Source organism: Bos grunniens, chromosome 15 (genome assembly GCF_055505025.1).
Source record: "Bos grunniens cultivar Pamir isolate PY7600 chromosome 15, Bosgru_T2T1.0, whole genome shotgun sequence".
NCBI lineage: Eukaryota > Metazoa > Chordata > Mammalia > Artiodactyla > Bovidae > Bos > Bos grunniens.
This window is the reverse complement of record NC_141179.1, coordinates 55,353,356-55,473,468: the sequence shown is the minus strand read 5'-3', so window position 1 is coordinate 55,473,468 and position 120,113 is coordinate 55,353,356. Positions and strand designations below refer to the sequence as shown.

Below are 120,113 nucleotides of genomic sequence, written 5' to 3'. Positions count from 1 at the left end.
CCTATTCAGGAACATATCTAGGCAGCCCTCCTCTAAGACCATGCCTTCTGCTCCCTCTTTGTGTGGCTCCAAGGTTGTGGTAAATGAAGGGGATCCCTTTCCCTCTGGCTCTACCAGTCTCTTCTCACCCCCTATCCCCCATCCAGTTGCCCTCAGTCTGATGGCACCTTGTACTCCATCCCAGCGAGGCCTGTGCTCACAGCCATGATTCCCAACTCTGACCTGGGCTCACACCTTTGCCCCACCTGGGGCCCTGCTGTGTGGGCATCTCAGCCTGTGTCCTCCAGGTAGACTGCCTCCTGCAGCATCCACAGCACAGGGGTTGCCAAGTTCAGTCTCTGAGGGCTCATAGGCTGTCGCTGTGGCAGCACCTGCAAGATGCCTCCAGCGATCACCTCCAGGTGTCACATCCTCCTACTGAGTGTGACTTGGACTTAGGGCCTTGCATCCAACTGATAGAATAAGGCAGAATTGATGGTGAGTGACTCAGCGTTTAGGTAGCAGAAGATAAATGGCTCTCTCTCCACCTCTCTGTCTGTCTCTCTCTGTCTCAGTCTCTCTCTTTCTTTCGTGACTGGCTTACTCTGGAGAAGTCTGGTAAGTGGCAATGGCCAGGCTAGTGGACAAGCCCACAAGAGGGCTCTAAAGCTTTCTGCCAGAAGTTTCGTGGGTGAGCTTGGGAGTGTGTTGTCCAGCCCTACTCAAGGCTCTGAGACTATCCCTCTACAGTAGAACAGGTCAGCTACCTCCTCATGAGTGAACTGAGCAGGAGCCCTCAGTCGCTCCCAGCCCCGTTGGGACATGGTTGACTCATCCATTAATGCTTATGGCCCTTTCACCCTAAGCTAACCCACAACGTGAGTAGCTGACAGTGATCAGGACAATGAGTTGGAAGGGAGGGATTCAGGATGGAGGGAGGGACAGAGCTGATGTGACAAAGGTGATTACCTTGATTGACTAAATTGAGGAGACAGAGCATCCTGAGAAAGAGATCAGCAGGTCCTAGGACAAAGCAAGTGGGAGGGCAGGAACTCCTAGAAGGACCACCCAGATGCCCACAAAAGTGTGGACCTAATAAATCCTTGCTGCCTTCAGACACTAAGGTCTGCAGTGGTTCATTGCCAGCAAAGGAAACCTGCAGGGGATGGGAGCTTCTCTCTGTGAGAAACCTGGCCTTCCTTCATTGCCCTGCCCACCTGCCACTATCTCCCTCTTCCTGGGTGGAAGCTATCACTTCCCCTTCTCAATCCCACTGCTCTTGATTCCCCTCCTCTCTTGGGGCCCTAGAGCACTCATGTCATCAGTTAAAACAGGCCATCGTGAGAGGTTGGGCACATTTATGACCATTCCTCACAAGATGCAGAATGGCTGCTGCTGCTGCTAAGTCGCTTCAGTCGTGTCCAACTCTGTGTGACCCCATAGATGACAGCCCACCAGGCTCCCCCATCCCTGGGATTCTCCAGGCAAGAACACTGGAGTGGGTTGCCATTTCCTTCTCCAACGCATGAGAGTGAAAAGTGAAAGTGAAGTCGCTCAGTCGTGTCCGACTCTTGGCGACCCCATGGACTGCAGCCTACCAGGCTCCTCTGTCCATGGGAGTTTCCAGGCAAAAGTACTGGAGTGGGGTGCCATTGCCTTCTCCGCAGAATGGCTAATTATCACATTATATCTATTTCACTCCAAGATGCAAGGTGCATGTTGTGATACTTGTTTCTCTGATAGCAAAACTGAGGTTTGGAGGGGATGTGACTTGCCCAGAGCCACTGAAAAGGGTTGAGCCAGATTTAGACTCAAATTTACATTCTTGAAATGCCCCACATTTATAATTATTGGTTGATTAGCTTCTGGAGGAAGAAAAGCTATTTTCCCGCAACAGGTGTGAGGGTTTACAGTATAGCCCCTGTGCTGCCATCCTGTCCCTCATTCATGACATGTGTCACAGACCCAGTGACCCAGAATTCTTCTCATAAGAGGCTTGTCCCCGTCTGCCCTGCTTGCAGACACTGACCATTCACTCCTCATGTTCCTTCTCTGGCTGGTCTGCCCTGTGTCTGCACATAGCCTCCCCCTTGTCTCCCACAGAACAGGGCAGAGGTGTAAGTTGGAGCTGACTGGTCAGGGAGGAAGGAGTAACATGCGATTCTCTGGCCCATTGGATCCACCATCCGGGAAGGGGCCACAGAGCAGCAGGGCTGCAGGGCTAGGCTGGGATTATATGGGAGGCTCCCAGCTGGGGAGAAAGGTGGAGGAAGAGAAGGCTGAAACAGAATTCTTTCATTGATGAATTGACATTTATGGAGCTCCCTTCTGTATCAAGGTCAAGGCTGAAGTTACAGAGGAGGAGTAGGGGCTACATCATGGAGCTCTCAGCTCGTGCGACATCAGAGCTGAGGTCAGAGATCACCTTAGTCCCTCAGAGAAATTGAGACTCAGAGGGAGGGTGAAGAGGTCTGCCCTTGGGCATTCAGCCAGTGACAGCTGAAGTCTCCTACCCCATCTCGTGGGCCCCTCTGGCTGCCAGCGCAGGGCTCAGATGACTCAGAAACTCAAAGGTGCCAGGATGAGTCAGGGGTTGTGGCTTCGTCCTCCTTTCCAGCTCAGGAAGGGAGGAGATGGGACAGGCAGGATGCAGGATGATGGAGCTTGTAGGAGAAAGGGCTGCAGCTTGTGGCTGCCTCTGTGCTGTCACTCAAGGCAGAGGAAGAGAAACCTGATAACTAGAGCTGCCCTTGTCCTGCCCATTGAGTGACAGGGCCACAGAGGACAGAGACACAGACATAATTCTCTCCAAGCACCTCTTCCAGTTCTCAGGTGGGCAGATCAAGGAGAGGGTTCCTTGCAGAAGAGTCATAACAGGAGAGCAAATCACTGATGCCAGAGTCTGGTCTCCTCTGCCAGAAGCTAGCTATGACCCAGGGCCTGGCATGGGGTGGAGATGCAAGTCAGTGAAGGCTCTGGAGATGACTTCAACAGACATCTCCAGGAAGCCTTCTGGGATCGCAGCACCTCCCTCCATCCTCCCTAATGCCAGCCCTGCCCTTTGAGGCAGCCCCTTCTCTGGGGAGGCGCTCAGTAGAACTCCAAGTGTTGGTCTCTGGGGACGTTGTACTTGAGCTTGTGGGCTTCGAAGAGGTTTTCCAGCTCCTTCATGTAGTGCTGGTGCAGCCTGTCCACCTCCTCCTGAGAGGGATGAGGTGTCTTCTGCACCTCGATAGGCTTCCCCACTGCAAGACACAGATGTGATTGGTGGCCCAGAGCAGGAACCCCTGAAGGCACAGGGACCCTCGGGGTTCCCACTAGTATGGTCATCTGAGCAAGTATGCACTCTTTCCCCCTCCCTTTCAATTCTATTTTGGGTCATAGATTCAAAAATGTTAAGGCAACTCCAAGATTCTGATATGTTAACAATACCACCAGCTGGCATTTGTATGTCATATCTCCTATATCATCCTACCAATCCTATGGTGATAGAACCTGCTATTATTCCTTTCAGGCAATGAGGCTCAGGGAGGTTAAGTAACTTGTTCAAGGTCACATAGCCAGGAGCAATCAGTGCCAGGTTGTATGTAGCTCTGGGGATGTGCTCTTAGCCTCAGGAACAGGTGGGTCTGGGAGTCTCAGATGCCATGTCGGAAGTGCCTGTATGGCTGGGAGGAGGTGGCCCACATCGTCCTTCTTCCCCCCTCCCTCCATGCTGGCCTGCAGTGCCCTGTTCCAGAGAGGACATGGGAGGTCCTATCAACCTCCTCCCTCTGGCTCTACTTGGCTCAGAAAGCAGCTGTCATGTCTTATTCTCTTGGGAATGGTCTGGAAGCAGCAACACTATAAACGTTCATGAGATTATTACCACACAACACAAAGAAAGTTTGGTAGAGGGGTTGCCTGTACTCAAGAAATGGCTGGGTAAGTGCAGAAGAACACACCTTTGCCATTGGAACCTAGTTGGAGTTCAGGAAGAAAGCAAATGAGATGATCAAATAGCTGAAAAGATGGTGTTAAGTCCATGCCCATTTTTTACAGAAAAATTCCTCAGACGCTCTTTCATAGCTTGCTAATTGCTACTTTACACATAATTCTAACAGACTTGGAATGCCCTTCCCTAGTATTCACCTTCTCCAATAAGCCTTATAAGACCCTGTGGTCAGAATTAAACTCTCCTTCTCTGGTGCAATAAGAAGTCAAACACCCTGATCAAACCTCTACTTTATTACAAAGGCCAGGGTGATCTTTTGGAAGTGATTTATCTTCTCTATGTCTCAAGTTGCAATCAATAAAATGGAGATGAGTGTCCCACTTCAAAAGTTGTGTGAAAACTGAGCTGCTGCATGTGAGGAGCCAGTGCAGTGCCTTACACACTGCAGGGGCTCAGTGATCAGTAGTGGCTACTGGTCTTCATGCCCCTGTTACTCTGCTCATTCTAGACTGCCTTCATCAGGGTTACTTGCCTGTGTGTCTGTTTAACACTCTAGAAAGTGTGCTCCACAAAGTCAAGTGTGTACTGGTCTATGTCCATATTCCCTTGCAGCATAAGCCCACCTTTTGCTCTGTAGCCCTTTCCCCGCTCTCAGCCCGGGTCTAGGCTCACCCACAGTGGTGATGGGCCGGCGGTAGGGCATAAGACCAAAGCTGCCATAGACGAGCAGGATGGAGCCTCTCGTGACCCTCTGAAGTCCGTCCTGGAACCAGCGCAACCAGGTGCCGGGAGAGTTCTCAACCTGGTCATAGATGTCATTCTCCCCAAAGGAGAAGATCGGCACCAGATCTGCCCTAGAGGGAGACAGGAGAGAGGGCGCGTGGAGGGGCAAGAAGGCACAAGCTGGTCACTAGCTTCCTGAAGGGACCCAGTGAGCAGGAACTGGAGGAGAGGACAGAGCCCTGGGACAAAAGTAGGAGGCCTCGGGTGTGTCCCAGATCTGCCACGGCCTTGCTTTTTTGTGACTGTAAGCGGGACCCGGCTTGTCTCAGGGCCACTGTCTGACAGTTGTAACATGCTAGTGAATCCAGAATGCTGCAGATATAAAACAATTCCAAACTTTCTGGAAAAACTTCTTCCAGCCCAGCTAGTTTTGTATTCTTCATAGATGTTTAAAGATAGGAGAATAGTTCTAAGCTATGTCCCAAGCTCCATTGTCCCAGATTCCCTAGGTCTCAGATATAATGCAAACTTTCAGCAATATGACCTTTGAGACTTAATCCCTTCACAAGATATTCCTTCTAGAACATTCTCTGGGTATTTGTGCATGAGACAGTACATGGATCACCAACACAGAATCTTCACTGTCAGTGGATTGAGACTCTCCCTGCCAAAATAGGATGTGTATTCATCTGTGCTGTCTTCCCAACAAAACACAATCCTTGCCAATCTCCAGTTGAACCCAGAGCCCTCTTCCCAATACCCATGCATCAGGGCAAGCCTGATGAAGCCCTTGCGGTTCCGCAGCACCAGCTTGTAGCCTCCAGGCCTGGCATCCAGTGCCTCCTGGACGCCCCCAACAACGATGGCCAGCAGGTTGCCACCTCCTTTCCTGCTCAGAATGTGAGAAACACTCTCCTTGTCTGCAGCAACCATCCCTGAAGGGAAGAAAAAGATGAAGTATGGTTTTAAGGGGGCCAGGATGGTGGGTGAGGATGTTGCCTGGGCTCCACTCTAGTTCCCAGCTGGGAGTTCTCTGAGGACTGAGACCGAGTCTTTCAGGTCTTGCCAAGCCCTATCAAGCAGATCGCTGAGCAGCGCTGTGGGGAGTGCTTCCTTGAGTCTAGCTTCCTTCTCCACTACACACTCACTTGCAAGAAGTACAGAACAGTTGGCAGCCCTCCTTAAAATCCCTCCCCCATGCCAGCAGACCTCATCTACCTGGGCTACCCAGGTTGGGAAGACTCACCGCTTATTATGATATAATCCCTGAAGACAGGGGCCCAGAAACACAAGTTCAGCACCATCAGATGTGAGCGGATCCCAGGGAACAGTGAGCAAAAACCAGTGCCATCCGTGCAAAAGTTGGTAAAAGCTCCAACAGTTGCAATCCCATGAGGGTGGTAGCCAGCAAGGTAGTTCCGGGAAGGGTGCAGGTCGGCAGTCTTGACCAGCTGCAGGGACAGCAGCCTGGTGAGTCGGGGCTGCACCTTGTGACCACCCTGGGCTCCCTGCTGACTTTCTGTGCTGACCTCTTCTGTGTCTCCCCCGTGCCCAGTGCTATCACACCCCCATGTGAGTGTCCTGAGATTAGAGATGCCTATCTGAGGATCCTTGTCCCTGCTGCAGGCCTGGAGCAGAGGAGATGCTCTGGGAGACCATGAAATGAAGAGGGACAGAATGGACCCATGAATGGATAAGGCCATGCCGCCCATCTGGGAAGGAAGACCCTTGCCCAAGGCAGAGGAAGAACTCCTGGCAGGATGACAGGGACACAAGCCTCTGTCCTATGTGAAGGGAGACCTAATCCCAGGCAGAGCCCTCCCAAAATGAAGGAGCCATCACAGGAGGAGCATCTCTCCAAGGACTATGGCAGCTAGAGGCCTGTCCCAGGTTGGGGCTGACCCCTGAGCCCCTGTGACTCAGTGTAATAGACCCCAGGGTGCAGGGAAGTGGGTGCCAGGATAAGGGGCATGAAGTCCTGGTGATGCCCACAGGTGTGGGTGGAAAGGGGTCAAGGAGGTGTCCTGCCAAGTCTGCAGCACTCCCTGACACCAGGTCACAGCCTGCCCACAGCACTGCACCCCTGTCAGGTGTTGGTCTGTGTAGACACTGCTGCTCCGGGATAATGAAATCTTCACAGAGAAACCCAGCTCCGGGACTGATCTTCAGTATGAGGTGAAGGCAGCTTGTCCTGGGGAAACACTGCCTGATTCTCCACCATCACCTCTTTAGGAAGCCCGTAGGGTGCATTTAGAAAGCTCCAGTGCTCAGAAGTCTCCTAATTTCACTAAAAACTGTACCATTAGGCCCTAGCTAATAGAATCACAGCACAAAGGCTTGTGATGTCAAGTAGACCCAGCAGAGTTGTTAGGACAAGGAATGTTGCTTGCCTGCCTTCAAGCCAGCAGCCACTGTAGCTGCCACTGACAATGGGCCTTGAAAGGAATTCAGGATGGAGGAAAACAGGATACTAGTCACAGAGAGTGAGGATGCACATCACAGGAATAATTGCAGTGAGCCCAGACTTGCCCATCTTCCCTTACTAGAAACAGACAAAAATTACTAACTTGAGACATCTGCTTTTTGTGACTGGCAAGTAATCTTTTGAAGTTTGGCTACATAGATTTTGGGGTTTTTTTGTGTTTTTTGTTTTTGTTTTTTTTTCCAGCAAAATCTGTAAGTTCTGACTCCTCTCTTACCTTTTAGAACAGCTCCCCAGAGATTACTGAGAGGCTATCTCCTTACTCGGAGAAGGTGATGGCACCCAACTCCAGTACTCTTGCCTGGAAAATCCCATGGACGGAGGAGCCCGGTAGGCGGCAGTCCATGGAGTCGCGAAGAGTCTTACTACAGTCCTCAGTAAGGTCCCAGAACAAAACCCCTCACAACTTTTGAGTTGTGCATTTGTTTTCAGTAGACAACAGAGACTCCCTGGCCCCTCCGCTTCCTGACCTCCTAAGATCCCTGCAGGGCCTGCTCTGTAAAGCTGTGTGGAGGACTTGAAAGTTCTCTTGGGAGGTGACAAGAGTCCAGACTCTGTGCTCCACAGCGACCCCTGCAGGCCTCAGTCCAGGACAGGGAGGTCAAAGTGCATGTCATCTCTCCCTCTGCTGGCCACTTGGTGGTACTGCCCGCCCTCTGCAGGTGATGCCACAGGACTGCAAGCGGCCTACAATCCTGAACACTGTGCAGGTGGAATTTCTGCAATTTCAGTTTCAGACATTGTCAACAGTGCCCTATTTGAAAAATCCTCTGGGGGAGATACCTGGCTAGAGGAGGGACAGAACAGACGTAGATAAGACAGCACAGAACAGCTCAGCACCATTTTTCTGCCAGATGTGCAAATGATAGCAGCTCCAGGTGTGAAAGGAGAGCCACATGCTGTCCTCAGAAGGTCCCAGGACGACCTGATGTCTTATGGACTCCACACAACCCAGTTATGTATGTGACAGCATCTCCAGTTTACAGTGGAGAAATCGAGGCTCAGAGAGCACGTGTAACTCACCCCAGGTCACACAGCTGGCATGTCGCAGACCTGGTGGTGGAACCTATGATGTCCACCCTCAGAGGAGACACCATATACAGTCTTCTCTCCTGTGTCCAGAGAGGGCCGCCTGTCCCTGCCTGGCACCTCTCTGGGTCCTCACTGCCTTCCTCTTCCTATCCCCAGTAGATAATCAACCATCACAGCTGCTTACATCCAAGGGTTTAGTCTGTCTGGGATTCAGGAATGGGGCAAAAGGTCAGTTCACTCAAATTCAGGGTCCTCCATTACTAACATCTGATTTGGGGGTACAGAGTCCCGTGTCTAAAATGGACATGAAGTACCCTGAGTAACAGACTAAGGGACATGAAATACAAGGGATCAATTTTGTGTGGAAACTAGGATTCAGAATGGGGCAAAGCTCTGTCCCAGGACACAGCACACTGGAGTGCGGGCAGGATCCATCCTGAGTTCTCTCTGCTCTGCTTCTATCCTCAGAGCTAAACACACACTTTAAAATCAGAAAATGAACTTGCTGTGTGTCCTTGATCACACCTTCCTCCTTCTCTGGGTGTGAGTTTCATCATCTGATAAAGTGTGGGCTAGATGCTCTTTTGATGCCTTGTATTTATCATTGAGTCCTTCACCCCAAAACTTACACTCTACGGACTTTACACCTGTGTGTTAAGATACATATGTGTGCCTCACCAATTGCCCCACAGAGCCCTTCAAATCTCATTCATACATCAATCCTCATATTGGCTCCACATCTCCACACACAAGAAAACATAGCCAGACAGAAACTGACTCTTCTCAGGCCACATGGTGGTAGAAGCCTCTCTCCTGCCTCCAAGCCCAGTATTCTGCTCACTGAACACAGGGGCACACTTCCCCATGGACACATGGGGACGATGGTCCTGACCACTCCCTGCTGCTGCTAAGTCGCTTCAGTCGTGTCCAACTCTGTGCGACCCCATAGACGGCAGCCCACCAGGCTCCCCTGTCCCTGGGATTCTCCAGGCAAGAACACTGGAGTGGGTTGCCATTTCCTTCTCTGAACCACTCCCTAGCCAGCCCCATACTTACCAAGATGGGGAAATAGTCCTTCATGTACTTCCATACAGACCAGCGCCTTAGTACGTCAATGTGCCTGCTCCCCTGCCAAGGCTTCGCTCGATCCAAGTACCACCAGACTGCATACAAGATACTGATGATCCAGAATCTTGTGAACAGGAGGCCTATGAAGACCACGTAGCTGAGAATGGCTGGTAAGGGAAGCAGAAGCTGTAGTGGTCAGCAGTGTGAAGGAACACGCTCTCCCCATTTGCCCAGCACTCTTCTGTCCAGTCCTCACCCCGGGAGGAAGGAATCAGCTTCCCAAGCCTTCAAGGAAGAGGGAATACAAGCAACACAATTAGTGTCACCCTGAGCCTGGATTTGAGACCAGGTAAGACTAAGTCCAAACTCACTTTTTCCCACAGCACCAGACACTTTTCTCATTGGGTCTTCCCCCTCCACCTCCCTCTCTGTCTATATTCACCGATAGACGCCTAGTGGAAATGTGACAGGAAGAACTCTTTCTAGTGTCCATTCTATGAGACCCCAGAGACAACAGAGATTATTTCTACCCAGTCTCCACTTCCTGTTTACCCCCAGCACACCTTTCCATAATCTTGTAGTCTGTAGATAGATCCTCCCTTTAGCTAAAGTCCTCCCATGATCCCATGATTTATCACAACTTTGAGGCTCAGCTCAAACAGCTCAGCCTGATTTCAAGCTCCCCACTGGTGGCCTGTCTTGCTCTCTCTTGCTCCAGCCCCACTGCACCCCATGTTCCGGCCACACTAAGCTGTTCAGTGTTGATACAACTCCCGGTGCTCTTTAGCTTTTGCTCAGCTCTTTTCTCCACTGCTATACGCTATCCTACTGAAGGAGGGAGAGAAGAAGAGGGCAACCCATGCCTGCCCTGTCCATCAGGAGTGCAACAGGGCTAGGAGTAGCGCAGTGAGGAATTCATCCCAGACTCAGGATTTTCTGAGTTCCTTTCACAGGCTAATCCCAACTTTAACTCAGGGTCAGGTGGTCTGTGCGGCTGTCTTTAATCTGATGCCAATGGACCTCATTCTTAGAAAATATTAACACCATGCTCTCAAACTCTTTAAGAAGGTCAACCTCCACTTGTACTCCAAATGAAAGTAGGGTAGGCTGGGCCTGTCATTCATGGCCGACTTCCAGGAGGCAAGATTTTGATCCAGTCTGAATAGTAGTAAAATGCCTAAGCTAAGTAGGTTGGGGCTCACAGAGGCTCACTTTATTCAGAGCACCTACAGTGTGTCAGATGCTGGTGATACACCTGTGAACAACACACAGATATTCTTGCCGTCGTGCTTGGGAGTTCAGTGTTGTGTCTGGGGCAGTTTGTAATGTTTATTCAATTTTTTATGGTAGTAAAATATAGATTAAACATAACACTTATCATCAAAACAATTTTTTGTATTTTAGTATTTTTTTATAAAACTTTTATTAGAGTATAGTTAATTCACAATGTTGTGTTCATTTTAGGTGTACAAGAAAGTAAATGAGTTATACATATACATATATCCACACTTTAAAAAAATTCTCTTCCCATATAAACAATGCTCTATGTGCTCTATAGAGGTTCTTATTAGTTATCCATTTTATAGATTAGTTCAGTTCAGTTCAGTTCACTTCAGCTGCTCAGTCATGTCCAACTCTTTGCGACCCCATGGACCACAGCACGCCAGGCCTCCCTGTCCATCACCAACTCCTGGAGTTCACCAAAACTCATGTCCCTTGAGTCGGTGATGCCATCCAACCATCTCATCCTCTGTCGTACCCTTCTCCTCCTGCCCTCAATCTTTCCCAGCATCAGGGTTTTCTCAAATGAGTCAGCTCTTGGCATGAGGTAGCCAAAGTATTGGAGTTTCAGCTTCAACATCCGTCCTTCCAATGAACACTTAGGACTGATCTCCTTTAGGATGGACTGGTTGGATCTCCTTGCAGTCCAAGGGACTCTCAAGAGTCTTCTACAACATCAAGTTCAAAAGCATCAATTCTTCGGTGCTCAGCTTTTTTTATAGTCAAACTCTCACATTCATACGTGACTACTGGAAAAACCATAGCCTTGACTAGACAGACCTTTGCTGGCTAAGTAATGTCTCTGCTTTTGAATATGCTGTCTAGCATATTAAATAACTTTCCTTCCAAGGAGTAAGCGTCTTTTAATTTCATGGCTGCAATCACCACCTACAGTGACTTTGGAGCCCAAAAAAATAAAGTCTGACACTGTTTCCACTGTTTCCCCATCTATTTCCCATGAAGTGATCAGACCGGATGCCATGATCTTTGTTTTCTGAATGTTGAGCTTTAAGCCAACTTTTTCACTCTCCACTTTCACTTTAATCAAGAGGCTTTTGAGTTCCTCTTCACCTTCTGCCATAAGGGTGGTGTCATCTGCATGTCTGAGGTTATTGATATTTCTCCCAGCAATCTGGATTCCAGCTTGTGCTTCTTCCAGCCCAGCATTTCTCATGATGTACTCTGCATAGAAGTTAAATAAGCAGGGTGACAATATACAGCCTTGACGTACTCCTTTTCCTATTTGGAACCAGTCTGTTGTGCCATGTCCAGTTCTAACTGTTGCTTCCTGACCTGCATACAAATTTCTCAAGAGGCAGGTCAGGTGGTCTGGTATTCCCATCTCTTTCAGAATTTTCCACAGTTTATTGTGATCCACACAGTCAAAGGCTTTGGCATAGTCAATAAAGCAGAAATAGATGTTTTTCTGGAACTCTCTTGCTTTTTCCATGATCCAGTGGATATTGGCAATTTGATCTCTGGTTCTTCTGCCTTTTCTAAAACCAGCTTGAACATCTGGAAGTTCATGGTTCATGTATTGCTGAAGCCTGGTTTGGAGAATTTTGAGCATTATTTTACTAGTGTGTGAGATGAGTGCAATTGTGTGGTACTTTGAGTATTCTTTGGCATTGCCTTTCTTTGGGATTGGAATGAAAACTGACCTTTTCCAGTCCTGTGGCCATTCCTGAGTTTTCCAAATTTGCTGGCGTATTGAGTGCAGCACTGTCACAGCATCATCTTTCAGGATTTGGAATAGCTCCACTGGAATTCCATCACCTCACTAGCTTTGTTCGTAGTGATGCTTTCTAAGGACCACTTGACTTCACATTCCAGCGTGCCCCAAATTCCATTCACCCAGATTCTCTGGGTCTCAGATGTAATGCAAGCTTTCAGCAATATGACCTTTGAGACTTAATCCCTTTAGTCACAAAATCTTCTTTCTAGAATTTTCTCTGGGTATTTGGGCCTGAGACAGTGCATCTATCATCAACATACAATCTTCATTGTCAATGGATTGAGATTCTCCCTGCCAAAATAGGATCTGCATTTGTCTCTGCAGTCTTCCCTCCAAACTACAATCCTTGCCAATCTCCAGTTGAACCCAGAGCCCTCTCCCCAATACCCATGCATCAGGGCGAGCCTGATGAAGCCCTTGCGGTTCTGCAGCACCAGCTTGTAGGCTCCAGGCGTGGCATTCAGTGACTCCTAGACGCCTCCAACAACAATGGACAGCAGGTTGCTGCCTCCTTTCCTGCTCAGGATGTGAGCAGTGCTCTCCTTGTCTGATGAGACCAGCCCTGGGGAGAGAGGAAGGTGGTCACCTGCAGAGTGAAGGCGGCAAGCACGGTTCAGGACTATGTTGCCTGGGCTCTACCCGACTCTCCTGCCAACAGGGAACTCCCTTTTCCCAATTCTCCCACCAAGCACATCACTAAGCACAGACCTGTGGGAAATGCTTCTTTGGGTCTCATCTCCTTGTCTACTACACATTCACTTGAAAGAAGTACAGAACAGTTGGCCACCTTCCTTAAAACCCTTCCTCATGGGACGGGAGATGAGACCCGGGACCTGCCCAGCTCTGCAGCCTCGGCCGGTGGCCGCTGCCCGGCACTGGGCTCTCGGCGCTGCAAGGCGGAGAGACCCGGGTCTGGAGCCGCCTGCGCAGCCCTGGTCGCGGCCTGCGGTCCCTGCTGCGCGACCGGGGGCGGGGCCGGCTGCAGGGAAGGCCCAGGTGTCGGGGGGAAGCCTGCCGGCTGGGCCGACCGACACAGGCTGGGGCTCGGGCAGCAGCGACGGGGGCCAGCCCCCCGCGTGACCGGCTGCAGTCACGCTGTGCTTAATCACACTCAGTCTTTGCTCCAGGCTGGCCGTGCTCACCATTCTCCCAGCCGGTGACCCCGGGGGATTTCTTTTATAGTGGCTTTTTCTCTGAAATGCCAAAGCCACCCGATTATTCAGAACTGAGTGACTCTTTAATGCTTGCCGTGGGAACAGGAAGATTTTCGGGACCACTGCACAGAGCATGGAGAATGATGAATTTCCGTCAGTGGATGGGATGGATCGGAGTGGGATTGTATCTATTAGCAAGTGCAGCAGCATTTTACTACGTTTTTGAAATCAATGAGACTTACAACAGGCTGGCCTTGGAACACATTCAACAGCACCCAGAGGAGCCCCTTGAAGGAACCACGTGGACACACTCCTTGAAAACTCGGTTGCTCTCCCTGCCTTTTTGGTTCTGGACAGTTGTTTTTCTGATACCTTACTTACAGATGTTTTTATTCCTTTACTCTTGTACAAGCCCAAAACTGTGGGCTACTGTATTATTCCCATATGCTTGGCAGTTATATGCAATCGCCACCAAGCATTTGTCAAGGGGTCTAATCAGATCAGCAGACTACAACTGATTGACACATAAAATCCGTCATCATTTTTTCCTTACAAGTACAAAACTGCCAGTATGATATGGAGCCTGATCACAAGACCGCAGTTGCTTCACAGATCTCAGGAAGTTGTGGTGGGGTAGAAGCTTTTTAAAGAATGTGGCTAGGGGGCTAACTTTATCTGAATAATGAGTTTTTAGGTAAAGACTGAGAATCAGTACTCCAAAATCATGTGGATGACTTCAGATTTTGGAAGTAAAATTTTATCTGTTATTTGCATTCCTTAGAAACTTGAATAAGTACCTGGACTCATATTTTTATTTTACTGTGCAACATAGTGATAATTCAGAAAATTTTCCTTTGGGGAAAAATGAATATGAACATTTCCATTGTGTTTAATGTAAAAAGGTCCAAACATGGTCATAAAATTTAAATTTTATACAATTACTTGGCTTGCTTTAAAATTCTTCAAACTAAAACACCAGTTCATCCCATTGTAGCTAAGGCACTATGCTCGTTTGCTATCAGCTTGTGAGAAATTGGTATGAAATTATTGAGGCGATGGGTGTCTTGAGAAGCAAAATGTGATCTTCCTTTTGGGAATGCTACGGGTGCTGTTCCTTAGCTAGAATTATTAATGCAATAAAAAAAAAAAAACTACCTGGGAAAAGACTAAATGGTTGAAAGCTGAGCAATCTAACACATAGAAAATGGAAACAAGGTGTTCAATGAAAGTAGTCCAATCCCTGTCAGATGTGTGCTATCTAAACGATGCTCTCAAGTCACCATCCCTCTGATTTTCTTTTCTGCCTAAAGTCTAGTCTTCAGGCAATAGGTTAACTGCATGGAGATGTGATCCCTGTACCGCCTCTTGCATTTGTACTCACTACCTCATGTCTGGTAACAACACAAATAACTGAAAAATGGAAACCTAGATTTCAGGAATTTTTTTTTTCTGGTTGAGATCAAGATATATTTTTATAGTTATGTCATCAATACCAGAGAAATGTTTTACACTGATTTCTAATAAGAATTGTAACATTTTTTGGTGCTTCTCTTGGGCTCTATTCTAAGAGCTTTAACATGAATCAACTCATGTAGTCCTCCAACAGCCCTATGAGATAACAGTTATTATTATCCAGATTTTACAGATAAGGACAGTGAGCAGAAGTTCTGTAACTTGCTGAAGGTCACATAGCCAAGAAGCAAAGCCAGAGCCTAACCCGGCATCTGATGCCTTTATTCCTAATCCCTGAGCTGTAGGGCTTCTCACAGATGACAGATGTTTCAGCACTGGGTACTGTCTGCCTAACCATGCTAATAAATGGAAAAGAACTGAAGAAAGGTTTTTCTCTTTGTATGAGCTACTGAAAATCAAAGTCTTCAAGCAGCTTTAAGTCAGGTTTGACCAGAATGGAAGGCTGGGCATTCCATAGGAAGCTTTTACTTGAAAGATAAAGCAGGTGTCCTTGGCACAATCAGATTCTTCTCCAGTAGTCTCATTTCTGTCCTTTACTACTTCCAAAGGTCTAGTTACTGAAATGTTTTTTTGCTATAAGACACTGATACACTGAGTCTTCAAATTAAATAACAGTTTGAAATACATGTTTTTGCAAGGGACAGGTAACCAAATCACTTGCATCTTTTGAGTACTTACTAAAAGTATGCATGGCTGCAGGCAGATTCCTGAGATATACAGATTCATACTGCATGAGAGTTCTATGATGCAAGTATGTGTTGGGACTAGTACCACCACCTTACAGAGGAGGAAAATGAGGAAGCCTGAGGCACACAGAATTAATAACTTGCTGTTGGTCACACCGCTAGTGGAAGAGCCAGGATTTGAACCCAGGATATCTGGCTCAGATCTCCAGCTATATCATTCTACTGTACTGCTTATCAAAAAAAGGACATAATTTAAGAAGAGTCATTGCACAGTTTCTTGTTTTATTTATTTGATTTGTCCTGAGGCAGTGCTAGTTTGGAAATCGTTTAAGAACATTATTTCCATCACTTTTTGTTTTACAAATGATGTAATGAAAGGTTTGTGAGTTTGCTATTTGTCTTGTAAAGTAGTAATTCCGTATTTTATTGAGGGAGACTTTCTTAGACTTAAAATTCTAGTAAACTCTCCCACATACTGCAACTAGAGAGTAGCCCGTTTGCTGCAACTAGAAAAAAGTCCATGCAGCAGCTGAAGACCCTGCACAGCCAAAAATAAAGAAATAAAGTCATTAAAAAAAACACCACCACTACAGTTTTAAAGGGAAAAATGTGATTCCCTTAGAATTTGATTCTACTTCAAACAAAGCTTTCATAATTAAAAAGCTTTTCTTTGGGGAAGTGGAATCATCAGATAAAGTGCTCTGAAGTGACAGCACCCAGAGAATAATCAAACCTGCACGTTTGTTTACCATGAGTTGTGTTAAAGTCTTTGTTAAAATTATCTACTGTTGATTTCCTTCTTGATGGATTTAATGTTCTCAATCTCTCTAAAACACTGGCAGAAAAGGTTACCACAATACCACATGTCTCGTTTTTGCATCAAATAAGTGCCATACTTTATAAGTTCTCCAATATGTTTATAATGTTCTACATAATTCTAGACCATGGTGGGGAATCATCATGCATTGATATTTTTGTTTTGATCTAAGGCAGTGAGTGGGTCTTGAACTCTGTCTGAATATTATAATCACTCAAGGAAATAAAAAAACTGCAAAACTCATATAAACAATGCCAGGGTCCCTTCCCAGCTATCAATCCCTGGGAGAGGGGCCAAGGCAATCATGTTTTGAGAGCTCTTCAAGCAAGTCTGTTAGGGTTGAGAGTCACTGGGCTGGAGTGTAGTTATTTTTTTCTTTCTTTTGGGCCAGGGGTTTTTATGCACCATGAAGCCTCAACTGTTAGTCACTGAGAGCTCTCTCTGGAACAGCGTTAATAAACATTTCATGGTAGGCTCACGCCAAAAAAACAAAACAAAAACAAAAACAAAAAAAACCCATCCTCATGCCTTCAGCCCTCATCATCCTAGGATAGAAAGAGTGGCAGGGGCATGTCACCCCCTGACATGCTGTAATCCCTGTAGACAGGGGCCCAGAAACCCCAGTGCAGCAGCATCAGATGCGAGCAGATGCCTGGGAAAGCTGAGCAGAAGCCCGTGCCCTCCGTGCACAGGTTGGTAAAAGTTCCAGTGGCAAGGACCCCATGAGAGTGGAAGCCAGCAAGGTAGTTCCAGGAGGGATCCAGGTCGGCGGTCTAGACCAGCTGAAGAACAGCAACCTGGTGAATCAGGGCCGCACCTTGTTCCACTGCTGGTCCACCTGCTGATTTTCTGTACGGACCTCTTCTGTGTCCCCTGAGCCCGAGTGCTATAAACCCCCATGTGAGTGTCCTGAGATTAGATACAGCCTATCTGGGGAGCCTAGTCCCCATTGCAGGCCGGGAGCAAAGGAGATGCTCTGGGAGACCGTAGAACAGAGGGAGAGAACAGACCCATGAATGGATGAAGCTGATACAGCCCACCAGGGAAGGAAGGCCCCCTGCCCAAGGCAGAGGTGAGACGCCTGGGAGGGTGACAGGGACCCAAGCCCCTGTCCTACATGAAACCCTGTCCCAGGCAGAGCCCATCCAGAATGAAGGAGCCACTTCAGGAGGGAGTGAGCATCTCTCCAAGGACTGTGACAGCTGGAGTTCTGTCCTGGGTGGAGGGCTGGACCCTTGAGTCACTATGACTCAGTGTAAGAGACCCCAGGGTGCTGAAGGTAGGGCTGGGAGGAGGGGCATGAAGTCTCTAGTGGTGCCCGCAGGTGTGGGTGGAGAAGGGCCAGGGAGCTGTCATGCCAAGTCTGTAGGACTTCCTGATACCAGGTCACAGCCTGCCCACAGCACTTCACACCTGCTCAGGCCTTGGTCTGTGTAGACACTGCTGCTCCGGGATAATGATATCTTACACAGAAACCCAGCTCCTGGACTGATCTTCAGCATGAGGGGGAAGCAGTTGTACTTGGGGATATCCTGATTTTCCACCATTAGCTCTTAGGAAGCCCATAGGGTGCATTTGGAAAACTCCAGTGCTCAGAAGTAAGTCTCCTACTTTTGCTAGAAACTCTACCACTAGGCAGTGGCTCATAGAGTCACAGTGCAAATGCTTTTAATGTGGAGTAAACCCAGCAGAGTTGTTAGGAAAAGGAATGTTGCTTGCCTGCCTTCAAGCCAGCAGCCACTGTAGCTGCTGCTGACAATGGGCCTTGAACTCAAGAAGGTTACAATGAGCCCAGTTTTTTATCTCCCCATATGTAGAAAAACATGAAAATCATTAATTGGAGACATCTGCTTTTTGCCTGGCAATAATCTTTGGATGTCTGACTACATGTTTTTGTTTTTTTCCCCCCTCAAAAACCCTAAGTCCTGACTCCTCCCATTTTACCTTATAGAACACCTTCTCAGAGATTCCTGAGAGGCTATCTCCCGCCTACAGTACTCAGCAATGTGTCAGAACAAAACCCCTGACAGCTTTTAGGTTGTGCACTTGTTTTCAGTAGACAGCAGAGACTCCCTGGCCCCCTATTCACTGCCATCCTAAGAACCCTGCAAGGCCTGTAAGGGCTCTGTAAAGGTTTGTGGATGTCTTGGAAGTTCTCCTGGGAGGTGACAAGAGTCCAGAATCTGCGCGCCACAGTGCCCCCTGCAGGCCTCAGTCCAGGACTGCTGCTGCTGCTGCGTCACTTAAGTCATGTCCGACTCTGTGCGACCCCATAGACGGCAGCCCAGCAGGCTCCCCCATCCCTGGGATTCCACAGGCAAGAACACTGGAGTGGGACAGTCCAGGACAGGGGAGTAAAGTGCATGTCATCATTCTCTCTGCTGGCCACACAGGGGGACTGCCCACCCTCTGCAGGTGTTGATGCCACAGGACTGCAGTGAAAGTGAGAACAAAATCGCTCAGTCCTATGGACGCTTTGCAACCTCATGGACCATACAGAACATGGAATCGTCCAGGTCAGAACACTGTAGCGGGTAGTGGTTCCCTTCTCCAGGGGATCTTCCCAACCCAGGGATCAAACCCAGGTCTCCCACATCGCAGGCAGATTCTTTACCAGTCGAGTCCCCAAGGAAACCCACAATTCTGAACTCTGTGCATGTGAAATTTCTGCAAATAAAGCTCGGTTTCCCACAATTTCAACAGTGCCTTATTTGAGAAATCCTCTCAGAAGCACAGACAGGCTCAGAATGATTTTTCTGCCAGATGTGCAATCGACAGCCCCTCCAGGTGTGAAAGGAGAGCCAGATGCTGTCCTTAGAAGTCCCCAGAATGACCTGATCTCTCGTGGAATCCACACAATGCAATGATGTATGTGGCAGCATTTCCAGTTTACACATGAAGAAACAGCACGTGTAACTCACCCAAGGTCCTACAGCTGCTATATTGCAGACCCTGTATCAGAACCTATGATGTCCACTCCTAGAGGTGTCACTGTATACATTCTTCTCTCCTGTGTCCAGAGAGGGCCACCTGTCCCTGCCTGGCACCTCTTTGTGTCCTAACTGCCTTCCTCTTCCTGTCCCCACTAGAAAACTTACCATCACAGATGCTTACATCAAAGGATTTAGTCTGTCTGGGATTCAGTAATGGACAAAGGTCAGTTCATTCAAATTCAAGGGCCGGCATCCCTAAGGACTTATCCTTGGGTCCAGGGTCAAGTGTACAAAATGCACATAAGGTACCATGAGTCAGTGATCAGAGATTAAGAGATAGGTAGAAGAGGAGGAATCGGACTGTTTAGCAGATCCCTGGGGAAACTGAGATTCAGAATGAGCAAAGTTCTGTCTAAGGACACACAGCATATCAAAGTTGGGGCAGGATACATCCTGAGAGCTCTCTGTTCTGATTCTAACCTCAGAGCTAATGCACACACTTTAAAATCAATAGAAGACCCTGCTCTATGTCCTTGATCACACTTTCTTTCCTTTTAGGGTACCAGTATCTTCATCTGATGAAGTGTCAGCTAGATGCTTTCAGAAAATTTTGTTTTCGTTGCAGATTCCTTCACCCCACTGTAAAATCTGTAAATCCCTTACAGATTTCCATCTGGAAGATACATAACTTTGCTGCACTTCATGGCCTACTGGGTTCCTCAAATCCTGATTTTTTCATCAAGTCTTCATAGTGGCCTCACCTCACTGAAGTTGGAGAACTGTAGCCAGACAGATGCTGACTCTTCCACTGGCCACAGAGTGGTGGAAACCTGCCTCCTGCCTCCCCGGCCAATATTTTGCTCACTGCACACAGGGTCACACTTCTCCATGGACTCATGGGGACGATGGTCCTGACCACTCCCTAGCCAGCCCCATACTCACTGAGATGGGGAAATAGTCCTTCGCGCACTACCATACAGCCCAGCATTTTATGAAAGCACTCTGCCTGCCCCCCTGCCGTGGTGTGTCTCAATCCAGGTACCACCAGATCACATACAGGATACTGATCCTCCAGAATCTTGTGAACAGGAGGCCAGTGAAGACTATGTAGCAGATAATGTCTGGGAAGGGAAGCAGAAACCTTCAGTGGTAAGAGGTATGAAGGAACGAGCTATCCTCATCTACCCAGCATTAGCAGCACTGTTCAGTCCAGCCCTCACCCCTGAAGGATGATATCAGCTTCCCAAGGCTTCAAGAAGGAGCAAATGCAGTCAACACCACCAGTGTCACATTGAGAGCCTGGATTTGAAACCAGTTGGCCTAATTTCAAACTCGCATTTTCCCACAGCACCAGATTGCTTACTCACTTGCGTCTTCCCCATCCACCTCCCTCTCTGTCTGTATTCACCAGGTGCTCAATAAATGCCTGACGGAGGTGTAACAGGATGAACTCTTTCTGGTATCCATTCTTTAGAACCCCAGAGAAAAGGCGTTCTTTCTACCCAGCCCACTTCCTGTCTACTTTCACCTCAACATAGATAAATCCCACCACATTCCCCCTTTAGTTAAAGTCCCCCATGACTTCGCATAACTTTGAGGCTCAGCTCAAGCAGCTCAGCCTGAGCTCAAGCTCCCCACTGGTGGCCCAAACCCTCTCTTGTTCCAGTCTCACTCATCACATGCACCTCATGTTCCAGCTACACTAAGCTGCTCAGTTGATACAACTCCCAGGTTCTTTAGTTTTGCTGAGCTCTTTCCCTTGCTGCCAGGCCCTGTCCTGCTGAAGGAAGGAGGGAGGAAGAGGACAACTCATGCCTGGCCTGTTCGTCAGGACTGCAGCAGAGCTAGAGACAGCCCCAGTGAGCAATTCCTCCCAGACTTATAATTCTGAGTCCCTTTCACAGACTAATCCCTGCTTTGACTCTGGGTCAGGTGGTCTGTGGGTCTCTTTAATCTCATACCAATGGAGCCTCACTGCTAGAGAATACTGTGTTCTCTCCATTCCATTCCCTCCATTCAACACCCTATTCTTATGCTCTTAAAGTTCATCCTCCACCTGTAGTCTATTTGAAAGTAGGGTAAACCGGGCCTGTCATTCATAGCCTACTTCCTGGAGAAGGGGACTTTCGACCCAGTCTGAATAGTGCATGTATGGGTGTTAAGTTGCTTCAGTTGTGTCTGACTCTTTGCAACCCTTTGGGCTATAGCCAGCCAGGCTCTTCTGTCCATGGGATTCTCCAGGCAAGAATACTGGAATGAGTTGCCCTGCCCTCCTCCAGGGGATCTTCCCAACCCAGGGATTGAACCCACATCTCCTATGGCTCCTGCATTACAGGCAGATTCTTTTGATGTTTAACTACATATTTTTGTTTTTTCCCCCCTCAAAAACCTGTAAGTCCTGACTCCTCCCATTTACCTTCTAGAACACTTCCTCAGAGATTCCTGAGAGGCTATCTCCTGCCTACAGTACTCAGTACTCAGTAGCTGAGCTACTGGGGAACCCCCATCTGAATAGTAAAATGCATAAGCCAAAGTAGATTAGGGTTCACAAAGGCTGTTTCTACAGAGCACACACAACATGCCAGGTGCTGGTGATACAGCCGTGAACAACAGACGGGAAGCCCTGCCCTCGTGGTGTTGAATTCAGTGTTGTGATTGGAGCACTTTGTTTTGTCATTTCAATTTTTATGGTGGTAAAATATCTTCAACAAAATACTTGTTATTGAAATGACTGGTATTTTATTATTGTTTTAAAGTTTTATTAGATTATAAATCATTTACAATGTTGTATTAGTGTTACGTGTATAGAGAGGTAAATCTGTTATACACATACATATATCCACTCTGGTTTTTTTTTTCTTTTTTAATTCTTTTCCTATATAGACCATTACAGAGCACTGAGTAGAGAGCCCTGTGCTATACAGCAGGTTCTTATTGTCATCTATTGTATATACAATTGTGTTATTTGCCAGTCTAAATCTCTCAATTTATCCTTCTCCCTGAGCCCCTGGTGAACTTCCCTGCTGGTTCAGACGGTAAAGCATCTGCCTACAGTGCGGGAGACCTGGGTTCGATCCCTGGGTCAGGAAGATCCTCTGGAGAAGGAAATGGCAACCCACTTCAGTACTCTTGCCTGGAAAATCCCATGGACAGAGGAGCATAGTAGGCTACACTCCATGGGGTCGCAAAGAGTCAGACACGACTGAGCGACTTCACTTCACTTTAACCCCTGGTAACTATAAGTTTTTTCCTCTACTTCTGTTTTGTAAATAAGTACATTAGTATACCTTTTTTCGATTGTGCATATAAGTGATATCATGTGATATTTGTCTTTCTTTGACTATCTTCACTCAGTTTGACAATCTCCAGGTCCATATATGTTACTGAAATGGCATTAATTTGTTTCTTTTTTATGACTGAGTAATATTCCATTATCACAATACCACATCTTCTATATCCATTACTCTAATGGATAGGTAGGTGGCTTCGATGTCCTAGCTATTGTAAATGTGCTGTTATGAACATTGGGGTGCTTGTATCTTTTCAAATTATGGGCTCATGAGAGAGGTCTTATGGAGAACAGTATGGAGATTCCATGTAAGACTAAACTAGAGCAAGCGTAGGACCCAGCAATCCCACTCCTGGGCATATACTCAAAATGATTGTTGAGAGACAATTTGGCAGCATTAAATTAATTCACACTACTTTGTAACTATACCAGCCTGTATCTCAGAACTCTTTTCATCTTCCTAGACTGAACTTCTGTACCCATGAAACAGAAACTCCCATCCAGGTTGAAAGAATAAAACCAAGTTGTTAATAGCAGTTACCTGTAGGGTAGGATTTGGTGGAAGTCTTTCACTTTCAGAACACACATTTTGTTTGGATGTGTTAAAATAGCATGTATTTGTTTTTCAGTTAGAAATAAAGAATTTAAAAATACTGGCATTTCCACTTGATCAGATAGAACTACCCATATTTAAACATCTCCCTCACTCTGGGCTCACCCTTTAACTCCTGTCAACGGGCTAAATCCTAACTCGGGTGTATTTTTCAGTCCCTGAAGAAAGGAAACCCCTTCTTGACCCTCATAACACCAAGAAGAGAAAAAACGTAATATTCCACTTTACTGAAACCCAGAGAAGATATCCAGATTGGATAAACTCATATAGAAAACTCATAGGATGAGTGGTGGCTTCAATTCTACTATCATGTCCAAGTCATGCTCCCAACATTCATTCATTCAACAAACATTTATCACCATCAACTCTTCTAGGAGATGGAGATGCAGATGAGAACAAGACCAGCTATTTGAAAGAAGCTTACCTTCTGCATGGGTTTGTGAATTATAGAGAAGAGGAAAGAAACAGATTAAACAAGTAACCCACTGGAAAGTGTTTCTTTCTGGGATCTGAGTCTTCAGTGACAGGCCAGTCTTCCGTGACCTTCCGGCCACTTCTTCATCCCTCCCTAATCACCTTCTCTGTGCCCAGCATGAACCAGCTGCTCACTACATTTGCAGTGTTTACTGGCCCCCTGGAAACACTTACTTTCATGCCAGCCTGTGCATTCTGCCCTGTAGACTCATCTCCTAATATCACTGGAGAAGAGCCCCTTCTCTCCACCCACTGCCAGTCTCACTTGACCAGAAGTAAGTAATCCTTTTTGAATTGTAAATATTTCAGACATATGGGCTCAAGAGGCAACTTGGAGTATATTGTATAGGCACAACATTATTTAAAATGCAAGCATTTAAAATGTAAAAACCATTCTTTGCTCACGGGCTGTACAAGTACAGAAACAAGCAGGGGGCTGGTTTTGGACTCACGTCCATCGACATGTTGACCCCCTTTGTAGATTGTGATCTTGTAATCGAGCAGGACCTATACAGCCCTCCTGGAAGATCCCTCATGTCCTCTGTCTACCTCTTATTTGTCGAAAATTAATTTTCTAAGCCTTCTCCAAATTTTGAAAATAAAATTATTGAGAGAAATCATAAACACAGAAAGAAAGGAAAACAGTCAAGCAAGAAAAAGAAGTAAGAGTTTAACAATTCCACAAATTCAAACACTTTTAGTTTGTTCCTGAGAGCTGAAAATAATATTGAGAGTCATCTTTGAGAGGTTTTGTAGATACTGAACTCCCAGTAGGTGGAGGAAGTTGCTTACCAACCCATAGACCTCAGACAAGGGGAAACCAGAAGGTTGATGACGGTGGCTCCAAGTTACCTCACCACCAAGTAATCAGACGATTGTCTAGGAGTTGGTCATGTATCCAGCATCTCTACCTCACCCAGTCTCTAGACACCAATCCCTGGTAATCAAAGGGGTTTCAGGCATTTTGAGCCTTAGTTCCCTGAACTCCTTCCTTTGCCCCTGCAATAAAGCCTGCAGTTTTGTTTAACCACAACCCAGGGTCAGTAGAGGGATTTTACTGTGTTCCCACATGCACCAGTTCAGTTCAGTTCAGTCGCTCAGTCGTGTCCAACTCTTCGCGACCCCATGAATCGCAGCACGCCAGGCCTCCCTGTCCATCACCAACTCCCAGAATTCACTCAGACTCACGTCCATCGAGTCGGTGATGCCATCCAGCCATCTCATCCTCTGTCGTCCCCTTCTCCTCCTGCCCCCAATCCCTCACAGCATCAGAGTCTTTTCCAATGAGTCAACTCTTCGCATGAGCTGGCCAAAGTACTGGAGTTTCAGCTTTAGCATCATTCCTTCCAAAGAAATCCCAGGGCTGATCTCCTTCAGAATGGACTGGTTGCATCTCCTTGCAGTCCAAGGGACTCTCAGGAGTCTTCTCCAACACCACAGTTCAAAAGCATCAATTCTTCGGTGCTCAGCCTTCTTCACAGTCCAACTCTCACATCCATACATGACCACAGGAAAAACCATAGTCTTGACTAGACGAACCTTTGTTGGCAAAGTAATGTCTCTGCTTTTGAATATGCTATCTAGGTTGGTCATAACTTTCCTTCCAAGGAGTAAGCGTCTTTTAATTTCATGGCTGCAGTCACCATCTGCAGTGATTTTAGAGCCCCCAAAAATAAAGTCTGACACTGTTTCCACTGTTTCCCCATCTATTTGCCATGAAGTGATGGGACCGGATGCCATGATCTTCATTTTCTGAATGTTGAGCTTTAAGCCAACTTTTTCACTCTCCACTTTCACTTTCATCAAGAGGCTTTTGAGTTCCTCTTCACTTTCTGCCATGAGGGTGGTGTCATCTGCATATCTGAAGTTATTTCTCCCAGAAATCTTGATTCCAGCTTGTGCGTCTTCCAGCCCAGTGTTTCTCATGATGTACTCTGGATAAAAGTTAAATAAGCAGGGTGACAATATACAGCCTTGACGTATTCCTTTTCCTATTTGGAACCAGTCTGTTGTTCCATGTCCAGTTCCAACTGTTGCTTCCTGACCTGCATACAAATTTCTCAAGAGGCAGGTCAGGTGGTCTGGTATTCCCATCTCTTTCAGAATTTTCCATAGTTTATTGTGATCCACACAGTCAAAGGCTTTGGCATAGTCAATAAAGCAGAAATAGATGTTTTTCTGGAACTCTCTTGCTTTTTCTATGATCCAGTGGATGTTGGCAATTTGATCTCTGGTTCCTCTGCCTTTTCCAAATCCAGCTTGAACACCAGGAATTTCACAGTTCATGTATTGCTGAAGCCTGGTTTGGAGAATTTTGAGCATTACTTTACTAGCACGTGAGATGAGTGCAATTGTGCGGTAGTTTTAAGCATTCTTTGGCATTGCCTTTCTTTGGGATTGGAATGAAACTTGACCTTTGCCAGCCCTGTGGCCACTGCTGAGTTTTCCAAATTTGCTGGCATATTGAGTGCAGCACTTTCACAGCATCATCTTTCAGGATTTGAAATAGCACAACTGGAATTTCATCACCTCCACTAGCTTTGTTCGTAGTGATGCCTTCTAAGGCCCACTTGACTTCACATTCCAGGATGTCTGGCTCTAGGTCAGCGATTACACCATCGTGCTTATCTTGGTCATGAAGATCCTTTTTGTACAGTTCTTCTGTGTATTCTTGCCACCTCTTCTTAATATCTTCTGCTTCTGTTAGGTCCATACCATTTCTGTCCTTTATCGGGCCCATCTTTGCGTGAAATGTTCCCTTGGTATCTCTAATTTTCTTGACGAGATCTCTAGTCTTTCTCATTCTGTTGTTTTCCTCTATTTCTTTGCATTGATTGCTGAGGAAGGCTTTCTTATCTCTTCTTGCTATTCTTTGGAACTCTGCATTCAGATGCTTATATCGTTCCTTTTCTCTTTTGCTTTTCACTTCTTTTCTTTTCACAGCTATTTGTAAGGCCTCCCCAGACAGCCATTTTGCTTTTTTGCATTTCTTTTCCATGGGGATGGTCTTGATCCTTGTCTCCTGTACAATGTCATGAACCTCATTCCATAGTTCATCAGGCACTCTATCTATCAGATCTAGTCCCTTAAATCTATTTCTCCCTTCCACTGTATAATCATAAGGGATTTGATTTAGGTCATACCTGAATGGTCTAGTGATTTTCCCTACTTTCTTCAATTTAAGTCTGAATTTGGGAATAAGGAGTTCATGATCTGAGCCACAGTCAGCTCCTGATCTTGTTTTTATTGATAGTATAGAGCTTCTCCATCTTTGGCTGCAAAGAATATAATCAATCTGATTTTGGTGTTGACCATATGGTGATGTCCGTGTATAGAGTCTTCTCTTGTGTGGTTGGAAGAGGGTGTTTGCTATGACCAGTGCATTTTCTTGGCAAAATTCTATTAGTCTTTGCCCTGCTTCATTCTGTATTCCAAGACCAAATTTGCCCATTACTCCAGGTGTTTCTTGACTTCCTACTTTTGCATTCCAGTCCCCTATCATGAAAAGGACATCTTTTTTGGGTGTTAGTTCTAAAAGGTCTTATAGGTCTTCATATAACCATTCAACTTTAGCTTCTTCAGCGTTACTGGTTGGGGCATAGACTTGGATTACTGTGATATTGAATGGTTTGCCTTGGAAACGAACAGAGATCATTCTGTCGTTTTTGAGATTGCATCCAAGTACTGTATACCCAAACCTAATTTGCTAACAGCTGCTCCCTGTCATCTGTCTCCCCCAACACCCCAACACAGAAGATCCCTAAATTACAGCTTGTCTCCCATAGATTGGACTTTGTCACTCCTCTGTGCCTGAAGCCCTCCTGGGGATCTCCTTTTCCTTGAGATAAGGGACAAGGTACAAGCTACTGTTCCTGGCATCAGAGGGTCCGGATGCCTTTCCTCAGCTGCCCTTCTTTGAGTTCCAGGCCCAAGGTTTCTTGACTCTCTGTCCTCCTCTAGACACTCCCAGGTCCCAGGCTGGGCTGAGTGGTAATGGACAGTCAGACATCTCCTGTTGGCAAAGTTCCCCCAAGGCCATGTGTGCAAGATGTCCCTCATCCCAGCTGATCCCCAGGCACTGAGCTCAGCATCCACCTTAGGACCTGTTTCTTTCCCCCATCAATGAACCATGTGCACCCAAAGTGGCAGGTGCCCATGGCCTCCCAAATCCATCTCAGCTTTCCTTACTCAGGGCCAAGTAAGAGAAGATCAACTGCAGGACCGTGAAGGTCTACAGCCTGCATTCCAGTGGCACAGACAAAGGTGCAAACTCCACCATGCTGATTCCTCTGCTTCCTCTGGAGGCTTCTCTGAGCTCTGCTGTGGTCTGAGACACTTGTTGCCAGAGGTTGCTAAGCATTTGTGTGAGCTGGGGTGTTTTTGTGGTGTGTCCAGCCAGCCCTAGAATCTCATTGCACCTACCGTGGCAGAGACCAGTATCCTAGGTGAAAACATTTAACTCACCTGGCCTAGATAAACTTATTACAGAGATAGAGAAGTGCAATGGACTCTTCAGGCAATACGTTATCTACCAGATCGCCTTTGTTCAAATCTTGGCAAGGGAAGCAGCAAGTGTAGGGCAATCTTGCCCTCTTCCCAGCTACACAACTACTTGGCTAAGTTATTGTCTCCTTTCACCTGCCATGTTCATGGTTCCCCTTTACAAATAATCAGTACCAGCTCCCATATAAATATCTCTGGGCCCCACCATCTCCTCCATCTCCTGCCCTTTTCCTCAGTTTGCCTGGACAGCACAACTCAGGGAGGGCCGTCTGATTTCCACACCCTCTCCTGCCATTCTGTCCTCCCTCCTCTCGACTTCAGATGCCACTGTTCCATGGAACTGTCCTTGACAACTTCACCAGTGGTTTCCAAACTGCTAAATCCAATGGTCAGTTCTCAGCTCTGGTCTTGAACTTTCAGCAGCCTCAGTCACAGCTCTTCCCTCCCTCTTCTTGAAGTCACTTGGTCTGTGGACACCACACTCTCCTGGTTTCCCTCTTGCCCCTCTGGCTGCCCCTGGGTCTCCATGGTGGCTCTTACCCTTCACCAGATTAAGTGTTTCAGGGCCCCTCTGTCCCCGGAACTCTCCCTTCTCTCTACCCTCTCTCCCCTAGAGACCTCATCCAGGCTCGTGACCTTGGAGTCTGTCTACAGGAAGAAAAATTCCAAACTGCATCTCCAGCCCTGACCTCCCTCTCTGCTCCAGACTTAACTATGTAGGTGGGTAGCTGACAACCTCCTTCACAGCCTGCTTGGCACTTCCATCACAGCCCGTCTAAAACTGAACTTGACTTCCCCTCACCTGTCCATGCTACAGTCTCCACATAGCCACAGAGCTTTCCAAAGTGGTCACACAGGGAGTATCCTGGTCTTCCAGTGCCTAGGACTCTGCCTTTCATGGTTGACTGCCTAGGTGCCTTGAAATTTCATTGTGGTTACAGTGCTTTCCTAATGGATCTGAGTATTCTTGAAAATGTTTACAAGTCAGTTGAATATAATTTTATCACAAATTCATGCTCTATTCTTTTGTTGATTTAAATATCTCTTGCGATGGAAAGCTGCTTTCCACCACCACAGCCAGCTACTTTGATGGACTCTGATGACAACATTCTCTCTGGTCCCTGTCCCTGTGCCCTTATTCCTCCCACAGACTCATAAGCTGGAGGGACTGCTGGGTCAAGGGGTAGGTATGTGATTGCACAAGCTAAAGAGCAGTAGTGCCAGGCTTTTGCACAAACCTGTAGTATCTATGTAGACTCTACATGGAATATGTGCAGTGTCCACAGATACATATCTTCTCTGGCTCTCTGTGTAGTCAGACATCTTATTTGCTGGTGGGTAGAATGATATCTGGGAGAAGGCAACGGCACCCCACTCCAGTACTCTTGCCTGGAAAATCCCATGGATGGAGGAGTCTGGTAGGCTGCAGTCCATGGGGTCGCTAAGAGTCAGACACGACTGAGCGACTTCACTTTCACTTTTCACTTTCATGCATTGGAGAAGGAAATGGCAAGCCACTCCAGTGTTCTTGCCTGGAGAATCCCAGGGACGGGGGAGCCTGGTGGGCTGCCGTCTATGGGGTCACACAGAGTCAGACATGACTGAAGCGACTTAGCAGCAGCAGCAGCAGCAGCAGAATGATATCTAGAAAGTGAAAGTCGCTCAGTCCTGACTCTTTGAGACCCCATGGACTGTATAGTTCATACAATTCTCCAGGCCAGAACACTGGAGTGGGTAGCCTTTCCCTTCTCCACGGGAACTTCCCAACCCAGGGATCGAACCCAGGTCTCCCTCATTGCAGGCAGATTCTTTACCAGTTGAGCCACCAGGGAAGCCCAATCGATGTAGTAGGTGTTCAAGAAAATTGCCTCCTGTGGCGTTCAGCATGTCAGAGCAAGGTTTGACCGATCTCACCTGTGCTCCATTCTCCACTGAGAACCTGTACCAGGCAATGGAGTTGCAGCCACTGAAGTGAAAATTGGACTTAAAGAAGAACTCTCCTTAGGCTTATGCCTTATCCGCGACGGACAGCACTGCAGAAGCATGCCGGCTATGACGGACCTCGAAGAAGCGTGGTCGAGAGGAGCTACCGGAAGTCCGAGGCCAGGGGCGGTGGCCGGGAGAAGCTACCCCACGCCCGAGGTCAGGGTGTGTGGCCAAAAGGAGCAACCCCACATCCAAGGAGCGCTGGCTGTGCAGGCGCAGGAGGGCCGAGAGGAGCCACTCCACGTTCAAGGTCAGGAGGGGCAGAGGTGAAGAGATACCCCTCGGCCAAGGTAAGGAGCAGTGGCTGTGCTTTGCTGGAGTAACCGTGAAGAGATAACCCACGTTCAAGGTAAGAGAAACCCAAGTAAGATGGTAGGTATTGCAAGGGAGTATCAGAGAGCAGACACACTGAAACCATAATCACAGAAAACTAGTCAATCTAATCACACAGACCACAGCCTTGTCTAATTCAATGAAACTAAGCCCTGCCTGTGAGGCCACCCAAGACGGGTGGGTCATGGTGGAGAGGTCTGACGGAATGTGGTCCACTGGAGAAGGGAATGGCAAACCACTTGAGTATTCTTGCCTTGAGAACCCCATGAACAGTATGAAAAGGCAAAATGATAGGATACTGAAAGAGGAATTCCCCAGGTCGGGAGGTGCCCAATATGCTGCTGGAGATCAGTGGAGAAATAACTCCAGAAAGAATGAAGGGATGGAGCCAAAGCAAAAACAATACTCAGTTGTGAATGTGACTGGTGATAGAAGCAAGGTCCGATGCAGTAAAGAGCAATATTGCATAGGAACCTGGAATGTCAGCTCCATGAATCAAGGCAAATTGGAAGGAATGATGCTAGAGCTGAAACTCCAGTACTTTGGCCACCTCATGCAAAGAGTTGACTCATTGGAAAAGACTCTGATGTTGGTAGGGATTGGGGGCAGGAGGAGAAGGGGACGACAGAGGATGAGATGGCTGGATGGCATCACCAACTCGATGGACATGAGTTTGAGTGAACTCCAGAGTTGGTGATGGACAGGGAGGTCTGGCGTGCTGCAATTCATGGGGTCGAAAAGAGTGGGACACAACTGAGCGATTGTACTGAACTGAACTGAACTGAGAATGATATCAGGTTAAGGTATTGATTTCTATTTCCTCATCACAAATGGTAACCATGCAAATGATCGTACAAATGGTGAACATTCATTGCATTTCTTCCTATTGGAAAATTTATGAGTAAGGAAGAGAGTGGAATTGTGCAGAGGGCAAACATAAACCAAAATGGCCCATCAGAATGGTCCTGATTTGGGCTAAAGTGACCGAGGCTGACATCCCGCCTGGATCTGTCTTAGGATCAGTTGACCCTGTGCAGGCAGCTCTGCAACTGGGACCATCCCTCTTTCTTGAAGGTGCATCTGAGAGGCATTTTCCAGGGCCCTCCCTCAAGGCAGATTGGAAGAGCCCTGATGAGAGATGAGGCCAGTCCTGCATCGGTCGCTTTCCAGCTATGTGACTTCAGACACATGTGTGTGTGACTTCAGACACTTCCCTTCCCAGAGCTCTTCATCCTACCAGGTATCAGGGGCTAAGATGATGGCCCCGACTGACCAGTGTACAGTGCCTGCAGTCCACCAGGGGTTCTGTGGCCCTCACCTCACAATCCCCTTGCAGGCCAACAGCCAGGCAGCACCATACTTCCTGGGGCAGTGTGGCTCCTGTGTGGTCTGAGGACCTGCCTTGCCCACAAGCTGCCTGTTACTGGTTCCTGACAAGGTAAGTACACAGATGAAGAGTAACTGCTTAGAAACCATAGAGAAATGTGGCACAGTAGTTCTATGTGTATTGAAACTAATAATTTAAAACTGGATTTAAACGGCTTGCCTTTGCTTTCATTTCTCGGGTAAATTAGATTGTATTTTCAAGGGGATGGGCTTCCCTGGTGGCTCTGTGGTAAAGAATCCGCCTGCCAATACAGGACACACGGGATCGACGCTAGGTCGGGAAGATCCCCTAGATAAGGATATGGCAACCGAGTTCAGTGTTTTTGCCTGGGAAATCCCATAGACGGATGAGGATGATGGGCTACAGTTCATGGGATCACAAAGAGTTAGACACAATTTAGCACCAAAACAACAACAAAAACAAAAATTAAAAATAGTTTAGTCCATGGTAGATTAGAAAAAAGAAATAGTACAAAAATCTGGACCTTTAACATAACATATTGAGGTAATATTTCCCACTGCTGCTGCTGCTAAGTCGCTTCAGTCGTGTCCTACTCTGTGCCACCCCAGAGACGGCAGCCCACCAGACTTCCCTGCCCCTGGGATTCTTCAGGCAAGAACACTGGAGTGGGTTGCCATTTCCTTCTCCAATATTTCCCATTAATCTAGGGTAATTCTAACAAGAATTTCTAACATTTTTAATACCTTTTGAGGGAGATGGCCCTTTTAATTCTTCATCATAGAGTACATCATGAGAAACGCTGGGCTGGAGGAAGCACAAGCTGGAATTAAGATTGCCGGGAGAAATATCAATAACCTCAGATATGCAGATGACACCACCCTTATGGCAGAAAGTGAAGAGGAACTAAAAAAGCCTCTTGATGAAAGTGAAAGAGGAGAGTGAAAAAGTTGGCTGAAAGCTCAACATTCAGAAAACGAAGATCATGGCATCTGGTCCCATCATTTCATGGCAAATAGATGGGGAAACAGTGGCTGACTTTATTTTTCTGGGCTCCAAAATCACTGCAGATGGTGACTGCAGCCATGAAATTAAAAGACGCTTACTCCTTGGAAGGAAAGTTATGATCAACCTCAACAGCATATTAAAAAGCAGAGACATTACTTGGTCAACAAAGGTCCGTCTGATCAAGGCTATGGATTTTCCAGTGGTCATATATGGATGTGAGAGTTGGACATAAAGAAAGCTGAGCACAGAAGAATTGATGCTTTTGAACTGTGGTGTTGGAGAAGACTCTTGAGAGTCCCTTGGACTGCAAGGAAATCCAACCAGTCCATCCTAAAGGAGATCAGTCCTGGGTGTTCATTGGAAGGACTGATGTTGAAGCTGAAACTCCAATACTTTGGCCACTTTGTGCAAAGAGCTGACTCATTTGAAAAGACCCTGATGCTGGGAAAGATTGAGGGCAGGAGGAGAAGGGGACGACAGAGGATGAGATGGTTGGATGGCATCACTAACTTGATGGACATGGGTTTGGGTGGACTCCGGGAGTTGGTGATGGACAGGGAGCCCTGGCGTGCTGCGTTTCATGGGGTCACAGAGTTGGACACGACTGAGCTACTGAACTGAACTGAACTGAACATTGATATTTAATGATAAGACCAGGGTTTGATGCTGTTCTCGTTCAATTCAGGGCCCCTCATAAAATAGCTGAGAGAAGGAAACTTCTTGCCCATCTGTTTCTATTCATTCTCTCACTAAGGATGTAACTTGACAGACATGGCACCAGTTCAACTTGTACAAGAAGGAAACTCTCAGGTCAGCTCTCTGGTAGAGTGTGAGAGAAAGATATGGAATCTAACAAAACTCCATACGTAGTTTGTGCTTGACACAAACCATCTCAGATCTTTTAAAGCCATTTCCAAGTATTTATAAACAGAAAGGATGAGGAAGAGCTGGCATTGATTGGACCCTCAGTTATGGATGAATCATTTATAGGTGAAGATGGGAGGGAATAAGTATTGTGAGGGGACATACAGCCAGCAGATAGTGTCATGTAGGTGGAAGTGTGTATCCAGCTGATGCCACTGGTGTTTTCAATGTACAGTTTTGCCAAGATTGGGAAGATAGTAGGCAAGGTGAGAGCAGAACACCTGGGCAGACAGGTTTCATATTGGAACCAGGATTCTAGAAAGGTCTTTAATCTCTGATATGAACCTCATCTGTAAGAGAAGGTCACTGTTAGTCACACTGAGATACTCAGTGTAGCATCCACCCAGAGCCCAGCACACAGCAAGTTGCAGAGGCAGCTGACTCTGCCCTGCTGTGGGTCACTAAGACCCACACTCAGTCCAGCCTGAGGTATCCACTGCCCTTCTATCTGGTCCATGATTGCTCCAGCTCAAGCACCTCCAAGGCCTCCTGGAGATGAATTCTTAACCCTTGGACAGGACAGGAGTCCCCTAGACAGCAGGCAGTAATTCTCAGGGACCCTGTCTGCACTGCCCAATCCCATCTCCATAGAAGTTTGCTGCGCAAAGGCCTAAACCTTAGCCTCGTGTTCCCTAAACCTCACCTTGACCCTGACTCTTAGACAAAGTCTAACCCACATGCCCTCTGACCGCTCCCTCCTCTCTGCCTTTGCTCTCTCACAACTCCCACACTCCCACCTCCCCCATCTTCTGACCCTAGCAAAGTCCATTCCACCTGAGAGGGTGAGGCTTGGCCAGCCCACGTGGTTGCTGACAGATCTGTGCTGACTGACCCCTTGTCAACTATCACTTCATTACCATCCAGTACTGTCACCAGGTTAGGCCCCAGCAGGTCCTTTGTGCCCTGTGGGTAATGATGTCTGAGAACTTGTTCCAGGTCAACAGCAGCCTGCTTTTAGGAGGAGACTCCAGCTCTGCCCAATCCTGAGGGCCGCTGAGTCTCTCTACTATACCTGACAGCTCCTGTGCTCCTCAGGCTGTCTGAGTCAGCCTGTATGTTGGTGGGAGATCTTCTCACAAGGGCAAGTCCCTTAGGGCAGTGTGGGGACACAGAGGGATGTCAGGGAGCAGGTGCTGTGTAGTGTGGGACCCTTGCTGTGCAGCTCCTGGCTCTCTCTATTCATGGGGATGCTGACTGTTTAACAAACACTCCAGTATCAGTGCTTAACACATTAAACCATATTTTTGTTCACGTAAACTCCAGCACCTCCCTCCATCCTCCCTAATGCCAGCCCTGCCTTTTGGAGGAGCCCCTCTTCTGGGGAGGTGCTCAGCAGATCTCCAAGTGTTGGTCTTTGGGGACGTTGTACTTGAGCTTGTGGGCTTCGAAGAGATTTTCCAGCTCCTTTATGTAGCGCTGGTGAAGCCTGTCCACCTCCTCCTGGGAGGGATGAGGTGTCTTCTGCACCTCGATGGGTTTCCCCACTGCAAGACACAGAGGGGAGTGGTGATACAGAGTAGGAACCACTGAAGGTGCAGGGATCTTGGTGTTCCCACTAGAATGGTCATCTGAGCAGGTAAGCACTCTAACTCACTCCCTTTCAATTCTATTTTGTGTTACAGCTTCTAAGATGTTGGGTCAACTTCAAGATTCTGATATATCAACAATACAGCCAGCTGGCATTTGCATGCATTATCTCTTATGTTATCCTAATAATCCTATGGGGATATAACCTGGTGTTATTCCTGTTTGACTCCTGAGGAAATGAGGCCCAGAAAGGTTAAATAGCTTGTTCAAGGTCACATAGCCAGGAAAAATCAGTACCAGTAAACACTGGGGATGTGCGCTTAGCCTCAGGGAAAGTTGAATCTGGGATTCTCAGATGCCATGACTGGAAGAGCTTGTATCTATGGGAGAAGGTGGATCAGAAAGCAGCTGCCGTGTCTTCTCTTGGGAATGCTCTAGTGGTAGCAGCACTATAAACATTCATGAATATGCACCACACAACACGAAGGGAATTTGGTAGAGGGGGTTGCCTGTACTCGACAAAGAAATGACTGGGTGAGTGGAGATGAACAGCTCTATTAGTACTGCCATTGGGAACTAGGTGGAATTCAAGAAGAAAGCAAATAGTTGAAAGATGGTGCTAAGTCTATGGAATACCATGCCCATTATTTACAAAGAAATCCCTCTGGCTCTCCTTCAAAGACTGCTGATTGCTACTTTACACACAATTCTAACAGAACTGCAAAGGCCTTGTATCCACTTTTTCCAATTACTGTCATTAGACCCTGTGGTCAGAATTATACCCTCCTTCTCCTGCATAATAAAAAGTCAAATACCCTTATCAAACCTCAACTTTGTTACCAAGGGCAGGCTGATCTCTTGGAAGTGATTTATCTTCTGTGGGTCTGTGTTTGCAATCAATAAAATGGGGATGAGAGTCCCTCCTCACAAGTTGTTGGGAAGACTAAGCCGCTGCATGTAAGGAGCCAGTGCAGTGCCTGACACAGGCAGGGGCACAGTGATCAGTAGAGGCTACTGGCCGTTGTGCCCCTGTTACTCTTCTCATTCTGGACTGCCTTTCAGAGGGTTACTTGCCGGTGTGTCTGTTTCACACTCTAGAACTTGTGCTCCACAAAGTCAAGGGTGTACTGCTCTATGTCCAGGTCTCCTTGCTGCACAAGCCCAGGCCTCTTACACAATAGCCCTTCCCCTCCCAGCCCGGGTCTAGGCTCACCCACAGTGGTGATGGGTCGGCGGTAGGGCATAAGACCAAAGCTGTACTGGAAGACTCCACGGCCATAGAAGAGCGGGATGGAGCATTTAGTGCTCTTGTGAAGTTGGTCCTGGAACCACCGCAACCAGGTGCCAGGAGAGTTCTCAACCTGGTCATAGATGTCATTCTCCCCAAAGGAGAAGATCGGCACCAGATCTGCCCTAGAGGGAGACAGGAGAGAGGGTGTGTGGAGGGGCAAGAAGGCACAAGCTGGTCACCTAGCTTCCTGAAGGGACCTAGTGAGCAGGAACTGGAACAGAGGACAGAGCCCTGGGACAAAAATAGGAGGCCTCGGGTGTCTCCTAGACCTGCCAGGGCTTCTTTTATAACTTCAAGCAGGTCATGGCTCTTCTCAGGGTCAAGGACTGGCACTTGGATTGTTACTGAGTCCATGCTCGCTCTGCTTGTCACAAGATAGGCTAGTGAATCTTAGACAAAGTGTTGGGACGAGGAAGGGACTTTATTTGGAGTGGCTGACCAAGAAGATGGCAGGCTAGTGCCTCCAAATAACCATGCTAAAGGGCCAGGTTGCCAAGTTCTTTATGGATCATAGATTGGGATATAGGTGAGGAAACTAACTAAACAGACTATTTGATCCTTGCAAATGCCCCCTAGAATGAGGAGCCTCAGGCAGGAGAATGTGAGAGTTTCACTTCCTTACATCCTTTACAGGAGGGCAACTTGGGTTATCTTCCTTAGGCAGCTCATTCATTATGCCTTCCTACATTAACAAAAGTTGCAGATGAGGGTTAAAGTCACAAAAGCAGGTCCAGCACAAATTCAAGATTAACCCTTTCTGGTTACAGGATCATAAGACAAACCAGAGTACTGTTGAGAGTCCTTCCAGATATAAAACATCTGCAGACATTCTGGGAAAATCTCTTCCAGCTAGCTTTGTATTCTTCACATATGTTTAAAGATAGGAGAATAGCTTTAAGTTATGTCCCAAGCTCCATTCTCCCAGAGTTCCTAGATCTCTGATGTAATGCAAGGTTTCAGCAATATGACCTTTGAGATGTAATCTCTTTAGTTACAAAATCTTCCTTCTAGAATCTCTGGGTATGTGGGCCTGAGACAGTGCATCTATCACCAACATACAATCTTCATTATTAATGAAAGGAGACCCTGCCAGCCAAAATAGGATCTGCATTTGCCTCTGCAGTCTTCCCTCTAAACTACAATCCTTGCCAATCTCCAGTTGAACCCAGAGCCCTCTTCCCAATACCCGTGCGTCAGGGCGAGCCTGATGAAGCCCTTGCGGTTCCGCAGCACCAGCTTGTAGGCTCCAGGCCTGGCAATCAGTGACTCCTGGACACCCCCAACAACGATGGACAGCAGGTTGCCGCCTCTTTTCCTGCTCAGAATTTGAACAGCACTCTCCTCATCTGATGAGACCAGCCCTGGGGAGAGAGGAAAGCGGTCACGTACATTGTGAAGGGGGCAAGCATGGTTCGGGAGTATGTGACTTGGGCTATCCCCCACTCCCCAGCTGGGAGTGCCCTGATGACCGGCACTGATCACTACCCCTTTTCCCAATATCCCCCCGAGGTCACCACTGAGCACAGAGCTGCAGGTAATGCTTCCTTGGGTCTCATCTCCTTGTCTACTACACATTCATTTGAAAGAAGTACAGAACAATTGGCCGTCCTCCTTAAAAATCCCTCCTCATGTCTTGAGCCCCTATCGTCCTGGGATAGAAAGAGAGGAAAAATTCACCTGTAGACATGGCGTAATCCCTGAAGACAGGGACCCAGAAACAGCAGTACATCAACATCAGATGTGAGCGGATGCCTGGGAAAACAGAGGAGAAGCCAGTGCCCTCCGTGCACAGGTTGGCAAAAGCTCCAGTGGCGAGGACCCCATGAGGGTGGAAGCCAGCGAGGTAGTTTCGGGAGGGGTCCAGTTCGGCAGTCTTGACCAGCTGCAGGGACAGCAATCTGGTGAATCAGGGCTGCACCCACTCCCCTCCAAACCCCACTCCGATCTCCCTGCTGAGTTTCTGTGCTGACCTTCTATGTGCCCCCTGTGCCCAGTGCCATCACACCCCATTGAGTGTCCTGTGGTGAGATGGCCTGTCTGAGGGTCCTTGTCCCTGGTGCAAGCATGAAGCAGAGGAGATACTCAGGGAGACCATGGAATGGAGACGGAGAACACAGTGCCACGAATGGATGACGCCAGTGCCGCCTGCTTGGGAAGGAAGAACCGTGCCCAAGGCAGAGGTAGGACTCCTGGGAAGAAGACTGGAGACAAGCCATTGTCCCATGTGAAGGCAGACCTTGTGCCAGGCAGAGCCTGACCAGAATGAAGGAGTCATCATGGGAGGGAGTGAGCCTCTCACCCAGATTTGTGGTATCTAGAGTTCTGTCCCGGGTAAAGAACTGGACTGCTGAGTCCCTGTGACTCAGTGTAAGAGACCCCAGGATGCTGAAGGTAGAGGTTGGGAGGAGGCCCATGAAGTCTCTAGTGATGCCTGCAGGTGTGGGTGGAGAGGGGTCAGGGAGGTGTCCTGCCAAGTCTGCAGCACTTCCTAACACCAGGTCACAGCCTGCCCACAGCACTGCACCTCTGCTCAGGGCTTGGCCTGTGTAGACACTGCTGTTCCTGGATAGTGATATATTACACAGAAACCCTGCTCCTGAAATGATCTTCAGGATGAGGGGGAATCAATTGTCCTCCGGGAACACTGCCTGATTCTCCACCAATACCTCTTTAGGAAGCCCATAAGATGCATTTAGAAAGCTCCAGTGCTCAGATTAGTCTCCTCAATTCTCTAGAAACTCTACCATTAGGCTCTAGCTCATAGAATCACAGTGCAAAGGACTGTGAGTGGAGTACCCCAGCAGAATTATTAGCACAAGGAATGTTGCTTGCCTGCCTTCAAGTCAGCAACCACTGCAGCTGCAACTGACAATGGGCCTTAAAAGGAATTCAGGATGGAGGAAAACAGGATACTGGTCACAGAGAGTGAGGATGCACATCATAGGAAATACTGCAGTGAGCCCAGATTTTGTATCTCCCCATATGTAGAAAAGCATGAAAATCATTAACTGGAAACGTCTGCTTTTTGACTGGCAGTAATCTTTTGATGTTTAGCTACATGGCTAGTTTGGTTTTGTTTTTTCCAACAAAGCCCCATAAGTACTGACTTCTCCCTTCCCTTTTAGAACAGCTCCTCAGAGATTTCTGAGAGGCTATCTCTGAATACAATCTTCAGTAAGGCCTCAGAACAAAACACCCGACAACTCTAAGGCTGTACTCTTGTTTCCAGTAGAGACTCCCTGAACCCCCTATCCACGGCCACCGAAGATCCCTGCAGGGCCTGCTCTGTTAAGGTGTGTGGATGACTTGGAAGTTGTCCTGGGAGGTGACAAGAGTCCAGACTCTGTGAGCCACAGCGCCTCTTGCAGGCCTCAGTCCAGGACTGAGGGACAGTTCAGGACAGGGAGGTGAAAGTGCGTGTCATCTCTCCCTCTGCTAGCCACTCGGTGGTACTGCCCGCCGTCTGCATCTGTTGTTGCCAGCGGACTGCAGGGGCCTACAATCCTGAACCCTGTGCTCATGAAATTTCTACAAATATGTTTCCCACAATGTCAATAGTGTCCTATGCAAGAAATAGTCTGGAGGAGAAACCTTGATACAGGAGGGACAGAGCAGACACAGATAAGACCGGCACAGAGATGCTCAGCAGAGTTTTTCTGCCAGATGTGCAAAAGACAGCAGTTCCAGGGGTGACAGGAGAGCCAGATGCTGTCCTCAGAAGCCCCAGGATCACCTGATGTCTCATGGAATCCACACAACCCAATGACGTATGTGGCAGCATCTCCACTTTACACATGAAGAAACTGAAGCTCAGAGAGCATGTGTAACTCACCTAAGGTCACACAACTGACACGTTGCAGACCCGTATTACAACCTATGATGTCCACTCCTAGAGGTGTCACTGTATACACTCTTCTCTCCTGTGTCCAGAGAGGGCCACCTGTCCCTGCCTGGCACCTCTCTGTGTCCACATTGCCTTCCTCTTCCTGTCCCCACTAGATAATTAACCATCACAACCGCTTACATCCAAGGGTTTAGCCTGTCTGGGATTCAGGAATGGAGCAAAAGTCAGTTCACTAAAGTTCAGGGGCCTGCATCCCTAAGGACTAATCCCTGGGTCCAGGGTCCAGTGTACAAAATGGACACGAGGTACCATAAGCCAGAGATCAGAGATTAAGAGATAGACAGAAGAGGAGGAACTGGACTGTTTAGAGGATCCCTGGGGAAACTGAGATTCCGAATGAGCAAAGCTCTGTCCAAGGACACATAACATATCAAATACACAGGGGCAGGATACACCCTGAGGGCTCTCTGCTCTGTTTCTATTCTCAGAGCCAATGCACACACTTTAAAAGCAGTAAAAGAACCTGCTCTGTATCCTCACTCACACCTTCTTCCCTATCAGGGTATCAGTATCATCATCTGATAAAGTGTCAGCCAGATGCTCTGAAAGCTTGTTTTCATTACAGATTCCTTCACACCAAACTTAGACTGTTGAGGGATTTACACCTGTCAGATACATAAGTGTGCCTCACTACATGGCCTACAAGGTTCCTCAAATCCTGTTCATTCATCAGTCCTCATAATCGCCTCACCTCACTGAAGTCGGACAACCATTATCAGACAGAAACTGACTCTTCCTCTAGCCACATAGTGATGACAGCCCATCACCTGTCTCCCAGCCCAGTATTCTGCTCACTGCACACAGAGTCACACTTCCACATGGACACGTGGGGACGATGGTCCTGACCACTCCCTAGTCAGCCCCTTACTCACCGAGATGGGGAAATAGTCCTTCAGGTACTTCCATATGGTCGCACCTCTTAGGAGAGCACTCTGCCTGCCCCCCCGCCGTGGTGTGGCTCGATCCAGGTACCACCAGATCGCATACAGGATACTGATCATCCAGAATCTTGTGAACAGGAGGCCAATGAAGACTATGTAGCAGACCAAGTCTGGGAAGGGAAGCAGGAACCATTAGTGGTCAGAGGTATGAAGGAACGAGCTCTCCCCATATACCCAGCTCTAGCAACACTGTCCATTCCAGCCCTTCTCCCAGGAGGAAGAGACCAGCTTCCCAAGGTTTCGAGGAGGAGAGAATGCTGTCAACACCACCAGTGTCACATTGAGAGCCTGGATTTGAAACCAATTGGCCTAATTTCAAACTCGCATTGTCCCACTGCACCAGATCGCTTATTCATTTGAGTCTTCCCCCTCCACCTCCTTTTCTCTCTGTAGTCACCAGGTGCTCAATAAAGGCCTAACGGAGATGTGACTGGGTGAACTCTTTCCAGTACTCAATATTTAGAACCCCAGAGAAAAGGTATTCTCTCTACCCAGCCCACTTCCTGTCTACCCCCAGCCCATCTTTCCATAGATAAATCCCACTACATTCCCCCTTTAGTTAAAGTCCCCCCATGACTTCTCATAACTTTGACGGTCAGCTCAAGCAGCTCAGCCTGAGCTCAAGCTCTCCACTGGTGGCCCAAACCCTCTCTTGTTCCAGTCTCACTCATCACATGCACCTCATGTTCCAGCTACACTAAGCCGCTCAGCTGATACAACTCCCAAGTTCTTTAGTTTTACTGAGCTCTTTCCTTTGCTGCCAGGCTCTGTCCTGCTGAAGGAAGGAGGGAGGAAGAGGGCAACTCATGCCTGGTCTGTTCATCAGGACTGCACCAGGGCTAGAGACAGCCCCAGTGAGCAATTCCTCCTAGACTTATGATTCTGAGTCCCTTCAGAGGCTAATCCTGGTTTTGACTCAGGTCAAAACCACTGACGGTGGTCTTTGGGACTGTCTTTAATCTGATGCTAATTGAGCCTCACTGTTAGAGAATATTGTGTCCTCTCCATTCCACTCCCTCCACTGAACATCTTTTGCTCATACTCATAAAGAAGTCCATTCCACACCTGTAGTCTACTTGAAAGTAGGGTAAACCAGGACTATCATTCATGTCCAACTTCCTGGAGGAGGGGACTTTTGACCCAGTCTGAATAGTGCATTCGTGGGTGCTAAGTTGCTTCAGTCGTGTCTGACTCTTTGCAACCCTGTGGATTGTAGCCCTCCAGGCTCCACTGTCCATGGGATTCTCCAGGCAAGAATACTGGAGTTAGTTGCCATGCTCTCCTCTAGAGTATCTTCCAGACCCTGGGATCAAACCAGCATCTCCTGTGGCTCCTGCATTGCAGACAGTTTCTTTACTGCTGAGGCACTAGGGAAGCCCAGTCTGAGTACTAGCAAAATGCATAAATCAAAATAGTTTGGGGCTCACAGAGGCTTGCTTTCTTCAGAGCACCTCCAACCTGTCAGGTGCTGGTGGTTAAGCCGTGAACAACGGACAGGAATTCCTGCCCTCCTGGTGCTGGCTTCAGGGTTTGTTTGGAGCACTTTGTTTTGTCCTTTCAATATTAATGATGGTAAAATATGTTTACCATATACTAGTCATCGAAATGACTCTTTGGTAGTTCATTATTTTTTTTAAGTTTTCATTCAGTTCAGTTCAGTTCAGTCTCTCAGTCGTGTCCGACTCTTTGTGACCCCATGAATCGCAGCACACCAGACCTCCCTGCCCATCACCAACTCCTGGAGTTCACTCAAACTCATGTCCATCGAGTCGGTGATGCCATCCAGCCATCTCATCCTCTGTTGTCCCCTTCTCCTCCTGCCTCCAATTCCTCCCAGCATCAGAATCTTTTCCAATGAGTCAGCTCCTCGCATGAGGTGGCCAAAGTACTGGAGTTTCAGCTTCAGCATCAGTCCTTCCAATGAACACCCAGGACTGATCTCCTTTAGGGTGGACTGGTTGGATCTCCTTGCAGTCCAAGGGACTCTCAAGAGTCTTCTCCAACACCACAGTTCAAAAGCATCATTTCTTTGGTTCTCAGCTTTCTTCATGGTCCAACTCGAACATCCATACATGACCACTGGAAAAACTATAGCCTTGACTAGATGGACCTTTGTTGGAAAAGTAATGTCTCTGCTTTTTAGAGTATAGTTTATTTACATGTTGTATTAGTTTCAGTCGTATAGGAAAGTAAACCTGTTAAACTCATACACATATTGACTCTGTTTTTTTTTTAAATTTATTCCTTTCCTATACGGATCATTACAGAGCACTGAGTAGAGATCCCTGTGCTTACAGCAGATTCTTGTTGTTATCTATTATATATACAGTAGTGTTGTGAATCTAAATCTCCCAATTTATCCTTTCCCCCTATCCCCTGATAACCACATGTTTTTTTCTACTTCTGTTTTGTAAATAACTAAATCTGTACCTCTTTTTGATTCTGCATATAAGTGATATCATGTGATATTTGTCTTTCTTTGGCTATCTTCACTCAGTTTGACAATCTCTAGGTTCATACATGTTACTGAAAATGACGTTCATATGTTCCTTTTTATGACCGAGTAATATTCCATTGCCTGTATTATGGCATCTTCTTTATGCATTACTATAATGGATATTTAGGTGTCTTCCATGTCCTAGCTATTGTAAATGTGCTATTATGAACATTGGGGAGATTCTCTCCTTCCAAATTATGGGCTCATGAAAGAGGCCTTATGGAGAACAGTATAGAGATTTCTTATAAAACTATTAAAACACAATAGGACCCAGAAATCCCCCTCCTGGAAATATACATGAAATGATTTTTGAGAGTCAATTTGGTGTAATTAAATTAATTCACATTGTTGTGTAACTATATCAACCTTCATCTCAGAACTCTTCTTCATCTTCGTAAACTGAACCTCTGTACCCATGAAATTAGAACTTCCATTCAGGTCAAGAGAATATAACCTAGCTGTTAATGGCAGTTCATTGTAGGGTAGGATTTGGGGGAAATCTTTGACTTTTAGAACACACATTTTGTTTCGATGTGTTAAAATAGCATGCATTTGTTTTTCAGACACAAAAAAGAATTTTAAAATGTGGGCATTTCTACTTGATCAGAAAGACACCACCCCCCACCCCCACCCCGCCAATCTAAACATCTCCCTCACTCTGGCCTCTCCTTTAAGTACTGTCAGCAGGCAAAATCCTAACCTGGGTGCATTTTCAGCCCCTAAAGAAAGAAAACACCTTCTTTCCCCTCATAACACCAAGAAGAAAAGATGCAAAACCCCACTTTACTGAGACCCAAAGAGGGTGTTGAGGTGGGCTAACCTCACACAGAAAGCTAGTGGGATGAGTGGTGGTTTCAATTCTACTATCATGTCCATATCATGATCCCAACATTCATTCATTCAACAAGCATTTAGCAACATCAACTCTTCTAGGAGATGGAGATGCAGATGAGAACAAGACCAACTATCTGAAAGGAGCTTACCTTCCTGCGTGAGTGTGTGAATTCTAGAGAACAGGAAAGAAACAGATTAAACAAGTAGCCCACTGGAAAGTACTTGTTGCTGGGGCCTGAGTCCTGAGTAACAGGTCGCAGTTGACCTTTCTGGCCACATCTTTGCCCCTCCCCAAAGAACTGCGCTAGGCCAGCATGAACCATCTGCTCATATGTGCAATATTTACTCGCCTCCTGGGAAAACTTACTTTCCTGATGGCCTGTACATTCTGCCTCGTAGATTCATCTCCTAATATGTTTGGAAAAGAGCCCCTTCTCTCCACCCACTGCCAGCTTCCCTAGACCAGGAGAAGTAATCTTTTAAAGAGGCAAATTGTAAGCATTTCAGACACTGGGGCTCAAGAGGCAATGTGGAGGATATTGCATAGGCACAAAATCATTTAAAATGCAAAAGCCATACTTCGCTCATGGGCTATACAAACACAAAAACAATCAGGGGGCTAGTTTTCAATCATGGGTCTATGAGGTGACATCTGATGTAGATTGTGACCTTGTAATTAAGCAAGACCTATGCAGCCTCCCTGGAAAAGATCCCTCATGTCCTCTGCCTACCTCTTATTTGTAGAAAATCCTCAGCTTCCTAAGCCTTCACCAAATTTCAAAAATAAAGTTATAAAGAGAAATCATAAACAGAGAAAGAAAACAGTCCCAATCAAGAAAATAAATAACATTTAACCATTCCACAAATTCAAAGATTTTTAGTTTGTTCCCAAGAACCATAGATAATATTGAGACTCATCATTGAGCGGTTTTGCAGATAGTGAACTCCCAGCAGGTGGAAGAAGTTGCTCACCAGCCCATAGACCTCAGACCAGGGAAAACCAGAAGGCTGGTGATGGTGACTCCAAGTTACCTCACCACCAAGCAATCAGACGATTCTCTAGGAGTTGATCATGCACCCAGCATCTCTAGTTCACCCAGTCTTTAGACACCGTTCCCTGGTAATCAAAGAGTTCTCAGGCATTTTGAGCCTTAACTCTCTGGACTCCTTGACTGGCTCCTGTAATGAAGCCTACACTTTTTTCATCACAACCCAGTGTCCGTATAGGAGCGTTACTGTGTTTACCGCTTCTTCCCACAAGCAGACCCAATCTGATTTGCTAACAGCTGCTCCCTGTCATCTGTCTCCCCCAACACCCCAACACAGAAGATCCGAAAATTACAGCTTGTCTCCCATAGATTGGACTTTGTCACTCCTGTACCTAAAGTTCTCCTGGGGATCCCATTTGTCCTTGAGATAAGGGTCAAGGTACAAGCTACTGTTCCTGGCATCAGAGGGTCTGGATGCCTTTTCTCAGCTGCAATCCTTCTAGCTCCAGGCCCAAGGTTACTTGACTCTCTGTCCTCCTCTGGGAACTCCCAGGTCCCAGGCTGAGCTGAGGTGGGCAGACAGTCAGACACACTCCCGTTGGCAAATCTCCCTCAGGCCACGTGAGCAAGATGTCCCTTATCCCAGGTGATCCCCAGGCACTGAGCTCAGCATCCACCTTAGGACCTGTATCTTTCCCCCATCAATGAACCATGTACACCCAAAGCGGCAGGTGCCCATGGCCTCCCAAATCCATCTCAGCTTTCCTTACACAGGGCCAAGTAAGAGAAGATCAACTGCAGGACCGCAAAGGTCTGCAGTCTGCGTTCCAGTGGCACAGACAAAGGTGCAAACTCCACCATGCTGATTCCTCTGCTTCCTCTGGAGGCTTCTCTGAGCTCTGCTGTGGTCTGAGACACCTGCTGGTTTTTGTTGCTGCCAGAGCTTGTTAAGCATTTGTGGGAGTGCGGGAGACTGTGGGTGGATTTCCAGCCAGCTGTAGAATCTCATTGCACCTACCCTGGCAGGGAGCAGTATCCTAGGTGAAATATTCAAAATCACCTGGCCTCATTAAACTTACTACAGAGAAAGAGAAGTGCAGTGGACTCTTCAGGCAATACATTATCTGCCAGATCACCTTTGCTCAAATCTTGCCCATTACTAGGCAATTGAAGCAGCAAGTATAGGGCAAGCCTGCACTCTTTACACTTACACAACTATTTGGCTGCAGTAATTATCTCCGTTCACCTGCCAGGTCCACGGTTCCCCTTTACAAATAGGAATTATGAGCTCCCATATAAATATCTCCAGGCCCCACTATCTATCTCCTCTCTGGCCACCTTTTCCTCAGCTTGCCTGAACAGCAAAACTCACAGAAGAGCCGTCTGATTCCCATGCCCTCTCCTCCATTCTGTCCTCTCTCTTCCAGACTTCAGATGCCACTGTTCCATGGAACTGCCCTTGACAAGTTCACCACTGGCCTCCACACTGCTGAATCCAGTGATCAATTCTCAGCTCTCATTTTGACCTCTCAGCAGCCTCAGACACAACTGTTTCTTCCCTCCTCCTTGAAACCACTTGATCTGTGGACACCACGCTCTCCTGGTTTCCCTCCTGCCCCTCCGTCTACCTCTGGGTCTCCACAGAGTCTCTTATCCTTCACCGGGCTAAGTGTTTCAGGGCCCTTTTGTCCCCTCAGTCCTTGGACCTTCTCTCTTCTTTCCATCCTCCCCGCCTCAGAGACCTCCTCCAGGCTCATTGCCATGGAGTCTGTCTTCAGGACGAACACTTCCAAACTGTATCTCTAGCCCTGACTTCCCCACAAGCTCCAGATTTGACTATGTAAGTGGGTACTTGACATCCTCACTCACAGTCTGCTTGGCACCTCCATCACAGCCTGTCTAAAACTGAACTTAACTTCCCCTTACCTGCCCAGGCTCCAGTCTCCACATAGCCACAGAGCTTTGCAAAGTGGTCACACAGGGAATATCTTGGTCATCCAGTGCTTATGACTCTCCCTTTCATGGCTGATGGCCTAGGTGCCTTGGAAATTTTATTGTGGTTACAGTGCTTTCCTAATGGTAGTGAGTACACGTGAAAATGTTTACAAGTCGTTAAATATCATTTCATCAAGTTCATGCTCTATTCTTTTGTTGATTTAAATATCTTTTGCGATGGAAAGCTGCTTTCCACCACCACAGCCAGCCACTTTGATGGACTGAGATGACAACATTCTCACTGGTCTCTGTCCCTGTGCCCTTATTCCTCCCACAGACTCATAAGCCAGAGGGACTGCTGAGTATGTGATTGCACAAGCTAAAGAGCAGTAGTGCCAAGCTTTGCACAAAACTGTAGCACCAATGTAGACTTTGAACAGAATATATGCAGTGTCCAGATACACATCTTCTCTGGGCCTCTGTGTAGTCAGACAGAAAGTGAAGAGGAACTAAAAAGCCTCTTGATGAAAGTGAAGGTGGGGAGTGAAAAAGTTGGCTTAAAGCTCAGCATTCAGAAAACGAAGATCATGGCATCAGGTCCCATCACTTCATGGCAAATAGATGGGGAAACAGTGGAAACAGTGTCAGACTTTACTTTTCGGGGCTCCAAAATCACTGCAGATGGTGATTGCAGCCATGAAATTAAAAGACGCTTACTCCTTGGAAGGAAAGTTATGACCAACCTAGATAGCATATTCAAAAACAGAGACATTACTTTGCCAACAAAGGTTCATCTAGTCAAGGCTATGGTTTTTCCTGTGGTCATGTATGGATGTGAGAGTTGGACTGTGAAGAAGGCTGAGTGCCAAAGAATTGATGCTTTTGAACTGCGGTGTTGGAGAAGACTCTTGAGAGTCCCTTGGACTGCAAGGAGATGCAACCAGTCCATTCTGAAGGAGATCAGCCCTGGGATTTCTTTGGAAGGAATGATGCTAAAACTGAAACTCCAGTACTTTGGCCAGCTCATGAGAAGAGTTGACTCATTGGAAAAGACTCTGATGCTGGGAGGGATTGGGGGCAGGAGGAGAAGGGGACGACAGAGGATGAGATGGCTGGATGGCATCACTGACTCGATGGACGTGAGTCTGAGTGAACTCCGGGAGTTGATGATGGACAGGGAGGCCTGGTGTGCTGTGATTCATGGGGTCACAAAGAGTCAGACACAACTGAGCGACTGAACTGAACTGAACTGAGAGTGATATCATTACATCAAAGTTGGGCAGTATAAAGTACAGAAATGGTATGGACCTAACAGAAGCTGAAGATATTAAGAAAAAGTGGCAAGAAAACACAGATGAACTGTACAAAAAAGATCTTCATGTCTCAGATAATCATGATGGTGTTATCACTCACCTAGAGCCAAACATCCTGGCCTTAGGACACATCACTACAAACAAAGCTAGTGGAGGTGATGGAATACCAATTGAGCTATTACAAGTCTTAAATATGATGCTGTGAAAGTGCTACACTCAATATACCAGCTATCTGGAAAACTCAGCAGTGGCCACAGGACTGGAAAAGTCAGTTTCATTCCATCCCAAAGAAAGGCAATGCTAAAGAATGTTCCAACCACCACACAATTTCACTCATCTCACATGCTCTCAAAGTAATACTCAAAAGTCTCCAAGCCAGACTTCAACAGTACGTGACCTGTGACCTTCCAGATGTTCAAGCTAGATTTAGAAAAGGCAGAGGAAACATAGATCAAATTGCCAACGTCCATTGGGTCATTGAAAAAGAAAACCAATTCCAGAGAAATATCTACTTCTGCTTTACTGACTATGCCAAAACCTTTGACCGTGTGGATCACATCAAACTGTGGAAATTTCTTCAAGAGACGGGAATATCAGACCATCTGATCTGCCTTCTGAGAAATCTGTATGCAGGTCAAGAAGCAACAGTTAGAACTGGACATGGGACAACAGACTGGTTCCAAATCAAGAAAGTATGGCAAGGCTGTATATTGTTACCCTGCTCATTTAACTTATATGCAGAGTACATCATGAGAATTCCTGGGCTAGATGAAGCACAAGCTGGAATCAAGTTTGCCGAAAGAAATAGTAATAACCTCAGATATGCAGATGACACCACCCTTATGGCTGAAAGTGAAGAACTAAAGAGCCTCTTGATGTAAGTGAAAGAGAGTGAAAAAGTTGGCTTAAAACTCAACATTCAAAAACCTGAGATCATGGCATACGGTCTGATCACTTCTTGGCAAATAGATGGGGAAAAAAATGGAAATAGTGACAGGCTTTATTTCGTGGGCTCCAAAATCACTGCAGAATGAGACTGTAGCCATGAAATTAAAAGACACTTGCTTCGTGGAAGAAAAGCTATGACTTACCTAGACAGCATATTATAAAGAAGAGACATTAGTTTGCCAACAGGAGTCTGTCTAGTCAAAGCTATGGTTTTTCCAGTAGTCATGCATGGATGTGAGAGTTGGATTGTAAAGAGAACTGAGCACCAAAGAATTGATGCTTTTGAACTGTGGTGTTGGAGACTCTTGAAAGTCCCTTGGACTGAAGGAGATACAATCAGTCCATCCTAAAGGTAATCAATCCTGAATATTCATTGGAAGGACTGATGCTGAAGCTGAAACTCCAATACTTTGGCCACCTGATGCAAAGAACTGACTTATTGGAAAAGACCCTGATGCTGGGAAAGATTGAAGGCAGGAGGAGAAGGGGACAACAGAGAATGAGATATTGGGTGGCATCACCGACTCTATGCACATGAGTTTGAGTAAACTCCAGGAGTTGATGATGAACAGGGAAGCCTGGTATACTGCAGTCCATGGGGTTGGAAAGAGTTGAACACTACTGAGCAATTGAACTGAACTGAACTGAGAGTGATATCAGGTCATGGTATTGATTTCCATTTCCTTATCATGAATTGTGAACATGATTGTTAAATGCAATTGTGAAATGCAATTTATTCATTGCATTCCTCCTATTGGAAAATTTTGAGCAAAGACAGTGAAATTAGGCAGAGGGAGAAGTTGAACCAAAATAGGTTCTCAAAGAAGTCCTGAATTGGACTACAGTGGCCAAAGCTGACATTCCACCTGGCTCTATCTTAGGACCAGGTGCCCCTGTGCAGGCAACTCTGCAGTTGGGACCACCCCTCCTTCTTGAAGGTGTATCTAGCAGTCATTTCCAGGGTCCTCCCTCAAGACAGGTTGGAAGAGCCCTGGATGAGAGTGAGACCAGTCCTGTATTGGCCACCTCCCAGCTATGTGACTTCAGACAAGTCCTTTCCTTCCCAGAGCTCCTCATCCTACTGGGTATCAGGGCTAAGATGGGGGCCCCTACTGGCCCAGGTACACTGCTCAGCCGTCCACCAGGGTTCTTTGCCCTTCACTTCACAACCCCCTGACAAGTAAAGAACCAGGGAGCACTTTATATCCTGGGGCAGTGTGGCTCCTGTGTGGTCTGAGGACCTGCCTTGTTCATGACCTGCCTGTTACTGGTTCCAGACAAGGTATAGGGGTGGACAGTAACTGCTCAGAAACCTTAGAGCAATGTGGCAAAGCAGTTCTAGGTGTATGAAGCTAATAATTAAAAATTGGATTTGAACAATTTGTTTTCTTCATTTCTTTGGTAATTTATATTGTATTTTACAAATGGATGGACCTCTTTGGTAGCTCAGTGGTAAAGAATCCGCCTGCCAATGCAGGGGTCACGGGATCAACATTGGGTCAGGAAGATCCCCTGGAGAAGAAAATGGCAACTGAGTTCAGTATTTTTCCTGTGAAATCCCATAGACAGAAGAGCCTACTGGGCTACACTTCATGGGATCGCAAAGAGTTGGACACTACTTACTACCAAATCAACAACAAAAGCAATTAAAAACAGAGTAGTTCATTGTAGCTTAGAAAAAAGAAATAATATAAAAATCTCAACCTTTAACATAACATGTTGAGGTAATATTGCCCACTAATCAAGTGAAGTGAAAATAGCTCAGTAATGTGGACTCTTTGTGACCCCATGGACTATACAGTCCATGGACTTCTCCAGGCAGGAATATGGCAGTGGGTAGCCTTCCCTTCTCCGGGGGATCTTCCCAACCCAGGGATTGAACCCATGTCTCCCACATTCCAGGTGAATTCTTCACCAGCTGAGTTGTAAGGGAGGCCCACTAATCTAGGGTAACTACAATAAGAACATTTGACATTTTTAACACCTTGTGAGGGAGGTGGCCCCTTTAATCCTGCAGCACCGATATTAACTGATAAGACCAGTGCTTGATGCTGTTATTGTTCGATTCAGGGCCCCTCATAAAATAGCTGAGAGAAGGAATCTTCCTGCCCATCTATTTGTATCTAAGCTCTCGATAGGGATGTAACTTGAAAGACGTGGCACCAATTCAACTTGTAGAAGAAGGAAACGCTCAGATCAGCTCTCTGGTAGGAAGTGAGAGGAAGACACGGAATTTTTAAAAAGTCCATACCTAGTTGGTGATTGACACAAACCCTCTCAGGTCTTTTAAAACCATTTCCAAACATTTATAAAAAGAACAGATGAGGAAGAGCTGGCATTAATTGGACCCTCAGTTATGGATGAAGCATTTATAGGTGAAGATGGGAGGGAATAAGTGTTGTGAGGGGACATGCAGCCAGCAGGGGGGTCAGGTGGGTGGGGCGTGTACCCAGCTGATTCCATTGCTGTTTTTAGTGTATAATTCCGCCAAGATTGAGGACACAGAAGGCAAGGTGAAAGCAGGACACCTGGGCAGACAGGTTTCATAATGGGACCAGGATTCTAGAAAGGTCTTTAACCTCTGTTGTGAACCTCATCTGTATGAGGAGGTCACTGTTAGTTACACTGAGATCCTGCCCAGCATCCACCCAGAGTGAGCACAGAGTAGGTGCTCACTAGCAAGCTGCTCAGGAAGCTGACTCTGCCCTGCTGTGGGTCACTAAGACAGAGGCTCAGTCTAGCCTGAGGCATCCACTGCCCTTCTATCTGGTCCATGGCATGCTTCAGCTCAAGCACTTCCGAGGCCTCCTCCCTACCTGGGGATGAATTCCTAACCTTTGGACTGGACAGTAGCTCCTCCAGACAGAAGGCAGTAATTCTCAGGGACCCTGTCTGCACTGCCCAATCCCATCTCCATAGAAGTTTGCTGCGCAAAGGCCTAAACCTTGACCTCCTATTTCTTAAACCTCACCTTGACCCTGACTCTTAGACAAAGTCTAACCCACATGCCCTCTGACCGCTCCCTCCTCTCTGCCTTTGCTCTCTCACAACTCCCACACTCCCACCTCCCCCATCTTCTGACCCTAGCAAAGTCCATTCCACCTGAGAGGGTGAGGCTTGGCCAGCCCACGTGGTTGCTGACAGATCTGTGCTGACTGACCCCTTGTCAACTATCACTTTATTACCATCCAGTACTGTCACCAGGTTAGGCCCCAGCAGGTCCTTTGTCCCCTGTGGGTAATGATGTCTGAGAACTTGTTCCAGGTCAACAGCAGCCTGATTTCAGGAGACTCCAGCTCTGCCCAACCCTGAGGGCCTCTGAGCCTCTCTTCCATACCTGACAGCTCCTGTGCTCCTTGGACTGTCTGAGTCAGCCTGTGTGTTGGTGGGAGATCTTCCTATGAGGACAAGTCCCTTCAGGCAGTGTGGGGACACAGAGGGATGTCAGGGAGCAGGTGCTGTGTAGTGTTGGCCCCTTGCTGTGCAGCTCCTGGCTCTCTGTACCCATGGGGATGCTGACTGCAGAACGAACACCCTAGTGTCAGTGCTTAACACATTAAAGCACATCCTTGTTCACATGAACTCCAGGGTGGGTATAACTATGTGGGCTCACCACTAGACAGCACTCCTCCAAGTTCACGCTGTCTGCTTCCTCCTCGTGTGGCTCAAGGTTGTGGTGAATGAGGGGATCTGCTTCCCTCTGGCCCTGCCAGTCTCTCCCCATCCCCCAGCCCCCATCCACCTGCCCTAAGTCTGATTGTCACCTTGTACTGTGTCCCATCCAGGCCTGGGATCAGAATTCCCAGGTTCTTACAATTCCCGTGATTCTTACCTCTGACCTGTGCTCACAACTTTGCCCCACATGGGGCTCTGCTGTGTGGACATCTCAGCCTTTGTCCTCCAGACAGACTGCCTCCAGTAGCACCCACAGCATTGGAATTGCCTAATCTAGTCTCTGAGGGCTCATGGGTTATCACTGTGATAATGCCAGCAAGATGCCTCCAGTGACATCACCTCCAGGTGTCACATCCTCCTATTGAGTGTGCATTGGACTTAAATTTGAATCCAACTGAGAGAATAAGGTAGAATTGATGGCAAGTGACTCAGAAGTTAGGTAGTAGACGGTGTGTGGTGCTCTCTAACTCTCTTTCTCTCACCCTCTGTCTCTCCTTCATGACAGGCTTGCTCTGGAGAAGTCTGGTGAGTGGCAACTACCAGGTAATTGACAAGCCCACAAGCAGGGTTCTGAAGCCTTCTGCCAGAATTTTTGTGAGTGAGCTTGAGAGTGGGCCCTCCAGCCCAAATCAAGGCTCTTGTCCCCTCACACTAGAACAGGTTGCCTGCCTTCTCATGAACGAACTGAGTGGGAAGCCTCAGTTGCTCCCAGTGCCCAGGGTACATAATTGTCCATTCATCTATTAGTGTTCATGGCCTTTCACCCCAAGCAAGCCCACAACAGAAGTAACTGACTGTGATCAGGAGAGTGAGTTGGGAGGGCAAGGGATTGGGATTGAGAGGGGTGTGGAGCTGATGTGATAAAGGAGGTGACATTCATTGACCAATCGGAGGAGATGAGGTATCTAAGGAAAGAGGTCAGCAGGTCCCAGAACACACTAGGTGAGCGTGCAGGAACTCATAGAACCACCCAGCCACCCACAACAGTGAAGGCATAGTAACTCCTTCCCGCGTTCAGACACTAAGGTCTGCAGTAGTTTATTACCCAAGAATGGAAAATTGCAGTGGGCAGAAATTTATCTCCTTGGCGAATCTTGCCTTGCCTTCATGGTCGTGCCCACCTGCCACCTCCTTGGTCTTCCCCAGTGGAAACCATCATTCCCGCTCCCAAACCTATTGCTCTTGATTCCCACTTCTCTTGGGAACCTATCGCACCCACCTGATCAGGTCAGAACAGGCCATCATGAGATGCTGGGAGCATATACAACCTGATTTCTAATTACACCTGCTCCCCAACATTCCCTAGTGGCTCAGATGGTAAAGAATCCACCAGCAATGGAGGAGACCTGGGTTCATTCCCTGGGTTGGTACAATCCCCTGGAGAAGGAACAGCTACCCACTCCAGTATTTTGGCCTGGAGAAGTCCATGGACAGAGGAACCTGACAGGCTACAGTCCATGGGGTCCCAGTGATTTGGACATGACTGAGTGCCTTTCACTTTCCCAGCCTTCCTCACAAGATGTAGAATGGTTAATTATTTCATTAACTCTATTCCACTCCTAAGATTCGAGGTCCACTTTGTGATGCTTCTTTCTCTGATAACAAAAGTGAGGTTTGGAGGGGATGTGACTTGCACATGGTCACTGATAAGGGTTAGGTCAGGCTTGGACGCATATTTGCATCTTGAGATGGACCACATTCATACGTATTGGTGTTATTAGCTTCTGTTGGAAGAAAAGCTATTTTTGCACATAGCTGTTAGGCTCACAATACTGGCCCTATGCTCCCATCCTGTCCCCTCCCTTATGATGTGTGTTGCTAACCACTGGCCCAGAATACCTCTCACCAGAGGCATGTCCTCATCTACCCTGCTTGCAGACACTGACCATTCACTCCTCATGTTCCTTCTCTCCCTAGTCTGCCCTGTGTCTGTACATAGCCTCCCCCTTGTCTCCCACAGAACAGGGCAGAGATGGTAGTTGGAGCTGACTGGTCATGGAGGAAGGGGCAATATGCTATTCTGTGGCCCTCTGGATCCACCATGTGGGAAGGGGAACCATGGCAGCAGGGCTGCAGGGCCAGGCTGGGATTAAATGGGAGGCTTTGACCAGTGTTCCCATTTGGGGAGTAGGGTGGAGGAAAAGAATAAGGCTGAAACAGAATCCTTTCATTGGTAAACTGACATTTATGGACCTCCCTTTGTGTCAAGCTCGAGGCTGAATTTACAAAGCATGTAGGGGCTAACTCACGGAGCTCTCAACTCAAGTGGCATCAGACCTGAGGTCAGAGGTCACCTTAGTCACTCAGGAAAACAGAGACTTAGAAGAAGGTTAAAGAGGTATACTCATGGTCCTTTAGCCAGTGACAGAGCTGAAGTCTCCTTCCCCACCTGTGGGCCTCTGTGACTGCCAGCCCAGGGCTCAGATGACTCAGAAACTCAAAAGTGCCTGGTTGAATCCGGAAGTTTTGACTGGAGGAGCTTCTGGAGAAAGCCTTGTACTTGCTGGTGGCTTCTCCGCTGTCACTCAAGGCAGAGGAAGAGAAACCTGCTCACTGGAGCAGCTGTTCGTCCTGCTCATTGAGTGACAGGATCACAAAGGACACAGACACAGACATCATTCTCTCCCAGCATCTCTCCCATTTCTTAGGTGGGCAGACACGAAGAGGACCCATTACAGAGGAGTCACAGCAGGAGAGCAAATCACTGATGCCAGAGTCTGGTCTTCTCTCCCAGGAGCCAGCTGTGACCCAAGGACTGGCATGGGGTCAGTGAAGGTTCTGGAGATGTGTTCAACAGACACCTGCAGGAAGCCTTCTGGGGCCACAGCACCTCCCTCCATCCTCCCTAATGCCAGCCCTGCCTTTTGGAGGAGCCTCTCCTCTCGGTGGCGTTTAGCAGATCTCCAAGTGTTGGTCTCTGGGGACGTTGTACTTGAGCTTGTGGGTTTCGAAGAGATTTTCCAACTCCTTCATGTAGCATGGTGCAGCCTGTCCACCTCCTCCTGAGAGGGATGCAGTGTCTTCTGCACCTTGATGGGCTTCCCCACTGCAAGACTCAGAGGTGAGTGGTGGCTCAGAGCAGGAACCACTGAAAGCGCAGGGACCTTGGTATTCCCACTACAGTGGTCATCTGAGTAGATAAGCACTCTAAATCCCTCCCGTTCAATTCTATTTTGCGTTATAGATTCTGAGATATTAGGTCAAATTCAACAATCTGTATATCAACAGCACAGCCAGCAGGCATTTTTATGCATTATCTCTTATGTTATCCTAACAATTATGTAGGGATATAACTTGGTTCTATTCTTGTTTGACTGCTGAGGAAATGAGCCCCAGGGAGGTTAAATAACTTGTTCAAGGTCACATAGCCAGGAAAAAATCAGTACCAGGGTGTAAGCCCTAAGGATGGGCTCTTAACCTCAGGGAAAGGTGGATCTGGGAGTCTCAGATGCCATGATTGGAAGAGACTGTGTCTGTGGGACGAGGTGGATCAGAAAGCAGCTGCCATGTCTTCTTCTGTTGGGAACCATCCTGAGGCAGCAGCACTGTAAACATTCATGAGAATCAGTTCAGTTCAGTCACTCAGTCATGTCCGACTCTTCGCGACCCCATGAATCGCAGCACGCCAGGCCTCCCTGTCCATCACCAACTCCCGGAGTTCACTCAGACTCACGTCCATCGAGTCAGTGATGCCATCCAGCCATCTCATCCTCTGTCATCCCCTTCTCCTCCTGCCCCCAATCCCTCCCAGCATCAGAGTCTTTTCCAATGAGTCAACTCTTCTCATGAGCTGGCCAAAGTACTGGAGTTTCAGTTTTAGCATCATTCCTCCCAAAGAAATCCCAGGGCTGATCTCCTTCAGAATGGACTGGTTGGATCTTCTTGCAGTCCAAGGGACTCTCAAGAGTCTTCTCCAACACCGCAGTTCAAAAGCATCAATTCTTTGGCACTCAGCCTTCTTCACAGTCCAACTCTCACATCCATACATGACCACAGGAAAAACCATAGCCTTGACTAGACGAACCTTTGTTGGCAAAGTAATGTCTCTGCTTTTGAATATGCTATCTAGGTTGGTCATAACTTTCCTTCCAAGGAGTAAGTGTCTTTTAATTTCATGGCTGCAATCACCATCTGCAGTGATTTTGGAGCCCAAAAAATAAAGTCTGACACTGTTTCCACTGTTTCCCCATCTATTTGCCATGAAGTGATGGGACCGGATGCCATGATCTTCATTTTCTGAATGCTGAGCTTTAAGCCAACTTTTTCACTCTCCACTTTCACTTTCATCATCACCCCATAATGCAAAGAAAGTTTGGTAGAGGGGTTTGCTTGCATTCAACTAAGAAATGACTGGGTGAGTGAAGATGAACAGCTCTATTAGTACTGCCTTTGGAACCTAGTTGAAATTCAAGAAGAAAGCAAATAGTTGAAAGATGGTGCTAAGTCTATGGACTAAAGCCCATGTCCATTATTTACCAGGAAATCCCTCTGGCTCTCCTTCAGAGACTGCTGATTGCTACTTTACACACAGATCTAACAGAGCTGCCATGGTCTTGTGTCCACCTTCTCCAATTACTGTCGTTAGACCCTGTGGTCAGATTTGTCTTGCATAATAAAAAGGCAAATACCCTTATCAAACTCAATTTTGTTACCAAGGGCAGGCTGATCTCTTGGAAGTGATTTACCTTCTGTGGGTCTGTGTTTGCAATCAATAAAATGGGGATGAGAGTCCCTCCTCACAAGTTGTTGGGAAGACTAAGCCGCTGCATGTAAGGAGCCAGTGCAGTGCCTGACACACTGCAGGGACTCAGTAATTGGTAGTGGCTACTGGTCTTCATGCCCCTGTTACTCTTCTCATTCTGGACTGCCTTTCATAGGGTTACTTGCCTGTGTGTCTGTTTCACACTCTAGAACTTGTGCTCCACAAAGTCAAGGGTGTACTGCTCTATGTCCAGGTCTCCTTGCAGCACAAGCCCAGGCCTCTTACACAATAGCCCTTCCCCTCCCGGCCCAGGTCTAGGCTCACCCACAGTGGTGATGGGTGAGTGGCAGGGCATAAGACCAAAGCTGCACTGGAAGACTCCACAGCTATAGAAGAGCAGGATGGAGCCTCTAGTGCTCTTGTTAAGTCAGTCCTGAAACCACCGCAACCAGAAACCAGGAGAGTTCTCAACCTGGTCAAATATGTCATTCTCCCCAAAGGAGAAGATCGGCACCAGATCTGCCCTAGAGGGAGACAGGAGAGAGGATGTGTGGAGAGGCAAGAAAGCACAATCTGGTACCCTAGCCTACTGAAGGGACGTAGTGAGCAGGAACTGGAACAGAGGACAAAAGTAGGAGGCCTCGGGTGTGTCCCAGACCTGCCACAGCCTTGGGACCTGGCCTGTCTCAGGGCCACTGTCAGGCTGTTGTAACATGACAGGGAGTCCAGAATGCTGCAAAGAGTCCTCCTACATAGAAAATATCTGCAAATTTTCTGAAAAATCTCTTCTGCCCCAGCTTCCTTGTATTCTTCACAGATGCTTTAGGAGAACAGCCTCTAAGCTATGTCTCAAACTTTATTGTCCAAGTCCCTTCGAGTCAGATGTAATGCAAGCTTTCAACAATATGACCTTGGACACTTATTCCCTTTAATCACCAAACTCCCTTCTAGAATCTTCTCCGGGTATTTGCAAATGAGACAAAACATTGATCACCAAGATATACTCTTCAATGTCAATGGATTGGGAATCTACCTGCCAAAATGGAATCTGCCTTAATCTCTGGTGTATCCCACAAAAACACAATCCTTATCAACCTCCAGTTGAACCCAGAGCCCTCTCCCCAATACCCATGCATCAGGTCAAGCCTGATGAAGTCCTTGCAGTTCCACAGCACCAGCTTGTAGGCTCCAGGCCTGGCATTCAGTGCCTCCTGGATGCCCCCAACAAGGATGGACAGCAGATTGATGCTTTCTTTCCTGCTCAGAATGTGAGCAGCACTCTCCTTGTCTGCTGAGACCAGCCCTGGGGAAAGAGGAAGGTGGTTAGGTTTGGGGTGACAGGGAGAGACCGTGGGGTACGTGTGGCAGGTCTCCACTCACCCTCCTCCCGCAGCTGGGAGCTCCCTGAGGGCTGGGACTAAATCATTCCCTTCTTCCCAATCCGTCACTAAGGTCATTGCTGGGCACAGAGATGTGGGAAATGCTTTCTTGTGTCCAGCCTCCTTCTCCACTGCACATGCTCTTGCAAGAAGTATAGAAATCTTAGAAGCCCTCCCTGAAATCCTTCCTCCATGTCTCCAGCCCTCACCTTCTCATGCTGGCTAGATTTGGGAAGACTCACCCACGGACGTGATGTAATCCCTTGAAGACAGGGACCCAGAACCACAAGTTTAGCATCCTCAGATGTGAGCGGATGCCTAGGAAAACTGAGGAGAACCCAGTGCCCTCAGTGCACAGGTTGGTGAAAGCTCCAATCATCCTGAGCTCATGAGGGTCGAAGCCAGCGAGGTAGTTCCAGGAGGGGTCCAGGTCCGCAGTCTTGACCAGCTGCAGGGACAGCAGCCTGGTGAATCGGGGCTGCACCTCATGCCCTCCCCAGTCTCTGCTAACTGTCTGTGCTGACCTCTTCTATGTGTCCCCAAGTGCTGTCACACCCCCATGTGAGTGTCCTGAAATTAGAGACGCCTATCTGAGGATACTCGTCCCTGGTGCGGGCCTGGAGCAGAGGAGATGCTCTGGGAGACCGTTGGATGAAGAGGGAGAGAACGGACCCATGAATGGATGAAGCCAAAACAGCCCACCAGATAAGGAAGGCCCCTGCCCAAGGCAGAGGTAGAACCCCTAGAAGGGTGACTGGGACACAAGCCCCTGTCCTACGTGAAGGGAAACCGTATCCCAGGCAGAGCCCGCCCAGAATGAAGGAGCCATTGCAGGAGAGAGTGAGCATCTCTCCAAGGGCTGTGGCATCTGGAGTTCTGTCCCAGGTCAGGGCTGACCACTGAGCCCCTGTGACTCAGTGTAAGAGACTCCAAGGTGCAGGGATGTGGGGGCCAGGAGGAGGGACATGAAGTCCTGGCCCACAAGTGTGAGTGGGAAGGGGTCAGGGAGGTGTCCTGCCAAGTCTGCAGCACTCCCTGACACCAGGTCACAGCCTGCCCACAACACTGCACCCCTGCTCAGGGCTTGGTCTGTGTAGACACTGCTGCTCCAGGATAATGAAATCTTCACAGAGAAACCCAGATCCTGGACTGATCTTCAGCATAAAGTGGAGGCAGCTTGCCCTAGGGGAAACACTGCCTGATTCTCTACCATTAGGTCCTCAGGAAGCCCATAGGCTGTGTTTATAAAGTTCTAGTGCTCAGACATAGTCTCCTAATTTCACTAGAAACTCTCCTAATTTCACTGTGATTTCATAGAATCACAGTGCAAAGGTTTGTGATGTGGAGTAGGCCCAGCAGAGTGGTTAAGACAAGGAATGTTGCTTTCCTGCCTTCAAGCCAGCAGCCACTGTAGCTGCCACTGACGATGGTTCTTGAAAGGAAGTCAGGATGGAGGAAAAAAGGATACTGGTCACAGTGAGTGAGGACGCACATCAAAGGAATGATTGCAGTGAGCCCAGATTTTGCATCTCCCCATATACAGAAAAACATGAAAATCAATAACTTGAGCTGTCTGCTTTTTGTGACTGGCAGTAATATTTTGATGTTTGTCTACATAGGTGGTTTTTTTTCCCCCCAGCGAAACCCATAAGTCCTGACCCCTCCGTTACTTTCAGAACAGCTCCTCCGAGGTTGCTGAGAGGCTATCTGCTGACTACAGTCCTCAGTAACATCTTAGGACAAAACCCCTCACAGCTTTAAGGTTGTGCACTTGTTTTCAGTAGACGGCAGGCTCTCCCTGGCTGCCCTACCTCCTGCCATGCTAAAATTCCTGCACGGCCTGCTCTGTAAAGGGGTGTGGATGACTTGGAAGTTCTCCTGAGGGGTGACAGAGTCCAGAATCTGCCTACCATAGCCCCCTTTCAGGCCTCAGTCCAGGACAGAGAGGTCAAAGTGCACGTCATCTCTGCCTCTACTGGACACTTGGGGGTACTGCCCCCCATCTGCAGGTGTTGATGCCACAGGACTACAGTGGCCTACAATTCTGAACACTGTGCGCGTGGAATTTCTGGAAATCAGGTTCAGTTTCTCACAATATTATCAATAGTGCCCAAGTTGAGAAATACTCTGGGGGAGATAGCGCGTTAGAGGAGGGACAGAATAGACGTAGATAAGACAGGCACAGAGCAACTCAGCACCACTTTTCTTTCAGATGTGCAATTGATAGCAGCTCCAGGTGTGAAAAGAGAGCCAGATGTTGTTCTTAGAAGGCCCCAGGATGACCTGCTGGTCATGGAATCCACATACCTCAAGGAGGTATGTGGCAGCATCTCTACTTTACATATGAAGACGTCGAGGCTCAGCAAGCATGTGTAACTCATCCAAGGTCATACAGCTGGCATGTTGCAGACCCTGTATTAGAATCTATGATGTTCACCTTCAGAGGTTACACTCTATACACGCTTCTCTTCTGTATCCAGAAGAGTGCCTGCCTCCAGATGAAGGCCTGTCCCTGCCTTGCACTACTAAAGGCTTTACACCTCTGTGCTAAGATATGTATATGTGCCATACTACACGGCCCACAGAACCTCCAAATCTCTTTCAAACCTCAATCCTAATATTTGCTCCGCATCTTTATACATGGGACACCATACCCAGAGAGAAACCAACTATTCTCAGGTCACAGAGTGGTAAAAGTCTGTCTCCTGCCTCCCAGCCCAGTATTCTGCTCACTGCACACAGGAACACGTTTTCCCATGGACACTTGGGGACTTCCATCCTGGCCACAACACAACCTCCCCCATTATTCACTGAGATGGGGAAATAGTCCTTCATGTACCTCCATATGACCCACTGCCTTAGTACATCACTCTGCCTGCCCCCCTGCCAAGGCTTGGCTCGATCCACATACCACCAGATCGCATACAGGATACTGAAGATCCAGAATCTTGTGAACTGGAGGCCTATGAAGACCACATAGCAGACAACGCCTGGGGAGGGAGGCAGGAGCATTAGTGATCAGAGGTATGAAGCACAAGCTCTCCCCATTTGCCCAGCACTAGCAGCACAGTCCTGTCCAGGCCTCGCCCCAAGAAGAAGGGGTCAGCCTACTCTGCCTTAAAGGAAGAAAAAATGAGCTTGTCCTGTGTCACACTGGGAGATTGGGTTTGAAGCCAGGTAGACCTAACTTCAAACTGACTTTTTCCCCACTACACTTTTTCCCAGACACCTCGTTCCTTTCAGTCTTCTCCCTCTACTGCCATCTCTGCCCTATTCAATAGTCTGTATTCACCAGGTGCTCAATAAATGCTGGGTAGAGATGTGACAGGATGAAATCTTTCTAGTATGCATTCTATGAATGAAGAGGCTTTCTACCTAGCCCACCTCCTGTTTACCTCAGCCCATCTTTCCATAGATAAATCCTATATTCCATAGATATGTCTCCCCTTTAGCTGAAGTCCCCACATGACTCTCATAACTTTGAGGCTCAGCTCAAACAGCTTAGCCTGACTTCAACCTCCCCACTGCTAACTTGATGTCCCTCTTGCTCCAGCCTCACTTACCACATGCACCTCTTGTTCTGGCCATGCCAAGCTGCTCAGTGTGGATACAACTCCCTGAGCTCTTTAGCTTTTGTTCAGTTCTTTGCTCTGCTGCCAGGCCATTTCCTGCTGAAGAAGGGAGGAAGGAAGAGGGCAATCTATGCCTGGCCTGTCCGTCAGGAATGCAGAAGGGCTAGGACAGGCTCAATGAGCAACTCCTCCCAGTCTTAGGATTCTGAGTTCCTTTTCCCAGGCTAATCCCGGCTTTGACTCAGGTTCAGGTGGTCTGTAGGGCTGTCTTTAATCTGATGCCAATGGCCTTTATTCTTAGAAAATATTGTGTCCTCTCCATTCCATCCCCTCCATGAAACCATGTGCTCAAACTCTTAAAGGTCAGCTTCTACTTGTATTGCATTTGAAAGTTGGATAAACTGGGCCTGTCATTCATGGCTGACTACCCGGGGGAGGGGACTTTTGACCCAGTCTGAATAGTAATAAAATGCATAAGCCAAAGTAGGTTAGGGCTCACGGAGGCTCACTTTATTCAGAGCACACGCAACGTGCCAGGTGCTGGTGCTACAACCGTGAACAACGCACAGATGTACCTGCCCTCAGAGTGCTGATTTCAGTGCTGTGTTTGATGCTCTTTGTATTGTCTTTTCAAGTTTTATGGCAGTAAAACCTATGTTAAACATAACATGTATCAAAATAATTTTTTAATTTTATTATCTTTTATAAATTTATATTATAGTTAATTCACAATATTATGTTCATTTCAGGTGTACAGGAAATTAAATGAGTTATACATATACATATATCCACACTTTTTTTTGGTTCTTTTTCCATATAAACCATTACAGCATCTTGAGTGGAGTTTCCTATGCTCTCTAGAGAGTTTTATTAGTTATCTATTTTATGATAGTAGTGTGTATGAAGTGAAGTCGCTCAGTTGTGTCCGACTCTTTGCAAGCCCATGGACTGTAGCCTACAAGGCTCCTCTGTCCACGGAATTTTCCAGGCAAGAAGTAGCGTGTATATGTCAATCCAAACCCCCCAGTTTTTCCTTCCTTCCTGGTCCTCTGGTAACCATAAATTTGTTTCAATGTCCACATGCTATATAAATAAATACGTTTATTTGTACCCTTTTTTGATATTGCACATAAGTGATATCATACAATATTTGTGTTTCTGTGTCTGACTTACTTCATTCACCATGACAATTTCTAGGTCCATCCATATGGTTACAATGGCATCATTTGTTCTTTTTAATGACTGAGTAAACATTCCATTTATATCCATTCCTCTGTCATTGGACATTTAGATTGTTTCCATGTATTAGTTATTATAAATAGGGCTACAATGAACATTGTGATGCATGGATCTTTTCATATTATGGTTTTCTTGACAAAGACACTATAGAGAACTAAATGGAGATACCTTATGAAACCAAAAATAGAGCTACCGTAAAACCCAGCATTCCTACTCTTGGGCATACACCTGAAATGATTTTTAGTGTATTGTCGATGGCATTAATTCATCATATTGCTGTGTAATAATCACCATCCTTCATCTCTGGAACTCTTTTCATCTTCCCAAACTGAACCTCTGTACCCATGAAATGAGAACTCCCATATCCGGTCTAGAGAATAAAACCCAAGTTGTTCATAGTGGCTCCCTGCGGGGTAGGATTCACTTTTCCCTGGATTCATTTTTAGAATACGTATTCTCTTTGAATGAGTAACAATAGCATGGATTCATTTTTCACTCAGAAAAATAAAATAAAAGATTTTTTAAATGCTTGCATTTCCACTTGACCAAAAGAATTCTCCTCACCCCACAGTATACTGCACCCTGGGCTCACCTTTTAGCTCCTGTCAGCAGGCAATGCCAAACTTGGGAGTATTTCCAGTCCCTGAGAAAGGAAGATCCCTTCTTTCCCCTTATAACACTCAGAAAGAAAAATGCAAAACCCCATTTTACCGAGACCTGGAGAGTGTAGCCAGGTTGGCTAGGTCATCCAGAAAGCTAGGAGGATGGGACCTGGCATTCAATTCTACTATTTTGGCTCCATTATGCTCCCAACATTCTTTCATTTAACAAACATATACCAACATCAACTCCTCAAGGAGCTAGAGATGCAGACGAGAACAAGACCACCTGTTTGAAAGGAGCTTACCTTTCTGTGTAAGTGTGTGAATTAAAGAAAAAAGAACAGAGTAAACAAGTAACCCACTAGAAAGTATTTGTCTGGGACCTGAGTCCGTGGTGACGGGTCCCTGTTGAACTTTCTGGTCACTTCTTTGCCCCTCCCCCAGATGCCTGCTGTATGGCCACTACATGGTTCACTACATGTACAGCATGTATGGCCCACGGCAAGCCCTTACTTTCTTGCCAGTCTGTACATTTTGCCCATGGACAATCTCTTAAGTATCTTTGAAAAGCGGTCCCATCCCTCTACCTACCGCTAGCCTCCCTAGATCAGGGTAAGGAATCTTTTCAGAATTCAGAGCCATAATTCAGAATGTGAGGCTCAAGAGGCAACTAGGAGGATATTGCATAGATACAAAATCATTTCAAGCATTTAAACTGTAAAAACCATTCTTGGCTTTTGGGCTGTAGAAATACAGAAAGAGTCAGGGGGCTGTATGTGGCCCACAGACCTGCGTTGTGACCCCTGTTGCAAACCGTGACCTTGTACCTGAGCAGGGCCTATGCAGCCTTCCTAGAAAAGACCTCTCATATCCTCGGTCTGCCCTTTATTTGTAGAAATACTGTGGCCTCATAAGCTTTCTCCAATTTCTAAAGGATCAAATGAACCAGAGAAATGATAAACACAGAAAGAAAGGAAAACAGTCAAGAGAAAATATTAATAATAATAGTTTTACTTATTCAATAAATCAAGAAATTTTAGTAACTCCTCAAGGGCTATAGATAACATTCTGAACCTCATCTTTGAGCTGTTTTGCAGATACTGAACCCCCACCAGGTAGAGGAAGTTGCTCACCAGCCTGTAGACCCCAGACCGGGGGAAACCAGAAGGTTGGTGATGTTAGCTCCCAGTTACCTCACCACCAAACAATCAGACAGTTGTCTAGGAGCTGGTCATGTGCCCAGAATCTCTACCTCATCCAGTATCTAGACACCATTCCCTGAAATTCATGGGGGGCGGGCAGCGTTTCTGTAATTTTGAGCCATACATACTCAGACTCCTCTCTTGGCTCCTGCAATAAACACTGCACTGTCTAAAAATTTTTATCTCAACCAAGTATCAGTATATGAGCTTTACTGTGCTCAGGAAAGCAGGCCCAAATCTGATTTAGTAACAACTTCTCCCTGTCATCTGCCTCCCCCAGTCACCACAACACAATTGAGATTCCTCAATTGCAGCCTGTCACACACAGATTGGACCACGTCATTCCAGTGTGTAAAGCCCTCCTGGGGCTGCCCTTTGCCCTCGGGATAAGGGACAAAGTACAATCTCTTATTTCTAACACTAGTGGACTCATCTTCCATCTCTCAGCTGCCCTCACTGTAGCTCCAGGCTCAGGGCTACTAGACCTCCCTGTGCTGTTCCTGATGGTCCCAGGGACCAGGCTGGGCTAGGGGTGGGCACAGGTAACCATACACACTCCTTCTGGCAAAGCTCTCAATGGCCATCTGAGCAGGATGCTGAGCCAGCAAACAGTTTAGGATCTGTATTTTCTTCCCATCAATGCACTGTGTGCACCGAAGTGACGGGTGCTCAGGGTTACCAGTTTCCAAACCAGCTCGCCTTACCCACGGCCAGGAAACAGCTGACCCGCTACAGGACCGCGAATGTTTGCAGCCTGCGTCCCCAAGGCACAAACAAGGGGGCGAACTCCACCGTGCTGTTTGACCTGCTGTCTCAGGAAGCTTCTCTGAGCTCTGCTGTGGTCTGAGACACCTCTGGTTCATTGCTGCCAGCAGTTTTCTAAGCACTTGTAGGGGATGCAGGTGGGTTACCAGCCAGCCGTAAGGTGTCATTGCAGGAACAAGATTCTTAGGAGAAATCTTTAAAAGCACCTGGTTGGAACCTAGCTGAATATGGGAGAAGAGAAGTACAGTTTACTCCTCAGGCAATACATTATCTGCCAGATCATCTTTGCTCAAATCTTGCCCATTACTTAGCAAATGAAGCAGCAAATATAGCACAATCCTGCCCTCTTTTCACTTACAGAACTACTTGGCTGCAATAATTGTCTCCTTTCACGTGCCAGGTCCACTGTTCCCTTTACAAACAAGCAATACCAGCTCCCATATAAATATCCATCAGCCCCACCGTCTCCTCCATCTCCTGCCCTGTTCCTCAGCTCACCTGCACAGCACAACTCAAGAAAGAGCCATCTGCATTAAACACCCTCCCCTCCCATTCTGTCCTCCCTCCTCCAGGCTTCAGACATCACTGTCCTGTGGAACTGCCCTTGACAAGTTCACCAGTGGCCTCCACACTGCTGAATCCAGTGGTTAATGCTCAGCTCTTATCTTGACCTCTCAGCAGCCTCAGACACAGCTGTTCCCTCCCTCCTCCTTGAAACCACTTAGCCTGTGGGCACCACCCTCTCCTGGTTTGCCTCCTGCCCCTCTGGCTACTCGTGGGTCTCCATGGTGGCTCTTATCCTTCATCAGACTAAGTGTTTGAGGGTCCTCCTGCTCCCTCAGTCCCTGGACCCTCCCTCTTCTCTCCACCCTCTCTCCCGCAGAGACCTTATCCAGGCTCATGGCCTTGGAATCTTTCAAACTGCTTCTCCAGCCTGACCTCCCCCGGGCTCCAGACTTAACTTTGTAGGTGGGTACTTGACATCCTCTCTGCTAGTCTCCTCAGCACCTCCAGCACAACCTGTCTAAAACTGAACTTGACTTCCTCTCACCTGCCCTTGCTGCAGTCTCCACATAGCCATAGAGTTTTCCAAGGTCATTATAAATTACGCTGGTAGTCAACTGGTTAGGACTCTGCACTTTCAGTGCTCTGTCTGGGGTTCCTCGTGTACTTCACTGGGTTTAACAGGGGTTTCTTAGTGCTTAACGGAGGTTGAGAACATTTAAAAATATTTGATGGGCCGGGACAACATGGCAGCCTCCATCCTTGGCTCTCTGCTGGGGATTATCCAACAGGTTGTTCCTTTATCAGCTTCAGGCCAAGTTTGAAGTTACTATATAGACTGGAAAATACACATCTTCAGAATAGAAGAAAAAGACCTATGAGTAGAGAGGCTATGGATCAGTTCTCTCAGGAAGACCACCATTCTCCCAAATAAGCTTCAGTAAGTGTCTGATGAAATTGCTGCCCTTCTCAGTGATAGCTGTCTCGTTACAATCAGAAATCATGTGTTGAGAGGTTCCCTGCACATGTGTAAAGTGACCCTGGAGGCTTCGTGGTATGGTTGTCCACTTAGCTGGTCGTGGGTGATTGTTGGGGTTGAGCGAACACTGTAGCGAGTCACTCCAGAACCTACTAAGATTACAGGAAAAGCAATTCTGTCAAGAAGAGACTTCTCTGAAAGATAGGAACTTAATTTGGGAGGATCTGGATTAGAATTCTGCTCTACTGAATCTGTCTACAATTAAAGTACTTCTAAATTTTAAAAGAATATATTTGACTGTTTCATTCTGTCAGTGAATTATCTTTTCTCTTGGACTTAATAAACATACTGTTCCCATGCATAGTGCCTAGTGTTGAGCATTAAAAAGTTTCTGTGAAAAAGAAATGTTCACTGTTCAATTGAATATCATTTTATGATAAGTTCATGTTCTAGTCTTTGTTGATTTAAGTATTTCTTGCACGAGAAAGCTGCTTCCCACCCCCACAGCCAGCCTCTCTGATTATCGCTGATTATCTCACTGGTCTAAGCCTCTGTGTCCTTTCTCCCTGCCACAGTCTCAACAGCCAGAGGGACGGCCGGGTCTAAGGCTACATGACTGCACAAGCTACAGAGTAGTGGTATCAGGCTTTCCCAAAACAGCAGCACCAATATACATCTCACCCAGAATATATCAGTGTCCCATGGATGCAGATCATGTCTCCTCCTTGGTAAATTCAGACATCTTATTTCCTGGTGTTAGACAGATATCAAGTTGGGGGTCTTGATTTCCATTTAACATCACAAATGGTGACCATGACTTTATTCATTGCATTCCCACTGTGTGAAAACTTTATGAGGAAGGAAGACAGTGGAATTGGGCGGAGGGCAAGGGCAAACCAGAATGGCCCATCAGAGCGGCCCTGAACTGGGCTGAAGCGGCCGAGGCTGACATCCTGCCTGGGTCTGTCTTAGGATCAGCTGCCCCTGTGCAGGCAGCTCTGCAGCTCGAACCACCCCTCCTTCCTTGAAGGTGCATCTGGGAGGCATTTTCCAGGGTCCTCCCTCAAGGCAGGTTGGAAGAGCCCTGATGAGAGCTGAGACCAGTCCTGCATTGGCCACTTGGCAGCTGTGGTACTTCAGAAGAGTCCTTCCCTTCCCAGAGCCCCTCATCCTACCAGGTATCAGGGGCTGAGATACAGCCCCTAGTGACCCGTGTACAGCGCTCAGCAGTCCACCGGGGTTTCTGTGCCCCCCACCTCACAAGCCCCTTACAGGCCAACAGCCAGGCAGCACCATACTTACTGGGGCAGCACGGCCCCTGTGTGGTCTGAGGACCTGCCTGTGTCCACCAGCTGCCTGTTACTGGTTCCTGACAAGGTAAGTACAGAGCTGGAGAGGACTGCTCAGAAACCTTAGAGCAATGTGGCACAGTAGTTCTATGTGTAATTAAACTAATAAATTAAAATTGGATTGAACTCGTTTTCTTTGTTTTCTTCATTTCTGGGTAATTTATGTTGTATTTTACAAATAGATGGCTTCCTGATGGCTCAGGGGTAAATATTCCACTGGCCAATGCAGAAGACACAAGATTGATCCCTGGGTCAAGAAGATCCTCTGCAGAAGGAAATGGCAACCAAGTGCAGTATCTCGGCCTGGGGGATCCCATGGACAAAGGAGCCTGGTGGGCTACATTGCAAAGAGTTGGACATGACTTAGGGACTAAACAACAACAAAGAGAAGTTGATGGTGGGTTAGGAAAAAGAAATAACACAAAAATCTGGACCTGTGCCACAGCATGTTGAGGTGATATGCCCACTAACTAGGGCAACTCCAACAAGATCATCCGACAGTTTTAACACTATTTGAGGGAGGTGACTCTTTTGATCCCTCAAACTGATATTTACTGATAAGACCAGCGTTTGATGGTGTTTTGTTCTATTCAGGGCCCCTTTTGAAATAGCTGAGAGAAGGAATTTTCGTGCCCATCTATTTCTATCCATTCTCTCACTGGGGATATAACATGACTTTCGTGGCACCTGTTCAACTTGTTGAAGAAGGAAACACTCAGGTTAGCTCTCTGGCAGACAGTGAGGGGAAGACATAAATCTAAGAAAAGTCCCAACTAAGTTTATGATTGACACAAACCTTCTCAGGTCTTTTAAATCCATCTCCAGGCATTTACAAACAGAAGGGACACGGAAGAGCTGGCATTGGTTGTGCCCTCATTTAGGGATTTAGCCTCATTTAGCCCGTGGCTACAGCTGGTGCCATTGCTGTTTTCAATGTACAGCTCTCCCGAATTTGAGGCCACAGTAGGCAAGGTGAGAGCAGGATGCCTGCGCAGGCAGCTTTCACACTGGGACCAGGATTCTAGACATGAACTTCATCTGCATGAAGAGGTCACTGTCAGTTACACTGAGATACTGTGTGTGTAGCATCCATCCAGAGCCCAGCATGTAGCGGGTTCTTAGATAGTGGCTCAGGGAGCTGACTCTGCCCTGCTGTAGGGTCACTAAGACAGATGCTCAGCCCAGCCTGAGGCATCCACTGCCTCTCCATCTGGTCCGTGACCCGCTCCAGCTCAAGCACCTCCCAGGGCTCCTCCCTACCTGAGGGTGGGAGTCAATTCCTAACCCCTGAACCTGACAATAGCCCCCCAGACAGAAGGCCAGGCATCCTCAGGGTCGCTGTCTGCCCTGCCCCCCTCTATCTCAATAGAACTTTGCTGCACAATGGCATAAACCTCAGCCTCTTGTTCCCTAAACCTCACCTTGACCCTGACCTTCACCAGGAAGTCTCACCTACATGTGCTCTGTCCTCTCCCTCCTTTACTCCCTCAGCAGCTCCCATGTTTCCATCTCTGCCTCCTCCTGATCCCTAGCAAAGCCCAATTCCCCTGAGAGGGTGAGGCTTGGCTGGACCACGTGGCTGCTGGCAGAGCTGTGCTGCTGACCTCTGTCCCACTTGTTGTCACCATCCAGCATTCTGGCTAGGCTAGGCCTTTGTCATCACCAGGCTAGGTCCCAGTAGGCCCTTTATCTTTTGTGAGAAATGATGTCTGAAAACTTGTTCCAGGTCAAAGGGCAGCCTGATTTCAGGAGGAGACCCTAGCTCTGTCCAACCCTGACAGGCTCTGAGTCTCTCTACCACATCTGACAGCTCCTGCGCTCCTCGGGCTGTGTGAGTCAGCCTGTGTGCTGGTGGGAGATCTTCTCACAAGGGCAAGTCCCTTTGGGCAGGCTGGGGCCCTGAGAGGGTGTCAGGGAGCAGGTACTGTGTGGTATTGGACCCTTGCTGTGCAGCTTCTGGCTCTCTGTATTCATGGGGAGCTCAACTGCTTAACAAACAGCCCAGTATCAGTCCTTAACACACAAAAGGGCACTTCCGGTCACACAAAGTCCAGAGAAAATATTCCTATTCAGGAACATATCTAGGCAGCCCTCCTCTAAGACCGTGCCTTCTGCTCCCTCTTTGTGTGGCTCCAAGGTTGTGGTAAATGAAGGGGATCCCTTTCCCTCTGGCTCTACCAGTCTCTTCTCACCCCGTATCCCCCATCCAGTTGCCCTCAGTCTGATGGCACCTTGTACTCCATCCCAGCGAGGCCTGTGCTCACAGCCATGATTCCCAACTCTGACCTGGGCTCACACCTTTGCCCCACCTGGGGCCCTGCTGTGTGGGCATCTCAGCCTGTGTCCTCCAGGTAGACTGCCTCCTGCAGCATCCACAGCACAGGGGTTGCCAAGTTCAGTCTCTGAGGGCTCATAGGCTGTCGCTGTGGCAGCACCTGCAAGATGCCTCCAGCGATCACCTCCAGGTGTCACATCCTCCTACTGAGTGTGACTTGGACTTAGGGCCTTGCATCCAACTGATAGAATAAGGCAGAATTGATGGTGAGTGACTCAGCGTTTAGGTAGCAGAAGATAAATGGCTCTCTCTCCACCTCTCTGTCTGTCTCTCTCTGTCTCTGTCTCAGGCTCTCTCTTTCTTTCGTGACTGGCTTACTCTGGAGAAGTCTGGTAAGTGGCAATGGCCAGGCTAGTGGACAAGCCCACAAGAGGGCTCTAAAGCTTTCTGCCAGAAGTTTCGTGGGTGAGCTTGGGAGTGTGTTGTCCAGCCATACTCAAGGCTCTGAGACTATCCCTCTACAGAACAGGTCAGCTACCTCCTCATGAGTGAACTGAGCAGGAGCCCTCAGTCGCTCCCAGCCCCGTTGGGACATGGTTGACTCATCCATTAATGCTTATGGCCCTTTCACCCTAAGCTAACCCACAACGTGAGTAGCTGACAGTGATCAGGACAATGAGTTGGAAGGGAGGGATTCAGGATGGAGGGAGGGACAGAGCTGATGTGACAAAGGTGATTACCTTGATTGACTAAATTGAGGAGACAGAGCATCCTGAGAAAGAGATCAGCAGGTCCTAGGACAAAGCAAGTGGGAGGGCAGGAACTCCTAGAAGGACCACCCAGATGCCCACAAAAGTGTGGACCTAATAAATCCTTGCTGCCTTCAGACACTAAGGTCTGCAGTGGTTCATTGCCAGCAAAGGAAACCTGCAGGGGATGGGAGCTTCTCTCTGTGAGAAACCTGGCCTTCCTTCATTGCCCCGCCCACCTGCCACTATCTCCCTCTTCCTGGGTGGAAGCTATCACTTCCCCTTCTCAATCCCACTGCTCTTGATTCCCCTCCTCTCTTGGGGCCCTAGAGCACTCATGTCATCAGTTAAAACAGGCCATCGTGAGAGGTTGGGCACATTTATGACCATTCCTCACAAGATGCAGAATGGCTGCTGCTGCTGCTAAGTCGCTTCAGTCGTGTCCAACTCTGTGTGACCCCATAGATGACAGCCCACCAGGCTCCCCCATCCCTGGGATTCTCCAGGCAAGAACACTGGAGTGGGTTGCCATTTCCTTCTCCAACGCATGAGAGTGAAAAGTGAAAGTGAAGTCGCTCAGTCGTGTCCGACTCTTGGCGACCCCATGGACTGCAGCCTACCAGGCTCCTCTGTCCATGGGAGTTTCCAGGCAAAAGTACTGGAGTGGGGTGCCATTGCCTTCTCCGCAGAATGGCTAATTATCGCATTATATCTATTTCACTCCAAGATGCAAGGTGCATGTTGTGATACTTGTTTCTCTGATAGCAAAACTGAGGTTTGGAGGGGATGTGACTTGCCCAGAGCCACTGAAAAGGGTTGAGCCAGATTTAGACTCAAATTTACATTCTTGAAATGCCCCACATTTATAATTATTGGTTGATTAGCTTCTGGAGGAAGAAAAGCTATTTTCCTGCAACAGGTGTGAGGGTTTACAGTATAGCCCCTGTGCTGCCATCCTGTCCCTCATTCATGACATGTGTCACAGACCCAGTGACCCAGAATTCTTCTCATAAGAGGCTTGTCCCCGTCTGCCCTGCTTGCAGACACTGACCATTCACTCCTCATGTTCCTTCTCTGGCTGGTCTGCCCTGTGTCTGCACATAGCCTCCCCCTTGTCTCCCACAGAACAGGGCAGAGGTGTAAGTTGGAGCTGACTGGTCAGGGAGGAAGGAGTAACATGCGATTCTCTGGCCCATTGGATCCACCATCCGGGAAGGGGCCACAGAGCAGCAGGGCTGCAGGGCTAGGCTGGGATTATATGGGAGGCTCCCAGCTGGGGAGAAAGGTGGAGGAAGAGAAGGCTGAAACAGAATTCTTTCATTGATGAATTGACATTTATGGAGCTCCCTTCTGTATCAAGGTCAAGGCTGAAGTTACAGAGGAGGAGTAGGGGCTACATCATGGAGCTCTCAGCTCGTGCGACATCAGAGCTGAGGTCAGAGATCACCTTAGTCCCTCAGAGAAATTGAGACTCAGAGGGAGGGTGAAGAGGTCTGCCCTTGGGCATTCAGCCAGTGACAGCTGAAGTCTCCTACCCCATCTCGTGGGCCCCTCTGGCTGCCAGCGCAGGGCTCAGATGACTCAGAAACTCAAAGGTGCCAGGATGAGTCAGGGGTTGTGGCTTCATCCTCCTTTCCAGCTCAGGAAGGGAGGAGATGGGACAGGCAGGATGCAGGATGATGGAGCTTGTAGGAGAAAGGGCTGCAGCTTGTGGCTGCCTCTGTGCTGTCACTCAAGGCAGAGGAAGAGAAACCTGATAACTAGAGCTGCCCTTGTCCTGCCCATTGAGTGACAGGGCCACAGAGGACAGAGACACAGACATAATTCTCTCCAAGCACCTCTTCCACTTCTCAGGTGGGCAGATCAAGGAGAGGGTTCCTTGCAGAAGAGTCATAACAGGAGAGCAAATCACTGATGCCAGAGTCTGGTCTCCTCTGCCAGAAGCTAGCTATGACCCAGGGCCTGGCATGGGGTGGAGATGCAAGTCAGTGAAGGCTCTGGAGATGACTTCAACAGACATCTCCAGGAAGCCTTCTGGGATCGCAGCACCTCCCTCCATCCTCCCTAATGCCAGCCCTGCCCTTTGAGGCAGCCCCTTCTCTGGGGAGGCGCTCAGTAGAACTCCAAGTGTTGGTCTCTGGGGACGTTGTACTTGAGCTTGTGGGCTTCGAAGAGGTTTTCCAGCTCCTTCATGTAGTGCTGGTGCAGCCTGTCCACCTCCTCCTGAGAGGGATGAGGTGTCTTCTGTACCTCGATAGGCTTCCCCACTGCAAGACACAGATGTGATTGGTGGCCCAGAGCAGGAACCCCTGAAGGCACAGGGACCCTCGGGGTTCCCACTAGTATGGTCATCTAAGCAAGTATGCACTCTTTCCCCCTCCCTTTCAATTCTATTTTGGGTCATAGATTCAAAAATGTTAAGGCAACTCCAAGATTCTGATATGTTAACAATACCACCAGCTGGCATTTGTATGTCATATCTCCTATATCATCCTACCAATCCTATGGTGATAGAACCTGCTATTATTCCTTTCAGGCAATGAGGCTCAGGGAGGTTAAGTAACTTGTTCAAGGTCACATAGCCAGGAGCAATCAGTGCCAGGTTGTATGTAGCTCTGGGGATGTGCTCTTAGCCTCAGGAACAGGTGGGTCTGGGAGTCTCAGATGCCATGTCGGAAGTGCCTGTATGGCTGGGAGGAGGTGGCCCACATCGTCCTTCTTCCCCCCTCCCTCCATGCTGGCCTGCAGTGCCCTGTTCCAGAGAGGACATGGGAGGTCCTATCAACCTCCTCCCTCTGGCTCTACTTGGCTCAGAAAGCAGCTGTCATGTCTTATTCTCTTGGGAATGGTCTGGAGGCAGCAACACTATAAACGTTCATGAGAATATTACCACACAACACAAAGAAAGTTTGGTAGAGGGGTTGCCTGTACTCAAGAAATGGCTGGGTAAGTGCAGAAGAACACACCTTTGCCATTGGAACCTAGTTGGAGTTCAGGAAGAAAGCAAATGAGATGATCAAATAGCTGAAAAGATGGTGTTAAGTCCATGCCCATTTTTTACAGAAAAATTCCTCAGACGCTCTTTCATAGCTTGCTAATTGCTACTTTACACATAATTCTAACAGACTTGGAATGCCCTTCCCTAGTATTCACCTTCTCCAATAAGCCTTATAAGACCCTGTGGTCAGAATTAAACTCTCCTTCTCTGGTGCAATAAGAAGTCAAACACCCTGATCAAACCTCTACTTTATTACAAAGGCCAGGGTGATCTTTTGGAAGTGATTTATCTTCTCTATGTCTCAAGTTGCAATCAATAAAATGGAGATGAGTGTCCCACTTCAAAAGTTGTGTGAAAACTGAGCTGCTGCATGTGAGGAGCCAGTGCAGTGCCTTACACACTGCAGGGGCTCAGTGATCAGTAGTGGCTACTGGTCTTCATGCCCCTGTTACTCTGCTCATTCTAGACTGCCTTCATCAGGGTTACTTGCCTGTGTGTCTGTTTAACACTCTAGAAAGTGTGCTCCACAAAGTCAAGTGTGTACTGGTCTATGTCCATATTCCCTTGCAGCATAAGCCCACCTTTTGCTCTGTAGCCCTTTCCCCGCTCTCAGCCCGGGTCTAGGCTCACCCACAGTGGTGATGGGCCGGCGGTAGGGCATAAGACCAAAGCTGCCATAGACGAGCAGGATGGAGCCTCTCGTGACCCTCTGAAGTCCGTCCTGGAACCAGCGCAACCAGGTGCCGGGAGAGTTCTCAACCTGGTCATAGATGTCATTCTCCCCAAAGGAGAAGATCGGCACCAGATCTGCCCTAGAGGGAGACAGGAGAGAGGGCGCGTGGAGGGGCAAGAAGGCACAAGCTGGTCACTAGCTTCCTGAAGGGACCCAGTGAGCAGGAACTGGAGGAGAGGACAGAGCCCTGGGACAAAAGTAGGAGGCCTCGGGTGTGTCCCAGATCTGCCACGGCCTTGCTTTGTGACTGTAAGCGGGACCCGGCTTGTCTCAGGGCCACTGTCTGACAGTTGTAACATGCTAGTGAATCCAGAATGCTGCAGATATAAAACAACTCCAAACTTTCTGGAAAAACTTCTTCCAGCCCAGCTAGTTTTGTATTCTTCATAGATGTTTAAAGATAGGAGAATAGTTCTAAGCTATGTCCCAAGCTCCATTGTCCCAGATTCCCTAGGTCTCAGATATAATGCAAACTTTCAGCAATATGACCTTTGAGACTTAATCCCTTCACAAGATATTCCTTCTAGAACATTCTCTGGGTATTTGTGCACGAGACAGTACATGGATCACCAACACAGAATCTTCACTGTCAGTGGATTGAGACTCTCCCTGCCAAAATAGGATGTGTATTCATCTGTGCTGTCTTCCCAACAAAACACAATCCTTGCCAATCTCCAGTTGAACCCAGAGCCCTCTTCCCAATACCCATGCATCAGGGCAAGCCTGATGAAGCCCTTGCGGTTCCGCAGCACCAGCTTGTAGCCTCCAGGCCTGGCATCCAGTGCCTCCTGGACGCCCCCAACAACGATGGCCAGCAGGTTGCCACCTCCTTCCCTGCTCAGAATGTGAGAAACACTCTCCTTGTCTGCAGCAACCATCCCTGAAGGGAAGAAAAAGATGAAGTATGGTTTTAAGGGGGCCAGGATGGTGGGTGAGGATGTGGGTTGGGCTCCACTCTAGTTCCCAGCTGGGAGTTCTCTGAGGACTGAGACCGAGTCTTTCAGGTCTTGCCAAGCCCTATCAAGCAGATCGCTGAGCAGCGCTGTGGGGAGTGCTTCCTTGAGTCTAGCTTCCTTCTCCACTACACACTCACTTGCAAGAAGTACAGAACAGTTGGCAGCCCTCCTTAAAATCCCTCCCCCATGCCAGCAGACCTCATCTACCTGGGCTACCCAGGGTTGGGAAGACTCACCGCTTATTATGATATAATCCCTGAAGACAGGGGCCCAGAAACACAAGTTCAGCACCATCAGATGTGAGCGGATCCCAGGGAACAGTGAGCAAAAACCAGTGCCATCCGTGCAAAAGTTGGTAAAAGCTCCAACAGTTGCAATCCCATGAGGGTGGTAGCCAGCAAGGTAGTTCCGGGAAGGGTCCAGGTCGGCAGTCTTGACCAGCTGCAGGGACAGCAGCCTGGTGAGTCGGGGCTGCACCTTGTGACCACCCTGGGCTCCCTGCTGACTTTCTGTGCTGACCTCTTCTGTGTCTCCCCCGTGCCCAGTGCTATCACACCCCCATGTGAGTGTCCTGAGATTAGAGATGCCTATCTGAGGATCCTTGTCCCTGCTGCAGGCCTGGAGCAGAGGAGATGCTCTGGGAGACCATGAAATGAAGAGGGACAGAATGGACCCATGAATGGATAAGGCCATGCCGCCCACCTGGGAAGGAAGACCCTTGCCCAAGGCAGAGGAAGAACTCCTGGCAGGATGACAGGGACACAAGCCTCTGTCCTATGTGAAGGGAGACCTAATCCCAGGCAGAGCCCTCCCAAAATGAAGGAGCCATCACAGGAGGAGCATCTCTCCAAGGACTATGGCAGCTGGAGGCCTGTCCCAGGTTGGGGCTGACCCCTGAGCCCCTGTGACTCAGTGTAATAGACCCCAGGGTGCAGGGAAGTGGGTGCCAGGATAAGGGGCATGAAGTCCTGGTGATGCCCACAGGTGTGGGTGGAAAGGGGTCAAGGAGGTGTCCTGCCAAGTCTGCAGCACTCCCTGACACCAGGTCACAGCCTGCCCACAGCACTGCACCCCTGTCAGGCGTTGGTCTGTGTAGACACTGCTGCTCCGGGATAATGAAATCTTCACAGAGAAACCCAGCTCCGGGACTGATCTTCAGTATGAGGTGAAGGCAGCTTGTCCTGGGGAAACACTGCCTGATTCTCCACCATCACCTCTTTAGGAAGCCCGTAGGGTGCATTTAGAAAGCTCCAGTGCTCAGAAGTCTCCTAATTTCACTAAAAACTGTACCATTAGGCCCTAGCTAATAGAATCACAGCACAAAGGCTTGTGATGTCAAGTAGACCCAGCAGAGTTGTTAGGACAAGGAATGTTGCTTGCCTGCCTTCAAGCCAGCAGCCACTGTAGCTGCCACTGACAATGGGCCTTGAAAGGAATTCAGGATGGAGGAAAACAGGATACTAGTCACAGAGAGTGAGGATGCACATCACAGGAATAATTGCAGTGAGCCCAGACTTGCCCATCTTCCCTTACTAGAAACAGACAAAAATTACTAACTTGAGACATCTGCTTTTTGTGACTGGCAAGTAATCTTTTGAAGTTTGGCTACATAGATTTTGGGGTTTTTTTGTTTTTTTGTTTTTGTTTTTTTTCCAGCAAAATCTGTAAGTTCTGACTCCTCTCTTACCTTTTAGAACAGCTCCCCAGAGATTACTGAGAGGCTATCTCCTTACTCGGAGAAGGTGATGGCACCCAACTCCAGTACTCTTGCCTGGAAAATCCCATGGACGGAGGAGCCTGGTAGGCGGCAGTCCATGGAGTCGCGAAGAGTCTTACTACAGTCCTCAGTAAGGTCCCAGAACAAAACCCCTCACAACTTTTGAGTTGTGCATTTGTTTTCAGTAGACAACAGAGACTCCCTGGCCCCTCCGCTTCCTGACCTCCTAAGATCCCTGCAGGGCCTGCTCTGTAAAGCTGTGTGGAGGACTTGAAAGTTCTCTTGGGAGGTGACAAGAGTCCAGACTCTGCGCTCCACAGCGACCCCTGCAGGCCTCAGTCCAGGACAGGGAGGTCAAAGTGCATGTCATCTCTCCCTCTGCTGGCCACTTGGTGGTACTGCCCGCCCTCTGCAGGTGATGCCACAGGACTGCAAGCGGCCTACAATCCTGAACACTGTGCAGGTGGAATTTCTGCAATTTCAGTTTCAGACATTGTCAACAGTGCCCTATTTGAAAAATCCTCTGGGGGAGATACCTGGCTAGAGGAGGGACAGAACAGACGTAGATAAGACAGGCACAGAACAGCTCAGCACCATTTTTCTGCCAGATGTGCAAATGATAGCAGCTCCAGGTGTGAAAGGAGAGCCACATGCTGTCCTCAGAAGGTCCCAGGACGACCTGATGTCTTATGGACTCCACACAACCCAGTTATGTATGTGACAGCATCTCCAGTTTACAGTGGAGAAATCGAGGCTCAGAGAGCACGTGTAACTCACCCCAGGTCACACAGCTGGCATGTCGCAGACCTGGTGGTGGAACCTATGATGTCCACCCTCAGAGGAGACACCATATACAGTCTTCTCTCCTGTGTCCAGAGAGGGCCGCCTGTCCCTGCCTGGCACCTCTCTGGGTCCTCACTGCCTTCCTCTTCCTATCCCCAGTAGATAATCAACCATCACAGCTGCTTACATCCAAGGGTTTAGTCCGTCTGGGATTCAGGAATGGGGCAAAAGGTCAGTTCACTCAAATTCAGGGTCCTCCATTACTAACATCTGATTTGGGGGTACAGAGTCCCGTGTCTAAAATGGACATGAAGTACCCTGAGTAACAGACTAAGGGACATGAAATACAAGGGATCAATTTTGTGTGGAAACTAGGATTCAGAATGGGGCAAAGCTCTGTCCCAGGACACAGCACACTGGAGTGCGGGCAGGATCCATCCTGAGTTCTCTCTGCTCTGCTTCTATCCTCAGAGCTAAACACACACTTTAAAATCAGAAAATGAACTTGCTGTGTGTCCTTGATCACACCTTCCTCCTTCTCTGGGTGTGAGTTTCATCATCTGATAAAGTGTGGGCTAGATGCTCTTTTGATGCCTTGTATTTATCATTGAGTCCTTCACCCCAAAACTTACACTCTACGGACTTTACACCTGTGTGTTAAGATACATATGTGTGCCTCACCAATTGCCCCACAGAGCCCTTCAAATCTCATTCATACATCAATCCTCATATTGGCTCCACATCTCCACACACAAGAAAACATAGCCAGACAGAAACTGACTCTTCTCAGGCCACATGGTGGTAGAAGCCTCTCTCCTGCCTCCAAGCCCAGTATTCTGCTCACTGAACACAGGGGCACACTTCCCCATGGACACATGGGGACGATGGTCCTGACCACTCCCTGCTGCTGCTAAGTCGCTTCAGTCGTGTCCAACTCTGTGCGACCCCATAGACGGCAGCCCACCAGGCTCCCCTGTCCCTGGGATTCTCCAGGCAAGAACACTGGAGTGGGTTGCCATTTCCTTCTCTGAACCACTCCCTAGCCAGCCCCATACTTACCAAGATGGGGAAATAGTCCTTCATGTACTTCCATACAGACCAGCGCCTTAGTACGTCAATGTGCCTGCTCCCCTGCCAAGGCTTCGCTCGATCCAAGTACCACCAGACTGCATACAAGATACTGATGATCCAGAATCTTGTGAACAGGAGGCCTATGAAGACCACGTAGCTGAGAATGGCTGGTAAGGGAAGCAGAAGCTGTAGTGGTCAGCAGTGTGAAGGAACACGCTCTCCCCATTTGCCCAGCACTCTTCTGTCCAGTCCTCACCCCGGGAGGAAGGAATCAGCTTCCCAAGCCTTCAAGGAAGAGGGAATACAAGCAACACAATTAGTGTCACCCTGAGCCTGGATTTGAGACCAGGTAAGACTAAGTCCAAACTCACTTTTTCCCACAGCACCAGACACTTTTCTCATTGGGTCTTCCCCCTCCACCTCCCTCTCTGTCTATATTCACCGATAGACGCCTAGTGGAAATGTGACAGGAAGAACTCTTTCTAGTGTCCATTCTATGAGACCCCAGAGACAATAGAGATTATTTCTACCCAGTCTCCACTTCCTGTTTACCCCCAGCACACCTTTCCATAATCTTGTAGTCTGTAGATAGATCCTCCCTTTAGCTAAAGTCCTCCCATGATCCCATGATTTATCACAACTTTGAGGCTCAGCTCAAACAGCTCAGCCTGATTTCAAGCTCCCCACTGGTGGCCTGTCTTGCTCTCTCTTGCTCCAGCCCCACTGCACCCCATGTTCCGGCCACACTAAGCTGTTCAGTGTTGATACAACTCCCGGTGCTCTTTAGCTTTTGCTCAGCTCTTTTCTCCACTGCTATACGCTATCCTACTGAAGGAGGGAGAGAAGAAGAGGGCAACCCATGCCTGCCCTGTCCATCAGGAGTGCAACAGGGCTAGGAGTAGCGCAGTGAGGAATTCATCCCAGACTCAGGATTTTCTGAGTTCCTTTCACAGGCTAATCCCAACTTTAACTCAGGGTCAGGTGGTCTGTGCGGCTGTCTTTAATCTGATGCCAATGGACCTCATTCTTAGAAAATATTAACACCATGCTCTCAAATTCTTTAAGAAGGTCAACCTCCACTTGTACTCCAAATGAAAGTAGAGTAGGCTGGGCCTGTCATTCATGGCCGACTTCCAGGAGGCAAGATTTTGATCCAGTCTGAATAGTAGTAAAATGCCTAAGCTAAGTAGGTTGGGGCTCACAGAGGCTCACTTTATTCAGAGCACCTACAGTGTGTCAGATGCTGGTGATACACCTGTGAACAACACACAGATATTCTTGCCGTCGTGCTTGGGAGTTCAATGTTGTGTCTGGGGCAGTTTGTAATGTTTATTCAATTTTTTATGGTAGTAAAATATAGATTAAACATAACACTTATCATCAAAACAATTTTTTGTATTTTAGTATTTTTTTTATAAAACTTTTATTAGAGTATAGTTAATTCACAATGTTGTGTTCATTTTAGGTGTACAAAAAAGTAAATGAGTTATACATATACATATATCCACACTTTAAAAAAATTATCTTCCCATATAAACAACGCTCTATGTGCTCTATAGAGGTTCTTATTAGTTATCCATTTTATAGATTAGTTCAGTTCAGTTCAGTTCACTTCAGCTGCTCAGTCATGTCCAACTCTTTGCGACCCCATGGACCACAGCACGCCAGGCCTCCCTGTCCATCACCAACTCCTGGAGTTCACCAAAACTCATGTCCCTTGAGTCGGTGATGCCATCCAACCATCTCATCCTCTGTCGTCCCCTTCTCCTCCTGCCCTCAATCTTTCCCAGCATCAGGGTTTTCTCAAATGAGTCAGCTCTTGGCATGAGGTAGCCAAAGTATTGGAGTTTCAGCTTCAACATCCGTCCTTCCAATGAACACTTAGGACTGATCTCCTTTAGGATGGACTGGTTGGATCTCCTTGCAGTCCAAGGGACTCTCAAGAGTCTTCTACAACATCAAGTTCAAAAGCATCAATTCTTCGGTGCTCAGCTTTTTTTATAGTCAAACTCTCACATTCATACGTGACTACTGGAAAAACCATAGCCTTGACTAGACAGACCTTTGCTGGCTAAGTAATGTCTCTGCTTTTGAATATGCTGTCTAGCATATTAAATAACTTTCCTTCCAAGGAGTAAGAGTCTTTTAATTTCATGGCTGCAATCACCACCTACAATGACTTTGGAGCCCAAAAAAATTAAGTCTGACACTGTTTCCACTGTTTCCCCATCTATTTCCCATGAAGTGATGGGACCGGATGCCATGATCTTAGTTTTCTGAATGTTGAGCTTTAAGCCAAATTTTTCACTCTCCTCTTTCACTATCATCAAGAGGCTCTTTAGTTCTTCTTCACTTTCTGCCATAAGGGTGGTATCATCTGCATATCTGAAGTTATTGATATTTCTCCCAGCAATCTGGATTCCAGCTTGTGCTTCCTCCAGTCCAGCATTTCTCATGATGTACTCTGCACATAAGTTAAATAAACAGGGTGACAACATACAGCCTTGACGTACTCCTTTCCCTATTTGGAACCAGTCTGTTGTTCCATGTCCAGTTCTAACTGTTGCTTGACATGCATATGGATTTCTCAAGAGGCAGGTCAAGTGGTCTGGTAGTCCCATTTCTTTCAGAATTTTCCACAGTTAACTGTGATCAGCACAGTCAAAGGCTTTGGCATAGTCAATAAAGCAGAAATAGATGTTTTTCTGGAACTCTCTTGCTTTTTCAATGATCCAGCAAATGTTGGCAATTTGATCTCTGGTTCCTCTGCTTTTTCTAAAACCACCTTGAACATCTGGAAGTTCACGGTTCACATATTGCTGAAGCCTGGCTTAGAGAATTTTGAGCGTTACTTTACTAGCATGTGAGATGAGTGCAATTGTGTGGTAGTTTGAGCATTCTTTGGCATTGCCTTTCTTTGGGATTGGTATGAAAACTGACCTTTTACAGTCCTGTGGCCACTGCTGAGTTTCCAAATTTGCTTATTCAGTTCAGTGCATATTCAGTGCAGCACTTTTACAGCATCATCTTTTAGGATTTGAAATAGCGCAACTGGAATTCCATCTCCTCCACTAGCTTTGTTCATAGTGATGCTTTCCAAGGCCCACTTGACTTGGCATTCCAGGATGTTTGGCTCTAGGTGAGTGATCACACCATCGTGATTATCTTGGTTATGAAGCTCTTTTTTGTACAGTTCTTCTGTGTATTCTTGCCACCTCTTCTTAATATCTTCTGCTTCTGTTAGGTCCATACCATTTCTGTCCTTTATCGAGCCCATCTTTGCATGAAATGTTCCCTTGGTATCTCTAATTTCCTTGAAGAGATCTCTAGTCTTTCCCATTCTATTATTTTCCTCTATTTCTTTGCACTGAGCACTGAGGAAGGCTTTCTTATCTCTCCTTGCTATTCTTCGGAACTCTGCATTCAAATGGGTATATCTTTCCTTTTCTCCTTTGCTTTTTGCTTCTCTTCTTTTCACAGCTATTTGTAAAGCCTCCTCAGAAACCCATTTTGCTTGTTTGCTGGGAGCCGGTGTGAGGAGCTCCGCCCATAGCAAAGGTCATGAGAAAGGAGGCTCGGCATACACAGAGGCGGGATCGAGCCTCAGGAGTCCCCCTGGAAATTCTTGAGCATCTACCCCCAAAACCAGAGTCTGCCTACTTTCTGCTTTGTACTCTCACCTACACCTCTGACTTTACGGGGGCCTGTCCACCACTACCTCTCTCTGAAAAAAGAGTTAACTTACAGCTCCAGTTAATAAAGTTCCTGGGTGTGATAGTGTTTCAACTTACAAACTCCTTTGGAAGTCCTCTAGCCTGCCTGAATAGGTTTTTCTGGCCACATGTGATTGCTCAGAGCCTCCCAACTGTGAGAGGCATGAGATGTTCTAAACTGTCTAAATACAGATTCCTTTGAGCAGTTAAAAGATTGATTAGAAATTGTATTGGTGAAGGGTTTTTCACTTGTTGGGCCAATGTTTGCTGCTAAGTCTCCATATCCCTTACCTGCTGTGTCCCTGGCAGTGTATTGATTAATATAATTGGTGTAAGTAGTAGCTTTAATGTTTGTAACCTTGGACCCTTCAGTTAATTCTTTTTCTTGTTATAGCCCACCACATGTTTTCCCTGTAGGAATGCAACTTTATCTAATGCTTTTGGAGGGTGGCGCCTGACTAATCACCTTTAGAGAAAAATAAGTTTTCTGAAGAAAGGGTCTTAAAATGTTAACAGGCCTCCGGGCCAGAAGATGATGCAAATCACCTAAACTTTTGCATATGATAAGTTTGCAGGAAGAAAGCCTGGCTTACTGCATGACTCTACCCCTTCCCCCATTATCCTCTATGCATAACTTAAGGTATAAAAACTACTTTGGAAAATAAAGTGCGGGCCTTGTTCACCGAAGCTTGGTCTCCCCGTGTCGTTCTTTCTCTCACCTTCTGGCTAAATTATTCAGCCTCTTTTCTCCACTCAATTTCCTCACTGAGCTATCCTTATTCTATTACTCTTTATATCCTTAATTAACATTTAATTAAGCCATTGTTTCCTGATCCTTGCCAACGCCGTCCCCGCTTCGAATTCCCTGGAGCCACCGGGGCTGGACCCCGGCACTTGCTTGCATTTCTTTTTCTTGAGGATGGTCTTGATCCCTGTCTCCTGTACAATGTCACAAACCTCCATCCATAGTTCATCAGGCACTCTATCTATTAGATCTAATCTATTTTATAGATAGTAATGTGTATATGTCAATCCAAATCCCCCAAAATTTCCTTCCCCACTTGGTTCCCCTGGCAACCATAGGCTTGTTTTCTACATCCATGACTCTATTTATGATATGTAAATAAATAAAAATATTTGTACCCTTTTAATTGATTCTGCATATAATGACATCATACAATATTTGTCGTTTTGTATCTGACTTACTTCACTCAGCATAGCAATCTCTAGGTCCATTCATGTTGTTGCAAATGGCATTCTTTTGTTCTGTTTAATAGCTGAGTAATATTCCATTATCTATATGTTCTACATCTTCTTGATCCATTCCTCTGTCAATGGACATTTAGATGGTTTCCATGTCTTAGTTATTGTAAATAGTGCTGCAATGAACATTGTGGTGCTTGGATTTTTTCAAATTATGGTTTTCTTGACAAAGGTACTGTGGAGAACTCTATGGAGATACCCTACGAAACCAAAGATAGAGCTACCATAAGACCCAGCATTCCCATTTTGGGGCATATACCTGAAATGATTTTTAGTGTATTGTCGATGGCATTAATTCACTCATACTGTTGTGTAACAATCACTATCCTTCATCTCTGGAACTCTTTTCATCTTCCCATACTGAAACTCTGTACCCATGAAATGAGAACTCCCATGTCTGGTCTAGAGAATAAAACCCAAGTTGTTCATAGTGGCTCCCTGCGGGGTAGGATTCACTTTTAGAATACATATTCTGATTGGATGTGTTACAATAACATGGATTCACTTTTCACTCAGAAAAAAAAAGATTTTAAAAATGCTTGCATTTCCACTTGACCAAAAGAACTCTCCTCACCCCACAGTATACCTCACCCTGGACTCACCTTTTAACTCCTGTCAGCAGGCAATGCCAAACTTGGGAGTATTTCCAGTCCCTGAGAAAGGAAGATCCCTTCTTTCCCCTAACAATACCCAGAAGGAAAAATGTAAAACCACACTTTACTAAGAGGATAGGCAGGTTGGTTAAGGTCACACAGCAAACTAGTAGGATAGGACCTGACATTCAGTTCTACTGTTGTGCTCCATCATGCTCCCAACATTCATTCATTCAACAGTTATCAGCCTCAACTCTTCAAGGAGCTGGAGACACAGATGAGAAGAAGACCACCTGTTTGAAAGGAGCTTACCTTCCTGTGAGAGTGTGTGCATTAAAGAAAAAAGAACAGAGTAAACAAGTAACCCATGTTTCTGGGACTTGAGACCTTGATTGACAGGTCCCTGTTGACCTTTCCAGCCACTTCTTTGCCCCTCCCCCAAATGCCTGCTCTGTGTCCAGCGTGAGCCAGCTGTTCACTACATGTGCAGCATTTACTGGCCCACTGGAAACCCTTACTTTCCTGCAAGTCTGTACATTCTGCCTGTGGACAACCTCTTAAGTATCTTTGAAAAGGGGTCCCATCTCTCTGCCCGCTGCTAGCCTCCATAGACCAGGGTAAGGAATCTTTTCAGAATTCAGAGCTGTAATTCAGAATGTGAGGTTCAAGAGGCAATTTGGAGGATATTGCCTAGGTATAAAATAATTTCTAATATAAGCATTTAAATTGTAAAAACCATTCTTGGCTCTCTGGCTCTACAAAAATACAATCAGGAGGCTGGATTTGGCCCTATTGACTATGCTAAAACCTTTGACTGTGTGGATCACAACAAACTGTGGAAAATTCTTAAAGAGATGGGGATACCAGACCACCTTATCTGCCTCCTGAAAAACCTGTATGCAGGTCAAGATGCAACAATTAGAACCAAACAAGGAACAACAAACTGGTTCAATTAGGAAAGGAATATGTCAAGGCTGTATATTGACCCCCTGCTTATTTAAATTATATGCAGAGTACATCATGCCAAATGCAGTGCTGGATGAAACTCAAGCTGGAATAGAGATTTCCAGGGAAAATATCAATAACTTTAGATACACAGTTAATACCACTCTATGGCAAAAAAAGAAAGTGAAAATCACTCAGCTGTGTCCAACTCTTTGTGAGTCCATGGACTGTAGCCTGCCAGTCTCCTCTGTCCATGGAATTCTCCAGGCCAGAATGCTGAAGTGGGTAGCTGTTCCCTTCTCCAGCAGATCTTCCTGACCAAAGAATCAAACTGGGGTCTCCTACATTACAGGCAGATTCTTTACCAACTGAGCTACCAGGAAAGCCCATGGCAGAAAGCAAAGAAGAACAAAAGAGCCTCTTGATGTAGGTGAAAGAGAAGCATGAAAAAGCTGGCTTAAAACTCAACATTCAGAAAACTAAGATCATGGGACTTTCTTGGTGGGCCAGTGGCTAAAATTCTGAGCTCCCAATGCAGGGGGCCAGGGTTCTATCCCTGGTCAGGGAACTAGATCCCACATGTCATAACTAAGACTCAGCAAGGCCAAATAAATAATTATTAAAAAAAAAAAAACTAAGATCACGGCGTCTAGTCCCATCACTTCATGGCAAGTAAGTGGGGAAAAAATAGAAATAGTGACAGACTATATTTTCTTGGACTCCAAAATCATTGCAGATGGTGACTGCAGTCATGAAATTAAAAGACACTTGCTTCTTGGGAAAAAAAGCTATGACAAATCTAGGCAGCATATTAAAAAGCAGAGACCACTTTGCCAACATAAGTCCGTCTAGTCAAAGCTATGGTTTGTCCAGTAGTCATGTATGGATGTGAGAGTTGGACCATAAAGAAGGCTGAGTGCTGTGGTGCTATAGAAGACTCCTGAGAGTCCCTTGGACAGAAAGATTAAACTAGTCAATCCTAAAGGAAATCAATCCTGAATATTCACTGGAAGGACTGATGCTGAAGTTGAAGCTACAATACTTCGGCCACCTGATGCAAAGAGCTAACTCTTTGCATTGGAAAAGACCCTGATGCTAGGAATGATTGAAGGTAGGAGAAGAAGGGGACAACAGAGCATAAGATGATTGGATGGCATCATTGACTCAATGGACATGAGTTTGAGCCAACTCTGGGAGGTAGTGAAGAACAGGGAAGCCTGGCGTACTGCAGTCCATGGGGTCACAAAGAGGTGGACATGAGTGAGTGACTGAACAAAAACTAGTGCTATAGATAGTATTCTGAGCCTCATCTTTGAGCTTCTTTGCAGATACTGAACCCCCACCAGGTAGAGGAAGTTGCTCACCAGCCCATAGACCTCAAACCAGGGGAAACCAGAAGGTTGGTGATGTTGGCTTCCAGTTACCTTAACCAAGCAATCAGACAACTGTCTAGGGGCTGATCATGTGCCCAAGCAACTCTACCCCACCCAGTCTCTAGAAGCCATTCCCTGAAATTCAAGAGAGGGAGGGAGAGGGGGTCAAGTGTTTTGAGCCAAAACTGTCTGGACTCCTTGCTTGGTCCCTGCAGTAAATACTGCACTTTCTTTCACCACAACCCAGTGTCAGCATGGGAGCTTTCCTGTGCTCGGGCAAGCTGGTGCAAATTTGATTTGGTAACAACTGCTCCCTGTGATCTGTCTTCCCCAGACACCTCAACACAGAAGATCCCTGAATTGCAGCCTATCACACACAGATTGGACCATGTTACTTCTATAACTAAAGCCCACCTGGGCCTCCCCTTTGTCCTCAGATAAGGGAAAAGTACAAGCTCCTGCTCCTGGCACCAGTGGGCCCAGATACCTTTTCTCAGCTGCCCTCCCTCTAGCTCCAGGCCCAAGACTACCTCACCTCCCTGTGCTGTTCCTGACACTCCCAGATCCCAGGCTGGGCTGGGGGTTGGTGCAACTAGTCAGACACAGCTCCCAAAGCTCCTTCAAGGCCAGCTGAGCAAGATGTTCCTAATTCCCGGTGATCTCCAGGCGCTGAGCTGGGGATTATTCCCCCATCAGTGCACAGTGTGTACCAGATGTGACAGGTGCCCTAGGGTGCCCGTTTCCAACCCAGCTCTCCTTACCCATGGACACCAAGCAGCTGACCGCCTGCAGGACCACCAGTGTCTGCAGCCTGCGTTTCCATGGCACACACAAGGGCGCGAACTCCACCATAATGGTTATTCTGCTGGCTCTGGAGGCTTCTCTGAGCTCTGTGACACCTGCTGGTTTTCACTGTTGCCAGCATTTATCTAAGCATTTATGGGGCCTGGGGGTGGGTGTCCAGTCAGCCCTAAGATCTCATTGCACCTGCCCCAGCAGGAACTGGTTTCCTAGGAGAAATCTTTAAAGACACCTGGCCTGAGCCTAGCTGAGTATGGAGGAAGAGAAGTACAGTTTACTCCTCAGGCAATACATTATCTGCCAGATCACCTTTGCTCTCATCCTACCCATTATTTGGCAAGTGAAGCAGCAAGTATAGGGCAATCCTGTCCTCTTTTCACTTACCCAACTACTTAGCCACAGTAATTGTCTCCTTTCACCTACTAGGTCAGTGGTTCCTCTTCACATATCTTCCCATCACAGTTGCCATATAAATATCTCTTGGTCCCACCGTCTCCTCCATGTCCTGTCCTATTCCTCAGCTCACCTGCACAACAAAACCCAAGAAAGAGCCATCTGCATTAAACACCCTCCCCTCCCATTCTGTCCTCCCTCCTCCAGACTTCAGACATCACTCTTCCATGAAACTGCCCTTGACAAGTTCACCAGTGGTCTCCACGCTGCTGAATCCAGCAGTCAATTCTGAGCTCTTGTCTTGACCTCTCAGCAGCCTCAGACACAGTTGGTCCCTCCCTTCTCCTTGAAACCACTTGGCCTATGGACACTACCCTCTCCTGGTTTGCTTCCTGCCCCTCTGGCTGCCCCTGGGTCTCCACAGTGGTGCTTATCCTTCACCAGGCTAAGTGTTTGAGGGTCCTCCTGTCCCCTCAGTCCCTGGACCTTCCCTTTTCTCTCCATTCTCTGTCCTGCAGAGACTTCATCCAGGCTCATGGCCTTGGAATCTGTCTACAGGATGAACATTTCCAAATTGCATCTCCTGCCTGACCTCCCCCGGGCTCCAGACTTGACTTTGTAGGTGGGTACTTGACATCCTCTCTGCTAGTCTCCTTGGCACCTCCAGGACAGCCTATCTAGAACTGAACTTGAGCTCCCTCACCTACCCTTTCTACAGTCTCCACATAGCTATAGAGTTTTCCAAAGTCATTACACATTACACTGGTGGTCAGCTGGTTAGGACTCTGCACTTTCACTGCTCAGATCTGGGATTCCTTGTATACTTGATTGTGCTTAACAGTGTTTCTCAATGCTTAATGCAGATCGCATTTAAAAATATCTAATGGGGGGACAACATGGCAGCCTCCATCCTTGGCTCTGTTTTGTGGATTGTCTGGTAAGTTGTTCTTTCATCAGCTTCAGGCCAAGTTTGAAGTTAATATAAGGATTGGAAAAGATGCATCTTCAGAAGAGAAGAAAAAGGCCTATAAGTAAAGAGGCTATGGAGCAATTCTCTCAGGAAGAATACCATTTTCCCAAATAAGCTTCAGTCAGTGGCTGATGAAGAAATTGCTGCCATTCTCAGTAATAGCTGTCTCATTAGAATCAGAAATCATGTGCTGAAAGATCCCCTGCGCAGGTGTATGATGGTGCTGGAGGTTTTGTGGTATGGTCATCCTTCACTTAGCTGGTCATGGGCAATTGTTGGGGTTGAGCAAGCACTGTGGTAATCTGCTCCTGAACCTACTAAGCTTACAGGAAAAACAATTCTGTCAAGAGGAGACTTTTCTGAAAGATAGAAACTTAATTTGGGAGGATCTGGATTAGAATTCTGCTCTACCTGATAATGTCTATAGTTAAAGTACTTTTAAATTTTAAATGAGGATATTTGGATGTTTGGATATTTCATTGTGTCAGTGAATTATCTTTTCTCTTGGGCTTAATAAATTAAACATACTGTTCCCATACATGATGCAAAGAGTAGTGTAATTAAAAATGTCTCTGTGAAAAATAATGTTCACTATTCATTTGAATATCATTTTATGATATGTTTGTGTTCTAGTCTTTTGTTGATTCAATAAATATTGATTAAATATCTCTTGCATGTGAAAGCTGCTTTTCACTCCCACAGCCAACCTCTGGTCAACTCTGACACCAGCATTCTCAGTGGTCTCTGTCTCTGTGTCCTTTCTCCCTCCCACACTCTCAACGGTCAGAGGGACAGCTGGATCTAAGGCTATGTGATTGCACCAGCTACAGAGTAGTGGTGTCAGGCTTTCGCAAAATAACAGCACCAATTTACATCTCACCTGGAATATATCAGTGTCCCACGGATGCAGATCCTCTCTCCTTCTTGGTAAACTCAGACGTCTTATTTCCTGTTGTGTAGAGAGATATCAAGTTGGGGTCCTGATTTCCAATTCCTCATCATGAATGGACATGACTTTATTCATTGCATTTCCTCTCTGTGAAAAGTTTATGAGGCAGGAGGGTAGTGGAATTGGGCAGAGAGAGAAACTGAACCAAAATGGCCCATCAGAGTGGTCCTGAATTGGGCTAAAGTGTCCAAGGCAGATTGGAAGAGGGCTGAGACCAGTCCTGCTTTGGCCACTTTCCAGCTGTGAGACCTCAGACAAGTCCTTCCCTTCCCAGAGCCCCTCATCCTACCAGGTATCAGGTGCTGAGACAACAGCCCCTATTGACCCGTGTACAGCACTCAGCAGTCCACCAGGGGTTCTGTGAGCCTCACCTCACAATCCCCTTGCAGGCCAACAGCCAGGCACCACCATACTTCCTGGGGCAGTGCGGCTCCTGTGTGGTCTGAGGACCTGCCTTGTCCACCAGCTGCCTGTTACTGGTTCCTGACAAGGTAAGTACAGAGTTTAAGAGTAACTGCTCAGAAACCTTAGAGCAATGTGGCACAGTATTTCTATGTGTATTGAAACTAATAATTGAAAGTTAGATTTGAACTGTTTATCTTTGTTTTCTTCTTTTCTTGGGTAATTTATATTTTATTTTACAAATAGATAAGTCCATGGTATCTTAGAAAAAAGAAAAAATACAAAAACCTGATGTTTAACCACAATTAATTGAGAAGCATAATCTAGGGCAATTCCAACAGTAACTTCTGACATTTTTAACATTTTTTGAGGCAGAAAGACTCTTTTGACCCTTCATCATTGACATTTATAGATAAGACCAGGGTTTGATGCTGTTGTTTTCTGTTCAGAACCTCTTTTGAAGCAGCTGAAAGAAGGAATCTTCCAACACATCTATTTCTATCCATTCTCCCACTAAGGATGTAACTTGACCAACATGGCATCAGTTCAACTTGCTGAAGAAGGAAACACTCAGGTCAGCTCTCTGGCAGGGAGTGAGAGGAAGACATAGAATCTAAGAAAAATCCAAACCTAGTTCATGATTGACACAAACTCTCCCAAGTCTTTAAAACCACTTCCAGGCATTTATAAATGGAAGGGGCAAGGAAGAACTGGCATTGACTGACCCCTCATTTATGGCTGAACCATTTACAGGTGAAGATGGGAGAGGATGTGAGCTGTATGGGCACGCAGTGCAGGTGGCATTGGGAGGCCACAGGCCTGGCTGGTGCCATTGATCTTCTCAATGTACAACTGGGCTGAATTTGAGGCCACAGTAGGCAAGGTGAGAGCAGGACACTTGGGCAGGCGGCTTTCATACTGGTACCAGGATTCTAGAAAGGCTTTTAACCTCTCTGATATGAACCTCATTTGTACGAGGAGGTCACTGTTAGTTACACTGAGATTCCACACCTGAATCATCCTCCCAGACAGCCCAGCACATAGTAGGTTCTGAGAAAGTGGTTCTTAGTGTATATGCAGCATCCACCCAGAGCCCAGCAGGTAGTAGGTTCTCACTAGCAAGTTGCTCACACAGCTGACTCTGCCCTGCTGTGGGGTCACTGAGACAGATGCTCGGTCCAGCCTGAGGCATCATCCACTGCCTCTCTTACCTGGTCCATGACCCACTCCAGCTCAAGCACCTCCCAGAGCTCCTCCCTACCTGGGGGATCAATTCTGACTTCTGGACTGGACAGTAGTCCCCCAGACAGCAGGCCAGGCATCCTCAGGGACCCTGTCTGCCCTGCTCCCTCTCTATCTCAATAGAACTTTGCTGCACAAAGGCCTAAACCTCAGCCTTAGGTTCCCAAAAACTCACCTTGACCCTGACCCTCACCAGGAAATCTCTCCCACTTGTGCTCTGACTGCTCCTTCCTCTCTGCCTTTGCTCCCTCAGTAGCTCCTATGTTGCCATCTCTACCACTTTCGGATCCCTAGCAAAACCCACTCCTGAGAGGGTGAGGCTGGGTCAGGACAGGTGTAAGCTGGCAGAGCTGTGCTGACTGACTCCTGTGCCACTTGTCACCATCAAGCGGTGTCACCAGGCTGGGCCCCAGCAGGTCCTTTGTCCCCTGTAAGGAATGATGTCCGAGAACTTCTTCCACGTCAAAGAGCAGCCTGATGTCAGGAGGGGGCTCCAGCTCTGCCCAACCCTGATAGCCTCTGAGACTTTCTGCCATATCTGACAACTTTTAGGTCTTAAAGCCCTGCTTCCCGCTGCACCTCATGTCTCCAAGTCCATTCTTTGGGTTTGGGCTGATGGGCCTTATTTCCCACAATTTGGGGGGCTCCTCCAGGTTCTCTGTGCCTGCATGGAGGTGGGACTTTGATAGTAGGGAAGATGTGTCCCACCCCACTATGGGTAGCCTGCTACACTGGAACCCGGCTCTCTGCAGAAGTCATAGAAAAACCTGAGACCTGTTTGGAGGACAGTGGGAGCTACGTGGGAGAGAGAAAGCTGGCACTAAGGCAACCAGGCAACCTCGTGCACAAGTCAAGGTAGGGAAAATTGGGCTACAAGTACTTCCTTGGTGCTTGGGCATTTTCAGTGATCAAGTGCGTGTGAGTGAGTTGTGTCCTAGGCTCCAAGCAAGAAGGGAAATCCAATCTGCAGTTTCTCTTGTGAGGGAAGCGACCAGACGCAGACAAAGAGATTCTCAGGATATAAAAGAAACCTCCAGTGGGAGTGGTTGAGTGTACAGGAAAACTCAGACACAGGGACCAGTGAAAAATTTTCTAGGCCTAGGGAACCACAGAAAAGGGCAGGTAAGGATTCTCCTGTGACATTCCCCTGGATCATCCATTGGGAGGATGCTGAGGGTTCAAAAAAGACACACACGCAAAATTCTGGGGGTTACTCAGTTATAAAAGCCTGGGTGGTCTTGCTGAGTAGTTAGGTAAGAGGTAGATCAGGGAAGGGAGTGAAGCAACAGTGGGGGTGGGGGTGGAGGGTTGTGAGCAAGAATGCAGTGCCTCTGAAGCTTTCTCTTCCCAGCCCTCCTTGTCCTGCTCATCTCCATGGTGGCCATAGAGAGACAAGAAAGACAAGGTCTTAAAAAAGAGAAAAGAAAAACAAAGTCTTAAAAACAGAATGAGGGGTGTCAGAAAGCCAACCTCTAACACTCAAGCCAGATTCACATTCAATACATAGGAGGCTCATACTTGCAAGTACCTAGTTAATGGGGTTCTTTTGATATTTCAAAATTGATATTTTTGCATGCACAAAAAAAAGGAAGAAAGGAACAATGCCTTTTTAAAAGTTTCTTATTCCAACTCTTGTTTACAATTTGAGTTTTATATTATGATATCTGATTTATAGCTAAGTTTGAAAAACAAAGCTACAAAATCCCTTGTTGTATCTATTTGGATATATGTATGTCTCGGTATATGTCTTTGTCTTTGGATAATATTACTAATTGCAGAAACTAGTTTGTAAATGAGTGCTAATATAATTGGCCCAAAGAAAAGTAAGTGCTTATAAATCAAACAATTCTAAATACAAGAGAAATTAACATAAATGATTTACAGGTTCATGTGAACTGGAAAATATTCAGTATTAAATACCTGATATTAGTGTTTATTTGTTGATTTAACTAATGTAGGCATAAAACCGTTTACCACAGATTGAGACTTGAACCCATGTGTTGGGACTTGAGGCCAGCCAAAATCCTGCTTGAGACTTGAACCCACGTGGCTGGGACTTGAACCCAGGCAAAACCCACAGTACCTGGTTTCAGATCCTAATGAAGCTTGGGTCCTTGACATCTCATCACAGAAAGAATTCAGTGAGAGACAAAGTGATAGGTAAGAAGTAGATTTATTCAGATACAGAGAGAACACTCCACCGACAGTGTGGGCCATCACAGAGGCGATTGCAACGGCCATGAAATGTAGCATGGTTAGTTTTTATGGGCTGGGTAATTTCATATGCTAATGAGCGGGAGGACTATTCCAGAGGAAGGGGCAGAGATTCCCTGGACTTGAGCCACCACCCACTCCTTGGTCTTTTAACAGTGCCTTGGAACTGTCATGGCACCTCTGGGTGTGTCATTTCACTTGCTGATTCAGGGTCAAGGTCTAGTCTTGTCTGCCATCTTGGTCCCATTTGATTCTAATCAGTTCATATTGTGTCCTTGGGCTAAGTCATTCTTTCAAAAGTTGTGCCCTGCCCCTTTCCCTCCTGTTACAGACATGTCTAAGAGTCATTAACATTAAGGGGTAATATTTTCATTGTGCCAATGTTAAAATTATTATATCTGTTACAAGTTTGTAAACAAGGAATGCAACTCAAGTGAAAAAAAATTTTAATGAAATAGGAACTTTTAGATAAATTCTATTAAAAATAATTATAATTTAGGTGCGTCTGTCTAAAATAATCTCTCCAGATTTGGGCAACTTAAATTTCTAGAGTTGGGCTATACTAAGCAATAAAATTTATTAAATGGCTAGGTCATTTTCAAATGAAATAAGATTCTGAAACACTGATTACTGAAAACTAATTTCCTCTTACAGAGAAACTGAAGAGATTTTTGACTATTAATAAATAATATTCGGTGCCATCCTGAAATGTTTTCTATAAGAAAACAAAAGCTTTTAGAAATTATCACCGGTACCTATGTTCACAAATCTATAGGACACTAATATAAACATCCATTCCTGGTTGCTTAAAGAAAGTAGGAAGTGTGTTTTCAGTAAAGAAGGTATGAGGAAAGCAACTGCATTTTATGAAGGGAAAAGGAAGTAGGACTGACTTACAGGTGGCCATTTCAGGATGGGAGAACAAAGTATTGGGTACAGAAAGTGGTAAGAACTTTTGTGGAAAGTGGACCCTGAGAAAAGTGTTTTGTGCATGGTTCAGTTCAGTTCAGTTCAGTCGCTCAGTCGTGTCCGACTCTTTGAGACCCCGTGAATCGCAGCACATCTGGCCTCCCTGTCCATCACCAACTCCTGGAGTTCACTGAGACTCATGTCCATTGAGTCAGTGATGCCATCCAGCCATCTCATCCTCTGTTGTCCCCTTCTCCTCCTGCCCCCAATCCCTCCCAGCATCAGAGTCTTTTCCAATGAGTCAACTCTTCGCATGAGCTGGCCAAAGTACTGGAGTTTCAGATTTAGCATCATTCCTTCCAAAGAAATCCCAGGGCTGATCTCCTTCAGAATGGACTGGTTGGATCTCCTTGCAGTCCAAGGGACTCTCAAGAGTCTTCTCCAACACCGCAGTTCAAAAGCATCAATTCTTCAGCGCTCAGCCTTCTTCACAGTCCAACTCTCACATCCATACATGACCACTGGAAAAACCATAGCCTTGACTAGACGAACCTTTGTTGGCAAAGTAATGTCTCTGTTTTTGAATATGCTATCTAGGTTGGTCATAACTTTCCTTCCAAGGAGTAAGCATCTTTAATTTCATGGCTGCAGTCACCATCTGCAGTGATTTTGGAGCCCCAAAAAATAAAGTCTGACACTCTTTCCACTGTTTTCCCATCTATTTGTCATGAAGTGATGGGACCAGATGCCATGATCTTCATTTTCTGAATGTTGAGCTTTAAGCCAACTTTTCACTCTCCACTTTCACTTTCATCAAGAGGCTTTTGAGTTCCTCTTCACTTTCTGCCATAAGGGTGGTGTCATCTGCATATCTAAGGTTATTGATATTTCTCCCGGCAATCTTGATTCCAGCTTGTGTTTCTTCCAGTCCAGCGTTTCTCATGATGTACTCTGCATATAAGTTAAATAAACAGGGTGACAATATACAGCCTTGACGTGGCTAAATGGACAGCTATTGTTTCACAATGGACTATAATTCTATCTGACTGAGTGTTCTAAACCTTTTTGATATTTGTTGATGAAACTTCTTAAATCATTCTAATGAAGCACTTTTGACTTCTAGCTAACTTTGGGAAGCTTCAGAGGTCCCCTGAAACATCTCAAAGAGATATTAAACTAATTAGGTTCATTTGTATGCAGAATTATGTGGGAAGTATTATCACGTGAGTAATAACTTATATTGTATGGTAAATCTTACTAATACAGGTATCCTAGAAACTATATGGCGTTCCTAAGATTCTGATATGTCCAAGTAAAATGTTATCAGTCATAATTCTAGTTACTATCTTAAAATATTGTCACAGCACTAACCAAGTTTCACAAAAAATGTTTACTCCTCAAGATTTATAGAAAGGCATGTGTGCTCAGTCATGTCTGACTCTTTGCAACTTCATGGACTGTAGTCAACCAGGCTTCTCTGTCCATGGAATTTTCCAGGCAAGAATACTGGAGTGGGTTACCATTTCCTTCTCTAGGGAATCTCCCCAACCCAGGAATCGAACCCACATCTCTTCTGTGTCCTGTATCATTAGGCAGAATCTTTACCAGCTGAGTCACTGGGGAAGACTTTTGAATAAATACTAGTTTCTGAACTAAAGCTGAAGTTCCGATACTTTGGCCACATGATGCGAAGAACTGACTCATTGGAAAAGACCTTGATGCTGGCAAAGATTGAAGGCAGGAGGAGAAGGGGACAACAAAGGATGAGACGGTTGGATGGCATCACTGACTTGATGGACATGAGTTTGAGCAAGCTCTGGGAGTTGGTGATGGACAGGGAGGCCTGGCGTGCTGCAATCCATGGGGTTGCAAAGAGTCAGACACGACTGAGTGACTGAACTGAATGGGAAATCTGATGACTTCACAAAAGTTAACAAAAGGACTGAAAGAACTGGCAAATATGCTTATAACTTTTATGGTTTCTATCTGAAAATTTATAAGTTTGAAACTGTGTTTTCCAGGAGTAGGGAAAACCTTCCCCTTAAACTAATTATGACAGTAATTTAGTGAAATTATACTTTGTAAACAAATTGAAACATTTATCTTTCCTCTCTCCGACCCCTCCAGAGATTGGAAACTTTTAGGTTTAGGAATTCACTTAGATCTGTTAGACAAAATCTGTGATAACCCTTTGACATGACTTTCCTATCCCTGAAAGGTTTTATTTTAAAAGTTCAGTCTGAGACTCTATAAAAGTTTCAATAAAGCAAAAAACGTTTATGGTCAGTTATGGTTATATAAATCATCAGGCCACTTTTATTTCTAGAGCTATTTCTCAAGCAAGTCTTAATTTGGTTATATTTGGTGAAAATTGTTAGGGTTCACAAGGGGCTCATAGTATATCGTGAAAATATGGCGCATTGTGGTGACCTGACAAGCAAGGGATGAAGTCACAGTGGCCACGTTGCCCTAGCGGGCATCCTGTTTTTCCTTAAGGCAATATCCTGTTTTTCTCTGCTGGTGCCAGTTTCTCAAGACTGTGTGACGACCCGACCCTGAGACCCCTTCAACTAGCCCCGACAAGACCCCAGCTGCCAGCTAAAGATAAACTGAGGCCCCCTCCCTCCGGACGGGGTATTTCCCATCTATAGGGTATAAGAAGGGTTGGCTGTACAGGGAGGGCACTGGTTTTTCTCTAAAGCCAGTCACTTTCTTTCTCTCTTCCTGCATTTCTGGTGCCGAAACCTGGGAGGGAAGACCCACCGCGGCTAGGGGCTCCTCTCCTGAGCCCACTTTCGGTGGTTCCCTCCCTTGGACCTCGCCAGAATCTGGGACTAGCCTCCGGGAAGGGACTCTCCACTTGCCTTGCTGGATTGACATCCACACACGGGCTCTGATTTCATCGGCAGCATGGCTGAGTAAATTCCTGCTCTCTGGGATCTTCTTTCTCTGGTCTGGTTTTTGAAGCCCTAGGCGGAGGATCCCCTCGGTCCTTGGGCCCTAGTCTCACTTTGAAATAGGGGACGCCCATTTCAAAGTAGACTCTGTGGCTGTCTGAGAATGCCGGGGAAATGGGGACGCCTTTTCTCTCGGAGCTTTCTCTTCGTTTTTCACTCGCCCTTGCTTGCCCTCCCTCCCTATTCGACTATAATGGGAAATTCTCAGTCCCAACCTACAAAATCTACCCCTTTAGACTGCCTTCTCCAAAACCCAAAAACCTTGGGTTTTCAAGGAGAAATAAGGCCTAAGCGACTCACTTATTACTCTAACACTGTATGGCCACAATATCGACTGGGTAATAGGTCTCAGTGGCCAGAAAAAGGAACTCTTGACTATAGATAACTTTTGCGGCTGCTATGGCAAGTGGTCAGAGATCCCTTATGTTCAGGCTTTCTTTGCTTTCCGCTCTTGGCCTTCTCTCTGTACTTCCTGTTCTACTTCTCAAATATTTTTAGCCCATTCTGGGCCACATCCCCCTAATACTGTATCTCCTGATCCCTGCTCGGATTTTTCCTCCTCCTCTTTTGACCCTTCTGACCACAGTGCACCTCAAATGGCCTCTAATCCTGTGGTAGCCAACCCAGTCTCACAACCTCCACCTTAGGTCCCCCTACCACCCCCTACTCCTCTTCCCTCTCAGGCTCAGGCCGCTACTGAAGCTTCTGACCCTCCCCTCAGGCCTATTTTGGAAAACTGGGCTCTGGGGCTTCTGCTCCACCCCCTACTACCAGAGTCTCAAGTCCCAATCCCGACCTCCCTAAATCCCCTCCTCATACCTGGCTTCGGCCTTAAAGAAACAGAACTCTGAATCCCTCAGGGCTCCCCTCCTTCCCTTAGGAGAGGTGGCTGGTACAGAAGGCGTTGTTCAGGTACACGTCCTGTCCTGTTCTCCCTCTCCGATTTATCTCAAATCAAAAAACGTCTTGGCTCTTTTTCCTCTGACCCTGACACTTATTTAAAAGAATTTAAATACCTCACCCAGTCTTATTACATTATACTCTCCTCTACCCTTCTCCCAGAAGAAAAAGAATGAATCTGGCAAGTCTCTCTGGTTCATGCCAATGAAATACATCAAACTGATGATACTAAGCCCGTAGGCTCAGCTGCCGTTTCCAGGGACGACCCTAATTGGGACTACCAGGCAGGGTGTCCAGGGCGAACAGTCCATAATCACATGGTGACTTGCCTTATTGCAGGCCTCCAAAAGGCAGGACATAAAGCTGTTAACTTTGATAAACTCAGAGAAATAACTCAAAGACCAGATGAAAATCAGCACAATTTCTAGCTAGATTAACAGAAGCCCTACACACACGTACAACATTAGATCCAACTTCAACAGAAGCTACTCTTGTCCTTAATACTCATTTTATTTCCCAATCATCCCCAGACATTCGAAAAAAGCTAAAAAAGCCAGAGGAAGGCCCTCAAACCTCTCAATGAGATGTTATAAATTTGGCTTTAAAAATTTTCAATAACCCGGAAGAACAGGCAAAACTAGAAAAGGCTCAAAGAGATCAGGCTAAATATCACCTCTTAGCCACTGCCCTATATGGCTCCAAACCTCAATCCTCTGACTGAGGAAAAAAATCATCTAGGCCCTGTTACATATGCAGTAAAGAAGGGCACTGGGCCTGCTCATGCCCAAAGCCTAGGCCTGCTCCAGGTCCAAGTCCTAATTGTGGCATAAAGAGACATTGGAAGGTAGTTCCTTTAGGGATCCAGACATCTCCTCCTGGTCCCAAGCAGGAGTCCTCAGACCCAGCTCTGCCCAGACTCCTTGGACTCACCGCTGAAGACTGAAGGTGCCCAGGGCCCCAGGCCCCAACTCTCATTACCTCTATGGAACCCAGGGTAACTCTCACAGTGGCAGGTAAACCGATGTCTCTTTTCTTATCGACATGGGGGCCACCTATTCTGCCATGCCCAGAGAAGGCAACGGCACCCTACTCCAGCACTCTTGCCTAGGAAATCCCGTGGACAGAGGAGCCTGGTGGGCTTCCATCTATGGGGTCACACAGAGTCAGACACGACTGACGTGACTTAGCAGCAGCATTCTGCCATGCCTGCTTATTCCAGAAAAACTAAAGTCTCTCAGATCTCTGTTATGGGGGTTGACAGTTTAGTGTCTACACCACAGATTACTGAGCCTCTGCCTTGCAGACTTCAAAATACCCCATTCTCTCATTCTTTCCTCATACTCCCAAAATGCCCCACTCCAATCCTTGGAAGGGATCTGGTCTTCAAATTCAAGGCTTTCCTCGCTATTCCAAATCTTTTTCCCTACCTGGCCTACTGTTTCTTGAACCTACTACTTCCTCACCTCCCACCATACTCCTGTTTATATTCGTCTAAAAGACCCAACAAAGTTTCCCAATCAATCTCAATACCCTATTTCCCAGATACATCAACAGGGGTTAAAACCCATCATCTCTAAGCTGTTGTATCAGGATCTCTTGCACCCTACTCACTCTCCTTATAATACGTCTATCCCACCTGTTAAAAAGCCAAATGGCTCCTACCACCTGGTTCAAGACTTGAGACTTATTAATGCTACTCTCATTCCCATTCACCCAGTAGTCCCAAATCCCTATACTCTTCTTTCCCTTATTCCTCCTTTTACTACCTATTTCATCGCCCTGAACCTCAAGGATGCATTTTTCACCATCCCTTTACACCTAGATTCTCAAGATCCTTTTGCCTTTGCCTGGACAGATCCAGACACTCATCACTCCCAACAATTAACATGGACTGTCCTTCCCCAAGGATTTCGTGCTAGTCCTCGTTTTTTTTTTTTGGCCAAACCCTTGCCTCAGACTTAACCTCCTTCTATCTTGTCCCAAGCTCTATCCTCCAATACGTAGATTACCTTCTCCTTTGTAGCCCCTCACTCATACACTCCAGTAACATACAATACAACTCCTCAACTTCCTAGCCAATCGGAGGTATCACGTATCTCCTACTAAGGCTCAACTTTCCCTTCCTGAGGTCACCTGTCTTAGAGTTCTCCTGATACCATCAAAGAGACATATAACTACTGACAGAAAGTTCCTTTTATCTGCCCTTCCACTCCCTGCATCAAAAACAGAAATTCTGCCCTTTTTGGGCTTGGCTGAGTATCTACTCTGGATCCCCAGTTTTGCCCTCCTAGCACAACCCCTATACTAAGCTACCCGGGGGGATTTTTCAGAGCCTCCTGAGCCTAAGTCAAACATCCGTTCAGACTTCAATGCTCTAAAACAAGCTATTCTCTTGGCCCCAGCTTTAACACCACCTGATTTCTCTCGCCCTTTCACACTCTATACTACTGAGACACAAAAAATTGCCCTGGGAGTCTTAGGACAGATGCAGGGCCCTTCTTTTGCCCCCATTGCTTATCTGTCAAATCAGCTGGATACCACTATACAGGGATGGCCAGCCTGCCTGTGTGCTCTGGCCGCAGCTACACTTCTTGCTCAAGAAAGAAAAAAACCTACTTTGGGGACTCCCAAGGTCATTTGCTCACCACATGACCTTAAGAATTTACTCTCACACAAGGCCATGTGAGAGTAACATCACATTCTTTTCTATTACCTTCTCGCATCCAACTAATTCATGTCACTCCCCTAGAAACTCCTGAGTTCTCTTTTGAATGCTGCCCTACTCTTAACTCTGCCACCCTTAACCCTAATTCTTCTGAGCCTCCAACTCACGCTTGTAATGAGACATTAGAAGACTTGATACCTCATTTCTTCCATATCTCCTCAGCCCCTTCAAATAACCCTGATCTTGCTTGACAAATCTCTGTTGCTCCTAACAACCAAACACTGCCTATCTCACTAATCCACAACCAACCCAAACTAGCAATTCAATTCATTCCCTTATCAATAAGCTTAGGAAAATAGTGGTGGGGTTTGGAACAGGGACTGCAGGGCTCATGACCTCTTTAAACTACTATCAGAGTTTCTCTAAGGATCTTACTGAAAGCCTAGAAGAAGTAGCCATTGGCCTTATCACTCTCCAGAGCTAACTAGATTCCCTGGCAGCTGTGGTCCTTCAAAACAGAAGAGGGTTAGACCTTCTCACAGAAGAAAAAGGAGGCCTACGTCTTTTTCTAGACAAAGCCTGCTGTTTCTACATCAATAAATCGGGTGTTGTAAAGGAGGCAGCAAGGAATCTGATAAATAGGGCCTCAAGAATACATCAACATCTCATTAATTCATGGTAAAACTGGTTAAGCAGTTGGGATTGGATGCCATGGGTCCTACCTTTACTGGGCCCCCTTCTCACATTAACCCTCATTCTGACTTTCAGCCCCTGTCTAAGGCATCTTTTTTCAAATTTTTTCCAGGATTGCCTATGAGCCTTCACCAACCAGATTGTTCATGAGCTGCTTCTAACTCGCTCCAATTATCAAAAGCTTCGAGCCCACTCAGACTGTCCTTAACCCACATTCCAGTCTTTTCTTATCTTACCCCATGACATCATCCCAAACCAGCGTGAAACAGATACAGAAGACTGACCTTCGGCCCTTATCCTATGTCAAAAAGGCTGGAATGTTAGAGATCACAAGAGGCTCATAGCGTATAGTTAAAATATGGTACATCGTGGTGACCTGACAAACAAGGGGCGAAGTCACAGTGGCCACATTGCCCTAGTGGGCATCCCGTTTTTTCTATCCTGTTTTTCCCTGCTGGTGCCAGTTTCTCAAGACTACGTGACCATGAGACCCCTTCAACTAGACCCCACAAGACCCCCAGCTGCAGGCTAAAGAGGACCCCTCCTACTGGGGCACAATTTCCCAACTTTAGGGTATAAGAGGGATTGTCTGTAAAGGGAGGGCACTGGTTTTTCTCTAAAGCCAGTCACTTTCTTTCTCTCTTCCTACAATAAATCTTTCTCTGCCTGAATGCCTGGCTCGCTCTCTTTTTTCCGCACTGGCCTTACACCGTGCATCAGAGCAAGCCTGATAAAACCCTTGTGGTTCCACCACACCAGCTTATAGACTCCAGGCCTGGCTATCAGAGCCTCCTTGGCACTGCCAACAATGATGTCCAGAAGGTTGCCGCCTCCCTCCCTGCTCAGAATGTGAGCAGCGCTCTCCTTGTCTGGTCAGACCATCTCTGGGAAGAGAGGAAGGTGATTAAGTATGGGCTGAGAGGCCAGGAACTGCTTCGAGGGGAGGGTGTGTGAGTCCCTACACACTCTATCACTGCAACTGGGAGTTCCCTGAGGACTAGGACTGAGTCATTCCCCTCTTCCCAAACCCTCACCAAGCTCACTGCTGAGCACAGATGTGGGAAGTGCTTCCCTGTGTCTAGTCTCCTTCTCTACTATACATGCTCTTAGAGGAAATACATTCTTAGAAACCCTCCCTAAGATCCCTCCTTCATGCCTCCAGCCCTGGTCTTCCTGGGTTCCCAGGTGTGGGAAGATTCAGCCCCTGACATGATGTAATCCCTGAGGAAGGGAACCAGGAAAGTCTAATTCAACACGGTCAAATGTAAGCAAATGACGGGAAAAAATGAGAAGCCTGTGCTATGGGTACACAGGTTGGTAAAAGCTCCAAAGGCCAGTATGCTGTGGGGATGGACACCAGCAAGGTAGTTCCTGGAGGGGTCCAGCTCTGCAGTCTTGACCAGCTGCAGGGACAGCAAGCTGGTGAACTGGCGCTGCATCTCGTACCCCCCAGCCCAGTCTCCCTGCTGACTTTCTGTGCTGACCACTTCTGTGTGTCCCCTGTGCCCAAGTGCTGTCACACCCCATGTGAGTGTCCTGAGATTAGAGACTGTCTGAGGATCCTTGTCCCCACTGCAGGCCTGGAGCAAAGGAGATGCTCTGGGAGACTGTGGAACGAACGCGGAGAGAACGGACCCATGAATGGATGAAGCTGATACAGCCAACCAGGGAAGGGAAGCCTCTGCCCAAGGCACAAGCCCCTGTCCTACGTGAAGGGAGACCTTATCCCAGGCAGAGCCCGCCCAGAATGAAGGAGCCATCGCAGGAGGGAGTGAGCATCTCTCCAAGGACTGTGGCAGCTGGAGTTCTGTCCCGGGTCAGGGCTGACCCCTGAGTTCCTGTGACTCAGTGTAAGAGACCCCAGGGTGCCAGGAGGAGGGGCATGAAGTCCGGTGATACCCACAGGTGTGGGTGGAGAGGGGCCAGGGAGGTGTCCTGACAAGTCTGCAGCACTCCCTGACACCACGTCACAGCCTGCCCACAGCACTGCACCCCTGCTCAGGCCTTGGCCTGTGTAGACACTGCTGCTCTGGGATAATGAAATCTTCACAGAGAAACCCAGCTCCTGGACTGACCTTCAGCATGAGGTGGAAACAGATTGTTCTTAGGGAAAGATTGCTTGATTCTCCACCATTAGCTCTTTAGGAAGCCTATAGGGTGTGTTTAGAAAACTCCAGTGCTCAGAATTAATCTAATTTCCCTAGAAACTCTACCACTAGGCAGTGGCTCATAGAATCACAGTGCAAAGGCTTGTAATGTGGAGTAGGCCCAGCAGAGTTGTTAGGGCAAGGAATGTTGCTTGCCTGCCTTCAAGCCAGCAGCCACTGTAGCTGCCACTGACAATGGGCCTTGAAAGGAATTCAGGATGGAAGAAAACAGGATACTGGTCGCAGAGAGTGAGGATACACATCACAGGAATGATTGCAGTGAGCCCAGATTTTGCATCTCCCCATATGTAGAAAAGCATGAAAATCATTAACTGGAGACGTCTGCTTTTTGTGACTGGCAGAAATCTTTTGATGTTTCTCTACATAACTTTCTGGGTTTTTTTTCCCCCAGCAAAACTCAGAAGTCCTGACCCTCCGTCACCTTTTAGAACAGCTCCTCAGAGATTTCTGAGAGGCTATCTCCCAACTACAGTCCCCAGTAAGGTCTTAGAACAAAACACCTGACAATTTTTAGTTTGTGCATTTTTTTTCAGTAGACAGCAGAGAATCTCTGGCCCCGCTACTTCCTGCCACCCTAAGATCCCTGCAGGGACTGCTCTGTGAAGCTCTGTGGATGACTTGAAAGTTCCCCTGGGAGGTAAGGGAGCCCAGAAATCTGCCTACTACAGCCCCCTCTGGAGGCCTGAGCCCAGGACTGGGGACTCAAAGTGCCTATCATCTCTCCCTCTGCTGGCCACTAGGTGGTACTGCCTGCCTTCCGCAGATGTTGGTGCCACAGGCCTGCAGTGGCCTACAATCCTGAACACTGTGCACATGGAATTTCTGCAAATCAACTTCATGTACCATAATGTCAATAGTGCCTGAGTTTTGAAACCCTCTGAGAGAGATGCCTGGCTAGAGGAAGGACAGAACAGATGTAGATGAGACAGTCACAGAGACGCTCAGCACTGTTTTTCTGCCAAATGTGCAATTGACAGCACCTCCAGGTGTGAAAAGAGACCAAGCTGCTGTCTGCAGAAGGCCCGAGGATGACGTGATGTCTCATGGAATCCACACAACCCAATTATGTATGTGGCAACATTTCCACTTAACACGTGAAATCGAGGCTCAGAGATCATGTGTAACTAACCCTAGGCCATTCAGCTGGTATGTTGCAGAACCTGTATTAGAACCTATGATGTCCACCCTCAGAGGTGACACCATTATACATTCTTCTCTCTGTGTCCAGAGAGGGCCACCTGTCCCTGCCTGCCTCCTCTCTGTCTTCACTGCCTTCCTCTTCCTATCCCCACTAGATAATTAACCATCACAGGTGCTTATATCCAAGGGTTTAGTCTGTCTGGGATTCAGGAAAGGAATCAAAGTTCAGCTCACTTAAATTCAGGGGCCTGCATTACTAAGGACTGAGCTTTGGGTCCAGGATCAAGTGTCCAAATGGACATGAGGTACCCTGGGTTAGAGGGTCAGTGGCACTCAGAAGAGGAGTCATCAGATTGCTTAGTGGATCCACGGGGAAACTAAGATTCAGAATGGACAAAGCTCTGTCCAAGGAGACCCAGTTTATCAGAGTTTGGGCAGGATAGATCCTGAGGGCTCTCTGTTCTGCTTCTATTCTCAGAGCTAATGTACAAACTTTAAAAACAGTATAAAAACAAAACAAAAACCCTGTCTCTATGTCCTTGGTCACACCTTCCTCCCTCTTGGGGTGTCAATCTCATCATCTGATAAAGTGTGGACTAGTTGGTCTCTTAAAATCTTACATTTGTATGGATTCCCTCACCCCAAACTTAGGCTACTGAAGGCTTTACACCTGTAAGATACATACATCTGCTACAGAGCTACATACACTACAGAGCTCCTTCAAATCCTGTTCATTCATCATTGACCCAACATCCCTGTAGATGGGAAACCATCACCAGAGAGAAGCTGTCTCTTCCCCAGGCCACATAATGCTGGAAGCCTGGCTCCTGTCTCCAAGCCCAGTATTCTGCTCACTGCACACAGGATCACACTTCCCCATGGACACGTGGGACCCTAGCCACCCTTTTACTCACTGAGATGGGGAAATAGTCCTTGTACTTCCTCATGACTCAGCGCCTTACCATTTCGCTGTGCCTGCCCCCTGCCACAGCTTGGCTCAATCATCTATAGGATACTGATGATTCAGAATCTTGTTAACAAGAGGGCTATGAAGACCACACTGCAGACAATGGCTGGGAAGGGAAGCAGGAGCATTAGTGGTCAGTGAGGTGAAGGAATGAGCTCTTCCCATTTACACAGCAATAGCAGCACTGTCCTGTCAACCCCTCACCCCAGGAGGAAGAGATCAGCTTCCCAAGACTTCAAGGAGACAGGAATGCAGTCAACACCTGTTGTGTCACACTGAGAGCCTGAATTTGAAGCCAGGTAGGCCTAAGTCCAAACTTACTTTTTCCCACTGCACCAGGCTTCTTTCTTACTTGGGTCTTCCCCCTCCACTTCCCTTTCTGTCTGTATTCACCAGGTGCTCAATAAATGCCTGGTGGAATGTGACAGGATGAACTCTTTCTAGTATCCATTCTATGAGACCCCAGAGAAAAGATATTTGTTCAATCCAGCCCACTTCCTGTCTACCCCCAGCCCATCTTTCCATAGATAAATCCTGTATTCCATAGATAGATCTCCCCCTTCAGCTCAAGTCCTCACATGACTTCTTATAACTTTGAGGCTCAGCTCAAGCAGCTCAGCCTGACTTCAAGCTCCCCACTGCTAACTTGATCCCCTTCTTGCTCCAGCCTCACCCACCCACATGCACCCCAAATTCTGGCTACACTAAGCTGCTCAGTCTTGATACAACTCCCTGAGCTCTTTAGTTTTTGCTCAGCTCTTTCCTCCACTGCCAGGCCCTGTCCTGATGAAGGAGGAGAGAGGAAGAAGGGAACTCATGCTTGGCCTGTCCTTCAGGAGTGCAACAGGGCTGGGAGCAGGCTCAGTAAAGAATTTCTCTCAGATTTAGGATTCTGAGTCCCTTTCACAGGCTAATCCTGGCTTCAACTCAGAGTCAGGTGATCTGTGGGGCTGTCTTTAATCTGATGCCAAAGCAGCCTCATTCTTAGAAAATATCATGTCTCTACATTCCATTCCCTCCACTTGACACCATGCACTCAGACTCTTAAAGAAGATCAGCCTTCACTTGTATTCCAGTTAAAAGTAGGGTAAACGGCCTGACGTTCATGGCTGAACTCTCTCTTCCTCCAGGAGGAAGAGAGTTTTGACCCAGTCTGCTGCTGCTAAGTCGCTTCAGTCGTGTCCAACTCTGTGCGACCCCATAGACGGCAGCCCACCAGGCTCCCCCGTCCCTGGGATTTTCCCAGTCTGAACAGTAGTAAAATGCAGAAGCCAAAGTAGGCTGGCTGCCAGGTGCGGGACAGCCACACACAACGCACAGATATTGCTGCCCTCATGGTGCTGACTTCAGTGTTTTGTTTTGGGCACTTTGTTTTGTCTTTTCATTTTTTATGGGCTTCCCAGGTGGCTCAGTGGTAAAGAATCTGCCTGCCAATGAAGGGTTCCATCCCTGGCTGGGGAAGATACCCTGAAGGAGGAAATGGCAACCCATTCCAGTATTCTTGCCAGGAAAATCCCATGGACAGAGGAACCTGGCATTCTACAGTCCACGGGGCCACAAAGAGTCAGAGATGACTGAGTGCCTGATCACCCAAAATATATTTAACATAATACTTATCATCAAAATAATTTTTTGAATTGCATTATTTTTTAAAATTTTCATTAGAGTATAATTCATTTTAGTATTGTGTTAGTTTTGGGTGTTCAACAAAGTAAATCAGTTATATACACACATACATACACTCTTTTTTTTAATTCATTTCTCGTATAGACCATTACAGAGTTTTGAGTACTTCCTTATGCTTAGTAGCAGGTTCCTATTAGTTATCTGTTTCATATATAGTAGTGTGCCTATGTCAATCTCAGTCTCCCTGTCTATCTCTCCCCCATTACCCACTTGTAACCATAAGTTTGTTTTCCACATCTGCGACTCTTAAGTTCTGTTTTAAATAAGTTAATTTGTATCCTTTTTTTCTATTCTGCATATAAGCAATATTATATAATTTTTGTCTTTATGTGTCTGACTTACTTCACTCAAGTGTAACAATCACTAGGTCCATCCAGGTTGCTGCAAACAACACTGTTTTTCATTTTTTATGGTTGATTACTATTCCAGTGTGTATATTACTGCATCTTCTTTATCCATTCCTCTGTTTATGGACATTTAGGTTGCCTTCATGTCCTAGCCATTGTAAACAGTGCAGCAATAAGCGTTGTGGGCACATATCTTTTCAAACTATTCTTTTCTTGACAAAGGCACTATGGAGAACAGTATGGATATACCTCATAAAACTAAAAATAGAGCTACCATGGGATGCAGCATACCCACTCCTGGTCGTATACCCAAAATGACTTTTAAGTGTACTGTTCGGCAGCATTAAATTCATTCATGTTGTGGTCTAATAATCACCATCGTTCATCTCCAGAACTCTCTCATCTTCATAGACTGAACTTCTATACCCATGAAACAAAAATTCCCATGTTCATGTCTAGAGAATAAAACCTAGTTGTTAATAGTGGCTCCCTGGAGGGTAAGATTTGAGAAAATTTTCCACTTCTAGAACAGAATTTGTTTGGAACTATTACAGTAGCATTTATTCATGTTTCAGTGAGAAAAAAAAGCTTAGGAAAATTGGGGCATTTCCAATTGACTGGAAAGAACACCCCCAACCTCAACCTCTTCCTCACTCTCAGGTCACCCATTAACTCCTGTCAGCTGGCCAGATCCTAAGTTGGAAGTATTTTCAGTCCGTGAGAAAGGAAAACCCCTTCATTCCCCTTCATAATACCAAAGAAAAAATGTAAGACCCCACTTTACCGAGACCCAGAAAGGGTGTGCAGGTTGGCTAAGCTCACAGAGCAAGTCAGTAGGATGGAACCTGGCATTCAATTCTACTAGTATGTCTCCCAACATTCATTCAATCAAAAAAAAGGTTAATGGGCACCAACTCTTCTAGGAGTTGGAGATGCAGCTGAGAACAAGACCAAGTATTTGAAAGGGGCTTTAAATACTGTGTAAGTATTGGAGCTACAGAGGAGAGGAAAAAAGAAAACAGAACAAACAAGTAACTCACTAGAAAGTATTTGTTTCTGGGCCCTGAGTCCTTGGTGACAGGTCCCTGTTGACATTTCTGGCCACTTCTTTGCCATCTCCCCCAAATGCCTGCTCTATGTCCAGTGTGAACCAGCTTTCACTACATGTGCAGCATTTACTGGCCCACTGGGACCCCTTACTTTCATGCCAGCCTGTACATTCTGCCTGTGGACCATCTCCTAAGTATCCTTAGAAAGGGTCCCCTTCTCTCTACCCACTACCAGCCTCCCTAGACTTAGGAAAGTCTTCTTTCCTTAAAAAGCAAAATTGTAAATAATCAGACTTGTGACTCCTTGGGGCAAGTTGGAGAATATTACATAGGCAATAAATCATTTAAAATACAAGCTTTTAAAATGTAAAAACCGTTTTTGGCTCATGAGGTATACAGATACAAAAAAATCAGGGGGTCGGATTATGTGGTTTATGTGGTGATGGGTTTATGTGGTAATCCCGTTTGTAGATTATAACCTTGTAATTGAGCAGGATCTCTGCGACCTTCTGAGCGACTTCACTTCACTTCACCTCCTAACCTTTGTCAAATAATAAATTATTCATGGAAATAATAAATACAGAGAAAAGTGAAGTGAAGTCGCTCAGTCGTGTCTGACTCTTTGAGACCCCATGAACTCTAGCCTACAAGGCTCCTTTGTCCATGGAATTTTCCACTCAAGAGTATTGGAGTGGGTTGCCATTTCCTTCTCCACAGGATCTTCCCAAGCCAGGGATCAAACCCAGGTCTCCTGCATTGCAGGCAGACTCCTTACCATCTAACCCACCAGGGAAGCCCAACAGAGACAAAGGATAACAGTCAAGCAAGACAAAATAATAATCATTTAGCCATTCAACAGTGTTAAGGACCTTTAGTTCATCTCTAAGGGCTATAGATAATATTCTGAGCCTTATCTTTGAGCTTTTTCATACTGTTCAGTATCCTATCATTTTGCCTTTTCATACTGTTCATGGGGTTCTCAAGGCAAGAATACTGAAATGGTTTGCCATTCCCTTCTCCAGTGGACCACATTCTGTCAGATCTCTCCACCATGACCACCCATGAACAGTATGAAACGGCAAAATGATAGGATACTGAAAGAGAAACTCCCCAGGTCAGTAGGTGCCCAATATCCTACTGGAGATCAGTGGAGAAATAACTCCAGAAAGAATGAAGGGATGGAGCCAAAGCAAAAACAATACCCAGCTGTGGATGTGACTGGTGATAGAAGCAAGGTCTGATGCTATAAAGAGCAATATTGCATAGGAACCTGGAATGTCAGGTCCATGAATCAAGGCAAATTGGAAGTGATCAAACAAGAGATGGCAAGAGTGAATGTTGACATTCTAAGAATCAGCGAACTGAAATGGACTGGAATGGGTGAATTTAACTCAGATGACCATTATATCTACTACTGCGGGCAGGAATCCCTCAGAAGAAATGGAGTAGCCATCATGGTCAACAAAAGAGTCCGAAATGCAGTACTTGGATGCAATCTCAAAAACGACGGAATGATCTCTGTTTGTTTCCAAGGCAAACCATTCAATATCACAGTAATCCAAGTCTATGCCCCAACCAGTAATGCTGAAAAAGCTGAAGTTGAACGGTTCTATGAAGACCTACAAGACCTTTTAGAACTAACACCCCAAAAAGATGTTCTTTTCATGATAGGGGACTGGAATGCAAAAGTAGGAAGTCAAGAAATACCTGGAGTAACAGGCAAATTTGGCCTTGGAATATGGAATGAAGCAGGGCAAAGACTAATAGAATTTTGCCAAGAAAATGCACTAGTCATAACAAACACCCTCTTCCAACCACACAAGAGAAGACTCTATACATGGACATCACCAGATGGTCAACACCGAAATCAGATTGATTATATTCTTTGCAGCCAAAGATGGAGAAGCTCTATACAGTCAGCAAAAACAAGACCAGAAGCTGACTGTGGCTCAGACCATGAACTCCTTATTGCCAAATTCAAACTTAAATTGAAGAAAGTAGGGAAAACCACCAGACCATTCAGGTATGACCTAAATCAAAACCCTTATGATTATACAGTGGAAGTGAGAAATAGATTTAAGGGCCTAGATCTGCTAGATAGAGTGCCTGATGAGCTATGGAATGAGGTTCATGACATTGTACAGGAGACAGGGATCAAGACTATCCCCATGGAAAAGAAATGCAAAAAAGCAAAATGGCTGTCTGGGGAGGCCTTACAAATAGCTGTGAAAAGAAGAGAGGCGAAAAGCAAAGGAGAAAAGGAAAGATATAAGCATCTGAATGCAGAGTTCCAAAGAGTAGCAAGAAGAGATAAGAAAGCCTTCTTCAGTGATCAATGCAAAAAAATAGAGGAAAACAACAGAATGGGAATGACTAGAGATCTCTTCAAGAAAATCAGAGATACCAAAGGAACATTTCATGCAAAGATGGGCTCGATAAAGGACAGAAATGGTATGGACCTAACAGAAGCAGAAGATATTAAGAAGAGATGGCAAGAATACACAGAAGAACTGTACAAAAAAGATCTTCACGACCCAGATAATCACGATGGTGTGATCACTGACCTAGAGCCAGACATCCTGGAATGTGAAGTCAAGTGGGCCTTAGAAAGCATCACTATGAACAAAGCTAGTGGAGGTGGTGGAATTCCAGTGGATCTATTCCAAATCCTGAAAGATGATGCTGTGAAAGTGCTGCACTCAATATGCCAGCAAATTTGGAAAACTCAGCAGTGGCCACAGGACTGGAGAAGGTCAGTTTTCATTCCAATCCCAAAGAAAGGCAATGCCAAAGAATGCTCAAACTACCGCACAATTGCACTCCTCTCACACGCTAGTAAAGTAATGCTTAAAATTCTCCAAGCCAGGCTTCAGCAATATGTGAACCATGAACTTCCTGATGTTCAAGCTGGTTTTAGAAAAGGCAGAGGAACCAGAGATCAAATTGCCAATATCCACTGGATCATGGAAAAAACAAGAGAGTTCCAGAAAAACATCTATTTCTGCTTTATTGACTATGCCAAAGCCTTTGACTGTGTGGATCACAATAAACTGTGGAAAATTCTGAAAGAGATGGGAATACCAGATCACCTGATCTGCCTCTTGAGAAATTTGTATGCAGGTCAGGAAGCAACAGTTAGAACTGGACATGAAAAAAAAAAAATGAAAAAAAAAAAAAAAACTGGACATGAAACAACAGACTGGTTCCAAATAGGAAAACGAGTACGTCAAGGCAGTATATTGTCACCCTGTTTATTTAACTTATATGCAGAGTACATCATGAGAAACGCTGGACTGGAAGAAACACAAGCTGGAATCAAGATTGCCGGGAGAAATATCAATAACCTCAGACATGCAGATGACACCACCCTTATGGCAGAAAGTGAAGAGGAACTCAAAAGCCTCTTGATGAAGGTTAAAGTGGAGAGTGAAAAAGTTGGCTTAAAGCTCAACATTCAGAAAACGAAGATCATGGCATCCGGTCCCATCACTTCATGGGAAATAGATGGGGAAACAGTGGAAAGAGTGTCAGACTTTGTTTTTCTGGGCTCCAAAATCACTGCAGATGGTGATTGCAACCATGAAATTAAAAGACGCTTACTCCTTGGAAGGAAAGTTATGACCAACCTAGATAGAATATTCAAAAGCGAGACATTACTTTGCCAACAAAGGTTCGTCTAGTCAAGGCTATGGTTTTTCCTGTGGTCATGTATGGATGTGAGAGTTGGACTGTGAAGAAGGCTGAGTGCCGAAGAATTGATGCTTTTGAACTGCGGTGTTGGAGAAGACTCTTGAGAGTCCCTTGGACTGCAAGGAGATCCAACCAGTCCATTCTGAAGGAGATCAGCCCTGGGATTTCTTTGGAAGGAATGATGCTAAAGCTGAAACTCCAATACTTTGGCCACCTCATGCAAAGAGCTGACTCATTGGAAAAGACTCTGATGCTGGGAGGGATTGGAGGCAGGAGGAGAAGGGGACGACAGAGGATGAGATGGCGATGGCATCACTGACTCAATGGATGTGAGTCTGAGTGAACTCCGGAAGTTGGTGATGGACAGGGAGGCCTGGCGTGCTGCGATTCATGGCGTCACAAAGAGTTGGACACGACTGAGCGACTGATCTGATCTGATCTCTGATCTTTGAGCTGTTTGCAGATACTGAGCAGGTAGAAGAATTTGCTTACCAGCCGGTAGATCTCAGACCACGCGGAACCAGAGGTTGGTGATGTTGTCTCCCAGTTATCACACCAAGACGATTGGTGCTGATCATGCACCCAGCAACTCTACCTCACCCAGTCTCTAACACTGTACCCTGAAAATCATGGATAACTCAATTATAGTTTGAGTCTCAGCTACCCGGACTCCTTGCTTGGCCCTGCAATAAACGCTACACTTTTGACCATAATCCAGTGTCAGTATATGGGCTTTACTGTGGTCCCACAAGCAGACCCAAATTTGATTTGGCAACAACTGCTCCCTGTCATCTATCTCCCCAGACACCCCAACACTGTAGATTCCTGGATTGCAGCCTGTTGCATCCAGATTGGACCATGTCACTCCGGTACCTAAGCCCTCCTGGGGCTCCCCTTTGCCCTCAGGATAAGGGAGAAGGTATAATTTCTTGCTCCTGGCACCAGTAGGCTCACATCCCATTTCTCAGCTGCCCTTGCTGTAGCTCCAGGCCCAGAAACACTTACCTCCCTGTGCTGTTTCTGACACTCCCAGGTCCTGGGCTGGGCTGGAAGTGGGCACAGATAGTCTGACACATTCCTGCTGGCAAAGCTCCCCCAAGGCCAGGTGAGAAAGTTGTCCCCCATCCCAGGTAATCCCCAGGCAATGAGATCAGCAGCCCCTTCATATCTGTGTCTTTCTCCTAAAAATGCACCATGTATATCCGAAGTGGCTGGTGCCCATGGTTGGCCATTCCCATCTCAGCTCACCTTACCTAAGATCAAGCAAGAGAGAATCCACTGCAGGGCCCCCAAAGTCTGAAACCTGTGCTCCCATGACACCAACAAGGGTGCAAATTCCACCATCCTCGTTCCTCTTCTGACTCTGGAGGCTTCTCTGAGCTCTGAGACACCTTCTGGTTTTTGTTTCAGCCAGAGGTTGTCTAAGCATTTGCGAGGGGTGTGGGTAGGTATCCAGACCAGCCCTAAGGTCTCACTGTGCCTGATCCAGCAAGGACTGATTTCTTAGGAGAAACCTTTGCAACCACCTACCCTGGACCAAGTTGAATAGGGAGGAAGATAATTACATTTCACTCCTCAGGCAATACTTTATCTGTTAGATCACCTTTGCTCAAATCTTGCCCCTTACTCGGCAAGTGAAGCACCAACTATAGGGTATTTCCGTTCTTTTCCCACCCACCCAACTACTTGGCTGCAATAACTGTTTCCTTTCACCTGCCAGGTCCACTGTTCCTTTTCACAAATGTGCAGTACCAGTTTCTACCTAAACACCTCTCAGCCCCACCATTTCTTCCGCCTCTTGCCCTATTCTGCACCTCACCTGCAGAGCACAACTCCTGCAAGAGCCATCTGCATTCCGCATCCTTCCCTCCAATTCTGTTCTCCCTCTTCTAGACTTCAAACATCACTGTTTCATGGAACTGCCTTTGACAAGTTCACCAATGGCCTCCACGCTCCTGAATCCAGTGGTCAATTCTCAGCTCTCATCTTGACCTCTCAGCAGCCTCAGACACAGCTGGTCTGTGGACACCACAATCTCCTGGTTTCCCTCTTGCCTCTTTGGCAGCCCCTATGTCTCCATGGTAGCTCTTATCCTTTACCAGGCTAAGTGTTTGGGGTCCCTCCTGCCCCCTCAGTCCCTGGACCCACTGTCTTCTCTCCACTCTCTCTCCAGCAGAAACCTCGCCCAGGCTTATGGCCTCGGAGTCTGTCTATAGGACCAACACTTCCAAACTGCATCTCCAGCTTAACATCCCCCTGGGCTCCAGACTTGACTGTGTAGGTGGGTACTTGACATCCTCCCTGATAGTCTGCTCAGAACCTCCATCACAGCCTGTCTAAGACTGAATTTGACTTCCCCTCTTGTTGGACTGCCAGACAGAGTCGAACACGACTGATGCAACTTAGCAGCAGCAGCAGCATCTGCTGCAGCCAGTACAGCAGGTAGGGATAGAAAGTGGTCGATGCACAGTTTGGGAAAAAGAAACCAGAGACAGAATTAAAGTTTTAGAGATGGGACCAGGGGACTCAAGACCTCTTGGATCAAGAGCCCTGTTGCTCAGAGCCCATCACTTTTATTCCATGTCTTGGCAAGCAGAAAATAACTGTTTTGCTATGATGAAGTCAGCCTCCTGTGCCCCTGGTCATGTCTCCCATTTTACTGGTTACTTTAAACTATCTTTGTTATTTTCTTGTACAAGGGCCTTCATCTAGCTGGAGGTCATAGACCCACATATGCCTTGGGAAAACATCTTAGTGTGTGCACAAGCAATGTTCTGAACTTGCGCTGACCTGGTGTTCCAATGTCCACACTACGTTTTTCCTTAGTTTAGCAGAATATGCCGACCCCAACTAATCAACATGATGTACTTTCATTTGGGTTATTTTTATTGCTATATTTTGCTTTTATTCTTTCCCCATGGTGATTTTCTCATGCTATAGCCAGAACAACGGGCGGCTGACTATTAATCCCTGCATATCCCCCTTTTTGTTTTTGTAGCAGAAGATATTTGACCTTGAAACTGCTTTCTTCATTAGTTCTCAAAGGGCTTTTTGCGTGCATCTGAGGACTGAAGAGAAGATTATAGTGAAACAGCAAAGCATAGCTAGTGTTTCAATGAGACCACCTCTGATATCTTGGATCCACTGGACAGGACTCAATGAGTTAAGGCCCTCTGCTATTCCTTGAAGTGTGTCTGTATCTGGTAATAGTCTAAGAGAAGCATACTACTTGCCAATGATTCTTGTTTGCAGCTTTTTAATAGCTAGAGTAAGGTTGTCAGCCATATGGCCCTGCAAGTGCCGTCTAACATTTTCCCAGATGTGTTTAGATTGGTTATATTTCTGGGGAGTTACACAGAAAGTAGTAATGTTCCAGTCACTCTTTAAATGTATTTGTAATTTAAGATTTTGTATTTCTTCTCTTAAGAGTAACATTGCACTTTCTAAATCCACCAACCGGTTGTTAATCTCATCTATATGAGTTTGGGCTCCCCAGTATACGCTGAGATTTTTGTGTATGTCTGGAGACAGTCTTTTTTACCTTGATGAGGTTGTTCAGAACTTAAGGTATCCAATTTCTGGAGAAATGAGGCTGGGAGAAAAGAAAAATGTTTTAATTTTACCCACAGGTATAAATCACTACATTGTTTTAAGCCATCAGTGACTTGAGTTTTTTTTATATATCTGAAAACAAAGATTAGAAGCCAGTAATGTGTCAGACAAAGAGTCATGAAAATTGAATTATATTTAGCAGTCTGTTTAATCTCATGTACCAATTCCTTTGTTCTGTGGTCTTTGTCTGACAATAAAGGACATCAGTGAAAAGTGATAGTCTCTAAGAAGCTCATGAAGTTTTTACCAGTGTCTTTATGACCTGTCCAGCAAAGTGGATGCCCTGACCACTGCAGACTGCAGAAAATGCATTGTAACCATTTTTTCCATTGTGAGATATTAACCCTGCAGCCTGGAAAGGCTGCTGCTGCTGCTAAGTCGCTTCAGTTGTGTCCTACTCTATGCGACCCCATAGACGGCAGCCCACCAGGTTCCTCCATCCCTGGGACTCTCCAGGCAAGGATACTGGAGTGGGTTGCCATTTCCTTCTCCAGGAAAGGCTTTACCCTATCAAGTAAAAGTGAGGTTTGTCAGGGAGCCGGGAAAAGCCAAGCGGCCGTCTTGGACTTCCCATAGCCCTGACTGGTTTATAGCCATTGTTTATCCATTTTAAATTTTCTGATGAGGGGTAAATTTTGTAGATGCAGAATGAGCTTTGTCTATGTGTGCAATAGTTTCCATAGATCATTGTGAAATAACACTCATTGATTTGTATCAAAGTAACAAAAGATTTTAAAAGCAAGTATGAATCACTTAAAAACAAATTTACATAGTCTGTTATCAAAAGCCATATTGCAAGAAAACTTTATTCTTTAACAGGAAGAGAAAACCAAATTCCAGATGGTACCAGCTTATATTCACTGTGAAACAATAATTATTTACTTAGTCAAAATAACAATAAGACTTTAAAGGCAGTTTAATGTCTTAAGAAATTTGTATCATGTGCAAAACTCTTATTTCACTTGTCATAAACTTTTTTTACATTTTTTGTAGTCATCACTTCATTTATCTATTTAAAGATTATTTCAGGATGGCACAAAATATTATTAACAGTCCAAAATCTCTTTAGTTTCTCTATTAGTATTCAGGAATTAATGTTTCAAAATCTTACTTTATTTGGAAATGACTTAGCTATTCAATAAATGTTATCATTTAGTTTAGTACAACTCTAGAAATTTAAGTTACCCCAATTCACAAAGATTATTTTAGATAGACATTTCTAAAATATAATTATTTTAATAGAGTTTATCTAAAAGTTTTCATCTCATTTA

At 46.7% G+C, this 120,113-nt stretch overlaps 2 protein-coding genes and 4 pseudogenes across 3 annotated transcripts; 1 reads left to right on the top strand and 5 right to left on the bottom strand.

The window, feature by feature from the left end:
• Nucleotides 1–3,069: 3,069 nt before the first annotated feature.
• Nucleotides 3,070–27,952, bottom strand: LOC147358289 (2-acylglycerol O-acyltransferase 2-like; annotated as a pseudogene).
• LOC147358290 (lysosomal enzyme trafficking factor pseudogene) lies at nucleotides 13,243–14,319 on the top strand (annotated as a pseudogene). Its single transcript, XR_015142498.1, has one exon. The product of XR_015142498.1 is annotated as a lysosomal enzyme trafficking factor pseudogene (transcript).
• A 7,043-nt stretch (nucleotides 27,953–34,995) lies between the features above and the next one.
• LOC147358288 (2-acylglycerol O-acyltransferase 2-like) lies at nucleotides 34,996–46,631 on the bottom strand. Its single transcript, XM_086342059.1, has 6 exons — nucleotides 46,526–46,631; nucleotides 41,367–41,545; nucleotides 38,268–38,472; nucleotides 37,777–37,951; nucleotides 36,513–36,712; nucleotides 34,996–35,256 (listed from the first exon to the last, which is right to left on the bottom strand). Exons 1-6 carry the CDS (start codon nucleotides 46,614–46,616, stop codon nucleotides 35,102–35,104), a joined length of 1,005 nt encoding a protein of 334 aa, XP_086198185.1. The 5' UTR covers nucleotides 46,617–46,631; the 3' UTR covers nucleotides 34,996–35,101.
• A 9,820-nt stretch (nucleotides 46,632–56,451) lies between these two features.
• On the bottom strand, nucleotides 56,452–71,554 carry LOC147358287 (2-acylglycerol O-acyltransferase 2-like; annotated as a pseudogene).
• A 3,501-nt stretch (nucleotides 71,555–75,055) lies between these two features.
• Nucleotides 75,056–89,940, bottom strand: LOC147358286 (2-acylglycerol O-acyltransferase 2-like). The gene is made up of 6 exons (XM_086338185.1): nucleotides 89,850–89,940; nucleotides 81,190–81,368; nucleotides 77,867–78,071; nucleotides 77,380–77,554; nucleotides 76,572–76,753; nucleotides 75,056–75,210 (listed from the first exon to the last, which is right to left on the bottom strand). The coding sequence occupies exons 1-6, from the start codon at nucleotides 89,938–89,940 to the stop codon at nucleotides 75,056–75,058; spliced, it is 987 nt and encodes a 328-aa protein (XP_086194311.1).
• A 14,888-nt stretch (nucleotides 89,941–104,828) lies between these two features.
• On the bottom strand, nucleotides 104,829–116,574 carry LOC147358285 (2-acylglycerol O-acyltransferase 2-like; annotated as a pseudogene).
• Nucleotides 116,575–120,113: the final 3,539 nt, after the last annotated feature.

What these genes read in the sequence shown, in the direction of transcription:
- LOC147358288 (XM_086342059.1), bottom strand. Translation starts at nt 46,616, where the DNA reads ATGGTGGAGTTTGCACCTTTGTCTGTGCCACTGGAACGCAGACTGCAG. An exon ending in GGATTACGCCATGTCTACAG is followed by an intron (nt 37,952 to 38,267) that starts GTGAATTTTTCC and finishes CTCTCTCCCCAG; the next exon opens with GGCTGGTCTCATCAGATGAG. An exon ending in CCGACCCATCACCACTGTGG is followed by an intron (nt 35,257 to 36,512) that starts GTGAGCCTAGAC and finishes TGTGTCTTGCAG; the next exon opens with TGGGGAAACCCATCGAGGTG.
- LOC147358286 (XM_086338185.1), bottom strand. Translation starts at nt 89,940, where the DNA reads ATGGTGGAGTTCGCGCCCTTGTGTGTGCCATGGAAACGCAGGCTGCAG. An exon ending in GGATTATATCATAATAAGCG is followed by an intron (nt 77,555 to 77,866) that starts GTGAGTCTTCCC and finishes TCTTCCCTTCAG; the next exon opens with GGATGGTTGCTGCAGACAAG. An exon ending in CCGGCCCATCACCACTGTGG is followed by an intron (nt 75,211 to 76,571) that starts GTGAGCCTAGAC and finishes TGTGTCTTGCAG; the next exon opens with TGGGGAAGCCTATCGAGGTA.